At 48.1% G+C, this 141,282-nt stretch overlaps 4 protein-coding genes across 10 annotated transcripts in view; 2 read left to right on the forward strand and 2 right to left on the reverse strand.

Annotated features, from left to right (window-relative positions):
* Positions 1-3,046: 3,046 nt before the first annotated feature.
* Positions 3,047-54,254, reverse strand: MRRF (mitochondrial ribosome recycling factor). 2 transcript variants are annotated; one of them, XM_024562337.4, is made up of 7 exons: positions 54,114-54,254; positions 48,138-48,344; positions 45,029-45,184; positions 40,822-40,940; positions 34,479-34,570; positions 14,638-14,797; positions 3,232-7,091 (listed from the first exon to the last, which is right to left on the reverse strand). In XM_024562337.4, the coding sequence occupies exons 2-7, from the start codon at positions 48,319-48,321 to the stop codon at positions 7,014-7,016; spliced, it is 789 nt and encodes a 262-aa protein (XP_024418105.2). In that variant the 5' UTR covers positions 48,322-48,344; positions 54,114-54,254; the 3' UTR covers positions 3,232-7,013. The 2 variants fall into 2 exon arrangements, with proteins under 2 accessions (XP_024418107.2, XP_024418105.2); XM_024562339.4 differs by lacking the exon at positions 45,029-45,184 and having other exon boundaries at positions 3,047-7,091.
* On the forward strand, positions 54,203-74,845 carry RBM18 (RNA binding motif protein 18). The gene is made up of 6 exons (XM_024562290.3): positions 54,203-54,339; positions 57,178-57,306; positions 64,369-64,495; positions 67,617-67,703; positions 69,624-69,709; positions 72,868-74,845. The coding sequence occupies exons 2-6, from the start codon at positions 57,194-57,196 to the stop codon at positions 73,025-73,027; spliced, it is 573 nt and encodes a 190-aa protein (XP_024418058.1). The 5' UTR covers positions 54,203-54,339; positions 57,178-57,193; the 3' UTR covers positions 73,028-74,845.
* Positions 74,846-84,441: 9,596 nt separating this feature from the next.
* Positions 84,442-109,289, forward strand: LHX6 (LIM homeobox 6). Of its 5 annotated transcripts, none has more exons than XM_053921009.1 (11): positions 84,442-84,553; positions 86,366-86,437; positions 86,818-87,000; positions 87,349-87,470; positions 96,014-96,234; positions 98,976-99,076; positions 99,303-99,398; positions 99,612-99,786; positions 102,765-102,868; positions 106,999-107,051; positions 107,190-109,289. In XM_053921009.1, exons 2-11 carry the CDS (start codon positions 86,369-86,371, stop codon positions 107,602-107,604), a joined length of 1,539 nt encoding a protein of 512 aa, XP_053776984.1. In that variant the 5' UTR covers positions 84,442-84,553; positions 86,366-86,368; the 3' UTR covers positions 107,605-109,289. The 5 variants fall into 5 exon arrangements, with proteins under 5 accessions (XP_053776984.1, XP_053776983.1, XP_053776988.1 ...); XM_053921008.1 differs by lacking the exon at positions 84,442-84,553 and adding an exon at positions 85,009-85,262; XM_053921013.1 differs by lacking the exons at positions 84,442-84,553; positions 86,366-86,437 and adding an exon at positions 85,009-85,262.
* Positions 109,290-135,991: 26,702 nt separating this feature from the next.
* The window catches only part of MORN5 (MORN repeat containing 5), a 7,809-nt gene continuing 2,518 nt past the window's right edge, over positions 135,992-141,282 (reverse strand). The window contains exons 2-3 of one of the 2 annotated variants that reach the window (XM_024562590.3): positions 141,126-141,273; positions 135,992-136,123 (exon numbers count right to left, since the gene is read on the reverse strand). In XM_024562590.3, the coding sequence (XP_024418358.3) occupies positions 136,028-136,123; positions 141,126-141,273 (244 nt within the window). In that variant the 3' untranslated portion in view covers positions 135,992-136,027. Of the gene's footprint in view, positions 136,124-140,861; positions 140,997-141,125; positions 141,274-141,282 lie in introns of those variants that run through there. The other variant, XR_011651055.1, reaches the window with a different exon arrangement.

The raw sequence follows: 141,282 nt of genomic DNA on the forward strand, positions 1-141,282 counted from the left end.
CCCTCCTAGGCACCCATGGGGGAATGGAATGGCCTTTACTGAGGGTGGAAGGGGCAAAACTGAGACAAGATCTATAAGCTCTCGCTGGCCACCACAGTGCCTTACAAGGCCCTTTGCAGCCGCTCTGGTCTCTCAGTTAAAATAACTCATTGAAACTGCCTACCTGGGGGTCAAACTCCTGCATCCCAAGCTTCCCCTGGTCTTGTCTTTGAACAAGTAATTTAACCTTGCGGGGCTTCAGTTTCCCTCATTTGTAAAATGAACAAAATAATCACTAGCTTCTAGAGTTGTCTATACATTGCACGGGCCCAGGACCTGTTATCCCTGTTAGTATCAGTCAAGGGGGTCCCGGGGGCCAAGCCTGGAGCCTGGAAGAATGAGAAGGGACACTGCCCTGCCCCTGGGCCAGCCAAGCCCCACGTCCTGTGAGGAGCTGCTGTGCTGGGAAACGAGGGGCTGAGCCTATGCAAGACTTCCTTGGACTCAGGCTTCCTTGGAGACAGGGGAACAAGGGTGGCATGGATTGAGGAAGAGACCTTCTCCCTGTGTCTTCAGGGACCCCACCCCGCATGCTCAGGCCTCCCGAGCACAGAAACTAACACTCTTGTCCTTGACAGTGACACCCCCGGCGAGAGCACGGGCAAAGCCCCCCAAGCGGCATTCTGGGCCAGTGATGGGGAGCCTGGGCTGGAGAGCAGTGTGGTGGCCGCGGTGATTGTGGACACCCTGGGAGGCAGCCTGCAGATGCTCACAACTCCTGAAGCCACTTTGGCGAGGAGGTTGGAGGCCGGAGCACGCAGGTGCAAGTAAGGGCCACTCCGGGTTACTGACTTCATGTAAACTGACTTCGTTTGTATTGCATGCCCAGCAGGCCTATTACAAGCAGACAAACATTTCCTGAACACCTGCTCTGCACCAAGCACTGTGCTAGTCAGGGAGGTGAAGATTCAAAGGGCAGAGAACCGTCTTGCAAGGGACTTACACCAGGCCCACCCAGTGCTGGTGGCGTGCTGCCTCTGAGGGGCGCCCGAGGCCCCCAGAGGCCACAGCTGTCCCCTGGGACGCACCACTCAAGGGTGTGCCCAGAAAGGAAAGGGGCGCACTTTGCAGGCAGTACTGACAGGACTTGGTGACTTACTGTGTGTGGGGGTGAGGGGGTGAGGGAGAGACAGCAAAGTGCCCTGGCTTGGCACCTGGGTGGGAACACGTCTTCCAGGTGGGGCCAGCAGTTCGGGGTGTTTGAAGCACATCCAAGTGCAGATGCCGTATGGGTAAATACAGGTCTAGGAATCAGGAGAAACATCTAGATAAAGGAATGAATGTCTCAATGCAAAGAGAGATGAGGGACCAAGAAGGGCTTCGGAGGCAAGAAAGAAATTTTGCCTGTTGGGTGGAGCAGGGATTGAAGGGTGAACATACCCGAAGAAAATAGCCTAAAACACGACATGGAGGTGGAAGAAAGCAGCCCGGAGCTTCAGAAACGCCACTGGTTCCATTTAGCTCACGCACTGGTTGCTTAGGGTGGGTGTGAGAGATGCACCACAGTGGAAGAGATCCACGGGCCAGGTTACCAGAGCTACTGAATGCGGGCGGAAGAGTTTGCACTCCATTCAGCAGGCAATGGGGAGCCAGGGAAGGTTGTTGAGCTGAAGAGTAACATGATAAATGCTACGTTTAGGGTTAATCTAACCTAACAGAACAGGATGGATTAAAACAGAGACCCAAAGAAAGGACAAGATGACAGAGATCAATGATAATGGAAAAAAATACAAAAAAAAAAAAAAAAAGGAAGGGGGAAAGAGAGACACAGAGAGAGACAGAGATCAGCACTTGTTCATTCAACAAACAGCGGCCCCCCTCTCTGCAGCAGCAACCCTGTCCTCTGTCCGGTCGCCGGTCCCTAACCTGCTAAGGGCTCAGACACCTAGTGTGACTGCGGCACCTGAAGAGCGAGCAAAGGCTTCCTTCCCCTGGACACATCGGTCCGAACGGGCAGACCTCGTTTTACTGCACTCCGCCCTGCGGGGCTGCAGGGCGCTGAGTCTGCGCCTAGCGGAAGGCCGGGCCCTCCACGGGCCAGGAGATCGGGGCTCTGTTTGTCGCGACGCTCACCCACTGGGCCACGGTGTTCTGGAGCTGAACCCGCAGTATCTCTGAGATCTGCCTGTAGGATCAACAAACATAAATGAGCTGAAGTCGCCTATTAGGAGGAGTTTCAGACACACAGCAATAGAACACCATTCGGTATTAAAGAAAGGATGGAAACTCTGACACACGCTACAACACGGATGAGCCTTGAGGACATGGGGCATGACGCAGAGGGCAGTAAGCCAGACGCACCGAGACAAATACTCTTTGGTTCCACTTAAACGAGGACCCAAGCAGTCTGATTCGCAGAAAAAGAAAGTGGGGTGGTGGTGGCCAGGCGCGCGGGGCGAGGGGGGGGCGAGGGGTACAGGAAGCGGTTTAATGGGTGGGGTTGCCGTTCTGCCAGGTGAAGGGAGTTCCGGGGGGGCTGCACAACGCTGCCGGTGCACGTAACACTTCTGAACTGCTCACTCCAAACGGTTTGGGTGACTTTTATGTGACATGTGTTTTACCACAATTAAAATAAAGGTAATTTTAAGCCCTGACCAGTGTGGCTCAGCGGGTTGGGCATCCTCTTGCACAACGAAAGGTCATGGGTTTGATTCCAGGTCAGGGCGCACACCTGGGCTGCAGGCTGCCTCCCGGTCAGGGAGCGTGTGCGAGGCAACCGAGGATGCTTTTCTCACACACCCATGTTTCTCTCCCTTTCTCCCTTCTTTCCCCTCTCTCTGAAAATAAATAAAGTCTTTTAAAAATAGATTTAAAAAAAGATAATTTTAAAAAGTTGTTTCAGAATGGTTCATAAAACAAAACCCAACTCGAAAAAGGAAACACGTGAAACACGTTGACTGGAAAAGGCCAGACGAGAAGGCACGGGGCAGATACCCCAGACCCACGTGGACGACGAGGAAGCGGGAGCCGCGCCCCCGACGTCCGCACGAGGAGGCGGAGTCCGCCCGAGCACTGCCTGAGCCCGAGAGGGTGCGTCAGGCTGTCCGCCGTCTGACGCACAGCGGCGCCGTCGCGGAGTGGCGACAGCGGGCAACGCCAGAGGAAACGGACGTGCGGGAGAGGACACTAAACCTCATCACTTCCGGTCCAAGAGCCATCAAAGGCTCAACAGATCAGCGCTACAGAAAACACAACATCATGAAGTACACGTCGTGTAGGTGTGTGTATAAAACGACATTTACCCCCCGCCGAGAGAGCACCCCTTTTAGGCACAGCGTGACACTGTAGGGCAAAAGAAACGGCAAAGCTTCGCTCAGTAGTTTCCGTGGGATAAAATAAAGGCTGCAGAAGCACTTCGAGAGCTGACAGGCACCAAGCCGGTAGCAGTCACCAAGGCTGCCAGTCTATCATTGTCGTTATCATCGTTCGGGGCTGGGTGGTCCTTCTGCTCGCTCCCCGGGTCTCTGACGCGTGTAGATGAGTCTGCCAGCCAGCTGAGACATACATGTGAAATCCTTACTGTCTCCCTAAGAACTACCATTTCCTTGGTGTCTGCAATGTGCCGGCTCCTCTGCTACTTTACCTGCGGTCCTTTATTAGAAATAGCTAATTGTTTAACGGAAGCAAGCTTTCTGCTTCCTGTATCACTTCCGGGGCCCAGAACAATGCCAGGTGCATTTCGAATAGGCAATCGATGGGAGACATATGATCCAAAGTAGAATGATTAAGGACCCACTTCAAAGTCAGATAAGAGTTTCAAACCTCACTCTGGTACTCACTGCGTGACCTTGGGCACATTAAATACCCTTTCTGAACCTCATTTTTCTCAAAGGTAAACACAGGAGCAATACCTACACCAACTTTCAATGTAGTGACACAAGTGTCCAGCTACTTGGTCCATGGTAGGCATTCAGTAAACGTTAGTCGGAGGTTGAGGAAAAGGTTACCAAACAGATAAACTTGGAATAGGGGTTCTTTTTTATTTAAAAAAAAAAACACAAAACTTTAAATAGAAACACCCTCTATGCATTTAAAATAATTAAAAAATATATCATATAGAGGTAATAGTAAAACAAGTTATGGTGCAGCCATACTGTGGAATACTATACTGCAATGAAAAAGAATAAATTGTGCACACACATTCACACACAGGTGGATGACTATGTTGTTGCATAAAGCAAAGCAAGCCTCAGAATAGGAACAGAATAGCTTTCCTCCCCCCTTAAAAAAATTATATATCCAGAGAAAGGTCTGGAAGGATATACTTCTAATTTTTAAAGGGGAGTAAGATTGGGGACTTCTAATTTTTAACATTCCAGTTTCTTATAAATTCCAACACACACACACACACACGCACATATATACAACAAAGGAAGAAGATAAAATGGAAAAAAAAAATCTTGAATTCTCTTTGGCCTGTATTTTTCATGAGACTTTAAAAGCTGAAGAACTGAATAGAAGAGACGGTTAATTCCTCTGGCAAGTGTGGGAATTTCCATACCCAGCTTTCCGCTTTAAAAGTGATGGAAACTGAAGGGGGAGAGCGGGAACACGAGCTGCTCCGGCATTACTCATTACTCAGCACATCCAAACAGGCAGTCTCACTCTCGTCCCTGCCGCCACCGAAGCCCTGACACACGGGGAGTCACAGAGAAACTCTTTGATAAATGTCAACTGAAATAGAGCGATCAGCTGAAAGCCATTTGCCGAGCTGTCTGACGGCCCTGGGCCTGAGGTTTTCCTTTATTCATTTATCATGATATACGGCTTTGGCCAACATACACACAGGAGAGAAATTGTTGACATGTGGAGCCCAAGTACAGAAAATCTTTCAATTTCCCCCCCGTCTGCTCACCAAATAAGTTTTTGTTTATTTAAAGACTACAGAGGATTTGGCTGTTAAGAACCAAATGCCTTTGGAGTGGAGTTACAACATAATTTATCATTTCCTCTGTTTATTAAAAAATCCTGCATCTTAGAGAAGCACATTTGCAGTGAGTGGGGGATTTCAGCCATTCACCAAAGACTTGCAGAGCCCTCTCCATGTGGCTTACCCCCCAAAAGGCGCCTCGATTGCTCTTTCCGACCCTGTTCTTCTTTCAGCTGACTTCTAGTTGTGTGACGGCTACTCAGGGCTGGGGAACACGGTACAGGTAAGCAGGGCAGGACATGGGGTCAGTTTCTTTCACCTTCAACCTGACTCTGCCCTCGAGACTCTGCCCACTGGCTGCCGTGCAGGGCAGCGCAGCCTGCTCCACCAGTGCAAGCAGAGGGCGAAGTGCACCCCTATTCCCTCCAGGAAGGGAGCCCCGAAGGAGACAAATATCAGAGAAGCTGGATGCTGCTTCAAAGGATCATGGCCGGGCCCTGCTGCTGCCAAAGTGGGTGCCATTCTAAAGGCAGATGCTCGGCAGAACGGGGAATGAACTTCTTACTTTCCCCCCACAACACTGGGAATAGCAAGTTGGTCCAGTGCCCCACGCACCCTTGAAGACGGGTCACGTCTCGCCTGTTTCTGTACTCCCAGCATGCAGCACCGTACCTGACACAGAACTGGGGCTCCCTGCATGTTTGTGGAGGCGGCAGGACGCAGCGGGCAGAGCACATGCTCTAGATCAGGCCTCGGCCCGAATCCTGGCTCTGCCGCATGCCAGCTGCGGAACCCAGGGCAAGAGCTCACACCTCTCTGAGTGCCTCCCACTCTGTATAAGGGGGCTGCCAATGAGGAGTGAACCCCTCTTACTGCTTTGTTACTTTGGGCAAATGACCTAATATTGTCAGGTCTCAGTTTTCCTATTTGTAAAATGGAATTAATACACACCTTGCAAGTGTACTGGGGAGATAAAAAATGTTGCCTAAGATTGTTTCTAGCTCATCATGGCTATATTATCAATGAATGAATGAGTGAATGAATGAATGAACAAATGAATGATTAAAAGAAAAATTATTGGGGGGAAAAAACTAACTTCACCCAGTACCCAAAGATGAGCCACAACACACTGCTTGCCTGCCACTGACAGGCAGACCCTGGGGGAAAGGTGTCTCATTACCAAGTACACATAGAGGACAGAGCAAGAGCAACAAATGGCAGAACAGTGTTAAGACTGGAAAGAAAGGAAAAGCCAGCATTTGTTGTGCAAATGTTATGCACAATTCATTCGCAACTGAGTGCCTACTGCGTTTCAGGCATTGTCAAGTTCTGAGGATGTGGCAAATATACAGACTAATTATCAAAAAGAATAATTAAGGTTCAGATGAGAACAGCAGACGGCGTGTGACAGCCAGCAGCAGGGGTCCTCAGCCAGTGGAAAAGGGAGAGACTCCGAGGAAGCGCTAGCCCAGCTGCGCTGTGAAGGCTGAACCTGACCGCCAGGTGAGGCGTGGAAGAAGGGTCCGGGCAGAGAAAGGAGCGTGTGCAAAGACAGCTCAGAGGGCAAAGAGTTGTTCTGGTTGCTTTACATACAGGTCCTCAGGAATCACCGACCCAGACTGACTCAGTCATTTCCTTTGTGGTTGTTATTCTTTCCAATTCATTTTCATTTTATTGTTTGGTGAAAACCGGCCTCTATCAAAGCTATCCAGTGACAGGTGAAGGCCCACACCAGCCCAAGCCAAGCTTAAGGTTGGGGACAGGGCCACTGATTGTTTGAAAAGGAGGCTCCTGAGACAGCAGTCAGCGCCACGCCTGCCAGAGGCCGCAGGCATTTGGCAGTATCGCCGTCAAGGCAGACGCCCAGAGTAAAGGCTGGCTGTCAGCAACAGACCTTCTCCAAAGGCCCACCCATGCCAGAGGGCCCAGAGATGAATGGTTGGATGGGGGACAGCAGGAAGGGAATAAACAAGTCCGGGTGTCACACTGGAAGGCGGGGCCCCACGAGGACTGACAAGGACATGGTGATGGCCATCCCTGTGGACGGGTAGAGAGATGTCAATTTGTCACCCAGGGGAGCCACCAGAGACGCCCTGGTGGACTGTCATCCGAGGAGTTCTTTGGTCTTCACCGCCAGGTGCCTGTCCAGCTCTGCAACTGTGTCATCGGCCATTTGGCTGATCTGCAGAAACACAAAGTGAGACAGCCTGATAAGCTGGGCTGGAAAAGGGTGGGAGGGAAATATTCCAGAACTAGGAAAAGGTTATCTGGGAAAGAATGACGGCGGCAAAAGCTCACAGCATTGAGTCCCGGCCAGGCACCATCCTGCTGACTCCTAGCAGCCACCCTGAGACACACTATTATTGTCCCCGTTTCACAGGTGAGGGGACTGAGGCAGTCAGCCCACCTGTTCGGGATACACAACTAGAAAGTAGCAAGAACAAAAGTCAATCCTTAGTAGTCTGACTTCCCAGCCCCAAATTCTTAACTTTTATTATAGAGTACAGAGAAGCCAGCCTTATCTGTCCCTCCATGAACTTGTAGAACTTCCTGCACCTCAGACACTCTGCTGTTTGTTACAGAGAATATTAAGATCCCAATAGTTAAGCAGGAAAAAAAAAGTCTTGAAAAAAGATGAAGTACATCTGGTTAACAAACATGGAAAATTCAATAAACACTGAAGAAATGGAAATTCAAACAAGACATAATTCAGTCATCATAGTTAACAAAATTTGATGTTGTGGTTTTTAATTACAACACTCAGGGCCAGGAAGCCACGGTGAGACGGGCAAGTCCACAGATCATCGGAGGGATTCAGAGCGAGGCAAACGCTCGCGCCGTTTTTAACCCCGAATTCTCTCAACGGGGATACTCCCATGTGCGTGGAATCTGAAAAAAATTTAACTTCTATATACAAAGATATTTATCTAAGCTTTACTTTTAATAATGAAAAACCAGAAAATCTAAAGTGAAAGAATGGGTAAGTAGCTGAATACATACAGACATTAAAAAGGGTTAAGATTATCCATTTCTCATGGAGAGGGTAGAAATCTGAATAACATTCCAGGATACGTTTCTGAAACGTTCAAAGGTTTGACTGTTTTATAACAAGCAGGAGTTGCTTTTGTAATCACGAAAAAAGAATGCTTCAAGACATTATTTATAATATCATGGAAACATGCTTCGGTCACCCCTGAATTAAAGAAAAAGCAGGATATAAAATTGTGTATATGTATACATAGCAGAAACAATCTCAAATATGTAAAAAGTTAATGCATATTTTTAAGACTAGGAGGAAACCTGTCAAAATATTAATAGTGATTATCGTGTAGTGATGGGAAGATAGCTAATATATTATTCATGTGGTATCCGTCACATCTAGCAGAAGACCCAGCACGTAGCAAATGCTCAGGAAATATTTACTAAATGGATAATTACGAAAGTTTCCCGTGCTTTTCTGTGTTTTCTGCAGTATACCCGCACTCCCTCTGAGGGTGAAAACCGCGGTACAGTCTTCAGCACGCTGCGGGCCCCCCCCCACGTCTAAAGGGACTGAGGCAGGGGGCCTGAGGCAGGAAGCTTGGAGGGGCAGCGGGGTGCTTGGGATCTGCGTTCAGCAGCACAGTGCTGTCGGGCATCTTTATTACATCTTTATTTGCAGACCACAGGCCTTGGCCAGGCACTGAGAAATAAGTGCTCGGGAAAGGGTAAAAACTAAAAAGGATTTGGAGCAATTGGCCCCAGGCACAGAGACAGACAGGCTCTCGCTAGAGCAACAGCTGCACATTTTTTAGCTGGAAGAGCAAAGCTCCTGGGGCTGCCGGGCACTCGGGAAGAGCCACGGGGTTCAGCACGTGGGCTTGGCCCCTCCTCACTCAGCCTCTGCAGACCCTAGCGAGGCTTCTCTCGCCCCCACCTGGGCAGCTTGCCTTGCATGGGGCTTGGCGTGGTGCCCAGCAGCCCTCCAGGCTGGGACAGCCAGGAACACGGGCTGCAAGCCTCCTCTGGAAGAACGGCGTCTGGGGACAGAGACGGGGACTGGAAGGAGGACAAGTACCTAGAGTTAAATTCTCAGTGAGGTGACCGTGTACAAACCCTTTCCTGGCTTCGAGTCTCAGTCTCCTCATCTACCAAATGGGGAAGCTGGTCCTGGGCTTAGAGATTAGTTGGGAGGTTAAACAAAGTCATGAATATGCAAGCGTGTTTCAAATTGGTTATTTGCTATGCAAATGTGCTTGCGTTACTCTGATTTTTACTATCATTTCCTGACATCAAATTAATTAATTAATGAAAATATTTACTATTACCATATTTTTCTACCACAATATTTTTCCCATAATATTTTCTACCACATCACAAGCACAAAGCACCCTTGGGGACAGCCTGCCAGCAAGTTCATCTTCCCACCCTTATCAGACTTCGGAAAACAGTGATCAGCACCAGCGACAGGGACACCCACGGCATCGCCCATCACTACACGCCACGCACGGGCTGAAACTTTACATGCATTATTTCACGTGATCCTCAGGGCATGTGAACCACCACCACCATCTCCCTTTAATATATCATGGATCTTAATTACTTTACCTGACGGCCGCACAGGAGTTCACACTACGCAAAAGGGCTGTGTCCTCTGTTACGTTATTCGAATCCAACAACCTCACATAACCTCTGTAAGGCAGGTGGAACAGGCATTATCCCCATCTGACAGAGGACTAAACCAAAGCGTAAAATGTTACCTAACCTGCTCAAAATCACCTAAAAAGTCAGTGGTGTGACTGGTCCAGGATTTTCTGCCAGTGTGGTACCACCGCCCCCCTTCCAAGGAGCCCCCTGCACCTGGCTTCGGCCATCCTGCCTCCTCGCAGGCCGGCTGGGTCAGGGTCAGGCTGGCTAGCACAGCCAACCCCAGTCCGCATGCAAAGTCACAGGTGAGGAGAAGGGAGTGCGCTGGGCAAACAGGCAAAGGACTGCTGAGGACCAGCAACCACACCGGCCAGGTTTGGGCAGGCTGTGCGATTTGGTCCTCCAATCAATCCAGTGAGACAGGCGTCACTGCTCCCACTTTACCATGAGGAACTAGAGGCTCAGAAAGGTGAGGCCATCTGCTGACCTTAAGAGCTGACAAGTGAAAGAGCCACTCTGACTCCAAAGCAAGAGCCCTTTGCATGACAGAATGCTGCCTCAGAAAGATCGTACCACCGCCCCCCCCCACCGCCTCCACCCTCATCACATTCCTTCTTACGAGTTCTGGAAAATGAAAGGTAGAAGGAGGAAGAGGGGAGGCAGGAGCCCACAGTACCCCCCTGGAACAGGCCTGGGTAGCAAGTCATCCTTCCTAAGGCCTGGCTCAGAACACCCACTGTGCCACTGGGTGCTGCTCCGCCTGCCTCACTGCGTCCAGCCGCCTGCCCGTCTGCTAGGAGCCTTCCCTTCCTTCAGCCCCTAGCACCCAGCTTCACTTCAGAGCAGTTCGGTTTCTCAGGAAAAGGCAGCAGTGAAAGGATCTTGGCCAGATTTACTGGTGGTTTCTGCCAAGCGCTTTAATGTTCAGCAGGCCCATTTATAGCGAACTAAAGCGAAGGTGAAACAGCAGGCTGACAGATGTCAGGGCCCTGAGTGGGAAGACCCTGGTCCCCCTGCAGCAGAGCTGGCCCGAGTGGGGGTGGGGAGGCTGGTGGGGGGAGGGTTTGGGGAGTCAGACATGCCTGCAGAGATAGAACCTACCACAGAATCATCTCCTTCTTTTACACCAAAGATGAAACATTTTTATAATACAATTTTGAAAAATCTGACATTTGGAAATTTTTTTTAATTAAGTAAATCTCACAAAGAATCAAATTAAAATTGTTCATAACCCCATTACTTGAAATAAGCAGCATGAACATTTAAGTGAATAAGCTGCCAACCTTTTTTGTGTACATGAAACTCTTCATTATAAAAATGAAATCGTATTATAAATAGTATTATGAATCTACCTTTAAAAAATAAATTGTGAAAAAGTACCATGTCTGTAAAATATTTTTATAATTGTTGATATACATAGATTCCAGTAAACAAATGTAAAGCAACTTATTTTCCCACTGTTAAAAATTTAGACAGTTTCCAATTTTATACCATTATCATAATCAACAGATGCTTCTGTAGATAAGAGTTTTGACAATTTGGGGGGGTAAATTCCTAAGCCACCGAATCAGAAATGTATGGCTTTTGGTATACGTTGCCAAATTATCCTCAAGAAGAGCTGTATGGATGTACACAGAGAATAACTTGATCTTTCCTGTGGAGTGTGGAGGTAAAAGCAATACTTCTCACACAAGCAACATTTTCAGCTCGCATCAAAAATTTTAGGTTTAAATGTTAGGGATAAGAAAAGCCAAAAAAATTTAAAAAATACACATATTCTAAAAACCCGTGAATGATTTAGGCAGCACGTACCAAAAACCTTAGAAGCGGGCACCCCCTTGGCGCAGTTTCACACTTGGGGCTGCGCGCTAGGGAGAGCATCTCAACAAAGAAAGGCGTGTGTATAAAAAATATTCATTGAAGCCTTATTCATACTAACAAAAAATTTAAACAAACTGAATGTCCAACAAGAGGGCTTATGAAAGTGAATTATGGTATGACCACAGACGGAGTGTTCTGCAACCATTAGAATGGCTGTTTACAAAGTTTTTTAAGACACGAGAATATGCTAATGATTTTAATGCTGAACAGAAAATAAAAAGCTGAATACAAATTGTATGTATAGTACGTGTTCTCAATCATGTTTAAAACTATGTAGTTTAAAAAAGGAGGGGAAAGAAGAAAAACTCCAAAATGTTAAGGGCTGTTGCTCTAGCATGCAATATGGGATTATGGGGTGAATTTTTTCCCATGTTTTAAAAAACAGCCTTCTGAACTCTATATTTTTTACAATGAGCACACAATACTTTCATAATCAGGAACAAAGTAAACAAACAAATTTTTAAAAACTGCGCGATAAAGCAGCAATCAGACCCTGCTTGTTTATTTAAATAAAAACGCACAGTGAAACCCCCAGGTCCGTGCCGCCTGCCGGGAAGAGAGGACAAAGTGACGTGTGTACGAGACAGTCTGCTGGGTATTTCCTTACTCGGACTGTGACCACGTGAGAATAAACAGTTATCATCAATAACCTTAACAACTAGTATTTAAATGACAATATCTTATATAATATTGTTGCGACATGCATGCGGTATCATCTTTTTTCTGTAATATTGCACATATACTCACAGAGATAACCTGAAGGTTAATAATGGCCATCTCTGGGTGATGAAATTTCTTTTACTTTCTTCATTTTTAAAAAATTTACACTAAACACGGATTGGTTTAGTATCACAAAAAATGAATAAAGTTACTTTCACTTTAGACAAATAATAATGAACAGTAACAAGCACTGAATGAAAAAGTCTGATCTGAAGAGGAAGGTGAAAGCCAGGTGCTAACGAGTGAAGGCTTCCGGCCAGGTCTTTGTCCAGCAGGTTGCATCAGAGAGCTGGCTACCCATCATCCTTCCTTTTGTTCTTCCTTCCACCAGGCCGGTGCCCTGGTCCCTGAGGCAGATGCGCAGACTTGCTGAGTGAGGAGTGGCGGGAGGTCTCGTAGTCCACAGACTTACCACCACCACTGAGCAACCAAGAACCCCTGGGGAGATGGACAAGGAGCCCCCACGCTGAGGCCAGAGGATCAGACTCTCCTGAGGCCTGATCTGGGCTCTGAACCTCTTTCAGCTAAGGCAGGGAGACAGGAGAACACAAAGACTGCGAGAAGCAAGCTTTGAACGTCTGGGTGTCAGGAAATGGTGCTTCCTTCCAGCAGCCCCAGGGCAACCCTTCAGGGTAGGAATTACAAATCCCTTTTTACTGAGGAAACAGACTCTGAGGAGTCCAGTAACTTCCCCAACATCTCAGGACAGCAGCTACAGAGCAATCTCTTTCTAACTCTGGTGTCCTTCCCTACCTTCCATGTCTGCTTTTGCAGAATCAGCTAGGCAACTTTTTAAGAATGCACATTCCTAGGCAGACCTATGGAATCAAAAATGCAGGAGCAGGGCCCAAGAATCCCTCTAAAATCTCTCCTGGGTGACTCTTCGGCCTGGCCTATGACCAGCATTCTGCCTGCTGGTCCGGGAGGGGCGGCAGCAGTTGGCCACTTTATGGCCTGCTCCAGATGCCCTTGCCTTCCTCTTCTTCCCCCTTCCCTCCCCATCCTGCTCACACGCCTGTTCAATCTTACTGAAACAGTACTTTTACTGTTGATGAGGCGGCTTTGGGTGAGCACTTTATAGCACACTCAACATCTTCAGTTTCTCTTCTAAATACTGGGAAATTCATCTCCCGACCTTACTTCCTCTCATACTACTGAGGTTCAGGCCACCGTCGCTTCCCAGGCAGATTTCTGCAACAGCCTCCCTGGCCTCTCTGCCTCCAGTCTTGCCCCTGCAGCCTGATTTCCAATCAGCAACCAGAGTCATTTTTCACAAACACAGATGTGATCTCCCCACTGTCTGGAAAACATATTTCAAAGGAGTTACTCCAAAAATGCAGACCCCTAGGCCCTACTTCAGACTCACTGACTCAATCTCTGGGAGCAGGGTCCCAGAAACCTGTATTTTCGTAAGCTCCTCAAGTGATTATGATGCTGTGGTAGATTGGATTGTTCAAAAAATATTCACTCCCTCCTCCAGGCCTCCATGCACAGAAATACTTCCCTGCCTAGTGGTAAGGGGCTTGGGCCTGTGTGATTTCCTTGGCCAATGGGATGTGACAGGAACAGGTGCTTAAAAATGCACTTGAGTGGTTGGGGTTATGCCCTTGGTGTCTACAGCTGCCACGCAAAGATGCCCCGGGAAGCCTGTTGACTCCAGAAGATGGACAGATGCATAAAGCCAACTTAAGCCCAATCAGAGATACGGAGCCAAGCCCACTGAACCCAACATACAACAGCTACATCCCAGCTGACCTACAGATGTGAGCATAAGAACAAATGCTTGAGTAAACCGCTGAGTTTTGAGATGGTTTGTTATGCAGCAATATTGTGGCCATAGATGACTGACAGAGATGCACAGCCAACGTGGGAACGTCTCGACATGGTAAAGTGCAAACTCCTCGACCTGGTACATAAGACCTTCTTCATGATAAGACAGTGGCCGGCCTCGTCTGTCCGTTCCCCGGTCTCAGCCGAGGTCCACCTTCCCCCATCCCTCACTGTTTCACCCCGGCAGCTCCTTTAAGACACCTGTAAGTGCCACTACTCTGCACACTAAGAACACTGAAGTTCTCACTTCTCGGCACCCAGACAACCAACCACAGGCAGGAGCGCAGTGGTGCACAGGTTCTGAAACCCGTCTGCCTGCGTCTGGACCCTATTTGTGCCGTTTGCCAGCAGTGTGGCTTTGGACAAGTTATTCAGCTTCTCTGAACCTGTCTCCTCACTGCCTACACCTCACAGCTCTGTAGCGACGAGGGCAAATGAAGTGATGAGAAGTGTTCGGCAGAGCCTGGCACATGGTAAAAGACCAATAGATCTCCTCCTCCTCCCCATTCCCAGGGCCCAGCAGAGGACGAGGCCCAGGCCGGAGACTCAGTCAACGAGAATCACATCAGTGAAAGACCAGGGGTCCTGTGTCTTCACTTTCCTCGCTTCAGACATGAACAAGAGATTCCCCGCATCAGACACACAAGGATTACGTCTGTTGGGAACAGTACCTGTTTTTCTATGAGTCGGATGGTGTCCTCCGAGGCCTTGTCCTTTGATTTCTTCAGCTTATTCATCGCGTTGCTACGAACCTTCCGTAAAGAGTCTTTGGCCTTGTTGGTGTGCTGTTTGGCCAGTTTCACCAGCATCTCCCTGTGCTCCCTGGTTACCCTGATAAAAGATAAAAGAGGGGTCAATAAAATCGCCCTCTACATTAACTGCTAGCCAAGAATTTAAAACCACGCTGTCCATTAGCTCAGCGGTTGGTAACCGTACTCCCTGGTGGCAGATGAGCTCCACGTTCCTGACGCAGGCCCATGGAGTGCTCAGGGTCAAGGGAAGTTCCCGGTGAGTTAGCTGGGGAGAGCCAGAGAGAGTACTGCTTAACACCACGAGCCAGGGAGGCGAGGCAGACCTAGGGCCAAATCCTCCCCGTGCCACTCACGAGAAGCGTATCCGGCTTCCTCTCCTCAGAGTCGCGTCTGTGTGATGGGAACTATGGGGACCCGTCTCAGGCGGTGGTGTGAAGATTACATGAGACGATGCATGTGGTGTTTGGGACTGACCCTGGCACATCATCTCTAACTCTCTAGTGCACCCAAACAAATAAGTAGCACCTTCAGAATCTTAACTATTATTATACCAAATGACTTGTGAATCACCTCAAAACTGACCAAGATACCACACGAGTCCCAACGTGACATGGGAGAACCCACGCACCAGTACCCTCCACAAAGGACCCCTGAGAGCACCTGGCACATTAGAAATGCTTCACAAATGCCCGTTACCTTTACAGTTAGCATCCTTACCACAACAACAGTGCACACACGGAGGGCCTGCTACGGCGATCCCTAGGACGGGCACTTCACATGCTGATCCTTACAACTGTATGGGGCGGTTATTACTATTCCCATTTTACATTTAATCAGCACCACAGCCCAGCACGGCAGGCCAACAGGTCTGTCCTTCATTTCCTCGTCATGCACACACTGAGGTCTACCACCTGTCACAACCAGTGCTGGGCACAGCAGGCATGAGGATGAATGTGACAGACCTTTGTCCTGCTCTTCTCCTGCTCTTCAGGAGCTTAGCTAGAAAGAGCTGCCAGTAAGGAGAAGGTGACAATGGAGTGTGACAAGTGCTGGGGGCAGGGGTGTGGGGAAGCGCCAGGCACAGAAGCAGCCCAGCTGACTCACCAGTTTCTGTCCGAGTTTGGGGAGGGGGCAGTCACGGAAGGCTTTCCTAGAGAAATAGTATCTAAATGTGGAAGTGGTTGGGTCTGCTCACTAGTATTCTGGCCTCGTTCCCTCCAGGAGGAATGCATTTCCCATATGGCCTGAAGTTTGGTGTTACCTCAGGGCAGAAGCTTGCAGAGCCAGTGTGTGCTCCGCCACCAGGTTCCGCTGGCCACAGTGTGAGTGGGTATGGAGCGTCCATCAGCTGGGGTCCCAGAGCGACTGCCATGAACAGCGTCCACCATGCAGAATGAGCAAGAACTAAGTTTAGGTTGTATGAGCCACAGAGGCCGGGGGGCGGGGGGCTGCTTGTTACTACAGCAGAGCCCATCCGATCCTGACTAACAGACGGCACTAGGACCTGAAGAATGAGCACAGGCTGCCGGCACTGGCCGGCAAAGGGAGACTTCCGTGGGAAAGCACCACAGGTGGAAAGAGACCACGTTCTACTTGAGGAACTGACTGGAGCGCAGACAACAAAGGAGAGAGTGACAGGAAAAGAGGCTGGAAATCCATGTCATGGAGGCTCTTGTAAGATCACGAAGTCTATTTTACAGATGAAAAAATGAGACCCAAAGAAGTCTGGTATCTTACACAAAGTCACACCCAGGCTGCCCTGTCTCAAAGCCAACGGCCCTAGTGTGACCAAAGTCCTCTGCCCCTGGGTCCTGAAATGGACGTCCTGGGCACCTAGCTCCTGACCCTCAAATCGGTTGTTCTCGCTCAGTAAGGACAGTCCCCAGCCGTGGGTCCATATTCCACGTGAAACAGTGGCAGGCAGGTGTTAAAGACTCAGTGCCATCCACATGGTATTTTTTCCCTGATAGGATGAGAAGAAAACTTAAAAAATTTGAGGAAGAATACATTCTGAAGACAAAGTAGGCAGCTGTGTCATAAGGAAATCCTTCTGGATTCAGCTAATTGAAGGTATTCTCAAAATAAAAACGGTCCTGATTACGACCATGGGTGAGCCACGCTGTGCCAGGTGAGTGTTTTAAGTATATTACCTTACCGATCCTCACAATAACTCTTCAGACTGCATTCTCACACCCCCATTCCGCCAGGAGGAAACTAGGCATGCGGAGGTTAAACAACTTGCCCGTGGGCTTGAGCAACAGAAAGGGATTCAAATCCAGATCCTTCTGGCCTGTATTCTCTCCACCACTCCACGCTGCCTGCCCCTTGTCATCCATTTCACATAAATTACGCCCTGCTGCCATTACTGCTGCTTCCAGGCAGAAGGTTTTTCAAAGTCAGTAACATGAAGCTTAGGCCTGAAAAGGACAAAACCACCATGTCAGGAGTTTAGGGATTTGGATCAGATCTTGTTACTTTTATGGTTTTTAATTCATTGAACAAAAATCATGCTGACATGTTTAGGTCTCTTTTTTGTTCTGCCAAAGCATATGTCAGTATAAGGAAGGAACAGGAAAATTAAAACTTGATCCACTGATTCAAAAAACTTAATCCTGCTGAAATACTAGGAGGGGCAGGAAATAAATGAATCTAGGTCTGTAAGAAACCTCTTAAACTCCCTAACAAGAAGTATTCCAATCTTCTATTTCATATATCATTTGAAATGCGTAGGTATCCTACTGTTTAGACAATCTTCAATAAAAAAATGTTTTAATCTAATCAGCGTCCTTTTCACTACATTGTTTTATTTATATTTTTCCATGAAAAAAAGCCCCATACATTTAACATATATAAATTGGGGCTCAAAAAAGTCTTAAGAGTAAAAGGCAACACAAAGAAAACAAAACCACAATATATGTAACGTGGCCTTAATAAAGTGCATTTTGCATTTATTAATATAAACGTGACATTACTACACTGTCAACACCAGACAGTTTCCACACACAACAGTGTCCAATTAGTGATGCTGACAAAACCAGTTCAGTTTCAGGATGCAGATACAGAGGCACCGACCTCAGGAAACGGAGAGGGGAGCACAGTGAGGAGGGGAAACGAGGGGCGGGGGAGGGGTACCTGGCACTGGAAGGGCTGAGTTTGGGGCCCTCGGCTGAAAGGCACCTAAACTACAAGACCAGAAGCAGTGAGCGGGGTGGAAAGGCAGCTGTTCTGAAGTCAGGCAGCCCTGTTTCCTTCCTGTATCTACCACTCAGACGCTGGCTGTGCTTGGGCAAGCTACTCAATTCCCTCTGAGCCTCAGTTTCCCCTCATCTCAAAGGTGAAGTTATTAAAAACACCTTACTATCCTATGGTACTGGGAGAAGCAGTCACGGCATGTATAAAGTACGAATAAAGACAGCAGCATATAGTAGCCTTGAGTGAATGATAGCATTTATGAATGTTTTAATCAAACACGCTTAATTGTTTTCTCATGAAACAAGGCACATCTGTTTTAGAAAAGAAACATACTGTATTATGGAAATATTTTAATGCCTTTCCAAACCAGTGATTGATATGTCCGATCATCTCCATCTTGCATTCACTGGGTTCTGTGAGTACACGCTAGTTTGTATCCCACGCTTCTGGACTTGGCCAGCTGGTTCTGAGAGCCGCGTGCGCTGGGTCGGCGAGCACTGGCTGCGGCCCCTGCTTTCCGTGCTAGACCTGGGCCAGGCTGAGGAGCTCCAGAGAGGAGGCAGGCCTGAGCCCCCCTCTCCAGGGACTCAGTCCAGTGGTGGAGACAAACTGTCAACCACTACCTGGGAAGAGGATGACTACTGCTAGGACAGAGGGACAGGCATTCTGTGGAAGGGGCGCTCTGCAAGCACAGCTCATACTGCCTTGAGATTTGGAAAGTGCCTATGAGATGCAGAGACACTTGCCAGCTGCAGGAGAAAGGAAAGGGCATTTCAGGCAGAAGCACCGTGAGAAACATAATGGCAGGAGGGCATGAGACTTCAAAGGGTGCATTAGGGCCAAATTTGCTCTGGAGGCCCAGAGCTTCCACACTCTCCTTTAGCCACAAAGCCCTGGTTTCAGAGAAAACCAAGGCAGATAAAATGAGAGCTGTTCCAGTGACCGAGGGAAAGGGCACGAGGGGCTGGGCGGCCTAGGAAGCTTAGCTCCACACCAACTACCCTGGACTCCTGAACCACCATTTACTGGCTGAGTGACCTTAAGCAAGCTATTTAAACTTAAACTCTCTTGAGTTTTGCCCTGACCAGTATGGCTCAGTTGGTTGGGTGTCCTCCTGCAAACCAAAAGGTCTCCAGTTCAATTCCCGGTTGGGGCACATGCCTGGGTTGTGGGTTCGGGCCCGTCAGGGAGCACACGAGAGGCAACTAATCAATGTTTCTCTCTCACATCAGTGTTTTTCTCCCTCTCCCTCTCCCTCCCTCTCTAAAAATAAATAAATAAAATCTTTAAAAAAGCTTTCTGAGTTTTGATCACGTCATCTGGAAACAGAAATTGAAAACAAACAACAAAATAGCATCTACCTTTCAGAGTTACTGTGAGGATGAGATGACACCTGGACGTGCGCAACCCAGAGCTCGGTAGAGAGGGCACGACCCGAGCGGGTGCGCTGCCTTTGCTGCAGCTGCCATCTCCCTTTCGGCAACCACTGAGGCATCTTCCGACGATGAAGAGTTAATTCGTGGAAGTTTTTATCGACGCGGAAATGGCAGGGCAAACAATCTGCGCTTCAGTAGGATGACTCTTTGAGACCCAGTTTAGTATCTCACGTACATTTTAAAACACAAGTGCTTCCAGCATATAGCCCTGAAATTTTCTTTCTTCAGCGTTCATTCGATCATCCAGTTTACAGTTGCATTCTACAGCTCTGCACTGGGCACCTACTATGTGCCGGCCCCTGTGTTGGATACTAGGGATATAGCTTCAATCACACCTGAGTTTACAGCATGGCACGAAAGGCAATCATTAAGCAAACACATGCGCAGTTAATCAATACATTAGTCATAAGGTGCAAATAAAGACAGAGAGAGCTCCACGAAAATAATTAGCTGGGAAAGGGAGTCCGACCAAGCTCTCCTTGCGGGACTCCAGGAACAAAATGAGGAGATAATTACGCTAAGTGACATTTGAGTTAGGAAGAGTAAGACTGGCAGGGCTAGGGGAGGACACTCCCCATGCAATGGAACGGCCTCTGTACAGCGGAGGCATTTTTGCAGGGGAGGAGGGCCCTGCTCTTCAGAGACTGGAAAAGGCAGTGCGGCCGAGTGCAGAATGCAGAAAGGAGACTGTCCCAACCGAGGAGGCTGGGGAGGCTAGCAAGGGCAAGATTACACGCACAGGCCCTTTAAGGCCATACTGAGTCTTAGCAGATCCATCGATGGATAAATGGGTGCACAGTGTGGTACATACATACACACAGAAGAATGGGGTTCAGCCTTAAAAAGGAAATTCTGATTCACGCTACAACGTGGCCGAATCTGGAAACATTATGCTAAGTGAAAGAAGCCCGACCCAAAAGGGCAACTATTACATGATTCTGCTTGTGTGAGGTTCCTGGAAGAGTCAAATTCGCAGACACAGAAGGGAAAAGAGCCATCATCGAGAACCGGGGGGTCAGGGAGTGGGGAGTTTTCATTTAATGGGTACAGAGTTTCAGTTTTCCAACATGAAAAGCCCTGGAGACTGGTTGTACAACAATGCAAATGTACTTACCTCCATTGAACAAGACACATAAAAATGACTAAAATGGCAACATTTTTTATGTCTATCTTACCAAAACTAAAACAGGGTGGGGGGGAAGTGTCTTGGTAGGACTGTCCCTAAGAACATAGAGTGCCGCGGCTGTCTGAGCGAGACAGAGGAGACGGGATCAGATTCGTGTTTCGGGAAGACAGAGTCACACCACCAGACCCGAGCACGTGGCAAACGCCTGCCCAGCGGCCTCCAGGCAGGCCCGGGGAGCTCAGGACCAGCCCTGGAGGAGCTTCTTGGCTGGGCAACGAAGACGGCAGGCAGCCTTTGCCGGCTGGGGTCAGAGAACCTCGGAGCATTAGGCAGGGGTCTGGCTGAGCTGGCAGGGTCACACTTTGTTTGTACGAACTCTACCAGGCAGGTCTTCCCGTAACATCCTGGATGGGGCCTTCCTGCAGAATTCCTTGAGCACTTTCCTGTGAGCAGTAAGCCGAGTGCATGCCCTACTGGTAACTCACAGCAGAGAATCCCATTGACTGAAAGGGTACTTCCTATGTTTCAGAGAGACCGGGGCACACGTGCAAGGCCATGGGCCAGGTGTCTATGAGAGGAAGCCATGCGCAGCTTGGGCAATTACTGTAAAAACCTGTTATAATATGTCAGCACTTGACTTCACCAGGATCTTTGGTCACTTCAGTGAGACTAAAAGGTAGAAAGGACGTGCTTTAAAGCCAGAAGTCCCAGCCCTGCCACTTGCTAGCTTCAGAACCGTAAGCACGCTTTCCACTTCTCCAGACTCAGTTTCCTCATGTACAAAACGGGAGTGAGAATGTTACTGAGGGCGGAAGCAGGGATTACGTGAAATGACGGTGACAGACAAGGGCTTGACACCCTGCCGGTGTGTGTGCCCCACAGCAGCTCCGTTCAGGGCGGCTGCATTCTTATTTTTAACAGAATCTCCAGGACTTGGGGATAATCGGATGTGAGTGGTGAGGGAGAGTGAGCCACAGGACTCAGTCGCTCAGAGCTTGGGCTACTGAGTGGGAGGTGAGCAGAGGGAAAGAACGGGGTTGGAGGAGAGCAGCAGGCGGCAGGGGCAGTGGAGGCCCGAGTTCTGCGACAGCAGCCGCGGGGGACAGGCCGAGGAAAAAGGCAGCTCCTCATCAAACATGTCTCCAGGGACAGAAACCTTGCCACCGCCTCACCGGGCTTCGGGGAGACATCCCCCCAGCAGAAGCATCAGCCTGCAGTCGACAGCAGGCACAGGCCTTGCTTTATTGTTTGCTGGTGGGCGCTGCCCAGTGTCTTGGGGCTGCGAGCCTAAAGGAAATGTTTTTGTTTGTGTAGCTGAGCCAGACTTCCTATGCTTCTAGGTAGGCGATCCCCCACCCGCCCTCTCCTTATGCTCCACCCCCTTCAGCTTTACTCTGAAAGGACTTCTACCACCAGCAGAAACTTTAGCGCTCTCTGGGGACACAACTGGCCACCTGCCTACGAAGGACTGGCCCATAACTGAGGCCTGGCCAAGTCAGACACACCACGCTGAAACTCGGTCCAGAGTGACTGAAGAATGCAGGTTGAACTCCAAACTCTCAGCTGAGTGACCTTGATTAAGCCACTCGTCTTCTCCTTCCTTGTCACCCCAGAAAGAATGGACATCCAAGTCCAGGGAGAAGTGAGGGCAACTCGTGCTCAGCACCACGGCTCAGGAAAACAGCACAGGTTTGGGGACCACAGATGTGCAATCCCAGCTCTGCCGCTCGCCGAGGGAGGGAGTAACTGTGGAATCTAACTTCTCTCTGAATCTCAAAGAAAGGTGTCCAGGGAACGGTCTCTGAAACCAGACTGCGGGGGTATGAGGCCCAGAACTATCATTTCTTAGCGGTATGGCCCTGGGCAAGTAATTTTACCTCTTTGCCTTAGTTTCCCGTCTGTCAACTGTGCACCATTAACTTAGTGGGATTGTTATAAAAACTAAGAGTTACTAAATGTGCTAGCACGTGATGATGTAATCAGTAAACATCATTTGTTTGTATTTCCTTCAGCTGTCTGATGGGGGCGGGAGGAGGGATAATACCTTTCTTCCACAGTGAATGTTGGGAGCAAAGGAGAGATATGATGACTAAAGAACTTCGCATTTGTAGGTACTGACTCTCTTAAAGCTGTTAACCATGTCGTATCACTAGTAATAAAAATACCACTATGCGTCCTGCTGAGGGACAGGACAGCGTGGTGGCTACACGCCCAGGCTCCGAGAAGACTGCCTGGTCTTCCACTTACTAACGGTGGGATACTGGGCACACAGAACGCCGTGCGCCTGTGACTCGGGTTCTTAGTCTGTAACAGGGTAACATACCCACCTCAATAGACTTGTGAAGATATTAGTTAATATGCGAACAGTGCCCGGAACGGCGGCGGGCACGCAGTGAGTGCGCGTATTCACTGATTGGGTCAACACGGTTGCATCACTGCATCCTTCCTACATGCCAGGACCTGTTCCAGGGGCTAGCACTACAGCTTATATATACGAACAACAGCTTCTGCTTGTATATGTGAACAAAAGTGACACAGCTCCCCCTATTCACATTCTAGGGAAGGAGACAGAGAAAACAAATAAATACACAAAATGACACATAAGTGCTACGAAGAAAGAAGACAGGGAAACAAGGAGAAACCTTATCGTCACAGCAAGGGCCCATTTCCATCTGCCCAGACAACGGACCCCCATGTCATCTGTTCCCCTTCAGTAACTCCATTTGCAGAGCTCTCTCCACGTGCCAGGCTCTGAGCTGGGGCGCTCTGTGTGCGTTACCGCGGTGCGTCTTCACGACACTCCCAGGTCGTCAGTGGTACTATTACCTGGACTTCACAGATTAGAAAAGGGAATCCCAGACTTCCCTGGTTGGTGCCAGACAAATCGAAGCAGGTGTTCTCACTAGCGGTAGTAACGGGAACAGCAACACTCTCACGTCAAGTTCTGTTCATGGCCACTCCTCCAGCTCCCCTGCAAGTCCAAGTGCAGTGCGGAGGAGAGAGGATACCCACAGATAACGGCAGTGGACTGGGGACCTGATCACAGCTATCGATGGCCAGGTTCTGGAAACAGGCACAGAACACAAAGGGCGGAGAGCAGAGAATGGGCAGGGAGAGGAGTGGCCTGTCCTTGGGTGCAGCCTCTGCACAGGTGTCGGTGGCAACCTTCTCCTCAGCCCGCACTCCATTCTGGATTCCTGACTGCACCTTCCCGTGGGTTTAAACTAGGACATCTGTGCCGGGAGGGAGTCCCCATGCCACACACTTGGGACCTGAAATAGTCAGAATGGCTTCTAAAAAGCCACAGGCCAGGAGGGAAGCAACACTGAGGAAGAGGAGGCAAGCATCCTCAATCGCAGGGAGGCGTGCCCAGGCCTGGCAGGCACGGGAACTGGACTAGCAGAATGAAGGGCCCTGCGACAGCAGCTTCGGCAAGCAGGCGGTGGGAACGAATGGGCTGGAAAAGCAGCTGCAGTCGCTCAAATGCAGTTTGTGGCTGCCCGGCCCAAATTAAATCGTTAGGCATTCTTCTCTGATTTCTCTTTTCCTTTCAGGATGGCCAAAGGTCTGTGTGTGGGGGTGTTGCAAAAAAAGGGAGTGCTTCCTGGAATGTGCACATTATACACGAGACCCCCGAAACAAGCTCCACTGGGCGACGCGGCAGCGAGGCGAGGAGGCCACGGAGCTGGAGGAGGAGGTTCAGGGCAGCGTCCCAAGCAGCAATGCGATAACGTGGCAAGAACGGGGGCTTCAGAAACAGACAGGTTTGATTTGAATAATGACTCCTCCAATGGCTAATCTGTGACCTTCAGCAAATTACTCACACTGATCCCCAGTTTCCTCATCGGTGTTACACCCGTCTCACAGGGACCTTCTCTGCAGCCACACAAGCAGTGAGCTCCCCAAGAAAGCTGTGTAAGATACTGTTATGCGAAAATGCAGGTTGTAGTGCTGTAGATATTTAATCCCCTTTATGTGAATCATATATCTTTGTATATGCTCTTTTTTAAATTTTGGAAGGATATACACTAAACTTATCAACAGTTACTTCTGGGAAGAATACTGGCAGAAAAGTAAACAGTTTTATTTCTCCGTAGGATTTGAATTTTTGCAGTAAATGTGTACTCTTTTTACGATCAAAAAAAAGAGAGGAAAATCATTCATCTGATAAGATTCTGGTATCCAGAATATATAAAGAATTCTTTCAACTCAACAAAAGGACAAACAACCCAATTAAAGATTAGGTGAAGGAGTGGAATAGGTATTTTTCTAAAGACATACCATTTGGCAAACAAATGCATGAAAAGATGCTCAACATCAGTAGTCTTTAGGGAAATGCAAATCAAACCTACAAGGACATACCATTTCATCCCCACTAGGATGGTAATAATAATAATAAATAACAACAAGCGCTGGCAAGAGGCTGGAGCAATTGGAGCCCTTATGGAGCAAGCATACGTGCAGTCCCTGTGGAAAAGTTTGGCAGATGCTCAAAGAGTTAACAGAGTTGTCACATGACCCGCAATTCTACTCATATGCACATACCCAAGAGAAGCGAAAACAGGCTTACAGAAAAATGTGCAATAATGTTCATTAGCAGCATTACTCGCAATAGCCAAAAAGTAGAAACAACCCACGCGTTCTTCCACTTATGAACGAATAAACGAAGTGTGGTATAGCAGCCACACAATGCTACCCGGCAATAAGAAAGAACGGAGTACTGGTTCGTGCTGCCACGTGGGCGACCCTCCAAGACAACACGGTAAGTGAGGCAGCCGCCACAAACACCACACCCCGGGGGGTCCCACTTACAGGGACGGCTCGGATGGAGGAGGGAGACCGATAGACAGAAAGCAGATCAGTGGTCGCCTAGAGCACTGGGGAGAGGGGGTGGCAGTGAAGTGGGAAGTGCCTGCTGGCAGGTTTCTTTGTGGCAGGAGAAAACAAAGTCCTAAAGTTCTATACTTTAAGTGGGTGAATTATCTTTCAATACAGCTGTTAAAAACCTCTGTGCCTGTCTGGCTCTCCTTGCTGAACAGGCCTCCTCCCCAGCCGGAGAACTTAACGACAGGCAGCACGCCTTGGTCTCCTCAGCTGTGCGACGGAGAACTGCTCTCCTGGAACTGAGCAACCACCGCACACGCAGAAAAGGCCACCGGAACGGTCAATCACACAGCTCACCTGATGATGAAATTTAAAAGTAACATTCTCTCTCATTTATTGAATATATGTCCCTATTCACAGGTGTCAGCCCCGCACAGGTCTGAAGGCTCTCCCTGTCTACTCTCGCTCCCTGTCCCTTTCATCCTTCACAGGCGTTTCACCGCGTAACTCTGCACAAAAGTAAATACCGCTATTGGCCCATTTTACAGACGAGGAAACTGAGGCTCAGAGTGTTGAAAGAACTGGACTAAGGTTACATAACTCTTTTTATTGGTTTTTTTTTAGAGTTTTTCTGACTGTAACCTCAGCTCCTCCACGCACCGATTCTGGCTCTCCCAGGCGGCACAGCAGCTACCCATCTTCTTAACTCAGCCTGGGGACCTCCCGCCCCGCTGCACCCCACTTGCTCTCCCTGGAAAAACCTGGTCATCACCCACGAGAAACTGTGCATCAGTCTATGGTGGGGGGAAACACCCGAGACGGCAAATTCAGGCTAGGAGCACTACAGCTCAGGGCGTTTTACCGTTCTCTGTGAAACTCCGTGCTGCGATCCTAGGTAGAATTCTCCCTCGTGCTGGTCACCCGGGAACAAGGTCCGAAGGAAGGAGCCTCGTCCAGGTGTAGGTCTATCACCCAAGACAATGCCAGGAGGGAGCGTGGGGGACGACGATGGCAATTATCCAACTATTGTGAGGTCCCAGGGAGCAGGTCAGTGGGCCAAGGGGGACTAGGAGAACCGAGTCCCTCCGTCTTACCAGACACGCAGCAAATCTCACACCACAGGCAGGACCAGTCACCAGATTTTCTTATCTGGGAGACATCTTCCAGGAGGCCTGGTTCACCGCAATTCATATTCAAAGAACAAACCAAGTGCTCATTAACAATCAATCTACAGTGTTCCTGAGCAACTCAAGTTCCAAGATAATTACAACATAATGACTCAACTCCTCTCACCCCTAGAAATGAAGGAAAGGATAGGGGTTCAAAATGAACATGGGTTGGGGGAGGGACTTAGCGAGGAAGAGAGGGAAAAAGAATGTTAAGGACTAAAAGATGAATCAGTACACAGACATAAAATATCATTGTTTTTACTCCCAAATAATCAGAAAAAATAAGTTTTCAAGAACTCCTTAACCAGCCCTGGCTGGTGTGGCTCAGCGGATTGAGTGTCAGCTGTGAACTGAAAGGTTCCATTCCCCGTCGGGGCTCACACCTGAGTTGTGGGCCAGGTCCCCAGTTGGGGGTGGGCAAGAGGCAACCAACTGATGTTTCTCTCCCTCTTTTTCTCCCTCCCTTCCCCTCTCTCTGAAAATAAATAAACAAAATCTTAAAAAAACAAAACTCCTTAACCAGAAGAATTAAATAATGACTAATTCTATAAGGTGAAGGAATTAATATTTCTTAAGTATCTATGACACACCAGGCCTCCCACCAGGAGCCTCACATGTAATATCTCATCACTTCTCAAAACCTCAAAAATTATTTCCCATTTACAGATAAGGAGGCTAAAGCTTCAAAAAATTAAGCGACCCGCCTCCCTCTCTGCAATGGGCAGGTCCCCTGGGCTGCTGCCAGCCAGCGACCACGCACACAGAGGGACGCCTCCAACGGGGGCTGCTCCCCAGGAGTGTCCGGCAGCCTAGCTGACCCTCCAAGGCGCACGTGGCCCAAATCCCCTTCTGCCCAGCCCTCCTCTTTCCTTCCTTCGCTGGGGGCAGACCTGCACCCCATCTCTCTCCCAGGCCTCTCCTCCAATAACTCTCCCGCGCATCCCGTTCTGTCCTGGTGTCTGCCTCTCGGAGGACCCAAGCCACCACACCCAGAGTGGGACAGAAGAGGGATTTGAACCTAGGTCTGTCTAGCCCCAAAGCCCCTGTGCTTTCCTTTACACTCAAACGTTAACTGATACATAAATCGGGTTGCTGAATCCAGTGATCAAGTCCTAGACCTTCTCTTCATGACCCGTCGGCATACTCAGTGTCAGTGATGACCCCTCCTCTTTGGTACGCCTCACTAGCATCCTAGGACCCCACATCCTCCCAGTTCCCTGGCCACTTATTTTTAGCTTCCTCTGCTGGTTCATCCTCCTCGTTCTCACCCATAAACCTTGATGGAGTATCCAGGTCTGCGGGGTTTGCGGACTGCAGACCTTGGGACTTGGCGGCCTCCCTAACTGCACGAGCCAATTCCTTAAAATAAGTCTCTTTATTTTATATCCCGTTGGTTTTGTTTCTGTGCAGAACCCTGCCCAATACAAAGACCCGACATGACCTTGGCCTCCCTATTCCACTCTGGCTTCCCCTCCTATCCCTCCCCACCCCCCTCACTCTGCTACTGCCGTGTGAGCACTCTTGCTGCTCCTGAACATCACACCGCCCACCTCGGGCCTTTGCTGCTTCCTCTGCCTTAGTGCTGGATGTAGGCAGAGTTCTCTCTCCCTCATCCTCAGTTCTCTGCTCAAGTACCACCTTCCCCCTACTCCATGAACACACCACTTAAAATTGTAGCACCCCTACGACCTCTATGCAAGACATCCTTTATTTCTTCTCTCGGACTCGTTTTTGTCCAGAGAGGAAAATATGACCGTCTGATGCATGTGGTGCTCAGTGACGGTTACCGCCCCTCTCCCCAGGAGTAGCTCCACCAGGGCGGAGGCTTCGTGTGGCTTGTTCCCCGCTCCATCTCATGCCTTACACACAGTCGGTCCTCAACAAATCTGGTGAACAAACTTATAAGTGTCCTAGAAGTCTCAAATTTCAGCACAAAATTTTTCTGTCATCATAAAAGCAATGAAGTTGTTGCCTGGGGCCAGAGGAAGACTGAGGGCTGGTGTGCAAAGGAGTACAGGGGGACTGTGGGGTGACCGAGGTACGGTTACCGGGACACATGTTCTTCAGAAACCACCGTCCTGTACACTTGAAATGGGTTCATATTTGGTAAGTTACACATCATCAATAAAGTGGATTAAAACCAAACACCCTATATTCCAGACTGCTTCTCACACTAGCAAATGGTACACAAACTCACTTTGAAACTATGCATCCTGATTTGAGCTTTGGAAATTCTGTTCCACATGGTTTCAATTGGTATATAATTAAATTTTAAAATACTAATTGCTGCCCCTCGCTACAAAAACAAACAAACACAAAACAAGAAGTGCTCTTAAAAGTCCATAGGTTTAAGAACGGACTTTGAAGTCAAAAGAACCCATACTTAACTTTTGCTCAACTTTACTAGCTAAATGAACTTGAGAAAGTTATTTACCCTGCCTTGGGCTTACTTAGCTCATGAATAAAAAATAAGGAATTGCCTTGGGCGAGGTGGCTCAGTGGGTTGGAGCATCGTCCTGTACACCAAAAGGTTGTGGGTTCGATCCCTGGTCAGGGCCGGCGGGGGGTATGGGGGGGGGCAATTAATGTTTTTCTTTCACATCGATGTTTCTCTCTTTCTCTCCCTTCCTCTCTCTCTCTAAAATCAATAAACATATCCTTGGGTGAGGACTAAAAATAATAATAAGGAATAACAATGAAGTGAGGCAAATAATACAGCATAGGCCCTAAAACATAGTTCACTCAGTAAACAGTCAGTTTGCTTAATATTATTACTGCCATGTAAACCTAGGAGAGCCATTTAAATATCAATGGATTTTCTAAGACAGTGATGTCAAGTTCGGGCCTGAGGACCACTGGAGGGGTCCCTTGCATGTGTTGCGGATGGCAGCCTGGCCCTGAAACGTCCCCGTCTCTAGGAAGCATGCAGCATGCTATCACAAACAAGCACCGAGGCCTCCACGCTCCGTTCCCTTCTTTACCAATTACAGCCCCCCCCCCCCCCACCACCACTCCACACTCCCGGCAGAGCGGAAGTGCCCTGGACAAGCCATTACACTGTGAGTGAAAGAGTGAAAATTTTGCAGAACCGAGACACTCAGCAATTGGGAACTGGTTAATGCTGCATATGAAATGCAAACACTACGCATGCTTTAAAAAGAGTGGGAAGAACTCTCAGAGAAAGCAATGACACAATGTTAAGTTTAAAGAAAAGTGCCGAGCAGTGTGTATAATATAACCCCATGTCATTCCACGAAAAATGGAGGAGATACAGACATGTGTTTGAAATTGTATAGAAAAAAATCTAAAAATTTTAGGTGCTAAAAGTGGTTCCCTATGGGGAATAGAATGGGTTTTTTTCATTTTTTATTTAAATCTACTTAAAATAAAAGCAATGCAGACATTGATTTAAAAATAATGAGAGAGAGGGACCATCAAGGAAAGATGACACCTCGGCAGAGAATGAGTCAATACATGCATTTTTATTTTTCCGGTGAATTTGTGATTCCTTACAGGTCTATTTAAAATCAGGCACGAACTCAGAGCTCTCACACCAAAGCAGCCTCAGACTATTTTGCGTGGTTTTCTCACTGACATGTGGTAAGACAATGAGTACGAGGGTGTGTGTTTGCTTGTTTGGGGGCATAATGAAGATGTAAAATAGGGCAGAGGCAAAAATCTGTCTGGCCAAAATAAACTAATGCTCAAAACTTTTCAGGGTCTCTGATTAAGAAGTGAGTGACTGACATGCCAGAGACCTTCTACTAGGAGACGAGAACAGGAAAAAAGGCAGTAAAAGAGACCTGAGTTCTAATCCAGCTGTGCCACTTAGTAACTATACAACATTGGGCATTAACTTCCATGAACATCAGGTCTCTCATCATCAAATGGGCATAAGGAGAGTCTCCTGCCCTGAATGGTGTCGCTCAATGGGTTGGCCGTCATCCTGTGAACCAAAAGGTCGCCAGTTCGATTCCTGGTCAGGACACATGCCTGGGTTGGGGCCAGGTCCCCAGTTAGGAGCATGCGAGAGGCAACCGATCAATGTTTCTCTCCTTTTCTTTCTCCTTTCCCTACCCTCTCTCTAAAACTCAATCATATTAAAAAGAGAAGGAGAAGAGTCTCCTGACCTCCTGGCAGTGCTGTGAGAATTTGGAGAGAAGCTGCAGCTTTCCGCACAGCACCTCCAGGCACCGCAACTTCGGTGCAGGTGGGTAACAAGCACCACCCCAAATTTGATCCCATGGGTTTCGGTGAATTTTGATGGAAGGGAACGTTCAAAGAATCCATCCCTTCTGACTTCTCTCAATGAAAGATCACCGCCCAGGGAAGCAAGCCAGTGGGTACAGACAGCACCCGGAGCTCCAGAGGCCAGGTGCTCTTTTACTGAGGACAGCGGGAGGGAAACGTGCACGCAGCCACCCAGGGCCGGCTTTCCCAGGCTGCGAAAAGAGGACTTAGTGATAGGTCCACTTCAGGCCCCAAGTCTGACCTCTTATTGACTTGGGACTTATTGTCCACCTACTTCCCCGAAGGATCAGAGGCAGATTACGGTTAAGAGTCACATACTCGGTAGACTAATTTTAAATGAGAAAATAAGAATCGAAGGCATGTAATGAGGGTGAAGCACTCTCTGGGATCTGCTGCAACTGAAAATAAAGCTGAGCTCTGGGCATCCGGAATTAAGGCAAAAAGGCAAACTTGCAGACTATCATTAGGCAGAGGGAGAATCATAATCAATCAGGAAAGGCAAATTTTCCTAGAACTAAACTGAACATGTTATAATCAGAAACTGATCCTAGGAAGTTATGCTACTGATTCCCTACCTCCCAAACTCCTGACATCAGCCCTGGTGTGTGAATTTCCTCCTCACAGCTCTGCCAGTTTCCAGCTGTGTGACCCTGAGCCAGAGCCTCACCTCTCTGCATCTCAGCTTCCTTATCCTTAAAAGGGAATGATGACCCTACTTACATACATAGGAAAGGGAATAGAAGAACATTTGCTAGCACTAACTGGGAAATGTTCCTTTATTTCTTTAATGTTTAGCAAGCAGGCCACAGGTGCTTGCTAAACATTATCTCGCTGAAACCGTCTGGTAACGGTATTAGGCAAGTCCTATAAATATTGCACAGCTGAGCTCTCTGAGACTCAGAGAGGTGGAGACAGCACCTTTGCCACGCAGCTAAAAAGCAGGTGAGCCAGGACCCAACTGCAAGCTTCTGGAATACAGAGGCACAAGTTTAGCTGTCTTTTTTCCCCTTCCCTGTATGTCAAGCACAGTTCCTGGCACACAGTAGGTGCTCAACATATGAATTCTCTTCCTCACTCCTTCCTTTCCTCCTAAATTGTGTGTGTATACACAGGGTGAAGCAAACGCAGATTCACTGACGTTTGTATGGAAAACAGTACAATAATAAATAAATAGTAACACAAGGATAAACTCTGTTTCCCATACAGCTGTAAACCTATCTTTGTACCGCCCTGTGTGTGTTACGTGATTCAAAGTATACTGGAATAATATGAGTATCTTATATTTATATAGCTGCTTTCCTCTAAGGAGATCATACTCCTTAATCCATTTTCTCTACAAATCCTACCAAATCTCTACCTATCATTATTACTTTACTTATTTTACAAATAAGGAACTAGAAGGCAGCAAGCTGCTAGGGTGACATGCCCAGAATCAAATGGAAGTCACTGCCAAAACCAAATATAAACCTTGGTCCTTTTTTCGTCTAAATCAACCTTTATCCTCTCACATGACACAGCCTCCGTAATAAAGAACAGATCATTCATTTTTTATCTGGAAAACTACCAAACGTACAATCCAGTAAGGGGCCTCATGACCTTGCCACCTTGTCAAAGGGAAGAAAGTATATAAAAAATGAGGTTTGCAGGAGCAGGCGGTTTTGGTCCGTCAACTTTCTCTTGGATTACGCCCGTTAGCTAACATAAAATAATGTAAAATATAATGTAACAGACCCCCAGGTCTTTGGAAATTCAAGTTCAACTCCCTGAAGCATGCGCCTTCAGACGTACATCCACTGCCCCGACGGCGGTCGTTGAGTCCGGCGGGGCTGCAGGGGTGCATGCTCATCATAGGAACTAGGTCTTCGAAAGAAAAATGGGATCCACAATCAGGCCACTCTAGGAGGAACTGAAGCCAGCAATGAGCGTGTAGCAGCATAAATTCTTAGCTCACAGAACGGTGGGCTCCCCGCGGGACCTGGCAGGCCATGGAGAGCAGCCCGTCCATCTAGTACATGAGCAAACCGAGGCTCGCGGAGGTTAAGCAGCCTTTCCAAGATTCTGGGCAGGAAAGCGAGAAATAAAAAACAAACCAGCTTACTACTATGCATTCCACTTGCAAATCTTGCCTCTGATGTCCACGGGTGAGTACACCTCCCGCTCTCCAGGACCCCACATCTCCTCAGGGAGTGCAGGGAGAGAGCTTGCACGCCGGTGGCAGAAAACCCAGGACTCAAACCCTGACTGCACTTACTGACCACGTGGGCTTGGGCAAGTCCCTTAATTTCTCTGCATTTAAATTTTTTCATCTATAAACTGTGGGTACAGTAAGTTCCACAAGTAAGCTGCAGGTAATGCAAACAAAGGCCTGGCTTGTGAGCTCCCTGGAAGCAAACATCAGGTCTGTACATCTGCAGCATCCGGCGCTGAGCCTGGCACGTGACACTTTTGCAGAAAATGTGAGTAAGTCAGCGAACTAACCAGCAAACAGGTACTGCACTTGAACCCAGGTCTACCTGATACTGAAACACTAGGCTGTATCGCCTCCAAGTTATATGATTTCAAGGCAGAGGATTAATTCTGACTTACAGCACTGAGAGCACAAGGGAGCAAGATGGTCATTTTCTGGTCATAAAGCAGGAAAAAAGTTCAGTGGGGAAAGTTCCTGGACTCTGTTTTTGGATTAATATTTGTTGCTAACATGAGTGTATCTTGAGCTTTCGGAATTAGCCAAACCTGGGTCCAGCCCCAGCCACAGTGCGTCAGGTCCTCTCAGCTCGACCGCGCTCTCGCACCCTCGGCCGAGACCCAGTAAAACAAAGGTGACTGAACACAAGCATTTCCATACCACGGCAGCCAGCCCAATAACCCCGAGGGCTACCAAGTGACTAAGGGGCAGGGAACATTCACAGCATGGGCAGCTAGGCAAAGGGATGATTCGCATCCCAGGTAGGATGGAGCGGACGGCAGGAGATTTCATCACACAAGTCAGAATGGCACACAATTTAAAACTTATGAATTGTTTATTCCTGAAACTTTCCATTTAATATCTTTGGCCCACAGCTGACTGTGGGTAAAAAGTGCTGAAAGCAAAACCATGGATATAGGGGGGACTACTGTACATTTTTATTCATTTAAAAGTCTAAGTTCTATATATTTATATAGTTAACAATAGTCTGTTCTTATGCCTAAAATTCTTCAACAAACAAGGACTGATGTAAAAGCAACTCTTTAAGAAACGCGGATTCAAGATTACAAGTACTGAGATCTTTTCTGCCTTGGGGCCTTAGTCCTGGCAGTTCCTTCTGCCGGAAAAGCCAAGAATGACTCTTCCTCATCATTCAGCTCTCAGCAAGGGGTACTCCCTTAGAGAGGCCTCCCAGGCTAAGTGTCCCTGCCACCACTGCCCCCAGCAAGTCCCTGTCTACTGGGTCTCACTGCCTTTTCTTTCCACGTAGTGTTTCATTATCTGGAATGGCGTCATCCATTTGTGGGTCCCCTCTTCCCCACCAGCGTGTAAAGCATGTAAACTAAGGAGGACAAGGGCTCTATCAGGCTGCCTGCTGCATCTCCAGCCCCTAGAACATAGTAGGTACTCAGTAAATATTTCTCGGTCAGTAAACTGGACCTCAAAAGGTGTTGGAATTTGCCAGGATGAGAAGTACAGGTGAAGCATGCCATCAGCCTAACCGTCTCGTGGGGCTGGTTTCCTTCCAAGAACAACTTCCCCACTGCATCAAAGCACATACATGTCAGCCAACTTACTTGGGAATGGGTACCCGAATCAGCGTCCCTTCCATTTCTGGGTTCAGATTCATTCCACTTTCTCTTATAGCCTTGATAGCTGCAGCTGTACACTGAAAACCAGATCAAAAGGTAAACAGAATTAGTAAATAATTATTACCAGATGCAAGCCCTCTGTCGATAACTGGCAACCCATCTTGGCAGAACATGGAAACATTTAGTTCTGTTACCAGTAAGATCAGGAAGTTACATTGGTGCAGAGCGCTTTGATCAAGCAGAATAGCAAACTATGTCCACTCCTGGTACCAGTGTACTGCGGGAGGGAAAAAAGCAAAGAGAAGGAAAAAATAAAAAGAAAACAGCTCTGCTTCTTTGAAAAGATTTCAATGGTTTGAGGCAAGACAGATCAAAACCACAATAAATCCTCAAGGGAGGGGGGCTGGTCTGTGCAAAGATTGGTGTAAAGACAGATGAAAGATTTTATACATTAAAAATTCCAGTTGACATTTTACACTCAAAATATACCAGTGCCGATTTGGAATGAGTAAATAAATTTAACTCATTCGTATCTACACTCACACCAACCTCACTCATGTTCTGGAATGAGCAATGACTCTCTGCTGGTATGTGCTCCAGAAAAGGCAGAATGGTACACGGGCTAAAGGCATGGGCTTGGGAGTTAGAAAGATCTCAGTTCAAATCCCAGCCCTGCTTACCATGTGACCCTGGGCAACAGGCCTGACCTCTCTGAGCCTCCACTTCAAAAGCTGAGACCACGCAGCGCCTACACCTCAGAGGGGACTGAACGAGGCGGCATGAGCAGGGCGTCTCGCTCTGCGCCTGGCCCACACAGTAACCCCGGGGAAGTTACTACACACACTTACTGTACAAAGGTAAGAATCACAAAGCCCCAACCAAGGCGGAGTTGATGCCATCACTGCTGATGCCCTGCTGTCCTGCCTGTCATCCTCTAGGGTCTTCTCTGACAGAGTCCTGTTTTCTGCTGTGCCAGGGTGTGCACTGGTACACGGACTTCCCACAGTGCCTCACCTCACCGCAAGCCACATTATAACCCACCTGGTGTGCATTCCTACTGGATAAGACAGCAGTGTGAAAGAGAGATACTTCCACTGCAGTGCAGTGTGGAATTCACAGAAATGAGGCCTCTGACATTTTCCAAAAAAACTTTAGGTTTGACCCGAGCCAGTCCACATCACTTGGATTCATGGGGCCAATTCTCAGCCTTGATTTCCGCCCTCAACTTCTGGCTCGAAAGAGTGGGGTGTGTACTTATTTTACTTTTCCAGAGTTGGCTTTGGTTTTGAGGGAGGGCCTAAGAAACTTACCTATTTCATTTCTACATAGCTTATTTCTACAAGGGCTTGAGGGGAAACCATAAGGGTCAAAAGATAAAGCAGAACTTTCACAGGCAGATGAATCATTTCCTTGGGAGGCTGTACACAGAATCTAACAGTGTGGCCACTGCTTAAAACAATACATTCTTAAAACGGTGCTCTGACCACACACTATGGGAGCTGGGAGGGATCTGTGACATAACCAAGCACAGCCCCTTCCTTATGTTTACAGGGACCTGTGGGGTAAGGTCACATCCCTAAGCACACACGGTCTACACGGAGAGCCTGAGCTGTGGAGTGAGGGCCTCGCCCATCACACTTCTGCTTGCTGGCAGCGTTAAGGGGAGACACTGGGCTCCTCAGCTCACAGTCCAGTGATGCCACTCTGCCTCCATTTTCCTCCAGGTGCCCTAGCTCCATGCACTTCGTAATTGTAGCACAGGGGATTTGAGATTTTTTTAAACAGCCAAAAATAATTTGGAATTAGGTCTGGTGTATTCAGGGTTTGGCCAAGGTAAACAAAAGAGCTAGATGAAGAAATGAAATATTCCTCTGCAGGAGAGCAGCTATTTTCCTTAATAAAACAAAACACAGGTTTTCTAAAGCTAACAATAAAGGGAGAATTCACACTTTGAAGAGGTGGCCTGCTCTCGAGTCTCCCAATCCTCCTTTTCTGATGCTTCTCGCTGAACGACTGACAATTCGTTGCGGTAACATCCCACCACCATCCCACCCTTTCGCGACTGGGGCCAAGTGCTTCCATACAACCCTCCCCTGTAGGCCCAGGAGCACCAACAGCTGACACCAAGCTGGCCGGTCACTATGTCTCAATATTTGCATCTTCCCAGTACAAGGCTCAGGGCCCGGCACAGGTAAAAGTGCTCTGTAAAAGCTCATTGAATGAGCACACTAATAAACAGACTCAGATCTATTAGAAAAACTCATCTCCTTACTTTTATTCATATACATAACCCCCCAAAACCTTATTGTATACTTTACTTGTTCTGTGTCCTTTCATATGCAGAAAAAAATGTAAATCAGGAGAGGTTTCATTTTGCAAAGAAACCTACCAGAAAAGGTAGCTCTAAAATATTCTAAATACGTGTATTTCAGTTTGATGTGGCAGGAAGCAGAGACTCAGAGAATTACAGTCATTTTCCCAACACGACTTCTGAACTACTCAGGGTTCAGACAAAAAGGCTTGTATTCCTGTCTCATTTCCATCTTTTTTCTTTAATCCTCACCCAAGGATATGTTTACCGATTTTTTAGAGAGAGAGGACAGGAGAGAGACAGAGAGAAACATCGACTGGTTGCCTCCAGCACGCACCGACCTGGGGTCAAACCTGCAACCTAGGTACCTGCCCTGACCAGGGATTGAACCCGCAACCTTTTTATTTATTTATTTATTTTTGGTGTATGGGCGATGCTCCAGCCAACTGAGCCACTGGCCAGGGTGCGTATTTCCATCTTGTACCTTAACCTTTGTCCCCTCACTGAGGGGATGCTCACCAGTGCCCCAGGGCAAACAGGCTGCTCTCAACCAGCAACGCTGACCAGCTGGTTGCAGCTGCTGGGAGCACCATGTTAAGAAAGATCAGAGACCCCATCTGGGGTCAGGCAGGAAAGAGTGCTGTCATCAATTAGCATCGTCTGCTCTTGCCATTCTTAAGTTAATCTGTGCTAAAGGGCAAAGACGATAAAACTTTTGCAGACAGGTGAACAAGTCCTTGACCCTTTGGGTTCAAGGCAACTTGGTCAGTGCCATTTCAATCAATCACTGGCCTTCCATTTTCTTTATAGCCCAGAGTCCCTAGAGTGTAAGGTCTATGAAAGCGGGAGCCCTGTTGGTCTTCATCACCGGTGATTTCCAGCACCTCAAATAAAGCCTGATAACTTGCAGGGACCCAAAACATATTTGTTGGATGAATGAATGAAGGGCAAAAGGAGCGCAGACGTTAGCATCAACCAGATCTCTGTTCAAATCTTGGTTCTATCACAGCGGCGTGAACCTGCAGGACACGTTTTACTTCTCGGAGCCTCAGCTGTCTCATCCATAAAATGGAACAAGTGAGGCTTAATTTTAGAGCGTACCTGTGTGGATCACGTGAAACAAAACACGAGAAAGCAGTGCCCGGCAACACAGTAGACACTCAACACCCATTAGCTTTCTTACTTCCCCAAGAGCAACAACGGAGCCTGCAATTTTTTTTTTTTTTTCATTTGCCTTGTTCAAATCATGCTGTGGTTTTTTACTCCCTTCTTTTCTTTCCCATCATTAACTCTAGCTGCAGGCAAGTTTATGAAAAGCAGCAACTATGTGTATCATTTATCAAGCAGGACACATGTTAAACAAATGCAACACAGTTTTCTGTCTTCAATGCATGTGAGAAGATTATGCGTGTAAATCTGCATCATGTCACTACAGCACGACACGGAAATGCACAGGTTTGAAAGAAGGCCAGCCGCATGTGAAACAGAAAGGAGCTACACAAACACGGAGCCTATCAGCTCAGCATTTTGAAGCTATGAACCTGGGTGCTCTATGGACCGCTTCTAAAGTGGAGGAAGGAAATGTTTACTTAAGACTATTTGTTTAATACATATACACCAGATGAGATAAAGGAATTCAAAAGACAATGTAACTCACACTTCCTCATTCTGTCCTTGCAAAGAGCCTCTCCACTGAGATGCTTGTAAAGGTTTGGGGTTTTTTTTTCCTTCAAAACCCATAGAATTTCAACTTGGAGAAATGGCAAAGATGCCTTGGTTGAGAAACGAAAATGTACTCCAACTTCCTAAGAAAAAATTAAGCTGTTAATACCTCCTCCTGCCTCCTAAGATGCTCTGGTGGCCAATCAGGTGCTTCTTCTGTGAATGCCATTTGCTATTTAATAACAGAAGTGGCTGGCTCTGAAAAGCAATCTGCCTGATGAGGTCTTCAAGCTGTGTCATTAGGAGGCTATTCCCTAAATTGGGCCTGCAGTGCCGAGGGGCCCGGAGAGAGGAGGAGGTGACAGTTCCCTTTCCGCCCATTTCTTAGCTCCCCGGTAACACCAGGAATGGACAGCCTCCCTTCCATCGACCTAGTGACAAGTATGCACCGGTCTGAGGAAAATTTACTGAGTGCTTCCGTTTGCCAGGCACTGTTTTAGGTGCTTGACACAACGAAAAAGCTAGAGATGATTTCTACATTCCGAGTTCACAGTCCAGGGAAAGGAGATGGAAAATAAAGATATAAGTGAATCTATCACCATTCATAACGATAGTGCAATGACGAAAGGAACCGTGCTCGTAAGAGAGGTTAGGGCGGAGGGATGGTTTAGATTGGGTAGATGAGGGGAGCCTTCCCTGGGCAAGTGACATTGAAGCTGTGTTCCCACTGATGTCACTCCAATCAATTCAATAGAAACATAAATAAGTAAAAACAAAAAATAAATGGCAAATAAATAGATAGTAATTAGCCAGGCAAGAGTGTTCCAAGCGAAGGGAAGGGCACATACAAAGACCTAAGGATGTAAGGAGTGTGGGGTGTTTGAGGAACTGAGAGACCAACGTGGCCAGGGCAGCATGCAAAGCTGGCGGTGGCACAGGACTAGAGGCACTGGGACGCACAGGCAGGGGCCACATCATACAAAGCCTTCTAAGCCGCAGTAATCTTCTGCTTACTTGGCTCTGGCCCGGGTGGCTCAGCTAGTTGGAGTGCCATCCCTTAAACTGAAAGGTTGAAGGTTCAATTCCCAGTTCAGGCACAATTCCCAGTTGTGGGCTCGGTCCCTGGCTGGGGCGCATGAAAGAGGCTACTAGTTGGTGTTTCTCTCTCTCTCTCTGTTTCCCTCCCTTCTCCTGTGTCTAAAACCAATCCGCATGTCCTTGGGTAAGGATAAAAAAAATTAAAAAAAGATTACTGGAAGCCACTGGTAAATGTAAAGCATGAGAATGACATAATCCAATGTATATTTTTAAAAGTTCGCTCTGGCTGCAGTGTGGAGAATGGAATGGGGGACTGTGCCCGGCGCGTTAGCTACAAGAGCCCTCTGCCTTGAAAGTGTTCATAGCAAGGGCTTTTCCTCACTCATCTCTCTAATCCCGTTTGTCAAATCGAGCAGGTTCACCTTTGGTCTCCGTCTTCGGGACAGACACACTGAAACTGACAATGGGAAGGGAAGGGACTTCAGATTCCTTCATCTCCTACTAACGAATGAGGAAATGGAAGCCCAGAGAGTGCAGCAGGGTCAAACAGCCAACCAGCAGTAGAGATGCGACTGGGTTCCAGGTCCTCTAGACTCCGAATCCAGGTCAATTCCCACTGGACCAATAAGGAAAAGCCCCGCTGTCTTCCTCACCTAGACTTAAAGGCACAGTCCCAAGGTTGCAACAATCTAATGCAACCCGGCTGCCAGCCTTGGAAGCACTGTGCTCTGTGCAATATTCTGCAGCGGCCGGTCCAGTTTGAAAGGAACATGACTTCCCGGAGGACCTGCTCCAAAACTAATGCAGAGGTCACAAAGTGGTGGTCCATTATGTTTTTTTCCCTTACAATCTTTTTAAAAAGTGAATTAGTTATCAATATTTTACAAGGATCTTACTTTAAAAAATTAGGATTATAGGATTCTCCTGGATATAAAAATCATAGTATGTGGTGACACTGGCGATGCCCAGCAGGAGCTGGGCAGGGGCTGCTCCCTTCAGGCAGGGCACAGGTCCCCCAGTTCACCCCAGCCCCCTCCAGGCTGGCCAAGCTCCAATCACTGCATCGCTACTGTTATTCTCTTACATGGGGCCTGTTTCAGTATTCAAATTACTTGCCTGGCTTCTATAGTGTTTGCGTTTAACAGAAAAGGAATTTAGAAACAGGCACTAGCTTTTCCTTACGCCTAAGTTCCCTTTATTATGCCTTGTCTCTCGCTTCCTCCCAATCCGGAGGGAACACTTCCTCATGACTTGACCCGGCCTCCTCCACTCCAAGAGAGACCATGAATAAGGCCCCTTTTAGCAAGGCCACCTTACCTCTGGGAAACTGGCCATGTTCACCAAAATCAGCTGTGGCGACTTCATGGAGATCTGGCCAATCTGGTTTAAAGCAAAGTGCCCGTCAGCAGTTACCACAGTGATGTGATCAAGGGACCCTAAAAAGAAATTATGGGGTCTTAGAATTCAGAAGGACCTTCGTAGTCCCACACCTAAGCCCCTATCTAATTCAGAGCCAGCTAATATTTAGGGGCCCCTTATCAATGTGGCAAGACTATTCAAGGGGCTTTCTTTAAAAAGAAAAGACTTTTAAAATTTATTTTTAGAGAGAGGGGAAGGGAGGGAGAGAGGGAGAGAAACATCAATGTGTGGTTGCCTCTCGCACGACCCCCACTGGGGGCCTGGCCTGCAACCCAGGCATGTGTCCTGACTGGGAATCGAACTGGCGACCCTTTGGTTCACAGGCCAGCACTCAGTGTACTAAGCCACACTAGCAGGGGCTTAAGGGGCTTTCATAGGCACAGCAGTGTCATGTGACAGAAAGGGCTTTGACATGTTGACAGAACTAGGCTGGAATTCCTTACCCACAACCAGGGTGGCCAACCATCCTGGTTTGCCTGGGCCTGAGGGGGTCCAGACACACAAGACTTTGAGAGCTATACCTGGAAAGAGCTAGCCACCCCGCCAGCAACCCTGCCATTCATTAACCATGAAAACTCAGGCAAGCTTACTTTCTTCTCTACGCCTTGGTTTCCAACTCAGTCAAAAAATAACTACCTTAGAGGACTAAAATGAGGGTTATAGCTATAATAGAAACAACCAAGTATATAAGCACCAAAAAATAAGCATAAAAAAGGAAGCTCTTACTAACCCCTCAAGATCAGGTATGTTTAAATCTAATTCCAACAGAGGCTCTTCCCCTTACACCAGTGGAACTCAAATCTGGCTGTGCATCAGCATCACCAGGGAGCTTTTTAATTTAGATTTCTGGGCCCTACCCCCAGAGACCCCAATTCTATAGGGCTTGCGAGCCTGTGATTTGGGAGGAGCCTGTAACTGTCTTTTAAAGATCACCACATGACTCTGACATCCAGCCAGGTCTCAGGCCATTTCATTGCGCCACCCACCTTGATTTTGGTACTTAGATTGCCTTTAGAAAAAACAAACACCAACTATTAACACTTAACTGTTATCCTGGATCTGATCTTCGTCTATATCTGAGTTCTAGAAAACCCTGAGCAAAATTTTCGGAAACCCAATAAAGCAAGCGAATAAAGCCACAGTTACAGGCAGAAAAGGAGCCTTATTTAAAATCTCTGATTTCCCATTCAGATGAGAACTAGAGAGAAAATCTTACTATTTACAGTAAGAACCACGCATGGATGCCTCATTCTAAGACATGAGGAGGGAGGAGGTGTTGGGGGAAAGGGGTCTCTTAAACCAACGGGGAGCGGCCCCAGCAGACGGTGGACAGCACAATGCCATGGCCCAACGACCTGATTAGAGGCACCCAACCAGATTCCACACCATCACGAAAAGGAGGTGGTTGGCACCACTGGCTTCCACCCAGAAAAGCCTCAGAGGTACAAGAGTAAAAGTTTTCTTGATTCTAAGACAAATGTTCTGGGTTCAAATACCAACCTGGCCACTTCCTGACTGTATGACCCTGGGCAGACCCCTTCAACCTTTTGGTGTCTGTTTCCTGATTTCTACATGGGGCACAAAAACTGGACTTGTCTCACAGGGTAGTTACGAGGGTTGAATGGAGGAGCTTGTGGAAAGCACTTGTAACTGTGTCCAGGCATAGGTAAGTGCCCAATAGATGATGATGATGATGATCACTTCTTGACTTTCTCCTATGTTTTAACCAAACTAACCTATTTACAGTTTCTCTAATATAGTCTGTTCTTTCTGGCCTCAAGACCGTTAGCATGTATTTTTCCTTCTACTGAGAATGCCCTTGTCTATTCAGATAACTCCTGCTAATTTTTAACACTCAGTTGTAACAGCTTCTAATCTGGTGAATCTCACCTGGCCTCCTAGGCTGGATTACGAAGCCCCTTGTGAGCTTCCGAACACCCTCTGCAGACTTCTATAACGACGATAACGGGTGTTTGCTGAGCACCGCCTATGAGCAAGGCACTGTGCTAAATGTGTCTATAGTTCACTTGCTTTCACTATCACAGTAACCCTGAGATAGTTCCACCACCTCACAGACGAGGAAACGGAGGCACAGAGAGTAACCTGCTCCAGGTCGCAAGAGCCCTTAATAATTGAGCTGGAATTCAAACCCAGGTCTGACCAGCTCCAGAGCTAAGGGCTTCCCCACTCTGATTTACTATGATTTTACACAGTTTGGTTTATGTCTATCCCTTCACATTAGGCCCTAGACTCAGCGAAGGTGGGGAGAATGCCTTTTCTCTATCTACAGCCCCTATTAATCAGCATACAGTAAGTGCTCAATAATGCTCTGATGAATAAATGAATGTATATATGGATGGGTGAGTGAGAGAGGGCAAGAAGAGACAATTGAATAAACCCGTATCTTAGACAACTATTAGAAACAGTCAACTACCTTGGAGATAGAAACTGTGGGTGGACAGATGGAGGTGTAAGAAGAAAAGTGCCTGCTGGTTCAGATAGAAATGAAAGATGATATGGACGAATCTAGCCAAAAAAAAAAAAAAAAAGACTGGCTACATTCAGCCTGGTTCACCCAGTCTCTGCACGGCCCCAAGTCCTACATAAAACGTTACACAAACGAAACCCTAAAGAGAAAGAAGCAAAGGGGAAACACCAATGGGAGGCCTTTTGAAAATGGACCTTAGTTCAGCCTTCCTGGTTTGCCCACGTCCCTCTGCCCCAGAAGTCCCCACAAGGGCATCCCAGGACACTGTGGCGTTCCCATTCGCTCAGCACGTACCCACACAATGCATCGAACCCTTTCCCTCAATCTGTCCCCAGTGAGAATCTCCCTCAGCCTCACTCCTGCCCCTCATTTCCTCAGAGGTTAACTTGTAACAAATTACACTCCCAACCTCTTTCCAGGCCCATCATCTTTTTAAGTTCAACAAGAATGGAGCTTGCTGGCTAATTTTAAGTATCACATTTCTCCCTGAGCTCCTCTCAAACTACTCTCTGGTTTCGGCCACAGAACGTTAACAGGCCAGAAAGCACACGGGAGACAAAGCACTTTATCAGTTTCATACCTAAAATAATAAGCAAGTTTAAAATAAACAGTTGGGAGAGATTGAATGGCGCGCTCTACTGTCAGCAAAAGCTGAAATGCCCCAGTCTAAAGGCTGACAAATGACGGAGTGGTCTTCTGGTTTCACACTGGATCTTGTCTCCGAACTCAGTAAGTTTCTGCTGGTGTTTATAAACGGAGCTGTATATTTTCACTTGGTTTTCTTAAGAACAAGTTCTTGAAGTATTCCCTAGTTTCTTTATGAGCTATCCAAACCAAGCTGTGAGCGGGAACGACCCAAGCTCCCACAGATACCTTCAGAGGGGGTCCCAGGCTCGACTCTAGCTTGATGACAATTTCCAAAAGGCCAATTTAACAGCAATTGGATTTTTCCTGCCTGCCTGCCCCATTAGCTGACAACCCACTTCTTCCATCACATCTGCAAACAGTTCTCCTAGACAGTTCTGACATTTCCCACTTAGAAAAGCCACTTTCAGGAAGTTATTAACCCAAATGTAATCTTCCTGGTCAAGCTCAGGGGTACAGAAATGCCTCAGGTGGCCAGGTTTGCAGCCACTTGGTTCCCAGGAAGGGATAAGAATGGCCAAATAGGACAAATTGGAAAACCCAGACCGAAGATGTCAGTTACCAGGAGGCTAAATACCTAGAAGCATATATAGAGTGATTATAACAATCACAATAAAACTCCGAATTTTTGAGAGTGTGATTCCACGAGAGGAAACCCCGCGCCTGTCTCGGTCACCGCTGTGTACCAGCACAATGCCTCGTTCGGAGTAGACAGCGAATGTGCTGAATGGCTAAATAAATGATAACTATGTGCCAGTCACTGTGCTAGAGCCGTCACATGTCACCTCACTTATTTTAAAGCCCACCCCGAAGTTATAGAGGAGAAATTAGACGAGGAAACTGAGGACCAGAAAGGCACAGTAATTGCCCACGGTTGCCAGTTAGCATCAAAGCTGGGACTACACCGTAGCTCCGCCAAAGCCCTCATCTTCCCACTGCGCCCTTCTCCAGAATATTGGCTCGGTCACTAACCCGGTGCAGTCCTTATGTTGACCGTCTTATTGAAATTATCCTTGAGTGCCTCCAACACGGACTTCATCTCTTCTTCCACCTCTTCCAAGTTGATTATGTCCTCCACCAAGGCGGAGTTCAGATTCACTCTGGCTTGAGACTGTCCTTTCCCTTTGGCTACAAAGTCAACATTCAATGAATAAAAGAACAGCAGACAATGAACAGAGACAATCAACAATCAGTAAAGAAGTGCCTACTATGTGCAGAGCAAAATTCCAAATGCTAGAAAATTACCGAACATTACCACTGCCCTCTAAGAAAGCCTACATCTACTGAGTGTCCTCCCCTGCCCCCAGCACTGTGCTCAACCCTCTCTCAGACACCAGTGCAGGTGCAGACTTCATGAAGAGGTGCCCAGGTGAAAATCCTGGCTTCGACACAGATGAGCCTTATGACCTTGGGCACCACACGACTTCTCCAAGTCAGGTTCCTTACCTGTAAAACAAGGATAATACCTATATTGCCAGGTTGCTACATGGATACAAAGTAATTCAAATACCTAAAATAGCACTATCCACATGGCAGGCATGCCATTAAGTGAATTAATTCCTTATTTTTCAGAAAAATAAACAGAAGATGAGAAAGGTACAGTGATTTGCCTAATGTCACGAGGTCATGAAAGAGTAAGACCAAAGTGTGGTCCCAGATCTCCCTAATCCTGAGCCCGTGAACTTTTCGTTAGGATGCCTCCATAAAATCCAACTGGAGATACAGGAAATACATTCATTAATTTTAAAATGAGTACTAGGACAAGGATATGCAAAGTATGTGAGGCAGACAAACAGAACAATGGTAGTTCAGACACGTTAAACACTACCAGGGGTAATGACATTGGCCTATACCGCCTTTCGGAAAATCAACAGCATTGGAAGCTAAAAAATACTCTGCTCTGTGTCTAAACCAGCAGGGCAATTTTTCATATGCATTCTGAACGTGTACGTACACCGATCGCTTCAGTGAGTAATACGAATATTCTTGTATATCTTTATGGAGGGCGGGGGAAGGAGAAAAAAAACATTTAAATAACATCATCATACAGTTGTTTATTTATTAAGTATTCAACAGAAATTTATTGAAACTCACAACAAAGATTATTGAACATCTGCAGTTAGCTAGATCCCGTGCTATTTGTACAGCATATTATAATCTGCAACGCAAGTTCAAGTACAGTCTTCTATTAGATACTCAAAGCAGCTCTGAGGCAGGAAGAACAGAGATCGTTACTGTCCCCACTGCACAGACGGGAAATCCGAGGCACTGCCATTTACATGCTTTGCCCAAAGTAACCAACCAGGAAGCAGCAAGGGACCTCTTTAAACTTGTGTTTGCTTGCGCCACCATCACGCTTAAAGCCTCATTGCTCTTAATGGGCTAAACTTAGAGTTTTCAGAGCCAATGAAAGATGCAGACCTTCAGACTCAGAAACACGAGACCCGAAGAGGATAATGAAAGTAAATTCACACTCAGATCCCTGTGAATGCAGAAAACCAAGGACAGAGAGAACTTAGAAACAACCAGCAAGAAAAAACAAATTATCCATAAAGGATCAAAGTTTAGCACGATAGCATACTTTCCAAGAGCAGCACCAGACGTTAGAAACAATAAAAATAATTTTTTCAATTTTAGGTTTTTTAAAACCAAGCACTCATGTTAAAAATTTACAGGTAAGGAACCTGATACAAAGGCCACTGTAAAGTAAAAAGCTAAGTAAATACCTGTGACACAATCAACAAAGGTTAGCACTCCTGATATAAAAAGAAATCATCAATAAAGCTAAAAGAAAAAGTCAAACCTACATTATAAAGAGGCAATCAGAAAAATGAAATAGCCAATTAAATGGAAAAAGGTGCTGCTCACGTACTGCAGGTAACACGCAGCTACTGAGAGATTGTGACGCAGAGGGCGTCAGCAGCCCCCGGGTTCCACAGCTGCTACTAACTAGCTATGACCGTGGGCAACTGTCCCGCATAGGTAGCTCTCGTTACCTCCTGTGCAAAATGGTGAGACCTGTGCTTCGCTGATCATTATAAGAACTGCTTCGCTGGATAATTAGAATTCCTTCAGTGGATAATTATAAGGATTAAATTACTAAGTGGGGGAATTTTTAAACAGTCTAATACAACATACAAAAGTTATTACTATTGTCACTATGAACAGAATTTAAGTCTTCTATGCATTAATCTTTCATCAACTTGTTAATTTTCCCATTAGCAGAAAAGGGAAGGTCTGCATGAAACCATAAAAAGGAAAGTCAATGGAAAAATCATTCAGCAGCATATTTCCAGCACCATCCTTAGGCGTGGACTCCCTGACCCCCCACCACCAATAGCAGGTCTGCTTGACAATATTCTGTCACTCATTTATCCAACAAAATTTTTTGATACATACTACGTGTCAGGCCCTGTTAGATGCCAACCAAGAAAAACACAGGCCCTACCCTATTGGGTCCAGCATGGAAGACACATAACAAACAATAATCAAACCGACAATGAATTAAGTAATTAATGAGTGCTGTGCTAAGTACATCAAAGGTAAAATAACAGTGTGCACAAGTGCTTGTAACAAGGGACTTGACCCAGTCTGAGAGGTCAGGGAAGGCTTCCCTGAGGAAGCGACATTTAAGCTGAGATCTGGGGTATATCAAAGTCTCGTTCTTGGGTGACACAAACCATTAAGATCATCCATCTAACTCCGAGGCTCTAATACCCCTTACCCAACAGCCTTCTGGTTTTAATTTTACTTCCAACATAGATCTTCCTAGAAGAAGAAAATATGTTGATCCCTGCCTCAAGCATTCTGGTGTGCCTGGCACTTTTACCTTTAAATCTAAATTTAAAAGAAAGAAACGAGGCATTTCTAGCCATGTTAACACATGAGGCAACATGGTAATGAGAAAACAGACCCTGGGTTCTCCATCACCGTGACCTTTTAAGCTAATCAATCGTATCCTCTGAGACGCTATTTCCTCACGTGGCAAGGGCAGAAACTCAGTGCATCTCTGACGTCCTTCCAGCTAAGATAATTGAAGGGTTCAACGTAAGACAGGGGTGAGGAGGTCACATGTCGCTACCTTTGGCTTTCTTGGTAGCAAAATGACGGGATGGCACAGCTGGATGGGCCACGTATTGCCCATAGCCACTTTGTGTTCCGTGCACTGTCTTCAGCGTAACTTCTGAAACAGGTCTGGTCAAGGCTGCAAGGGAGCTGCAAAAGGCAGGGCGGACCAAGCGGAAGCACTTGAAACCCAAGGCCATGACTGGAGACTCTGCGTGAACATCTAAAAAGAGTAAGACAAAAAGCTCTAAGAAAAACAGACTCTATTACAATTTCAGAAAATAATTTATACCAATTACCAAACAACTCCTATAAACTACGCTATGCGCTAGGCAATTTAAATACATTGTCTCTAATCCTCCTCCCATAGCCTACAAGAAAATACTGGGTTGGCCAAAAAGTCTGTTTAGTTTTTTCTGTAAAATAGACATTTTTTATTTTCACTAATAACTTTATTGATATGGACATTTCCAGTATGTCGGCTATTTCCCATGTGGTATAACACTGACTGTTCTGAATTAATGTCTCAATGTGATGGCTATCGGCTTCAACTGGTCCACCCAACCATGGAGCATCATCCAGCGAGAAATCTGTAGCACGGAACTTTGCAAACCACTTCTGACACATTCGATCAGTCACAGCACCTTCTCCATACCCTGCACAAATCCTTTTTGCATTTCAACTGCATTTTTACCTTCCTTGAAATAATAAGCCACAGTATGCCAAAAATGTTGCTTATTTTCTTCCACTTTCAATATTAAAATGGCTACATAAAAATTCACCAATTTTGGTAAGTTTGTTTAAAATGCACGCTGATATGCCAGCTGTTACAACACAATCCAACAAAATTGTTTCAAATGAAGTTAAAGACACGAAGCACTACTACAGCCATCTTAGGAAAATACCAAACAAACCTTTTGGCCAACCCAGTGATTAGCCCCATTTTACAGGACTCCTGTAGTCCTGTAAAAGAAACTGAGGCTCACAGAGATTTCAGTAACTGGCCCGAGTCTGTAGGACTCCAAATCGCCATGCTCCTTCCACTGCACCAACCGCCTTAGTGCACAAGGAACAGAGTTGGGCAAATGCACAGCAGCCTAAATCTTTAATGATGCTAATTAAATCCTTGTAGGAAAAAAGGCACAGAATGTTGATACAGTTATACTAGGCAAAGGGAGGGCAGGGCACTGGAAGAGGACTTGAAGTAAGAAAACCACTTCAACAGGCATAAAATGACTGGAAAAATCACGCGACAGCATTTAAATAAAATTTTCTTTGGTTCCTTATGCACTGATTACCAATTAGAATGCACTTTACTTTAATGTGAGTCTGAAGCATGGTTGAGGTTTGAGGTCTTCCATATTATAGAACTAAAGCTCTGGAAAATGCCACCCTTCTCTGTATTAACACAAGTTACACATTATATTTCCGAGGTCTCTGACTCTGGAAAGAAGCTAGAGCCTACAGCCACTTCTGGGATAGAACACAGTCCTAGCAAACTGACAAATGTGCTTCTGCCAGGAATCTGGCTATTACTCAGCTAAAAATTAAGACCAGTAGCCTCAAATACCTGGACATTACTATCTTGGAAAATCAGTCTCATACCTCATTAAAACAACAACAAAAGAAAGCCCCGCCTAAATTTTGATTCAGTACAATGGACTTTGCAGCCAGGAAGACTTGGAATCCAGTGCCAGCTCCATCGCTGATGAAATGTCCCCGATCAACTGTCAAATGGACATAATTACAGCTATTTCTTAGGGCTGGGAAGAATCAATGAGTTTCTGCAGATAAGACACTTGGCCCTGTGGCTAGCAGTTAGCCAGAGTCCCCCAAGGGATCTCTATCAATAGCTTTGACACTTTTCCTTTCAAAGACTTCCATGACAGGGTCAGACACGATAAAGAAATCTTGTATGTCATTACTGATGTACATGTAGCCCAGAGCCAGTCAGATCTGCATGTAAATTTTAACTTTGAGCAATTGACTCCATTTTTCTGGATATCGATTTCCTCATCTGCAAAATGAGAAAAACATCCTGATCTTAAAATGAGATGATGAGTATATGTAAAACACCTAGCACAGCGCCAGGAACATACCGCTTGCTTAATAAAAGCTGCCCTTATCATTTCAAAAAGAAAAAAGCAAATGAGTAGCACAAAGAAAAATAATTTCTCCTGATGGAATTTTTATTTTATTTTTATATTTTTATTTATTTATTTTTAGAGAGAGAAGGGAAGGAGAGAGGGAGAGAAACATCAATGTGTGGTTGCCTCTCACGTGCCCCCCACTGGGAACCCGGCCCACAACCCAGGCATGTGCCCTGACTGGGAATCGAACCAGCGACCCCTTGGTTCACAGGCCTGCACTCAATCCACGGATCTACACCAGACAGGGCTCCTGATGGAATTTTTAATAACAAGGAATGCTCAATGTCAGCAATCAGTGTATGAAGTCAGTAAAAACAGATTTGAATAAAAAAAATAAAGGAATAGTTTTTCCTCTTCTTTAATTATCAATAGCTACTATTAATTAAGGTTGGGCCTGGGCTGCTTGTTTTATCCATATTATTTCATTTAATCCTCTTAAAAGTGCTACAAAAAAATATAATAACCTCCGTTTTACAGATGCAGAAACTGAGGCTCAAAGAGACCGCCACTGTCCAAGGGCATGGAGCTAACAGCTCTGCCCTATTTCAGTAAAACTGTTCACAAAAGTTTGGCTTCAAGTGAGGTTTCCATATCTAGGTTTTTGCCTAATATAGCCAATGCCTAACCCACACTTACATCCAAATATGGCTGTATAATGTGTGTTTTTTGTTTTTTTTTTATCTACAGGGTCTCAATCTGGCTGCTCCATTTAAGACAGGTTTCCTGGTGTTCCTGTTGCAGGTCCTAATACCAATCCCGAAAGCAACAGGAAATCAAAATGGGTTAGAAATAAACAACCTTTGACAGAAAACGCAGCACCCAAAAGCAGACCCAGTACACGTGAACCGGAAAGCCAACTCTATAAATAAACCACATTGCTGAAATGCTTAAGGCGTAGATTTTAATTGCACAGAAGTCAGGAAATTTCAAAGTGGAAGTTCAATAAAAGCAGTCCCTTGGACCCTTTTTACCTTAAGGACATGCATATTAACACTCAGTTCAGCATAGATGAAGTCAAGGAAAGGAACTGTTACGGGAGCCCAAGTATCATCCAACAAAATTAACCTATTCACAGAAAAAGCCAGGGCAGGAAGCATCTGGGCTTTGAACTGCAGTCTTGAACTGGAATCTCAGTTCCCGCACTTACTAGCCATGTGACCTTGGGTAGATCATTTAACCTTACTGAGCGAGTTTCCACTGCATCTTTGTCATGATCTGTGATCTACATCTGTGATATTGATGAGCCTTTAAAAAGATAATTGTAACAATAATAATGAACAGTAGCTAACGTGTATAGTGATAACCATGTGCCAGAAAAAATTCTAAGTGCTGTACTGCATACATTAAGTCATCTGAGCCAAAGGATAACCTTCTGAGGTAAGTACTATAATTATACCCATTTTATGGATGAAGAAACAGAGGCACAGTATAATTTGCCCAAGATTTTATTTCAGACAATCTTGCTCCAGAGTTTGTGCTCTTAACCACTACACTATACTGTGTACTTAAAACAGTACAATTATTGGCATTATTATTCAAACTGTTATTTTATAAAACTACTTCAAACACGTATTCTTTTTCCAAAGTTGAGGTTCTTAGAACTTGAACTTTCCTATTTTTCATAGAAGGTGCATTTTAACTTCGGAAAGAACTAGATGAAGAACACAAAGTCTTCGTTTATCCGCTGCCCTAGCAACCCTTCCCAATCCAGCTGTATTATTAGCTTATAATGTACATATTTTTATAAATATGGGTATGCACACACACAGGCCCTTGCTGTATATAAAATACTTTCACACAGTGGACAAAAAAGGCGGTTCTACGTAAAGTAACCTCACAGGGTGACCTAACGATAAATTCCTAAGTGTACAACAGTGCAACTTTTTTTAGCAAAAGGTTTATCTTCGCCTTAACAAACCCTGTCCATTGCTTCTGTGCACCTAGGTTAACACACCTTTGAAATGTTTCTTTTTCAAAGTAACCACTCTCAAGAGAGCATATAATCTTTTAAATATAACTGTAACCAATCCCCGCCTTGCTTTTTCCCCCCCTAATGTTCCCTCCTTAATTCCAAATGTGTAAAGAAACTGCAAACTCATTTACTGGAGCTTTTGAAATCTTGCTTCCCGGCAATTGTTGTCAGTTTTGCTTCAAATAGATTCTTAAATTCTCTACAGGTTTGGACATTTCTTACATTGAACAGCATGGATCATCTAATTGCTACAATATCCAGACATCGATGATGTGTGACTGTCATCGACATCTTACAAATAAGCAAACTGATCTTTCATTTCCTTGAATACTCCTCCTGCTTCAGGGTCTTCAAAAGCACTGTTGAATCTGTTTGAAATAATCTTCCCCCACCTCTTTAATGAACCACCTCCCATTTTTCTTTCAGATCTCAGCTTAAGCATCATTTCCTCAGCCGACAGTCTTCCTGGGCCACCTCCACCAGCCCAACTAGGTCAAATGTCCTGCAGCCCACGTTCACAGCCCCTATATATTTTTTATTGTTGAAGCACTTATTTTAACGATATCACTCAATATTTGCGTAGTTATTTGATCCCTAATTCCCTCCATGAGACGATAAGCACTACGACTGACCTATGCTGTCTTGCTCACTGCTGTAGCCCCAGTCCCTAGCACAGTTTCTGGGCACAGAAGACACTGAGTAAATGAGATGGATACATGAATGAAAGTCTAGAGAAAGTAAGTCCTTGACCAAGGTCACAACACTGGCACTGGAATTGAAATCTAAGCCTCAGACAGTGAGATCCTGAGCTTTACTTCCCACCACTGCTTCAATTATCTTTTGGTTTCCCAAATTTTCACTTAGAGATGGTAGGACATGTTTTTCTCTAATTTCAGGGCCATGGGAAGTTACAGTGTCTCACTATATCATGTCCCTGGCACAGCCAAAGGAGGGATGAGACCCTTTAAAGGTGGAAGAGATAGGAAGCCTGGATTCCAATATTCCTATCTCGTCATTCCTTGCCAACTACCCTCTTTAGATTCATAACCAAAATGCATTTGTGGTGGCTCTACTACCGATTTGTGAATTGTATCAAGTCACTTCTCATACCTACGTTTTGTTTCCTCAACTGTAAAATAACGAGTCAGGCCAGGTTTTCAGTAGTTTCTTTCCAATTATAAAACTTCCCAAGATTCTGAGAAATGCAACAGAATGTGGCAAAAGGAAAGGGCACCAAACTCAGAGAAGACCTGGAAAAGGGTACTGGTTCCAGCACTTATTAGGTATGTGACCTCAGACAGATCGAACTCTCTGGGTCTCAATCTGATCTGTAAAAGGTGGATGGAAATACCGTTTGTTCGGGTTACAGGGTTGATCAAATGAGATAGTGGCTGCAGAAGCACTTTGTAACCAGAGAAGGGCTACTGAGATGACAACTGTTTCGCCATTGGTCGGCACAGAGTAATGGTTAAAAGTTAAGGCTTTGGAATTTAAGCTCTATTAATTACTAGCCACGTGATCCTGGTAAAATTATCTCTCAGCTTCCGTTTCTGTATCATGGGAGTAGTAATATGTACACCCATGGTGGTGGGCTACTAAGCAGCGGCTACAATTTAGTAAGCGACCCGCCCCCACACCCCTCCCCAAATCCACTAAGGTCCTAGCTGATGAGACATGTTCCGCCCCCAGCCGGTGAGACCTGCTCCGGTGCTACAGGTCCTGTCACCAGCCCTAAAGGTCAAGCAGGACTCGAATGTAATGTGTCGGGGGACCGTGATCAGGCCCCCTAAGATCCCTAAGAAGTCCTTGATTAGAGATCTCTGGCACCGGGACCCCACGCGCGCCTCGATGTCGCGCCGAGGCCACTCACCAGCTATCGCCCACGGTATTGGGAAAACACTCGTGTGAGTCCGGAGACGGCTGCGGCGGCGCTGACGTCATGACGTCACGGGGCGGGGCGGTGGCGCAGGCGTAGTGCGTCACCCGCGGCCTGGCTGCAAGGACCGTTGAGGCGGACGCGTCTGGAGCGCGGTCGACCGTGGGGTCGGAACTTGTTTGGGGGGCATGACCCAAGGGGAAGACGCCGAGACCAAAAGGTGAGTCCGTGCAACTGCACCGCAGCGCCGTCTCCGGAGGGCCTCCTGGAGTAGGCTGCCCTAGAAGACGCTTCTTAGGCCCCGCCCCGGATTGTCCCGTCGCTGGCCCGGAAATAACAATCCGCGTAGTGACCCATCGCATCTAGAAATTCGCGGCTTGGGTCGGGAAGCCGGGGTTCCAGGCTTGACCCCGCCGTTCCAGTTAGCTATTAGGAACAAGTGCTGTTGCTTTTCTGCACTTCATTTTCCCCATATGGCCACTCCTGGCTTCCAGGATTGTTGCAGCTCAGCAGGAAGGAGAGATGAAAAAGCGTTTTTGCCAATTCTGTTAACAGTCTTAGGGGGTTGTCGCCCATACAGACTCAAAGGATTTTAAGAGTCTTATGCCATCTTGATTTCTCATTACACTGTACCATTCCTCAAAAAGCTCTGAGCTGAGCGTTCACAGATACTGTCTTCTCTTAAGCCTCGTAAGGAAGAAGAAACTGAGGCTCCCGGTAGAGATGCCTCATCAATCATTTAGTAAATATTGAGTACCCGCCGTGAGCCTTGCTAGGACGAGAACCATGATCAAAATAGGCAAGACCCTGTCCTCTAGTAGGTACCCTCTACTATGGGAAACAGAAGATAAAACAGTAAGTAACAGTAAATGAACTAGTATCGAATGGAAAGAAGAAGGTGGCTGTGTTGGAGACCGACAGGGAGCTCACTCTACTAGGAAAAGCTCTTCTGAGGAGGGGTTGCGAGGAGGAGATCATGACTTACGAAAGTTGCACAGTAACTGAGTGCAAAAACCAGGATATGAATGCAAATCTTTTGGGCCCATTGCGTGTGCTCTTCGCAATAAAAATGGTACTGTCCTGTGATACTAAGTAGCTGTGGGTGTCATTGCTCTGTTTAGACATGAGAAAATCACAAGGTCCTATCATTCAAGTCTCGTCTCTGATGTCCTGTCCTGTAGAGGCCTTTCCTCTCCACTAGCTCTAAAGTAGTCCAGCCCCAGTCTCACCTGGAATCACGTTGCTTAATTGGGTTTGCAGCACTTCTCACAAATTACATCTTGTTGGTTCAGCTTTTGTTTTGTCCTGCCCCTCCTGCAAATATAAGCTCCCTGCGGGCAGAGACTGTGCTTGTCCACTGCTCTGTCCTCAGTACCTAGACAATACCTAGAAAATAGAACCTCAATAAATTTTTTTGAATGAAGGGTGTGTAAGAAAGGAGGAGGAAAAGCAGAAGACAGAATGTTTCTCCTCCCCTGTTGCCATTCCTGGGATTTTGTTGATGTGTATTTCACTTTTCTCTCAGGAAGTAAGAGCAAGAGCTATGGCTTATTCGTTTCTCTATTGTCGGCACAAAGCCCCGGGTTTAGCAGTTGGCGGTTGCTTGTCACACATTGCTGGACAGATTGAACACGGGGGTGAGAAAGGAAGTACCCTTGTGTGGGGATAGATGAACACCGTCAACAAACAGCTACCTCGGGGCCATGGTGTGCGACTTCATGGGCTGCGTCAAGGCGATGAGAGGTAATGGCAGCGTTCATGTCTGTGAGCTGTCGTTATGGAGACAGTTCCTGCGCACTGACTTCTGAGGCACTCCTGGTTACACAGGACACGTGTTTTCTCTTGCAGGGAGCTCTGAAGTCTGGCACAGCCTGCCATCTTCCCAGCCCTCTTATCCTTTCTTTTTCTGCCACATTATACACTTATTAATGCTTTATTTTATAGCTGGCATCTAATGTTTGGTCCTCTCAGCAGCCGTAAGTTATAAGCAGGGCAAGGTTTATTATGTAGAGATGAGGAAAGTGAGACTTAGAGAGAAGTGACTTCCAGTGGAAATGCCAAAATTTGAAACCTGGTCTTTAGACACCAGGTTTTTGCTCTTTCTTCTACTGTCTCCATCATAATCTTCATCTTCCTTTCTTTGTCTGTGAGATGAGACATTTCAAGATCTAAGACTAGTAATAATTTAAGCTAATACTAATTGAATGCTTCCTCGGTACTCTAGGTGTATTAACTCAGTGAATCTGCACAACTCTTATGAGTTATATTCCCATTTTACAGATGGGGAAACTGAGACATGGAGTGCTTAAGTAATTTGCCCAAGGTTACAGAGCTAGTAAATGGTAGAAATGGAATAACTAAGGAGGAAGTCTTCTTCCCAGTGTCTCAAAATAGTAAATAGGATAATAGCTAATGTTTATTGATTATTTACTGTTGTCTGATGCAGTGTTTAGTAGTTTTTTTCCATGCATTGTCATTCATCTTCACAGTGGCTCTGTACAATAAGAACTGTTATTTCCATTTATATAAATGAGGAAACAGAGGCCTAGAATGTTTAGGTACACAACCCGCTTTCAAACTTAGTTCTCACTCCAAAATCTATGACCTTAAGTTTCCTGTACTGCCTCTTCCATGGGCACAAGAAGTGCTACTGCTGTTACCTAGCCATCTCCTTCAGTGTCATTCAGACTCTCTTTCTGATAGTTCCCAAAGCTTATTTTGGGTGACAGTTGTTAGACTAGAGCATCGTGTAGTCAAAGAGACTGTAGAGACTTTGGCCTCCTGCCCAGTCGGCCTCTGGCTTCAGAAGAAGAAAGCTTTAGTTTCTACACACAGAACCACGCCCCTTTCACCTTAAATGGAAGCTTTTGCTTTCTGGCTGCCAGAGGAGCTGTCCCAAGGGACTTGGTGCTGGGGCCCTGGTTGTGGAAGAGCTGAGGCCTTTGAAGGACTGCCCAGGACATGCCCTCCTTGAATAAATGTTTGTTGAGCTGAATTTGAAGTCTCATATTCACACAGTGTTTCTTTTCTCCTGCCTGAACGTTCACATTTCCTGTAGTATTTTATAGAGATTGATGGAAGCAGAAACCAAAACTCTTCCCCTGGAAAACGCATCCATCCTGTCGGAGGGTTCCCTGCAGGAAGGGCACCGGTTATGGATTGGCAACCTGGACCCCAAAATCACAGAGTAAGTCGGAGTCATCTTGGTTGATTACCTATAAATTGGGATATTTGCAGTGATGATGTTCAGATAATTTTCAAGGGTTTTAGGATATGGCTTAACCCTTTTGCTTGTGTTTTAATTGTTTTTAAAGGAGATGTGATGTTGTTATTAGCTTATCATCCTGTTATCTTGAAATTTTCTTACATTTAGGCTCTTCTACTGCAAAGACATAGACTTGAATAGCCTTTAAACTGTACTTTTTTCTCCTTGCCAGAGATGTTCTCCAGTTTTCAGCAATTTGAATCCTTATCCCCAGTGACCAGGAAATTATTTTCTAGAATGAGCCTTGGGCACGATTCTTTCAGAATGAAGTCACAAGCAGAAGAAGCAGAAGTCTCAGTACCTTCACAAATAGACAGCACTTGACTCTAATTCATGTTAAACAGCCATAGGAGGTCAGAACTGAAAGGGACCTTAGAGATCACAACAGTCCCTTCCATTCATTCATTCAGTGAATGAATGAAACTAACTGCCCCTTGCTAAGCAGTTTCCATACTTTTAAAATCTGAGGAGCCTTGTCTTAAAGCAATCAGAACCTGTATATGAACCTGTATATGAAGTTAAAGCTCGGAGCTGCTCTGACTGAGGGGGAGAAGAGGCGCTCCCAAAGCCTTTAGGTAGCTGCTACCCTTTCTTTAGCAGTCACTTGTAGGACTCCATGCAGCCAACATGGAAACCTCTGACATGTCCAGCTCTCTGCCTACAGTAAAGGAGACCGAGGCCCAAGAGGTGGAGGTGCCTTGCCCACCACAGTCACAAAACTAATTGAATTGTTTTGACTGGCCACGCTTTCCATTGCAGATGTTACAGTGGAAAGGCATTTCTTAGCAAAGAGAATGGAGAGGTTTTTCCCTCCCTCAGTTGTTCAGTAGGGGCAGAGTGGTGGTTAGTGGCAGGGTAGTAAGGATGAACGGATTGAGCTGGATGGGGAAGTAAGTGTGGAGGATATCGTCAGTCCTAGAAGTTACTCCTTTGTGATAGTGTTAAAAGAAAGGGGTGAAGAGACTAAGGGACCCACAGAGTCTGGGATAAGAGGAGATACATAAAAGGTTGGAATTAAGAGACAGGAAAAGCAATGTAAACTAATGTATCATGGCAGAAAAGGCTAGTTCCTTACATTTGCTCAAGCTCAAATCAGCAAAAGGTAGATACTGCTGGGTCCCTCTGGAAATTATGATGATGATTAAGATGTGTTGCCCATAATATGTGACCTTGGTCCTCAGGGCCCTAAAATACAGACTGTGCATCGATTTTGGTTCTCTTTATGGCTCATGGCTTTGAGGATGAGTGTGAATCTGCCCAACCTCTCCGTAAATGTGTGTTGATCAGAGAAACTTTTCCATCTAAAACCCTCGCTGAGACGGGTGCTCCCAAAAGTGGTTTCCATTCCCACCTCTGCTTGTCTGGATGGAAATCTGGAGCCTAGAAACCGTGTTCATTGTTTTGGCTGCAACTCCCTGTAATGAGACCCGAGTTCTAATTGTGTCCTGGTTCACATGGGCATCCGCCAGCTCAGTTTATTGTCATAAGCTGGGCAAATGAATGTTTTCTTCAGTTACAGCATTAATAGGAACATTGAATCAAAACTTTTCCACTGGTTTCTCTGCTCTTTTTACATCAGGCTAAAGGTAGATGACAAGTACTAACCTGCAGGTTGGGGCCTTACTAGGGCTGCCTGTGGCTTCCTACATCATATGACTAGAGATCATTTTTACTCTTTTTCCTCTGTGGGTTCCTTATTTTAAAACATTTTTTTTCCTATTAAACAGATCTATTAAATAGTAATAAATCTCTTTTAAAGACATAACTACCAATCATAGCTTATGATTAGCATGAAATGCTTAGTATTACCTCATTTAATTTACTTAATTATAGCAGTGAAATCTAACATTTTAGTATAGTAGGTCTTATAGAAATATGTGATTTCCTTCCAAGTTTTTGAAGCACATAAACTTCTGGGTCCTGTTCCTCTCAAGGTAGGCAATAGCCTAGACCAGTTATTAAGATGCAGTCACTCACAGACATTGAAGGGATTATGTGATTAAACTTACATGATCTTGTGGTGCCTGACCTACACTCCAGTCTCAGAGGGTATGATTTGAATCTAGATCTCTAAACTTCTTACGACTCTTGACAGAAGTTTGCAGAGCACCCTCCAGTTTTCTTAAACTGACACCCCACCAACAAATTGGTACTAGTTCCTGCCGTTTCCCCTTCAGCAAAACCTTTCTTATCTCTCTTTCCTCTGCCTATTCATATGCTTTGCTATCCTTCTCCCTGATCTCTTATAAACTGATTTGAATACCCCTCTTCTAGAAATGCTTTCTTACCTCTTGTTAGAAGACAAATTATAGTGTGTTTTTACTGTCATGAATGGTTACAGGAGTGTGTAAAACAGCAACAGGTAAAAACTTTTCCACTCAATTTTTTTGTAGTAATCCTATGTGTGTGTGCTTATTAATCATTAATCTATATTGTGCTCAAGTTACAGTGGGATATCCATCCGTCTCCTCTGCACAGCACGTGCACTAGAGGGAGTGTCCGTCACTCTAATAGCCTGCTTCTCGTTTATTTGGGTGCGCTTTGTGGTTGCAGGGCTGCCCGTTTTAGGACCGTGCTAGAGGCCAGGAATGTCTGAATGACTAGCCTAGATCTCAGGGATTTGGACTTAGGGGAAGGATGACATATTCTTATTTATGGCCATAGCACATTCCAAACCCACGTTCTTTCTACTGAATGCTGATTCCTCTCAACTACATTATACTTCATATTTCTTATTCATAAAGAGAATATTCAACTAAATGATCTGAACGTTTCTTCTAGCTCTCCTATTGCATTAGTTCCTCTTATTTAAGCTTGAACAACCTTGTGAAGCAAGTGGAACAGATATTTTCCTTCTTATATAGGAACAGTTGTGAGCTGACTCAGTTTTCCACTGCCTAATACAGTGCTCTTTGCACAAATAGATAATAATTATGATAGTCCATATAATTGAATAGTTATAACCTAAAGCATCCTATTCTAAACGTTTAAATGTAAGGACTTCTTTTAAATTACAAGACCTAATCTAACTGTAACGTTAAAGCAACACTTCTAAATATCATTACTAGTGCCTTCATTAGAAAAGCCGTAAAGTTCATGTCCTTAGATAATGTCTGTTTTCCACACTTCAGTTTCCTCTAAAAGAGTGAATACTGCTTTCTTTTTCTAATATCAAATGTGCTATGTGGAAAGCCAAACTAATAATCATAGCATTATGCACAAGGAGAAGCATGAGCGGGAATAAAGCTAGGAGAAATTCTAAAAGAAGGAGCATTCTAAGTGAATAGTCAATCATAAATAAAGGTAGTAATACGAAAAATTGTTGTGTGAGTAGAATATCAGGAAGACCTTTTTGTCTAAAAGAGGTTGAATACTAAATGATAATGAAAATAGTTGGATACTATCAGATTAAGACAGCCTTTAAAATTCATTCAAACAAGTTTGAATTTCATATAGAAGAGACTCACTGTGGGTATTTATAGGAGACTGACATCATGAAAGTGATGGTTTTAGAAGGGTAGCAACATCAGTAAGAAGGATTAATCGGAGGGGCAAAGACTGAAGATGAAGACTAGCTACAGATCTGCCATTATATGACCTTGATAGTGACAGTGAACTTGGAGACCAGTGGTGAGTCAGAGATGAAGAAAAAGTGATTGAAGAGGAGTAGAGACTTAAGATGTTTCTTGCCTTAGCAATGTAAAAGAATCTCATCCACGCTGACCACTGGGATAGCTGGAGGGGAGGAGGACAATTTGGGGTGTAGTAAGTAAACTTGAAAGCAACAGATAGTCATTCAGGTGGAAATGTCCTGATACAGACTTTCACAGATAAATTAGAATGCAAGGAAGAGTAAATGCATTAATGTGTAAGAGCAGTGTGTTTACTCCCGAAGAAACCCCCCACTTTCCCTGTCAGCCCATCCCTTCCTTTTCCTTTGTTTCCCATGCTGCTTTTCATGACTTGGTTTGCATGAAACAGCCTTTACTGTTTGCTTACTTAAATCTGAAACACAGTAAGACCAGTCTATTTCATACAGAGCATAGAACATAAAGTCCCACCACGTAACAATTTCTGTAAGTTTAGAAAGATTTCTTTGAAACAAAGTGTGCACTAAAAGTCATCTTAAATGTCATTTCTTTGGCTTGCCATTGCCTACAGCATCAAAGCCAAATTCCCTCACTAGGCACACCACTTGCTTCACAACCTTCCCCAGGCTGCCTTGCAGCCTCATCTCTTGATGCTACTCTCTTCAGTCGATCCAGTTCTTTTTCACCTTATGTCTGTGTACTTGGCATTCACAAACCACCACATTCCTGGCACAATTGGTCCTCTTCCTCTTTATTCTTACCTGTATACCTCTTTGTGCAAGCATGCCACTGTTTTGTAATTGTTTGATTACACAGCCCTTCCAGCCAGAATGTGAGGTCCTTGAAGGCAGGGACCTGGTCGTATTCATCTGGATAGTCTTAAGTGTCTAATACAATTTTTGACACATAGTTGTTTAAACATTTGTGTAGGTTAATTACTTATCTGAGGAGGAGGAAGGGGGGACTGGATGAAAGAAGGTGCACGGATTGGCCAAGGAACATAGATACATGACCCATAGACACAGACGACAGCGTGGTGATGGCCAGAGGGAAGGGGAGGTGGGGGCTGGGTGGAGGCAGGAAATAGGGGCATCTGTAATAGTGTCAACAAAAAAAAATAAAAATTAATTAATTAGTTTCTTTAAAAAAGGAAGGCCATTTTAAAGACCCATTACAGAAAACACTGATTTAAGTTGCTGGTGTGGTCATTCTCCAGCTCCTGGAGGCTGCAGGGCCCACATTTCCTGGAGCGCAGCAGGCTCTGAGGAGTGGTGAGCTCTCCCGTACTTCAGCAGCAGATGAAAGTGCTTGCAGATGTGAAAGCAAGAGTCTTCAGGCTTTTTTCACTATCAGCGCTTGCAGTCCCCATCTCCAGGAAGCAAAATAGTAAACATTTCATTCTTTTTGTTTCGGTGTTCCGATAATTTCAAGAAATTATCAAACAAGAAAAGAAATCCTGGAGAAGTTGAAAGACACAGACCTAAGCAGATGTTCCTGGAATCTTAAGGTCGCAGTTCTCGGGCAAAACATGAATGTTAGCTTTTCAAAGAAAATAATCTGTCGGCATTTTTTTCCTGAGTAAATTAAAATTCATTTCCTAGGAAATGCCGATCGCCTTACCTTCCTGCTATTAAGCAGAATAGAGCTAATGAAAAGATGACCAGCCCACAGTAGCCCTTTAGATCATTTTTTTTAACGGGGTTGACCCGCCATTCATGGCAACTGGCGCAGTGGTAATGTTTGAATGGGGAGAGTGAGTGAAGTGCAGCTGGGAATTAAAGGCATGGGGGGAGACTTCTTGCCCATCTGTCTGTATTTCAGAGACTTACCCTTGCTGTTCAAAAAATGAAGTAAAACCAGAAATTTGCACTTGCGGTGTCTCCCTTTCCCCTGATGGATCACCTCCTACATTCTCACTTACAGTCGAGGTCTCCTGATGGGAGTTGAGAATTTGGAAACCAGAGGGTTGTTTTTTCTCTCAAAGTAGGTCTAAAGACCAGATGAGTATCCACAATATGCCTTGGGATCCTTGCATCCTGTCCTGGTAAAAGACCTGTATAGTGTCTTCCTTGCTCCACTTTGTCAGGCATCTGATCCAGGATAATGGGCTTGCTTGCCAGTGTACGTTAGTGTCAAATTTAGTATAGCGTATGATCCATTTCATACCTTTCTGCCTCCCCAAGGAGATTCTTAGTCAAGAATAAAATCTTGATGCATTTCTCCTAGAAAACAATGTGAATATAAATGTGGCTGTAAGGACAGCTTTACTGACTCCCTGTGGGTTAGAATTCCCAGTAATAACAGATTTAGCATGTGGCCTGATACCTTTTTAGTATCACAGGGACAGCATTGTTTAGAGAAAGCCTTGACTCCGTTTGAATAGTGCGGAGGAAGCGAGGAGGAAGGCCAAAGGAAAAGGAAATGGGAGAGCTGTTGGTTTGTCTCACCCTTACATCAGATGACAGGAAGTCTGAATTGAGATTGACCACAGCAACCTGTTAGTCCGTATCTGTGTGAATAACTTAAAAGCGCTGTGGAAACCAAGTAAGTTTTAGAGAAAGGAATCCAAGAAGGGGGTGAGGGGCAGAGTGGCAAGCAAGAGCTCGGAATAAATTTCTTCCTTGCTATTTATATTCTTTATTTGACCATACTCCAGACTACAAACTGTGTTAAGCAGCTGAGGCTGGTTAGTCACCCACAGCTGGATGGTTATGGGACTGGCCAGGTTCTCCTCCCCTGGGTGAGACCAGCGGCAGTCACACTGTGGTTCCACATTGTCCTGATGCTCAGTCACACGAGGAATTGAAACTCTCAAGCACTTAACAATGGAAGTGCCACTAGCTGTGACTTGGTTTGGGGCAGAGTTTCTCACAAGTGCAATTTGGGTCATGACTATAAAATCTGATGGGGAAGTCTTTCGGGATTATTTTGTTTGTGTGGATGTGTATGTATTTTTTGCTTCATTTTTGAGATACGGTATGCTTTCACTTTTGAAGTGTGGGTGTTTGTTTCTGATGGAGTTGTAGTTATTCACAAATACTATTTCATTGCCAAGAAATTAAAAATAAATAAATCGACACTATTTTTGAGCTTTTCTCCAAGCGAAAAAAAAAGGGTGCTTGTGGGCCAGACAGCTGTTTGTTAGGTGTGGTTTTTGTTTGGTATTTTTGTGCTGGGCAGATGCATAGCCATGACAATTCTAGTTCCCTTTCCAAATAGAGGCAAACAACTCTGTTTGCCAAATAAACTAACACAGCACTTTGGAGGAAGGCAGCGGGGGTGGGGGCGTGAGATTTTATCCCTGGGGTAAATGTCTCCTGCTTTTATCTCACAGTTCAGGCTCATTGGCCAACAAACTCCCAGAGCGCACTCATGGGCTGTTCTTTCTCCGCAGATACCACCTCCTGAAGCTCCTCCAGAAGTTTGGCACAGTAAAGCAGTTTGACTTCCTCTTCCACAAGTCAGGTGCTTTGGAGGGACAGCCTAGAGGGTACTGTTTCGTTAACTTTGAAACTAAGCAGGTAATTGAACCTTTCCCCCACTCACAGTACTTAGACTCTCTCATAAGTATTTGTGTGTGTCTCTTAACTACTAGAATAGCAGTTCCTTGCAGGCAGGAGCCACGTCTGATTCATCCCTGTGTGCCTTGCTCTGAGTCCTAAAGGGGATCCTTGGTAAACAAATGAATTAGTGAATAATTTCCAAAATCTACCCTCTCTAGGCAGCTGACCTACTTTTCTGATCAGATGCTTTGGGATGCCCACATTAAACACATGGACATCTTCCTCCCTGTTCTGTTTGGTTTCTTTCCTTTAGTGGCTGACCAACAAAGCCTCCTTTTCTTTCAGTAGTTTTGCCCTGTGGTGCAGAAGCCCTCCCTGTCTGTGGTGAGCCACCCACAAACTCTCTTTTATTTTAATTTCTTAAAAATTTACCCTTCTTCTCAATGTCTCAGAATCAATGCATACAAATTTGAATATGTACAGAGGAAGAAAATGTCCAGCCTCAATCGTGATATGTACATGTATCTCAATACTCTCTATAACTTTATTAGTTTTATGTGAGAACATTGCCTAGTTGTTATTATATTAATAATAATTGTATTTGGCGCTGGCTGGTGTAGCTCAGTGGGCTGGGCATAGTCCGGCAGACTGAAACATTGCCAGTTCAATTCCTGGTCAGGGCCCATGCCTGGGTTGTGGACCAGGTTCCCAACAGGGACATAAAAGAGGAACTGATCGATGTTTCTCTTGCACAGCAATGTTTCTCTCCCTCTCTTGCTCCCTTCCCCTCTCTCTAAAAATAAATAAATGATCTTAAATTTAAAAAATAATTACTATATTTGGATTTTTAATTATAAAAATAAAGCATGTTTATTATAGGTAAGTGACTTATCAGCCCAATACCCAGAAATAATCATTGTTAATATTTAGTCATGTTTCTTTCTAGTCTCTTCTTTCATCACATTCTCACAAACAAAACAACAGCTCTGGAAGACTTCATACATACACACACTTAAACACATGTATGGCTTTATAACATATGAATGGGATCATGTGATCCTGTTTATCACACAAAGTATGCTAAATGCTTTTCTGTCACCTGGCACATATCAACATTCTGTATCATGATATTGTGGTTTCTCTGGTGTAGATACAAATATGTAAAAATTCATCGATCTGTATCTTTAATGTTTATACATTTTATTAGATGTAACTTAGACCTTAGTTTAAAAGCTAATCAGCAAGATTTTTGATGACTGCATATTTCTTTATACGACCCTGTGTTACGTTATTTGACTAATTGTTAGCTATTTAGGTTCTCCCCAGTGATGCACAAGTGTAAATGGTGCAGTAGTGATACATTTATAACTCTCTGTGCATATTTACTACATTCAGGAAGATGGAGTGGTGTCAACAAAGGTCATGCGTGTTTTTTTCTCAATATAACTGCCACATTGTTGTTAAGAAATATGTGTCAGTGTGTTCTGGGATGTCATTTGTCCTGACCAGTGCTGGGGATTTAATTTTTGCAGCCGCGTTAGGCAGTAAGGGATACGTTACTGTTCTAATTGTTCAAGCTTTGGGGGAAAGCTGAAAGAATGCCTGATATGGTTAGCATTTTTAAATACTTTATTCTTCCTCAGTGGTAGAGTATGCTGAGGATTCTTACAGACAGTGAAGCCAGTGGTCCTGCCAGGGGTAGATGTTGGTTTAAAAACACTGGACTAGAAGTCACAAAGCCTAGCTGCTGTTTCTGGGTTTTTTATTTATTAACTGTAGGCGAGTCTCTTAACCTCTTTGGTCTCAGTTTTCATCTAAAAATGAGGATTAAAAACCTACCTTCTTCTTACCTTATAGGAAGTTGAGAGACGAGATGAGGGTGCATATGAAACCACAGTTGGCATTTGATAACAGTGTTAACTGTAAGAACTTGAAACAAGGTTTAGAGATAGGAAATCATTTCTTAAACCATTTGTCCCCTGTTGGCATCTTGTTACTGCTGATGCTACAGAATTAATTAGGGAGTGCCATGTAAATTCTAACTCACTAAATGAAACTTAAAAATAAACTGTCTCTTATCTATCCCTGTAACTCTGTGTGCCACAGCGAGGCCAGGATGCCAGTGACCATTTAATATCTGACACATGGCGGGCACTCAATAAGTATTTGTTGAATGTCATACTGATGGGCTCCAGAGGAGTAAGACGATCAGCAGTCAAACCAGGCTGGAGTGTCTGCTGGTCTTACACTGAGGTCTCAGATAGACACACTGTCTCTGTTTTTCTTCTTGTTCCTTAATGGCTCCTTCACCCACAGTAAACATGGATTACTCTTGGCCAAATGCCTCATGGATACAAATGGAGCAGCGAAGGTTTGGCAGGATGGAAAAGTACAGCCAGGCTTCCTGGGAAGGTCCTAGAGTGCCTGTTATCCAGCTTCAGGAATTCCTTTCAACCTTGTTCCTCCTGTATCTGATAGGGAAAGGGCCAGGGGACTTCTGGCTCTGAAAGCCAGGTGCACAGATTGGCTCACACAGACACCTTGCCCGCAGTCTCTGACTCACGCCTGCTTTTTCCGGCCTGGTTTTCTTCACTCCCTTGTACATCCTTTGAGGCCATTACTCTTTCTCACTTTGGATCCAGGGAGTACGACCCTTAGTCCAGGATTCAGCTCCAGGGGCAGTACTATTTCTTGACGTAGTAGGTGCTACCCTGAGTAACAGAAGGATGTAGAAAGGTGTCACCTAATAAGAACAATGCCATTAGCTGACATTGGTTGAGTGCTTCCCATATGCCCCATGCTTTACACGTGCTCTTTTGTTCCTTACAAACCATCGAGGACCCCCAAAAAATGGTACCCAGATTTTACAGGTAAAAAAGCTAACATTCAGATGTTAACTGCCAGTAAGTGACAGAGCCAGGATTTGAATTTTGGTTTGACTGGCAAAAAAAACCCAACAACAATTCATACCCTCTCGATTATTCTGCCTTTTTTTTCCCCCCCCCATTATAAACGTCTCGCCAATTGTTTACCAATAGCAGTTTGGTTAGAAATTCACCCATGGGAGCTAGTGAAGCCCTTGTGAACAGCTAGTTGGGCATTTAAATGTTTGACTAACTGTAGCCCCTTTCCTGGACAGGAAGCAGAGCAAGCCATCCAGTGTCTCAATGGCAAGCTGGCTCTGTCTAAGAAGCTGGTGGTGCGATGGGCCCATGCTCAGGTCAAGGTAAGTCTAGTACCCTAGAAAGACAGCCTCAGCTCATCCTGACCAAGTCTTCCGAAAGACAGTGGTCCACTCACCCATTTGCGTCCCAGTCTCTGCACATCTGGAACAGCCATACTTTGGTCTCCTACTTGTATTTACCATGTGTGTTGGCAGATTTTTCTTTTGAGAAACATCTCAGGAGGGATTAAGTTCCTTCATTGTTTCCCTCCATATACCCACAGATTCTGGTTTTGATTGATTTTTCCATGTGGCTGATGTGTATACTCAGACCTCTATCTTTTTTTTTTTTTTTGGTGCAGTGGTTCTTTGGAGGGGAAAAAATGTATTTATTTTTAAAATTAGTTGCTTTAGGCATTATTAGACTCTCCCCAGCCTCTCAATTCTGTGAAGAGTTTGAATGTTTATTCTAAATGCTTGAGAAGTGGGTCGTTTGCATGAGTGCTCAAAACACTGGCATGTCACTATGCCAGTTACTTTCAGAGTTATTTTGGGACTTTGCGGTGTCTGTATTGTCTTCAAGGCCTGAGAAGCGGCACACTGCCTTATTCGTCTTGTAGGAAGTCTCTTGGGAGAATGCACTGGAAAAGCTGTGACCATTAAAAAAAATGAATAGTTTTCTGTCCTAGCCAGCACAGGGGTGGTGAAGTACGGGGATTGGAGTAACCCCAAGTGTTGATTCCCTTCCTTCTGCAGTGAGGTCTTGGCAGACCTGCCTGCGAAAAGATTTGTGACAGTTAAAAACGGAGCTTCAGTTTTTAGCTATATATAGCCTGAGTTTTTGATCGGAGGCTCTCTACCCAACAGGCTTCCCAGTTGAGTCAGACATTTGAGCTCAGCGTCCAAGCTGAAAACGCTCAGACACTTTGGATTCTTCTAAGTGTTTCAGGTAGTCGGTCCCAGCATCTCCTCAATACAACAAGGAGAATTACCAAAGGTTTCTGTACTTAAAAGAAAATCAAGTCTGCCCCAGCTGGTGTGACTCAGTGGATTGAGTGCCAGCCTGCAAACCAAAGGGTCACTGGTTCAGTTCCCAGTCAGGGCCCATGCCTGGGTTGTGGGCCAGGTTCCCGGTCAGGGGCGTGCAAGAGGCAACCAATCTATATATCTCTTGGGTGGAGATGTTTCTCTCCCTCTCTTTCTCCCTCTTTTCCCCTCTCTCTAAAAATAAATAAATAAAATCTCTTTTAAAAAATATAAAAAATCAAGTCTCATTTGCCAAACTGGCTCTTAATTTTCTCATTCTGCATCTCGTTGAAAAGGCACGCAGGAGAAATCATTCTTTACCCCTTCTCTCATTTGAGACTGTGCACCCCATACTTCTGTTCTCCTATGATTGTTTTTGACCAGAGGCTCCTGATTGCTCTGTCGTATTATTTTTACTTTTTACAAGAAGTATGTAATTATCTCACATCAAATTAAACAGCTCTTTTACTGGAGAATGTTTTCTGTATCAGTGGCTGAAAGCTGTTACTATTTTTCTTCTCCACTCAGGCCTGTTAGGAGTTGAATGTTATGCTGGGTACTTTGCAAAAATCTAGCAAAATTTTTAAGTGTTTCGGATGAAGCAAAATAAATATGGTAAGAGGTGATACGTGACCGTTAAAATAAGAATGTCAGAGGGCAATCCTGCTGTGTGTCTGTACCATGTGTGAAATTGAACTTGAAATTCTTTCCCTACTGAATAAGGAGGACTAATGGCTAGATGGGAGGCTTCTTCTAAACGTCTTTTTCTAAATGTATAGCATAGCTGTAAGCCAGAACTGTGGAGTTTTGCATTAATTCTAAATGTAAAGGTAGTCCTACAGTTGTCTAGAAATGTGCCAGTGATATGCTGGGGGGGTTGAAATGTCTGAGCCCGTGCTCTGCAGTAGAGGGCTGATTTTTGCCCAGGTGAATAATTCCCCTTTCTCTCTCTTTCAGAGATATGATCATAACAAGAATGATAAGATCCTCCCGATCAGCCTTGAGCCATCCTCCAGCACTGAGCCCACTCAGTCCAACCTAAGGTGAGACAGTGTGCCGTAGGAAACACAGACACCTTTAAGGGGGCCGGAACTATTTCTTCGTCCCAAGCCTTCACCCCTATTCTAGTAACTCTCCAGACTCTAAATTTAGAATAGAATCTGCTAACTTCTGACAAGTTCAGAGATGTGTTCAGTTAATCTCCAGAATGTATACATTTCCTCTCTTCGCATCCCCCCATTTATAGAATTCATTCAAAAAAGACTGGATATACCGACCACCTACCAGCCATTGTGCTTGGCACCGGGAATGCAAAGGTGTACCAGACACGGCCTCTACCCTAAAAATAAGCATTTTAATGAGGCCTGTGTCTCTTTGGCATTTGCCATTGTACACTAATTCCTCCCCAACTGTGAGTTCCTTTAAACAGCATTTTTTATTGCAGCACTTTAATTCTGTGTACCATTTCAGCAACTGTAATAGTTTGGTACTCTTATGAATAAATTGTCAGTTACTTTGGACTAAATTCAAAACAGAAGGAACTAAGGGTTGGGTAGAGAAAGGGGAGTTAAGTGCATGGTTGAGCACAAGTAGAGATTTGGGTTTTGGAGGGGTTGTTTGCACTGTAGTCTAGAGAGACATTTTAACAATAACAATAGCCATGATTTATTGAGCTTACTATGAAGCAAGCACACTGCTGAACATTTTACATGCCACATGTCTTTTAATTATAAAATTCTGGTAAAAGTACTGTTACACTTATTTTACGTAAGAGGAAACTGAATCTTAGAAGGGTAAAATATCTTGGCCAAGATCATGCAGTTAGAAAATAGCAGAGTCCACATTTAAAGCCAGTTTTACTGGACTTCAAAATTCAGTGTTTTAGTTACTACTTCAGAGAAACTCCAGGCTGTAAATGCAGACGTACAGTTCAGAAGGCCTGCTCCAGGGGAGGGAAAGAAGGTATGTGAAGGAGTGTCAATTTTTATGAGGATTAGAAATCAGTACTCAGTCATAAAGGCAGGGAAGCAGGGCCTGTTTGGATGAAAGGCCAGACAGAAGACAAACAGAAGAGCCGTTCTTGAGTACCGTGTACACCGCACCGCAGGTGCACAGTTGCCTCACTGAAGCACGGGGGCAGGAGGTCCTCAAGTGTTTTCAGGAGGGACAAAGTTGGTGAATTGCAATTAATTATTGTTGTTACTAATTAAAGTTTAGTATCATTGGTATTTTTAAATTTTGTGCTGTTTATTGCTTTTGCACTTCCAGAGATTAAAAAAAAAATTATAATGACTCCTGTAGATTCACTGGGAATGTGCATCCATGATACCGAGTTCCCCTAAGACCAAGCCTCCTTGGTTCCGGTTCGGTGCCCGTGCAGGTTTTCACAAACCTGGCTCCTCTTGGGAAGGGGTCACCGCATTTTTGCTGGGTGATCTTCAGGTTACGGGGAACGTGTCTTTAGTGTCTTATTTCCCGTGTTTGCCCTTTTTACTAGATAACCTAGTGTTTTCCATTTATTTTTTCATCCAAAGAACCTCAGCTTGTATCTTTCCGTTATCATCTGTGCCTAACTAGAGGAGGTGGTTTCCCTGAGACTTGTTCAGGGTGAATGTCTGGCTGTCCTACTAATGAAGGCAGCGCCCGAGTGCTTCTTGGTAATACCTCGGTGTTCGTTTTTATTGTAACACAGCTTTTTAATTGGCGTTGCTCACATGGAGTTTGGGCACGTGCAGCCGATGCACACCCTTTGAGGAGATCTAAAAGGCCACGTGTACGTACTCTTCCAAGTTTCTCTCCCTGACTGTAGACCATGGACAGCAGCAAGAATGGAAAATAAAGGGAGCCAGGGCCAGAAGAGCCCCGCTGCCTGAACGTGTTCGGGTCCAAGGCAGCAGTGACCCTGATCAGAATGGAATTCCTTATAACTTCTGCAGTGTCCCCTCATTACCTCTCCCTAACACAGGGCTGCTCAGCCCCCAGCCTGACGGAGAGGGAAAAGCGAGGCTTGAATTCTGGCTCTGCAGTTTGTCGGCTGTGTGAAACTGGGCAAATCGCTACCTTTCTGCATTTGATTCTTTACCTGTAAAATGTGGGCACAGTGCCTGCCTCATTATAAGTACTCCGTAAATGACAGCCTTTATAAACACACATTTGTCAGGTGTACAGCTAGCTCATTAAAAGAGACTTGACAGGATTTCCAGGATTTTTTTTTTTTTTTGCTATTACTCAACGATTCAAAAGGTGAGACAGTGTCACAGTTATTAGAATGGGCTTTGGAGTCAAAATCCAACCAGTGCCACTCACTGGCTGTGTCTGACACGGTCTCAGTTGACCTTTCGGTGCCTCAGTAAGAATATAACCTGCCCTGCCATGCTGCTTTCAACGCTGCATGAACTGTTTTTTCCAGTTTTTAAGTGTACGGTTCAGTGGTGTTAAATATATTCATGATGTTGTGCAACCACCCCTGCCACCCACCTCCGTAATTCTTCTTATAAAATCGAGACTCCACAGCCACTAAACAGTAACCCTTATTCCCACCTCCCCCACCCCCCGGCAGCCGCCACTCTGCTTTCTGTCTCTGTGATTTTGACTGAGTATCTCTCATTAACTGGAATCATACAGTATTTGTCTTTCTGTGACTAGCTTTTTTCATTTAGCCTAATGTCCTCAAGCTTCATCCATGTCATAACATGTCAGAATTTTCTTTTCTTTTTTAAGGCTGAATAATGTTTTAAAATGTATTATGTATCATACACATTTTGCTTATGCATCCATCTATCAGTGGATGCTGGGTTTACTTCCACATCTTAACTATTTTGAATAATGTTGTTTATAAACAAGAATGTACAAGTATCTGTTCCAGACCCTGCTTTCAATTCCAACATGAATTATTTCTGAGGGCTACTGTCTGCCAAGACATAGCGTGTGTGTCTTCAGATTAAATGTGACAATAGACGAGGTACTCCTAACAGTGTCTGGGCTTACAGAAAAACCTGACAGGTGGTTCAGACTTACCTCCTTCTGGAAACGAGAGCATCAGTCATTCGTTGTGTGTGTTTTGTCTATGAAGTCTTTAGTGTTCCTATTTGAGTATCTTGTTGCTTTTCTGGCATGAGTGAGAGGTACAAGGAAAATGAAATACACACTATTTTCTGAATGCACCTGGGCCCACTCTGACCCTCTGCTGTCCTTTTTCCAGCGTCACTGCAAAGATAAAAGCCATTGAAGCAAAGCTGAAGATGATGGCAGAAAATCCCGATGCCGAGTACCCAGCAGCGCCTGTTTATTCCTACTTTAAGCCACCAGACAAAAAAAGGACTACTCCTTATTCCAGAACAGCTTGGAAATCTCGAAGATGATGGTTACGAACCACTGCAGCAGCGAACGCATATTGGTCTCCACACTGAAATCCTCTCTGCCTTTGTACTTTGTGGATGTGGCTGGTACTATAATGGAGCACAATCACATGTTAGAGTTTGGTAAAATAACATTTTTGGATGTTCCTATGGATGTTTCTACCCTGAAGTATGTGTGGAATTGAGCATCATCCAGAATAAATAGTATTGTATCCAAAATTGTGATTTGAACACTGGGATGCTCTGGGTGTCTGGTTTGTTTGGATTCGTAGCTCCAGAAACACTATATCGCGTGCCAGAGAGAAAGGCAAACATAAAAAATGTTATTATTTAAATCAGGAAACTAAATTTATTATCATCTGTCTTAAAAGAAAATAGAACATTTTTCTGGGCTCAAGTGTCTTTACAACATGAAAGAGACAGGGAGGGAAGTGAGAGGTTTTGAGTCATGTTCAGAACTGTTCCAGAATTCACTATGGAAATCCCTCCAACTGGATTAAAAAGGAAAAAGTTCTTGGCAAAGGGAGCTGGTTCTTTGAGTAAGTGTTGTGGTAATCTGTTTAAGAATTATGCTTATTGTTTTAAAATCCCAATTAGGAAAAATATGGTGTATATCTTAAAATTGTGCCAATAAAACTGTAGAATCACATTTAGCATTTTGTACCACAACAGAAGTTGTATTTGGAAATCCAACTTTATTCTATAGTGATCATTTTTTAAAAATCTAATAATCCTGCCTTCTATACCAAATACCGTTAGTGACACGGGACTTTTAAAATGCACTTAGTTACTGCATGAGGTTGTTTTTATAGCATGAGATGTTCTATTTGGAATTGTATCATGGTCAATCTAAATAGGAAAGAAAAATATCTTTGAAAACCTAAACGTTTCTGTATTGATCTCTATCAGACATTATTATCGATAATTGTGTAGGGGTCTGAGTAGAAGAAACTGGATGCGTCTTGTGCAGGGTGAGGTGGGGACGCGCCGTGGCCGCGGTCTGAGGAACAGGCCCCACTCCGACGGTGCTCACCTCATGTTTTATGTAGTTCTTAAAGGTCTGAAACACTGCATGACTTACAGCGACAAGGAGAGAAAAATAAATCATGTTTATTTGGAAGTGTGATTCAGGAGTGTGTTTCTCTTAGTTGGTGCCATTTTGGTGCTGGGTCGACAGGCTGTTCCCTGGGTCGCACTGTTGCTGCTTTACCAGGTAAATCTTTTTTTTTTTTTTTTTTTTAACCTTAGGTGCCATTCTTAGTGATTACACACTTTTTTTTTTTTTTTTTACCATTATCCTTCTTAGCAAGAGGAAGCTTTCACTATGGGAACTTAAGTCTTCCTGTGAGCATAAGTGAATTTAAGACACTTGATCCAAAACATCAGCATAGTGAGGTTTCAGAATTCACAGAACGACTTCCGAGAATTTCTTGCCCCATTTCCCAAGGTAAATCTTTTTAGATATCTTTAGGTATTCAATGCTTTCTGCGTTTATTAGCTCTGTCTATGATGCAAATAACTCTCCTTCCATTTGGGGGATAGTGCAGGGGCTGGGAGCATCATCTTCCACCCTTCTGGTGACTTCTTAGTATAGAATTCACCATTTTATCCTCAAGTCCTCCAAGGGTTGTGGTGGAATAGGACTGACTTAATGCAAAATAGTCTTCTATTTTTAATAGGAACTTAGAAAATACTTGATTTTGAATTATCTCAAATTGTTTCCTTTAGAAACCAGAACTATTTATTTGTATTTAAAGCAATGTCTATTATTTGTACCAATTCTTATGCCTCTGTGTGAATAAATGTAAGACTGTGTGGTTATGTCTTCTCTCCTCTGTTTTCTGGAATAGACTGCAGTTCTCCGACCCCCTTGTTTTCCCTCAGGACTTGGGCCAGTCGGGGGGCGGGGGCGGGGGTAGGGGTATGTGGAGGGTGCTACATCCAAGACGCTTCTCTGCAGAAGGCTTGGCTAGAGGTGACCTCAGAGACAGTTCTCTCCACCTTTATGCCTGCCTACTTCTGTTGTTAAACATGAGAAAAGAGACTAGCAGTTCTCCATGCACATGTATTTAAAAAGAAATTGTTGCCCTGGCTGGTGTGGCTCAGTGGGTTGGGCGTCAATCCACCAGCTTGATTCCCAGGCAGGGCACGTGCCTGGGTTGGAGGCCAGGTCCGTTTTTGGCAGCCTGTGGAAGGTGGCCGGCTGATGTGTGTCTGGAACGCCGATGTCTCTCCCCCTCTCTCCCTTCCCTGTGCTCTAAAAATCAGTAAAATCTTCAAAAATGAAAAAATTGCTGTTGGAAATCCCTGAACACATCATGCTGTGCTTAGTCTCTTTTTCAAAGTGAGGGTTTCAGAAGCACAAGTGGGCATGTCGTAAATGTGCCGAAAGCAGCCTAGTGCAAGGTTTGTAAAATACCAGTGTTAACTTGTTAGGAAGTTACCTGTCCTTTAACATTGTTTGTTTACGGTTATGCTAAACTTATGTCCCTCACCATTTTGATTTGTACAAGAGTGAAGAATTGAGGGGAATATTTAGGATAATGGTGTGAACTCTCTTAATCTCAGCTCCCATTTTATCAAACGCAAAATGTAACCCCAACCAGTTGATTTTCTGTAATTGGCATCTCAGTTTTGGGGAAGAGGACCCCATTAGAAAAGGTTTTTCAAAGCATGTCAAAATAACAGCAAAAGTTTTCATTAAACCAAATATTCTAGAGCCCTGTTGTTTTATTAAGGTAAGTACAGTTCATTTTTGAGCCAGCAAGTGTATCTGATTTTTAATATCACTATTTAAAAGGACAGGATTAGTTCTTGCCTCATAAATGAAGTGTTAACTATTTCCAGGATGTAACCATTATGTTCATAAAATAGGACTTGTTCCCATCATTTTTATCCTTGTTTTTTCTTTTTCTCTCCTGCTTTCCAGTCCTGCAGTAAGTCCTGTCCACTCTACCTTCACAATACACCTTGAATGCAACACCTTGTCACCGTCTCCAGCACTACCTTTCTTGTTCAAGCCATTGCCACCTCTCGCCTGGGTGACCGCAGTGCCTCCCTAACTCTCCCGCACCTCCCCTGGCACCTCCTTAGAGTCCATTATCTGCCCATCAACCAAAGCAAACCTTTAAAATCTGAGCGTGGCGTTCCTTTCCAATGCCTTTCCATCACACCTAGAAGAAAATCCAGAGCCCCGCAAGGCCCTGCAGGACCGTGTCTGTCGGCCTGTCTGACGTAGAGCCTCCCGACGCTCCCCTTTGGGCACTGCTCCCGTCATGCAGGCCTCGCCATTCCTCCGATGCGGGGATCTCCCGTCACAAGGCCTTCCCTTCCGTGGGCTGTTCCTGAGCCCCCTCCTTTGTTCCCGTCCCTGCAAACCTCAGTGACCAAGAGGTCCCCTGACCCCCCTTCTTAAATCACAGCCCTGTCACTCACTAATCCTCTTGCTTCATCATTGTCTCATTAGCATACACTATTACCCAATATATTTTTTCCACTACAGTTGACATTCCATAGTATTTTCTATTAGCTTCAGATATACAGCACACTGGCGAGACATCTTTATTATTGAAGGACTGGTCCCCAATCAGGTGAGTGCCCGCCTGGCACCACACATAACTATTACAGTGTCATCGACTATGTTTCCTAGGCTGTACTTCACTCCCTCATGACTGTGCTGTCGGTGCCACTTGTACTTCTCACTCCTGTCACCTTTTGCACCCAGCTCCCGCCCTAGACTGTTTTTTTCCTTTGAATGTCAGTTTCATGGTAGCAGGAACTTGTGCTCACCGCTACATCCCCAACATTTAAAACAATGCCTGGTATTGCAATAGCTGCTCAAATATTTGCTGATGACAAATCAGAATCACGGTACTTGAGGGCTGAAGGGCTGTGAGAAGCCATCGCATGGAACCCCCTCATTGTCCAGACGGGAAAACACCCAGAGAGACAAAGACTTAGCCAGGTTCACGTCGTTAACATGTGAGCATCGGGTAGAACGCAGGCCTGCGAACACCCTGTCTGGGGTTCGTTGCATCAGCCAACACCTGCACCCTCTTTCTATAACCCACAAAGCTAAGAATGACTTTTATGTTTTTAAATGACTGAGGAAAGAGCTAAGCATACTATTTTATGACATGTGAGAATTATATGAATTTCGAATTTCAGTGTCCACGAGTAAGTTGTTTTGGAGCAGAGCCAAGTCTATTCATTTACTTATTCTCTATGGTGATTTTTCCATTGCAGTAAGAGTTGAGCAGAGCGACAAAGACTGTGACTCACAAAGCCTAAAATATGTACCATCTGGCCCTCTGCGGAAAAAGTTTGCCGACCCCTGCTCCGAACTGTATTCCATTAGTGGAGATGTCTTTCTAAACCTTGGTGGCACCACAAGTTCTGGTGTTAAGGGCACAGAATGAAATCAACCCAGAGGTGAAAGAATGTTGTGCAGTGAGGATTGCCAGTCCCTTATCACCTCTCTGACCCTTTATATGTCGTTAGAGGTCACCAGCTCTCCCAGCCTAGCGGCAACACTGCACTGAAAAATGCCATACAACTGCAGACTGAACCCCCTCGTATGTGCGAGGAGCTAAGGCCCAAAGAGCTTTGGCATCAAGGATGCCCGAGCCCGCCTTCTAGCCCCAGCTGTGTGAGCAGATTAGCCAGGATACAGTTCGAGTGACAAAGCCCCGGCTCCAACCACCTTACAGTAAGACGAGTATTGGCTCGTGTAATCGGAAAGTCCAGGTGTTCGAATGATACGGTCAGGAATCTGTCTATCTCTTGATTGTGTTTTCCTCTAGGCTGATTTCATTCTCAGACAAGCTCTCCTTAGTGGTCTCAGGAGAGAGACTTGAATCCCAGGTTTAAAAAGAAAAAAAACAAACTGATCTGTCAGAATGTATCCCAGAACACGGCGCTGTAGCTTCCTTCATGTGCATTCAGTCTCACTTGGCTAGGATGGCTGATTGTGTAGAATGCCATTTTATTTTTGATATGTCCTGTGACCTGTCCAAGCTGGAAATAGGATTTCAAGTTTAGCCTTAAAAATAAAACAAATTAAGTTTTCCTCTTCTGAAAACAGGCCTCTCCCCATGGAGGAGCTTCCCAGTGGGGACCACTCAAGGAAAGTGATTGATTCCTCACACATACACTGAGCAGATGCCCTGTGCCCGGGGTGGAGGGCGCAGGACCCTAAGGCATGGTCCCCGTGCTCTGTCACGTGCCGGGGCAAAGAGAAGACTCAGAGCTCAGAAGATGGACACCTAACCAAGCTGGAAGCAGAAGTGAGGGCACATATAGATGGCTAGAGGAAGCAACACCTGAGCTGAGCACCAAAGGATGTTTAAACATAAGCCAGGCAAAAATTGAAGAAAAGTGTTGAAGGAAAAACAAAGCCCAATGAAGTGAGACAGCTAATCAGGAGTTAAGGCACTTCCAAATACCCAGACCCACAGGAGAAGCCAGGGGGACGAGGGCTTCTAGAATCTGCCGGAATGTGTACTCTCCCGTAAACACAGGGAAGTGCTTGTCCACTCCAACACCATGCCCTCTCCCAGCTCCCCACAGCCTTGTACAGGATGTTCCTTCTACCTAGAAAGTCCCTTCCGCACACCTCCATGTGTCTGACAGACATCGTCCCTCCACCCTTAGTCCTCCCATAGCTGTTAATCACCTTTCTGCTTCTTAAATACCTGCTTCTTTTTTAGTGCTTATCACTATATATATATATGAGTTTTGTAATTAAAAAAAAAGATTTTTATTGAAACTAAGATGAGCCTCAGGGACAAGTTGCTTCCCCCTGAAGTCAGAAAGCAAATGAGTCAAGCCCCTTCCATGTCTGTGGAGTTGATCCTGCAGGCTGTCAAATCTCAGCTCCCATAGCTTCACTGGCCAGCCCACCTTGACGTCTCTAGTTCCGGTCTCAGCTCCAGCCGCTCTGAGCTGCAGACCTACACGTCCAGCTCACCCCTGGGCACCCCCACCTGAACATCCCCCTGTTACACTGAACCCAAGCTGGGCTCATTAGTCCCCCCGCATCCTTCCCCAATTGCTCCTGTGTTCCGTGTCTCTGGGAACAACATAATGACGAAAAATAAATAAGACAGAAAGCTGGCATTATCTTTGACATTTTCTGCTCTGTCATTTCCACACCCAGTCCCCTCAATGATCAGCTTTACATATTAACATTATAGATATTATACAGAATCACATTACATATATAATATATGTATTAACATTATATATTATATCAAGCTTTATTTAATATGTGAAAGTTATTTAGGAGACTGGATATATAATAGATTATATGTAGATATATGTATATAGATAAATGTATAATAGATAATAAATGTTATTTATAAATGTTATAGATAAATGTATATAACACATGACCATGTATAATAATAAAGTAATGCATAATAATTGTTTTCATTATATTTTCTTTTTTAAAAGATTTTATTTATTTATTTTTAGAGAGAAGGGAAGGGAGGGAAGAGAGGGAGAGAAACACTGATACAAGAGATACATCAATCAGTTGCCTCTTACATGTCCCCCAACTAGAACCTGGCTGGCAATGCCGGCATGTGCCCTGATTGGGAATCAAACCCGTGACCTTTTGGTTTGCAGGCCATCACTCAATCCACTGAGCCACACCAGCCAGAACTTCATTAAATTTTCTTTGCCTTCTTCTTGTTGCTGCAGCTGCCTCATCCCCTCTCCCCTAGGTTATTGCAATATCTTCAGGATCATCGCCTTCAATTCTATCTTCAAGCCACTGCTTCAGTCACCTTCCCAACCCCCCGATTTAACATGTCATCTTCATGCTTAAGAGCCTTTATGGCCCTTCACCACTTATATTTTGAGGTTGAAATTCCTTAACATGCTCTACAAGGTTATCCCAGTCGAGCCTATTTGTAAGCCTTGTCTACACTCTGCTGGGAAAAGATTCATAGAAGAGATTTACTTCAAATAGTGTGGTCAGGGCAGGATCCTCTGAGGAAGGGATATCTAGCCCCACGAGGACCCCCCCTTAGCTAGTGTGTCCTGCTCCTTTATGCCCTCTCCTTACAGAGGACAATGGCACTGGGTGACTGAGTGCTCATTGGATGTCAGGCCAGTGCCAAGCTCTTCATTTGGAGAGGCATCCTGGTCTCTTGCAATTGTCCTAGCATTTGTGAGTGGGTTCTCTGTTAACACCTATTTCGTGGTTGAGGAAACTAAGGCTCATAGAGTTTGTTGCACACCTTAGGTCCCACACCTTACGTCCCACACCTTACGTCCCACAGGCGGTGTGTAATGGAGTCAGGCATCAACTCAGGCTACCTGCCTCCAAACCCAGGATCCCTAACCACCGCCGTGCCACGCTGCATCTGCAGAGACGGGATGCCGCTTCCTGCAAACTTTGCCTCGTGGACCCAGACCTTTCCAGATGACTCAACTGCTCAGCTCAGCGCTCAGCCCTCCAGGGTCTGGCTCCTACCTCCCTCCCCTGCCTCACCTCCCGACATTGCCCCCAGAAAACCACTCACTGGGCGCCCACTCTCCGGTCTGATCCAACTCTCTTCAGGCCTGGTCTGCCTCACACTTACCCATCCCTTAGGACTTCCCTGAAAGGTCACCTCCCCTAGGACACCTTTCCTGATACCTACCTGTAAGCCAGCTTAAATGCCCCTCCCCATTGGGCAGCACCTGTCACACTGAGCCACAAATGTTGGCTCTCCCGTGTCCCAGGACACCGGTTTACTCTGTGCTCCCTCTGCCTAGCCTGGATCCTGGCTTGGAACGAGTGCTTTGTAAATGCCTGCTGACATGAACTTACACAGTGAATGTCCTAATGGGAGGGGCACTTTGTTGGGGGGAGGTACAGAATACAGCCACTCACATTTGCAAAAAAGCCCCTTTATGTGGATAATCTCATCTACTCGTCCGAGGTTGATATTATCCCCAAAGTTCAGGAAACTCAGGTTCAGATAAGTGACTTGTCCAAGCTCATCCAGCCAGGAAGTGGCTGGGCTAGGATTTGACCTCAGGTCTCTGGGACTCCAAGGCTAGAGCTCTCCCCATCTCTTCCCCAGCCCTGTGATTCAAGCAACATGCACACATTTCAGCGAGGAGGACACTCAGACCAGCAGGGGCAAATTTCTTGCCTAGGATCATGGAGTTACAAGCCCATTCCGTGCTCTCTCCTCTACTCAAACAGGAAATGCCCGGGAAGGTGACAAGGTGAGGATAGGGTCCTGCATGGGGAGGGGCACGCCTCCGGTGCCTCTTCTCACTGCCCCCTTCCCATTTGTCACAACCTGAATGTTTAAATTTTGTATTTAGTATTTACTCTGAAATGGCTTTCATCTGATTTCCCCCCTTGCTCACCAATTTAGCTGTCAGAGTAAATAAATGTGAAGCTGGGTCTCCAGCCTCCCCCAGCTCACATTACTTTCCTAGAATTACTCCCGGCAGGGCGGAACCGCTGCTGGGGGCGATCCCACAGAATTATCCAGTTACTAATGAAGCCTCTTTTAAAACCCAGGCCAAGGATCTAGACTCAGGTGGAGCAGAGCAGCAAAATTTACCTTCGAGGACGAGATGACCGCATCCTGTTTAAGGACCAGGAGAAGGACTGTGGTGAGAACAGATGACATTGTACTTGCAGGAGATTGATGATGTCACATATGTAGACTATCAGGGACAGTTTACATGTAAGGGGCTTCTTTCTACAGGGCCAGGAAGAGAGGCCACACTTAAAAAATCCTGGTTTTTAATAGACAGTTCATTGTCACCATAATCCTGAGAGGTCAGTGTAATCCCCAATTTGCAAGTAAGGAAACAAACTCAGAGAGGCGAAGTGACTTGGCCAGTCCCCTGCAGGAAGAAATCTAGTGTCCTGGTGGGATGTATTACCTTTGCTAATCCTGGTTCTGCCAAGGTCACTGCTCTCTGGACTCTCTTTCCCACTGGAGTCAGGAGCTGTTGGAAGAGAGTTTTCCCAAGTTATTTCATTTTTGTCCTCTTTGAAGTCAGGCAAGCTCTGGGTGGCAATAATGGTTCTGCAGCTTCCTTAGGCAAGTTATTCAGGAAAATATTTGATTTTTGGTTGATTTATGCTCTGCCTTCCTCCATAAAGTATTTGAAGTGGCATCCAGTAGAATAACAAGCGGACAATGCAGCTAGTCCATACAGTAATGAGGGCTACTATTTATTGGTTGCTTTCTGCATGCCGGGGATGATTCTGAACCCTTTCATACGTGCACCATTTGCTTAATTTTTACAAGCATAAGAAGTGAACTTTGTTATCACCCCCACTTCACAGATGAGGAAACTGAAACCGAAGAGTGGCTGAATCACTGGTCCCGGGCTATGCTGGTCGTAAGGGGCAGTGCCAAGGTTGGTGCCGCGGCAGCCTTTGCACTTAGCTGCTCAGTTTAATGTCTCCTACTCCAGTTTTGATTTTCTGAGCACCTCATCAGAATTCAGGAGAAGAATGAAATAGTAGGTAAGAGTTTGTCTCTGAAGTCTGAGGGCTAGAGCTTGAAATGTGGCTCCTATAAGCTTGTTTCCTCAACTATAAAATAAGTACACTAATGTAACATTCTTGCTGTGAGAGTTAAAGAGGAAATGCAGGTCAAACAGTGCTTGGCACATAAATGCTCAATTAATGGTAGTTATTATTCTTATCCACACGAGATTGCACACTTCACATTCCTTCTCATAGAAGTGCCACGGCTTGGTTGTCCAGCCTCTGGATCTCTGTAGCCATCTCTCTGCCGGGAATACTTCCTTTTCTCCCCCCAACCCACCCACGTTTCATCTGCCCTGTAGTTTCAGCTCAAGCCTCCTCTGCACCTGTTGCTTAAGAAGTTTTGCAAAGCCAGTACCACCCTCCTGGGCTCCTCCTTTTCTGGAGTCCTTCTGCACTCACACATCTGGCAAATGTGCAGCATTGTGTAATGTTCAATGGCCCCCCGCTCCCCCCAGCCACCAGAAGGGAAGGAGGAGAAGGAGATAAAGGTCGTCCTATCATTATTCTTAGTTTGCAGATGAGAAAAGAAGTTTAGGCCGTAGTACTGAGGACAAGAGTCATATCCAGGCCTTTTGAGAAATAATTTTTTAAAAATGTGCCACATCTGTGTATCTGTGTATGCAGAGAGTGCACATGGTCCTGCACACAGCCTAGAATTTTCGCATAAGCTCTGATGTCAGATGAACCTGGTTTTGAGTTTGGGCCTCTGGCCATTAGCCATGTGGCACCAATTTGGACATATCACATGATCTCTCTGAACCTCAGTTTATTCATCAGTAAAATGGGTACAATAAGAAACATTACCTCCTAAGATTATTTTTTAAAAGAAAATGAAGCCACGATTGTAAAATGCCAAGCCTGTCACAGATTAAAGTACTCAGGAGCAGTGACTGGGTTTATTATGTGCAAAAGAGGTATTTGAGGGGGAATAGGTTCTTTGTGGTCATCTGAATGTTTGAGGGTGCGTGTGTGCGCATGTGTAAATGCACACATTTCACCAGCTTTCGAATTTCAATGTGCTCTTAGTATGAAAAGTTTCTTAGAGGATTCCTGTGTCTGAGAGCAATAAATGACTGGCATGCAGGGACGCAGGTGGTGGGAGATGCCGTTGGCTGGGGTTGGGGCCGTTTCTGTGTACCCGGGTGTATCTTTCGGGGCTGTTGCTGTGCAGATGAGCTTGTCTGCCTGTGCCCGTAGGATGTGCCCGTGCGTGTGCACGACTGAGGCTGTGCCTCCTGGGGGTCCTGTGCCTGCCGAGGCGTGGGGGCTGCTTCTGCCTCTAAAAGGTCATTTTGCCACCTGTCGGGATGTGTGTGCACGTCAGTGGGTGTCTGAGTAGTGGACAGTCACTGTGGGACTCTGCGCTCTCTTGAGTGTGGCCGTGTGCACCAGTGTAAGGACGCTTGAGTGGGTGTTTACCTTTGTAAATGCGGGCGATTCGGCGGTCACTGCGTGTGTGATGGCAGAGGTGAGGTGTCCCCTTGTCTGTGGGGCTGGGTCTGAGTCTGAGGGTGCGTATTTGGTTTTAGAAGAGGCTGTATGTGTACACGAGACTCTAGAATCAGTTTGTGTGGCAGCAGGAGGCTGAGGCTGTGAGTGTTCACTTGTGTGTGAATGTTGTCGGGTGTTAGTAGTGTGAGGCTCTGTCTTCGAGAGTTTTGTGCCTTTGTGTTTGGGGGCTGAGTCCTGTCTCAATGCGGGGGCCTCCCTGCCTCCCCTTCTCTCTATCGGCAGAACCACAGTGAAGGTGAGAGGGGCGTTAGACCGGATGGCTCAGCATATCCTGAAGGGAAGGGAGATGTCCCAGACAATCCCTCCCAGGAGAGTTCAGGGGAACACCTCCCCCACCCCCAAGAACCGTCTTCCTCCACCAAGCCCAGTCGCATTCAGTGGTTAGGAGCGGAGGCACTGGTATGGAGCAGAGGCGCCCGCGCAGGTGTGCGAGGGGCCACGGATGCCCGCGCTCCCGAAACTGATGTGAAGGGCGATCATGTGCCTGAGCGCGTGCACAGGTGTGCCAGGCGTGGGGGTGCGACCGCAGAGCACCATGCGTGACTTTATGTGGGCCCGTCTCGGCTGATGGTCTGTGACCGTGGGTCGCTCCTGGACTTGTGAGTGGAGCTGTGCCTGCCTGTCGGTGCCTTTGTATGTCGGCGCCTTCAGTCTCCGTCAGCAGCTCTGAGTTTCTGTGCGTCTACATGGCTGTGTGTGTGTGTCTCTGGGTCGCTGCTTCGCTGTGTGCGTCTCGCTCTCCCTCGGCGGGGAGAGGATTGGTCACGCATGACTCATCTTGAACCGAGCCGGGCTCCAGCGGCAGGGCGGCCGACGCTGCAGCTGGAGGGGGCGGAGGAGGAGGAGGGAGAGGAGGAGGAGGAGGACTACGGGGAGGGGGGAGAGGAGGAGGAGGAGGAGGAGGGGGCGGGGGCCTCTCCAAGTTTGTCCGGACCTTTTTCGGAGGCAGCGGCGGCGGCAGCCAAGGAGGCCGGGGCTGTGCGCGGGCCCGGGGCGGGGGCTGGGGCCCGGCCCGGAGCGGCGGAGCGGGCGCCTCCGCTCTCCTCCTGCTCCTGCTTCAGCCTCTGCTCCCACTGCGCCGGCCGCGGGCCCCCTCGGCGCGGCTCTCTGCGCTGCGTGCCCGCGGGCCCCGCCGCTCCCCGGCCCATGTACTGGAAGCATGAGAACGCCGCCCCGGCGTTGCCCGAGGGCGGCCCCGCCGCGGACCAGGTGAGCGAGCGAGCGTGCGGCTGAGCGGCCCGGGCCAGCGCGGCCGCTGTCGGAGGGGTTGCGGGGTGCGCCTGTGAGTGTGTGAGCGTGAGTGTGCGAGCGCGCGCGAGCGCGAGGGGGAGGGGGTCGCGGAAAGCGGGAACACATTATGCAAATGTTGGAGGAATTTCTCAAAAAGCGATTTAGCAAAGACACAGGAGAATCAAGAGGCGGCGAGGCGGGCATTGTCCGTCTGAATAGGCGCTGATAGCACCGATGCGCCGGGGGCTGCGCGGGCGCAACGCTGAGGATCCCGACGCGGGGCCGTCCCGGGCGCGCCGAGGGGCTGGAGGGTGTCTTTTCCTCTTCTTGTACACCTCCGTATAATCTTTTTGGTCCCGTTTCGCCCCCGATCTCGACCCCGTTTTGCTCCGGGTCTCCCTCCGAGTGGCCCTCGAAAAGCACCTGAATCCGTGTCACTATCGCAGAGTCAATTTGGCCGCGCGCGCGGGGCGGGTGGGCTGATGCTCCCGCGCTCCGCTTTTTTATTTTCCTCAAACACCCACCCCCATCTCCTTTTTCTTTTCTTTCTCTCTTTTCTCCTTTTTGCATTTTGTGTCGAGAGCAGGAGAAGGGAGCGAGGAAGGGGGGTAGGTGGAGGGAGAAAAAATTCGATTTTTAATTACTACCATTAAAAAATCAAATTTGCAATTCTTTGGGCGGCCTGATGGATCTCACTGATTGACAGTTGGAATTGACACTCTGGCTACCTCTTATCTTGGGCATTCACGACAATTTCTAATTGCAGGTAGTTTGTGTGTGTGCGCGTGTTTTTTTTCCCCCTCAGAGGCTTGTATTGCAAGGGAACTAAGCGATTACTTCAAGAGCCACGGGTTAAGTGCAGGGAGAGGGGGAGAGAGAGGGAAAAAATCCAATCCAAATTCAAATTGCTTCATTAGAGAGACACCGCTTTTGTGGGGAAGGGCTTTAAATGCCCACTACAAAGTTAGGACTCATTGTTCCGCGCCGGTTTATATAACAGGCGCGGGGAGGCGCTGGGCTCAGGCTGAGCCGAGCCAGCTCTGCAGCCGCCAGCGCCTGCGTTCCCTCCCCCCCTCCCCCAGGTGATGGCCCAGCCAGGGTCCGGCTGCAAAGCGACCACCCGCTGCCTTGAAGGGACCGCTCCGCCGGCCATGGTGAGTTCGTTCGGCCCTGCCTTAGGTCCGCGGTCTGGCCCTAGGGACCTGGCCCGGCTTTCCGGCCCCGAACCGCTGCCCATGCGCTGGGGGACTCCCGGAGGGCGCCGCCCCTCTCTGAGCCTGGGTTTTCCGGCCGAGAATGGGGGCTTTGACCGCTCCCAACACCCAGGACGCGTGTCTTAACAGTTGGGGCCGTCCCTCCCTCTCCAATAGGCCCTTCCATTCCTGTCCTTCAGCACAGGGCGCGGCGTCTTGGGGGGATTTCGTTGTCAGTGGGTACGCTGGGGCTCCAGAATTGTCTTTGAGGCAGCTACGGCACTAGGCCCTGGCCTCAGCGCCCGACTCAGCGCTCGGCTCTCCCTCTCTCCCCCCTGCAGGCTCAGTCGGACGCCGAGGCCCTGGCAGGCGCTCTGGACAAGGAGGAGGGTCGGGCCTCCCCCTGTACGCCCAGCACTCCCTCTGTCTGCTCACCACCCTCTGCTGCCTCTTCCGTGCCGTCCGCCGGCAAGAACATCTGCTCCAGCTGCGGCCTCGAGATCCTGGACCGGTATCTGCTCAAGGTGAAACAGGGGCCGGGTGGTGCTTGTGCGCTGTCGGGCGTGGGTTGCAGCCCGCAAGGCTGGAGGTACGCTGAAGAAACGCTGGCACTAGGTCCACTTAATTCCGATTCCTGGATGCCAGGCTCTGGGCTAGTTGTAGCATCTCTCTGCGCCCCCCGGGTCCCATCTGCAAAATGGGAAGAGTTCATTCCTACCTCCCTGAGCCTCGGTGTTACAGAAGAAAAGTGGGGAAAGTCACATGCGCCGTCAGAGCGCCAGCGTCTCTGTCTGCAAATGGGGCCAGGGAGGCCGGGGCCTGGAGTGAAAAGAGGCCCTCGCTGAGCCGCCCCCACTCTGCCCCCTCCCCAGGTCAACAACCTCATCTGGCACGTGCGGTGCCTCGAGTGCTCGGTGTGTCGCACGTCGCTGAGGCAGCAGAACAGCTGCTACATCAAGAACAAGGAAATCTTCTGCAAGATGGACTACTTCAGGTAGGCTGCCGCCGCCGGGCCGCAGTGTCGCCACAGGCAGGCTCCGGTGTGCGTGGAAGCCGCCTTTGCGGAGCGTGGTGTCTCCTGGCTCCAGAGCCCCGAGTCCCGAGTGCACTCCTAGCGCGCTGCGTGGGCCCAGCCCCGCGGGTTCTCAGCGCCACGAATCAGGAGCTCCAGGCTGCGCAGCGGGGCCAGCACCGGTCCTGGCCCGACATCCGCCTCCTGTTCCTGCGACCCACTCGGTTTTTGTTGTGTGTCTGGCCCCGTCTCGGGTCCTGCCTGACTCTCAGGCTCCAGTTCCGACCTCCAGCGCCTCGGTTGAGCTCTGATGCCCCTGACCCCTCGGATTGCAGGCTTGATCTGGCTGCCTCTCCAGCTCCAAGCTCTGGGTCCCAACCCGACTCCCAACTCCAGCCATGCCAGCGTCTCTCCCGGGCAGGCCCCTGAGCTGTGCTCCAGCCTTGCCCGGGCTCTGACCCCGGCTGGCTCCGCTCTGGGTTTGGGGCTGGCCGGCCCCAAGCACTAGACTCGCATCGATCTCAGATCCGATCCCATATTCAAGCACTTCTTTCTCAGCCCCAACCTCGGTCTCCCGCTCTACTTCAACTTAGACCCCGAGTCGACCTACTGCCTCTTGTCGAGTCTGGGGCCCTGGCTGGGTCCCGGGCGTCTGTTCCAGCCCTAGCTCCGTCACTGTTTCAGCCTCTCCCCGGTCTAGGCTGACTTGGGGTGGCCGGGCAGGAAGCGGGGAGTCGGACGCTGCAGCCCGACGCTGAGAAGGATTACGCTGGGCTGCGCTCTCCTTGCGGCAGGGCCGTGTCCCGGAGGCTCCTCAGCAGCAGGGGTTTGTCCTGCCGCCGCGCCGCCGCGCCTCCGCTGCCCGCGCACAGCTAGCTCCAGGCCGAGAGGATCCGGTCTGACCCGGTCATGGGGTCCAGGTCACTGCTAAGTCATGGGCGCAGCAGGCGTCCGCTGACTCCCGCGGGAAGCCTGAACCAGGCCGCATGCCCTACCACCGGGTCTGCGGAGTCCTAGGAGAGAGGCATGGGACTGGTTCCAGGGAGAGATTGCCTGTTTCCCGGGACCTTCTCAGGAAATAGAGAAAGCTATTCCCCTGTAAACCCCCCCACCACCTCCACCGACATCCCTTCTATCCTTGCCTAGGGAGAGTGTGCATGGCTTCAGTCTGTTTGGGAGTCAGGGAACGTGGTGGAAGGCATCGCCAACTCACCGCCCCCCTCCCCCGCCCCATCGGGTCTTCCGGGACTTGGAAAGAGAGGGCCTTGAATCTAGGGGGGTGTTTGCAGCATTCTGAGCTGGGATACTCTGGGAGACCATGGAGAGCGTGGTTAAAGTCATGGGCGCTGCTTCTGAATGTCGGTGTGCAAGTGTGTACAGCCGGGATGTGTGGGTGGGGGGGGTCGGCGTGCAAGGACTGTTTGTGTGCGTTTTGTTTGGATCTCTGCAGCGCCACTGAGGGAATGCATCACTAAGACCGGTCAGGGAAGTGCGGACAGCATTGCCTTCCTTTATGACAAGCGTCTGTCTTCTAGCTTCCGTGTGAGAGTATGTGTCTCTGTGTGGATTCCAGTGCACAGGGAGGTCAGGACAAGATTACATCTGGACAGGGATCTGGAGGCGCGAGGGTGAGATTCGGAAATCCTGTCGTTCCTCACCCTGCCCCTCGGCCTCTGAGGGGGCCTTTCTGCTTAAGGCCTGCACCCAGGCTCTGAGGGCTCAAGGGTGTGGTGTGAGTGGGGACTTGTGGGTGTGGACTGCTGTGCTGTGCGTGTCAGAGCAGGGTTATCCTTGCGTGGTGTGTAGCCAGAGTGAGACGGCTCCGTCTGACGGTTGGCTGGCCAAGGCAGGAAATGGAGGTTAGAGTCCTTGTCTGGCCACCCCCTTGCTCTAGGCCTGACAGCAGTTGGTTTAAAAAAAAAAAAATCCAGCTGTGGTTTGGGGGGCTCCTTGGCTTCATCAGCTAGCCAGGATTGGGGCTGCAGCTTGAGAAACCCAGCAGGAGGCTATCTCAGCCTGCTCCTGTAGAGTAAGGCCGGGCTGGCCCCCGACCCTGGCTCTCCTGGTGATCACAGACCTGGCAGCCCTGCCGGCCAGTCACCTGCCCCCATTTCCTTGCTGCTTCTCCGGCCCCGGCTCATACCCAGGCTGGACTGAGCCCCCTCAAATGCCGTGCTTACTAGACCAACAGTGGTTAGTCAAAACGCAGACTCTGACCCCACTGTTCAGAGCCCCCACTGGCTCCGGAGTGGCACTGCCCACTGCAGTAGGGTGGAGAGGATAGAATGCATCGGGAGAGGCAGAGACGGAGCTCCATCAGGACCACATGGAATTGCTGTGTGACCTTGGGCAAATCACTGCACCTCCCTGCCCTCAGCGTCCTACTTCCAGGGTTGTCTCTGAGCTGCCAAGGAGAGAGTGAAAGGCCAAAGGCTCAGGAGCGGCACCTTAAATGGCAGGTGCTGTGGGTGCCTTGATTATCACCATTGTCACCGCGGCAGGGTGGATGCAGGTACAATCCCCTGATGTCATTTTCTCAGGCAGTTTGAAGAACAGGGCTTGCCTGGAGGGATGGGGCTGTGCCATTTCTGGGCTGCAGGTTCTGAGCACTAATCCTTTTGCAGTGACAAGAGCCCCCAAAGCAAAACTAAAACAGATTTTGGTTAAGAAAATGGAGGGAATAAAAGCTCACATTCCCTGGGAGGAGGGAAGAATTGTGGCTCTTTTGATCCGTTCTCCCCCAGCCAGGTCTTCCCGCAAGCATGACCCATCATTGGCAGCCCCACCTGTAACAAAAATAATGAAACTGACAAAAAGGGAAAGGAAAGCCGGCGGAGGGCCAGGCAGCCACTGTTGCCTGCTCTGAGCAGCAGCCCAGGCTCTGGGGGCTCTTGTAAGGGAGGTCTTCCTGGAGAAAGCGTGAGCGATGGTGTGGGAGGCAGAGTGCTCCTCTCAAGCAAGAGCTGGGGCTCAGGGAGGCACCATGCTCTGTGATTCTCTAGCTCTCTGTTCCCTGAAGCCCTGGGTCAAGGGTCTGGTGGGATATATGGCCTGAAGCCCTCTGCCCCTGAGAAGTCAAGGTCTTCATCAGGATGGAGGCAGAGATCACTGGGGTCTTATCTGCCCCTGAAGGGTTTCTTCTGGGGTCTTTCCCCCATCTCACCCTTCCTTGTAGACCGTCCTTCAGTCCCCTTAGGCAGAGCCAGAAGTCAGAAGTTAGAAAGGCACTCCCAAGTCACCAGGAGAAGCTGCAGAGCAGGGGGAGGAAGTAGGGAGGTGCAGTGCTGCTCCTGGCCCCTCTGCGTTGTTGGGAGGGGTTGGAGTTCCACTGGCTGTTTGCCTCTCACAACGGGTCGCTGAACCTCTCTGCCTCAGTTTCTCCACATCTCCCTCCAAACGGGACCTCAACAGCTCAACTGCCCTCAGTCCTAGCAGAAAAAAGTTGCCATCAGGGAAATAGGATATTGCTTTTCATTTCTTTACTTTTTTTTTTTGTTAAGACCATTTTTCTTTTCATTTTCTTTGAAAAAGTAAAGAAAAGTCCTGAGGAAATAAACAGTGTTCCCCTCGGGGGCATTCATATCAACCACCATCCAAGACAGCTTCCTCCCATCCACCGACCTGCAGCTGCTGACATGGTAGTGGACTGACCTACCACACTCTCCTGAGTCCCTTGCCCTCCAGAAGCGTCATGCCCTTGTATAGTTGGGGAGATGGATGTCCCGAGAGAGTGGCAGGTGAAGAGTCCAGGGTCACACAATGAGGGAGAGAGTGGGAAAGAGGCTGGGTCCGGGTGGGGACACACACTGGTCACCCCAATACGGAGCTCATCTCTAAGTCAGGAACTGTGTTAACTCTTTACATGCTTTATCCCATTGAGTCCTCGTGATACTCTCATAATCCCCACATTATAGGAGGAGAAACTGGGCCCTTAGAGGTGAGGTCACATAGTTAATAAGTGGCAGACCCTGGATAAGACCCAGGGCTGCCTGACTCCACCGTCCCTGTGTCTAAACATTCAATACACTTCTTTCTGTAGGTGCGATATCTCAGCAGCTCCTCTCCAGGAGGTGGGGTTGGTGGAATGACAAAGACCCCTCTTTGCTGGCCCTAAGATTCCTTGCCCAGTTTATTTGGCTTAACTCAGGGAGCACCCACTGGGTGCTCTGATGTGAGACTGCCTGGGTGGGCTCTGGGAGCACTGGGGCCCTAGTAGCCTCCTTTAGGGGCCCTGAATGGATCAACTTTGCCAGGATCAGGTCACCATGGTTCCCTGGGCTTCTTGTCTCCAGACCATGGGAGCGGGGAGTAAAGGGTTAAGTGCAGCTCCTAGAGTTTGGGGGGTAAACTTGAGAGTGCCCTGGGCTGGGCCACTGGGGCTTCCCCCTGAAGTTCCTGTCCCCTAGCCCAGGTGACTGAGGGCAAGCACCCCAGCCTTCTCCTGTCTTCTGTCTAGAACCCAAGCTGTGAGGGGAGAACCCCACCCTCTCCTTCAGAGCTAGGGTTCCCAGGGAGGCTCAGAGCTGGGAAGCCATCCCACTACAGCAGAGAGTGGCCCAGCAGCCGACAGCTGTTGGGGGACAGAGGTTGGGGCAGCAGAGAAAGGAGTTTGGGGGAGGGGCCTTGGGCCGGGATCTCCAAAGCTCAGGGCGTTTTAACCTGTTAACTGCTGGTTCTGTGTTTTCTGGCTTCTCCTCTGGAGAGTTTGCCTAGAAGAGAAGGAACAGAGGGGATAGGCGGGGCTCCACCTACAGCCCCCCCTGTTTGCCTCATAGAATCTACGGCCATCAAAGGAGCATCCTGAATGTAACGTAAATGAACTCTGGTTTGAGTTTCTGCACCCTGGCTCCTTAGCTTCGGAATTATCATTGGCCTTCCCACTCTGAGCTTCGGTTTCCTCATTCAGAAAAGGGGTAGCTTAATGATGGGGAAGTGGGTCCTAGTGAAACTCCGACGGACTCTTCCGTTGAGGCTCGTTCATCCAACAAGTAATCACTGAGCGCCTGCTGGGTATGCAGCGGAAGTAGGCCGGGGGAGTGAGCCTGACTTGGTCAGGGGCGCACAGCTCCCTACGCACGACCACGACTACACAGCTCTCACTGCTCCCTGTTGGGGGAGAAGGCCAGGAGGTGCGTGATGCGCACCCTAAGCCCTCTCAGCAGTCGCTACGAAAGGCAGAGTCTGTCGCGCACCTCTCCATTCCCAAGCGCAGCCGTTCCTTTGCGCGTTTGCCTGGAGGCGTGGGCCGGGACCCAGGGAGGGGCGCGCGCGAGGCTGGGGCTGTAGCCGCGCCCCCTAATCCCTTTGGCGCTCGCCCCACAGCGCCCGAACACCCCTTTCCTGAAGTTTCGTTTTCTCCGCCGCCAATTTCGCTGCTTCCGGATCTGGCAGCTTGGACCTTGCAGCCCGCCTGGAAAGGAGTTTGTCGGTTTGTCAGAGCTTCGATCCTTAAGCCAACTAGTTTCCCTGTTTGTGCCACTGATCCCTGCCCTGAGTGGAGGACTCGCTCCAGGAACGGCCCGCACTGCCTCCAAAACCGCATAATGACCCCACCCCCACTTCCAATCCGAGGATCCAAGTCGAGGATGATTTCGTTGATGAGCCAAGCCAGAGCGAGCGCGAGGAGATCCTAGGGCTGGGAATAGCTCCTGGAATTTGGGGTGACATGAGGGGTGTTGAGAAAGTTGCTGAGAAGTCACTCCTGGCGCCCACCTGGGATCAGGGGGATGGGGGCCTTGTGAGCAGCCGGTTTAGGCGCGCGGGTGTCGCGGACTTGTGGAGCGGGAAAGTCAGGGATGCGCGGGGTGTCTTGGATGCGTCCCAGGCGGAGGTCTAGGAATCCAGCGCAGCCAAACTCTGAGACCCGAGATGCCACACTGGTGCTGCTCACCTGCCGCGGCGCATGGGGACCACAGAGGGAAGGCGAAGTCGTTCTCGCCTGGCCTGTAAAGGCAGGGCCTTCGCTTCCCTTCCCTTCCCTGGCTCTTCCCACTCACTGGGAGCGCACTCCTGCCTTCCTGAACTCGCTGGAGTTTCCAGGACCGGCGGCCTGGAGCGGGGACATGCCGGGGTCAGACCAGGCCTGTTTCTTGCTCACCACCCGGGATCCAGATCTTCTCGTCTCCAGTCTGGCTGCTTCCGCAGATTCCACGTCCTTTCTGCACCTCCAAACGGACTTCAACCCCCGCCCCACTCTCTTTATGGTCTTGAGCTAGTAGTCATTGTCCCGCTCTGAACCTCCGATTCCACGTGTGCAGAGTGGGTGCCAGAGCCCCCACCTCAGGCGCTTGGGGCGAAGCCGAGGTTACTGTGAAGGCTTTGCGCCACACGACCCCGGACCTCAGCAAGGGCTTTGCACCCGGCTGGCTGCCCCCTCCTCTGGGAGGCCAGAAAGGGTTCCCAATCCGGTCGCCACCAGACCGACCCCCACGACGGGAGTAGGTGGGACGGGCAAAGTGAATTCTTTTCCTCTCTACGGAGGAATTGTGAACAGAAATCACAGGCTGTGCTGGTCTCTCCCCCGGGGAAGCGGAGTTTCCGAGGTAGGGAACCGCCTCTGTGTAGGATTTGGCCAGCAAAGGGGTGCAAGGGCGCCTGAGCTAACAATTTCTGGTTGGAGACAGTAGCGTTGGGGTTACACTCGCGGCCTGGGCTGGCGGAGGCCTCTCCACTCCCACACTTAGTTCAATCCAAGACCCTTTTATTCAACTGACAGTTGCTTGCATTTGCCAAGGTAGATGATGTAACAAGAGCTCATTTTCTGGGCTGGGTTCCTGGCACCCTCACAGCCTTTCCGAATGCTCCTCCGGGTGGGAGTGTCCTGGCCCTGGGGACACGGAGGCAAATCTTCTTGGTCCTGTCCCAGGAGTGCCTGGGGTGGAAGGGAAATCCAAGGAACCAGACATCTACAACTTGGTGTGATCAGTGTGGAGAGGGCGGTGCTGGGAGCTGTGGCACTCTTCCTGGAGGGCGAGGCCGTGGGAAGAGGCAACAGCCCAGGCAAAGGCCTGGGTGGGAAAATGCTTCAGAGGGGCAGTGAAGAGCTGGCAATGGCTTTCCATTGTGGCTGACTGGGACTCAAACTTGGGTTTGGGGTGGAGGATCTTGAGGAAAGTTTAGGAGGAGAAGATGAGCCTGAGAGGATGTGGTCTGTTGGGCTTTGTAAACTCCGAGGGTCTTGGACCAGATCCCAAGGGTAGAGTGCAGTCACCAAAAGATTTTAAGCCGGGCAGGACAGGATTCAGTATGCATGCTGGGACCCTGGCTGTGGCCACTCTGTGGAGGATGGGTTGGCCCTGGGAACGGAGCGGGGGTGGGGGGGGGGAGGCCAGGGCTAAGCCTTGCAGAAAGTGGTGCATGATGCGAACCGTGCCTAGGAGGTGGCAGTGACAATGGAGAGGAGGCGATGGGTCCTGGAAAAACTTAGGAAAGGAACCACCAGTGCCTCTTGATTGGTTGGATGCGGGGTTGGGGAAGGGTATGATTTGGGTTACTAAGCCTGAGCCGATGCAGCGGTGGCAACGGCCCCTGAAATGCAGTGTACACCAGAGGACACGGAGGCTCAGAGGGTTCAGACAGGCTCACATCCACTTAAAGAACTAACCTTCCCTGGTGCTCAAGGGTCAGGCCTTGGGGTGACTTCTCAGACAGAGCAAACCAGACTCTGCTGCTTTCTGAGGACTCCCAGTTTGGTGGAGGAGGCAGCTGCACCCAAACAAGCCGTCCTGTAAAGGGGGAGGGGGAAGGGAAAGAGGCAAAATCAAGGAAGCCTTAAGGGGGAAGAGGACACTTGATCTGGGCTTTTTGGTCCTTTTAACATTTACTGTTAGAATGTCACAGGGCTTCAGAGTCTGGGACGAGCTGGCTACTTGATAGACTGCAAAGCGCTGAATTAACAGTAGTGGCACCGCTGTTGCCATCCAGTGCGGCTCAGGGCAAGGGAACGAGAGCTCAGGGGGTTAAACGGTTTGCTCAGCCATGGAGCCAGTAATGCAGACTTGTCTAGGCTCCCGAGAAACTCTGAGCTGCTCTGTCGCTGGGGTGCAGGTTATTCATCTCGGGTTCCTATCCTTGCAAGCTGCGTGACCTTGCGCAAGGGACCTAACTCCCTTTTCCCCCATCTGAAAAAGGAAGATTACCAGAGATCCCCCATCTAAAACGCATAGAATCTTGCTGGGCACGTGGTGAGTGCTCCGAGAGGTGCCTATTATTATTACTATTATTATAGTTCCCTAACACTTGTATTTTAGTGAACAGGTTAATGTTATATCCAAATGCAAGAGATCACTGTAGAAAATTTGGAAAACTCAGAAAAACACCAAGAACAAAATAAAACCCACCCACCAACTCACTCTCTAGGTGACTTCTCTCTGGGAGTGGGGGGTGCTGGATCCAGGCATAGGGAAATTCCTTAGCAAGTGACAGCCCTGAGGCCAGAAGCCTGGGTACAGGCAGGCCGCTGGGATTTGGAGGGAGGAAGGGGGCCTGTCTTGAGCCATCCCCTTCCCTGCCCCGGTGTCCCACAGCCGATTTGGGACCAAGTGCGCACGGTGTGGCCGACAGATCTACGCCAGCGACTGGGTGCGGCGGGCTCGCGGCAATGCCTACCATCTGGCCTGTTTTGCCTGCTTCTCGTGCAAGCGCCAGCTGTCCACGGGCGAGGAATTTGGCCTGGTTGAGGAGAAGGTGCTGTGCCGAATCCACTACGACACCATGATCGAGAATCTCAAGAGGGCCGCAGAGAACGGTACCCGCCCCACCCCGCCCCGCCCAGCACCTGGCCACACCTCTGCCCTCAGCCATCCCCCACCCTAGCACCCCACGTACTGCCCACACTCCTGTAGACACTGGTGTTCACCTTGGGACTTGGAGGCTGCACACAGAGCCCAGACTTCTGGCTCCACCATTTGCTTGGGATTTGGAAGTCACTGCCTGTCCCTGCAACTGTATTTTCTCATCTGTAAAATGGGGCTTAGATAGGATCCCTTCTCAAAGAGAGATGAGTCGATGTGTTGTACAGCCAGGAGGCAGCCAATGAATGCTAGAGATGATTCTCATAATGGGGCAGCCTACTCTACCTTTGGACTGCACTGGTTGGCCCAAGGGCTCATTCCCTGCAGCTGTTATGAAGAAATGACCAACCCTGTTCTCCCAAGCCAGTAGCTCTAAGCCAGAGGGGTGGGGCCTTCATGCTGGACTGGAAGTAAAAAGGTCTTTGAGAATGGAGACAGGAGCTCCAGTTTTGCTTCTGGCATGCAATTCTGACATGTGAAATTTCCTTTCTCTCTGGCCTTCTGTCTCCCCATCTGTAAGGTTGATGGTGGACTAGAAAGATCCCTAAGTCTCTTAGAGTTCTGATACTGTGATTCCCCAAAACACATGGGTCCAGGGACAGGGGCCAGGTCTTCCAGGGATTGTGGTGGCTGAGTTACAGGTGGGTTGGGGGCAAGAAAGGGGGAGCAGAGGCTGGGCTGTGGGCAGAGGCAGAGACCCTTTCCACAATCACAATTCTCCTATCTGGGTCTGTGGAAGCTGCTCACTTCTCTGTACCACGATTATTCTACGTAATCCTGACAACAACCCTAAGAATTAGCTGGTGTATCCCCCATTTTACAGGTGAGGAAACAGGCAGAGGTTATCTGCAGTATGTGACTTGCCAAAGGTTATATACCAGCACATCTGCCTGACTCCAAAACCCAGGTTTTTAACCACCATTCCATACCACCCCATTGCCAAGCTCCAAGGTCCTTTCATCAGATCTCACCGAGCAGGAAGGCTGTAGGGATGTAGCTCCCTCTATGAGTTTCATTTCTCTATTGAAATAACAGGCACAGCAATCCTTGTCCTGCCTGTTCTCCTAGGACAAGTGTCCCCAACCTCTGGGCCGTGGACCAATACAGGTCCGGGCCTGTTAGGAACCTGGCTGCACAGCAGGAGGTGAGCTTGAATGTAATTCGCCTGAATCATCCCGAAACCAACACCACCCCCACCCCAGTCCTTAGACAAATTGTCTTCTGTGAAATTGGTCCTCACTGCCAAAAATGTTGGGGACCGCTGTCTTAGAAGACATTAATACCACAAAATGTCTGTCCCATCCACAGTGCCTCTGGGGAGGGATATGGATCACCCTGCCTCAGTTTCCAGCTTGGAGACTAGTTAGGGTGTTCCAGAGTGTTCCTGGCCATGATCATCACTTTCTCCTGCCAGGACTGGGACTAAGTGGGCATAGGTGGGGAGCAAGTGAAGCTGGGGTGCTATGTCCACCTGCAGTGGTAGACAAGTTAGCAGTGGAGCCAGGATGGAGTCCAGGGAGTCAGAGGTTTCCCTACAACATGGCCAATCAGTGACCCCAGGCTCCTCCCACACTGGGCCAACCAGGACCACTCCTTGTCACAGCCTTGCCAGTGACACACTCCTGCTCTCCCAGCCAGGCCCCGCCCCAGACTCCTACCATGCAGGGGAGCTTGAAGACTTGGGACCTTGGACCTTCTTTACTGACCAGCCCTCAGTTTTGGGCTCTGTTTTACTTTTTAAACTTAAACACAGACACATATCCATTGTAGAAAATTTAGAAAAGATGGTTAAGCACAAAGAAAATAAAAATCACTCCAAACGCCACCACCACTTATATTTTAGTGTATGTGTTCCCAGATTTTTTCCCTATGTGTATATGTTGGAATGTTTGTTTTGTTCTTTCCTCAATGTAGTATTTTTCCTAATTTAAAAATATAATAAATTTTGAACAGTGGTGTAATTGCTAGTGATTTTAATTTTCTTTTTTGTGCTTATCTGAATTTTCTGAGCTTTTGATAAGGAACATGTATTTACTACCTTTGTATTCAGAAAAATGAGATATTAAAAATAAAATAGTATATTACTGTGGTTGTAAAAGTAATATAATTGGAAAGAGAATAGCTAACAAAATTAAACCTTAGAGAAGTAAGGTGATGTATAATTGTAAAAACCTCCAAAGTTAGAGAAATATTGAAAGTAGAACCTCCATATTCGCACTCCTTGCACCTTCCAACCTTTGGGCTTCCATCTTTTTCAAAAAATTGTATCCTTCCAACCTTTTTGCTTTCATCAGTTTTTACAAAATTAGGATCACAAGTCTGTAACCTGCTTGATTGCTATTTGTATCCCCCGGAGTCAGCCAACTGTCAGTATACTAGTGAAAGGTCTGGGCAGGGGCTTTCTTCTCTCTGAGCCTCAGTTTCCCCCGCTTTAAAGCGAGGATAATGCTGCCCATTCTCAGGACTGTGAGACATAAAGGGCACACCGAAAAAGAAGCGTGATACTAAGCGGACGCTCAGAAATCAAAGGCCCCGTCCCCAAGGACTGAGCTCAGGGACTAGGACCCTGGGGTTCCCGCCCCCAGCCAACTCCGCACCTGACCCTTCCAGGGACCAGCTCCCCCCACCCCCGTACTTTCCAGGCTGCCATTAGAAGAGGTGTGGACGCGAGATCAGCCACTTCTGTCGCCCCCAGGGAACGGCCTCACGCTGGAGGGGGCAGTGCCCTCGGAGCAGGACAGTCAGCCCAAGCCGGCCAAGCGTGCGCGGACATCCTTCACAGCGGAGCAGTTGCAGGTACCGGGGAAGGACGCTACTGGCCAGGTGTGGGCGGGGAGTTGGTGTGGGAGGGGCTGAGAGGGCCTCCTGGCCCCACCTCTCTCGGACCCGGGGGTGAAAAGGCGGGGCTATGGCTGCCTGGGGCGTGGTCTCCACGCCAGAGCCTCTGATTGGGCCAGGGCCCTGGCGACCTCCGTGGGCCTGTGCCTATTCGCCCCCGCCCCTTCGCCCCTTTGCTCTGCAGGTTATGCAGGCGCAGTTCGCGCAGGACAACAACCCCGACGCGCAGACACTGCAGAAGCTTGCGGACCTGACGGGCCTCAGCCGGAGGGTCATCCAGGTGGGGCCGGGGGAGGGCGGTGCCTTCTGATCTGGGGCGGGGCCTAGAGGTCTGGGGGTGGGCCCTCGAGCGCGAAGCTGGGCGGCGGAGCCGAGGTCTCGGGCGCACGTGGCCGCTTTCTTCAGGAGGCGAGAGGCAGTTCCGTCAGGGGTCCCCCGGTGGCGCGTCCGACCCTTTTCCGTGAGGCTGAGGCTGCTGAGGCTGTCGTTCCAGGTGTGGTTTCAAAACTGCCGGGCGCGTCATAAAAAACACACACCACAGCATCCTGTGCCGCCCTCCGGGGCACCGCCGTCCCGACTCCCTTCATCCCTATCCGACGACATCCACTACTCCCCATTCAGCAGCCCTGAGCGGGCGCGCATGGTCACCCTGCACGGCTACATTGAGAGTAAGTGACCGCGACACCCAGGCTGCCTGGCCTGGGACAGGAGCGCGCGTGGGCGGCAGAGGCGTGGGGAGGCCTTTCGGAGCCTCGTGGGTGAAGATGTGGGCTTCACAGTCATTCAGACCTAGGCGGTGGGAAGAGGGATTATGTTACCTGGTTCTGCCTCAGTAGAAGCAAGCCGTTCAGCCATTCAAAAAGTACTTTCCAAACATTCACTTAGGGAGAGGACAGGGTGGGTAAAGTCCTTGCTCTGGTGGAGTTCTCTGGTGGGAGAGACAACATGGAACAATAACCAGATAGATGAGCATGTATTTTAATTGTGATGATTCCTATAGAAAAAGTGCTGGATGGAAAGGTGGAGATGCCATCTCTTAGCAAGCTGAGACGGGAATGATGGGTAGGATGAGTGAGATGGAAGGAGTGGGGAAATAGGTGCCCAGAATGTCAATGGAACTGAATGTAGGCAGGTCTACCGCCTGCCACAGGGAGCATGATGGTATTGGGTGCATTTGGGGTTGCAGAGAAAGGCCGGTGTGGTGGAAATACTCAGGGCTGTGAAGCCATGGGCAAATCAGCTAACCTCCTTGAACCTCAGATTCCATGTCTATAAACTGGGACATTAATAATGCCTACCTCACAGGGCAGTGAAAATCCACTCACATCAGTAATTATTTTGGGAGTGCCTTCCGTGTCCTAAGCACTAGGATGCAACATAGAACACAACAGACCAAAGCCTGTGTGCTCCTGGGGCTCACATTCCAGAGTGGGACATGGACAGGGAGACAATAAACTAGTACAGGGCAGGCACATCAGTGGGCACTGAGCACTGTGGGGAGATGGAGGGCGGTCATGGAGGAGTGAACTGGGGCCCGGAACCTGGAGGAGAGAGGGAGTAAGTAGCCTTGTGCATTTCTGGAGGATGAGCATCAGTGAATCTGCTATTGAGCAGGTGCTTATCACACATTTTCTTTCCCTTCAAGTGTGTTTCCATTGATTGCTTCCTCAAAGCTGGGCACAGCCAGAAAAATAGAAGTGGCTACAGTATACTCACAAACTCAAATCCTCCCTTCTGTAGCTCTAGTAAAAGGAAGAGGTCAGAGAGACACTGCTGATTACTGAGCCGCTGCCAATGTGCCAGACACTAACTACGTTTCTAAACATCAGAGATCACTATCCCGTTATACCAGTGAGGAAGCCAAGGGTCAACAGTGAGTTGGTGGGAGCTAGTATTCCTTAATAATTGTGTGTGGGCTTTGGTGTCAGACCATCTGGCCTAAAATCCCATCCCTGCCACTTCCTGGCTACATGACACTGGGCAAGCTCCTTAACTTCCCTGAATACCAGTTTCCTCATCTGTAAAAATGAAGACGATAAGAATACCAATCTCAAAGCAGTGTTGTGAGCATTAAGTGAGATCATTGGCTTAAAGTCTTCAGGATTTTAAGACTTAATAAGTGCTAGGTACATATTAGCTGCTGTGCGATGGTGGTGGTTCTGACTGGCAGAGCTGAGAGCCCAGGGTCCTGCCCACCGCACCAGGCTGCCAGTGGAGACTCACTCTCTGTGCCAGTTGCATTTCCGAACCATCTACTCAGTAGGAGGGACTTTTTCTCCCCCCCCCCCCGCCTTTTTTTAAACAATGACTTATGTTCAGGCTGCAGAGAGCCCATACGATACCTAATTCATCCGTTAAAGGCGCCGAGCACCAGGGGCTCTCTAGGTCCCAGCATTTGATGTGGAGTTGGTAGTGGATCTAAGCGACTCCTTTGGAAGTGGGGCCATGGCCTCCCGAGTCATGCCAGGACTCTGCCCTTGTACTTTGTTGACCAAGCCTAGGTACATCTTTGATGCCTAGAGAAGGCGCTGAGGGGCCCTTTTCTGTTCACCTCGAGGGGGAACCCAGGTTGGGGCAGGTGCTGTCAGTCCTCTGGCTGCATGACTGAAGCTCACCTGGGCAGCTCGCTTTGCAGTTAACTAAATTCACAGGATCCTGAGTTTCCTGGAGCCTCAGAGCTTGCAATCTGTTAAAAGCTTTGGAACTAGACCCCAGAAAAATGCACATACGCACACATTTGCCATGTCGTCTCAGGCTGTTCATGGACTCCGAGAACACTTCAGGTTAAGAATCCCCAATCTCGTACAACCGCTTTATTCCACAGACAAAGGAACTGTGACTCAGAAAGGCACAGTGCCTTGTCCCAAGTTACATATCAATTGTAAGTTTCTGTATAGGGCTCTTTTTTTGTAACCGAAGTGGGTGAAGTGCAGGGAAGAGGACGCCATGGGCTTCTCTACTGTAGTGGTAAAGAGGCTGAAACATGAGAGACTTGGGTCAGACATAAGGATAGACTCCCCCCCCCACCAGTTTTAGATGTTAGAATAGGGTACCGAGATGTGTTCAACAAATATTTAGGAAGTATCCAATAGATGCCATGCCTCATTCTAGGTACTGGAAATTTACAAAGATCTAGAATCTGGAAAACAGACAAAAATTCCTACCCTCATGGGAGCTTGCAATCTAGTTGGCAAAGACAAGGAGTGTGGGGGTGGGTGTTGGGGTTGGGTTGCATTTATAAATAGAGTGGTCAGGGACAGCATCATGAAGAAGGTGACATATGCGTGCAGAGTTGTCTAGGAGGTGGGGGGGGGGCCTTGTTGATACCTGGGAGGTAAGGTGCAAGATACCAAGGGAGGATCACAATAGATGGGGTACAGCCTTGCGTGTAGGGGGTATTCAATACATATTCATTTATGAGTGTTTGCATATCAGTCAGCCGGACAGTTATCACAAAGAACTTTATTGCTTATAGTCTTTCGCATAGAGCATTGCAACCAACCCTATTGAAATTTTGCCCAGGGCCAATCAGCTGGTAATTAGCAGACGTGAAGGTGGTCCCAGGGCTCCAGCCTGCCGAGTGCAGGGCAGGTGGGATCCTGCGTGGAGGGTGGGTGTGGGCTCCAAGGCATCCTCTCGTCCACAGGTCAGGTACAGTGCGGGCAGGTGCACTGCCGGCTGCCTTACACCGCACCCCCCGTCCACCTCAAAGCCGATATGGATGGGCCACTCTCCAACCGGGGTGAGAAGGTAAATGGAGCCAGGTCGGGTCTGGTGGGTCCGAGCTACCCTGCGGGCATGGGTTCTAGGAGCATCTCTCATCACTGAGCAGGCACCATGCCTCTCTGCCCAGCATGCTCAGGCCCCCCTGTGTCCTTGAGGCAGACACTCGAGCAGGTGCCAGTGTGTTCTGTGTGCACGGCCACTCCAAAGGCCTCCCTGGCTGGCCTCTTTTTCAGATTTCTGAATTTACTTTGCTCAGACTCTGGTTCCAGAAAGGGCTCATATCACACACCGCCCTGCCTCCCACCATCTCCCTGGTTCCTTCTACTCTCTCCTGTTTATTCTTGTATGTTAGGAGTGAATGCCCTGAGCTTGTGGGGCCCGGGGCTGGCAGGTCAGCAAGTGACTTGGGTCAACTGGCAGGGTCTCCTTTGTGCATTGCTGGCCTCTGGTTGTCTTCAGCATCGGGACTGCAAATCCAGAAGGGTGCTTAGACATCACCTAGTCCACTGGATTGAAAGTTTTGTTCTTAAGCCCTGGAGACCTTCTTAAATCTCCATAACCCATAATGCAGATGAAAGGGGGTAGGGCTGCTCTGGGTGTAACTGCAGAGGGAGTTTCCCCTCCCACCTCCCTCTCAGATCCAAGACACTTCCCACTTAGCCTGAAAGCCACTGCTCCAAGACACCCCCCCCCCATTTTAGAAAGGGGGAAATTGAGGCCCAGGTAGCTCCAGGTCCCAGAGCCTGAATGATAACCTAGGCATTTATTCATTTGCTTACTCATTTATTCAGCCGATGTTTGCTATGTGCCGACTGTGTCCAGGAGCCCCGAGCCAGCTGCCAGGAGCACAGAGATGAGGAAAGCAGGGTCCCTGCCCTTGAGGAGGCCACAGTCTGGAGAGGGAGATACACCCCAACAGTTGCAACACTGTGATTAAACTGTGATAGGGAAGCCAAGGGAGCTGGGCAATGGAGGGTGGGGGCACTACTCTGGAGAAACACAAGGAAGACTTCCTGGAGGAAGGCAACATCTGAGCCCAGGCCTGATGGCTGAATCAGAGTTCATGAGGGAAGGCATGAGAAACTGTTTCAGGGACCACTGAGCAATTCAGTGTTGCTGGCACACAGGCTTGGGAGGAAGAATAGTGAAGGGTGGGGGCTTTGGGCTACCAGGTGTGGGAGTGCGGACTTTGTCTCGCACAGTGGGGGTCCCTGGAGGCCTGTCAGAAACATCAGTATATTGGTCCTCAGAGAGGCAAGGAACGCTGGGAGTCAGAGTGTTGGGAGTGGTGTGGGGCAGGGCCTTCAAGCTGGAAGGACCCAGGGGCCTTGAGTCCAGCAGAGTGCAGTTGGTGTTGGTGTGATTTTCAGAATCGCCTGTGTAGTTTGTAAAGATGCAGATTCCCCAGCCTAGGTCCCTAGAGAGCCAGTGAAGAGGTCTGGGTTGGGGACTAGGGATATGCTAGTGTAATACCCAGCCCATGTGATTCTGGCAGGCAGCAGAGGTGAGGACCACACCTCCAGGAGAGCCCCTCTTACTCTGCCTCCTGATCGAGCATCTACTGTGTGCTGGGCTCGCTGCTGGGCACCATGGGGGAAGGTATGTGGTACGGAGGCACAGACAACCTAGCTGGACAGGTGGGTTTACAAGTAACTGGTACTCCTCAAGGCAGAACCCTGCAGCTCCGGGAGGTGGGCGCACGCATCCCAGAAACGTCCCCTCGGACTGCCAGGCTCTCAGTGAGAGCTGCTGTTTGTTGAGCAGCTCTGCTGTTCACGGCAAACACTTTACACACGTGGTCTGAAGCCTGCCAGCCACTCCGCGGGTGTGAGGATGGTGTCCTCGTGGTGAAGATGAGAGAACAGAGGCTCAGAGAGGTGACCGCTTGTCCAGGGACGCAGCGAGTCTGTTGGACTCCGGAGTCTCCCTAGATCGGCAACCACGTCCTCTGATGCGACACTTTACAGTTTACACAGTGCTCTCTCTGGCCTCGGCCTCCCCAGCCTCCCTGGGAGGATAGTTACAGTTGGCTCCGTTCCATACCTGCAGACACTGGGGCTCAGACTGAGCCATAGCTCGTCCCGGGCACGTGAAGGGCGTGGGTAGGACTGGCCTCCATCCTAGCACTGCCTGCCTCAGAGCTGTCCCTCTCCTGCAGGGGAGCCTGCATCTTGGCAGATCTCCTACAGGGACCGCAGAGGCCAGCCGGCCCCACCCCTGTCCTCAGGGCGGGTGTGGCTTAGAGCAGGAGGCAGGTAGCTACACCCAGGATGACAGGGCACTTGAGGTGAGGGAGGAACATGGCCTTGAAGGACCTGGAAGAGGGAGTGAAAGTTCTAGGGCAGAAGCAGGGGAAGAGGATTAGGGCGTTAGTGTGGCCGATGCCCAGGGAGGTGGACAGGAGTCCCACAATGAAGGGCCTGGACCACAGGGTGAGGGACTTGGGTGTTATCTGGAGGGGGGTTAGTCTTGGAAGGATTTAGGGCCAGGCTCAGAGCTTGGAGACGAGCCCTGGCCTCCTGGTGGTTCAGCTAAGCTTGTGGTTATGTCTGGTTCAGCCTGAAAGATGAGCCAGCCTGGGGTCTGGCAGCTTGGGCTGTAGAAGGTTTCTGGCCCCTGGGTTTGGCTGTTGAGCCAGAGTTCTCTCTTTCTGGGCTGCGTCCCCCACTTCCCATCCAGCAGCCCTGTGGAAAAATGTCTCCCCCTCCATGATCTTCCTCCCTCCCTGGGGATCTTTCTGTCCACATCTTGACAAACCTCTGGGGCCTGGTGAGCTATGTGTGGTCAGTTGGTGAGACCTGTATGGTCTCTCTCCCAAGTCACTCCAGGCCTGTGCTGGCCTAGCTATATAAGGAGACCCAGTGTCCCCTGGGTAGGCCCCTAAGCCCACTCATTAAGCCAAGTACTGGCCTGGCCAGGAGAACAGGCTCTGAGCACTGGGGAATAGCACCCTCTTCCCTGACTACATCATCATTTGGCCACACACACCTGTGAGTTTGCAGAATCTCATTTCTTTCTGGTCATGGCCCTTGATCCCACAATTTTAGAGCGTAGAAGGTGCTTAGCAACCAGGGCCGAGCTGTCATTGATCAGATGCAGAGACTGAGGCTCACAGAGGGGAGGGATCTTACCAGAGAGCCCAAATCCAGGCACCCAGAAGCCAGAGGAGGGCACTGCCTGAGGCTGGGTGAGTGGGTGAGACCATGCAGTATGGGTGAGTCAGGCTGACCTGAGTCCCAGCTCTGCCACTTCTTGCTCTGAGACCTGGGAACACGGTTATCTTCTCTGAGCCTCAGTTCCTGCAGCCGCAAAAGGGGGATAATAATAGGTCCCACCACCCAAGCTTGTTGCTGAAAGCAAATGTGGTAACGTGTGTAAAGAAGCTAACACAGTGCCCGGTTCACGGAAAGTAACCATAGGTTACTGTTATGCTTACCCCTATGGAGACCGTCCCCACTGCTTCCCTCCGTCTCCTCTTCACGGTAACTGATCTGGGCCAGTGGCCTTCCTGCTCATAAAATGGAACAGCCATATGGCTGTACCCACTTGATGTCTGGGACCTCCACCTGACACTTTACTGTGACATCTCAGTGACCAGACAGCCAGTAATCCTTGGCCTGAACTTCAGGGAGCTGGTCGTGTTGATGGAATGAGAGGCCAGCCAGGTGGTTTAGGCGGGAGGGGACGGGGACAGGGGCAGACGGTTCCTGATCACTCACTGTGTTCAGGCGTCTGGCATGTCTAAGCCACCTGCCTCTCGGCTTTGTGGAGACTAAGTGTGTGTGAAGTGCCTGGCCCGGGGCCTGGTGTCGTAAGCATGATGACTGCTGGCATGGTGGCTTTGGAGAGGAAGAGGCGGTATGCTATGTAATGAAGAGAGCTCGCTCTGGAGCCAGGCCTGGGCTGCAGCCCTGGGTCCACCTCTTCCTAGCTGTGTGTGCGTGACTGCGGGATCTCTGGGTTTTACCTCTCTGAGCCCTCCCCTGTAACGTGGAGATAATGGGGGGACACCCTTGATGGGTTATGATGAAATAACGCAGGTCAGACTCTTACCGTAGCGCCAGGCAGGGTGCAGTGCCCAGCAGACAGTTGCTGCTGCTCTCATTGAATCCTCCCTATTCTGAGAGAGAGGTCTTGTCATTCGCATTTTACAGATGAGGAAACAGGCTCAGAGAGGTGAAGTGAGTTGCCCAAAGTCCCACAGCAAGTAAGTGCCAGAGCCAGGATTTGCACCCAGATCTGGGCCCTGAGCTGGCCACATTCTCCGTGCCTTCAAGGACCCCCGGGAGGCTGCCGAGGGGGGCAGGCCTCCAGCTCAGCCCCCTCCCATGCCCTCCTTCTGCAGGTCATCCTTTTTCAGTACTGACGCTTCCGGCACTCGCGCATCTGTCCGTGGGCACCCCACAGCTGCCCCTCAACCGCTGAAATGCAGTGTCCGAGCAAGCGCTGCCAGGGATCCGCCCACCTCCGTGTCCACCCCTCATCTGCCATCCCGCCCGCCACCAGCTGGGCCTGTGGGCCTGGCTGTCCCCTCTCCTGCTGAGAACCAGAACCCGCCAGGAGCACCGCAGAGTCCTCCTCTTGGAAGGCAGAGCTCCCTGAAGTTTGGAGTCAGGGTGAAAACAACAGCCCAGCTTTTCCATGTAGACAGGACTCATCTTCGACAAATCGAATTGTGCAACGCCAACAGCCTTCTCATTTACAGGTTTCCTTTCCTCCCCGTTGGCCTTCATTCACTCCTCCCTTGGAACCACCTCTGAATTCTGGAAGCCGACAAGCCCCAATGTTATCCGCTCTGTTGCTTTTGTCTGGAAAACTCTACAGTGTCTGTGGGATGTCCCCCAAGGAAAGCTATGTTCTAATTTTATCATTTCCATCTGTCTGGTTATGTCAAGTTAATTTGGAGGGAGAAGAGACACTGACCAACCCTGAGAGGCCCAGCAGGGCAGGATGGAGGCCTGCCCAGACCGGGAGGGGGGGTGACAGGCAGGGGCTGGAGAGGAAAGACCCACACTGGTTTGGAGCTCAAGGAGTAGGATGTAGCACATTTGGCCGGGAGAGGAAAGGAAAAGCTCGGGGTGTCTGTGGGAGACCTTCCTCCTTCCTAGTCCTGCAGTACATATGTACACAGACGACACAGCAGAGATGGTGTTCGAACTATGTGAGGACGTTTCCAAATGCTTGGGCAGGTTAGCATTGGGGGCCCTTGGGGGCTACTTGTTGACTCCTGGTAGGGGTGCCTAGGCCACATCTCTTGGGGGGACCTTTCACGGGGGGCTGAGGAATAGAGTCCAGGGAAATGGCAGTCAGGATGTGAATTCTGGGCCCACATCTGAGTAGAGAGAAGGTGCCCACCGCCTAGGTGAGTGTGCCAAGCCCAAGATTCCAGCTGGCACCTCTGGGCCCCCCAGCCCCCACTCCTGAGAATGGAGGCCAGACACATCTGTGCTCACATGTGCCCTGTCCTGCTGCAGCTCTTCAACCCCAAACAAAAGGGCTTGGGCTACACGAGACCATGACGTATGTGTTCGGGGACGCCCATGTGTCCCAAGTTTACCCTGTGATTTTACAAGTACTTGGTGTCCTGATGCATTTCCCACTAGAGGCTGCTAGTAAGCATGTTCTAGCCCAGGTCCTCCTCTGTGCTCTGGTTAACCCGATACGTGGCCTTTGGAAGGAGACTCTAGGACAGGGAAAGCGAGTCCACGGCACATATGTACCAACTGTCCCTATTTTCACCCATGGCAGACATTGCTAATCAATCACAGCACTCACTCCTACTGAGTCTGGATAAGGTTGCAGAATTCAGACGCTTGAAGTTGGCACTTAACATGAAAGTCCATGTGTCATTCTTGCTCTGGCGCCTGGAGAAAGGTGAGACATGGGTGCAGCTCAAGGAGGGATCCTGCTCCCTTTCCCTTCTGAAGATGGTTCCAGCTGACTCAGGGCAAAGAGAAGGCGCTACTCGGAATGTGGTCAGGACAGCTCCGTTCAGAACTCATCCCGGGAACAACATGTACTGGCCCTGTGCTGGGGGCTGATCCCTGGCCTTGGGGAGCTCTAATCTTCCCTCTCATTTCTGCTCCTGAGGCCCCCAAAGCAACCATGTAGTCAGTGGTCAGTAGAGCCCTACCCAGGGTCACCCAGTACCCACTCTGCCTTGAGCCTCCCCCCAGGGTCTGTCCCTTGCGTGGATCACGTGGTCGTAGCATGTTGCAGTTCAAGACATGTCTCCACTAGCCTGTTAGAGCAGCCTGGGAATGTGCAGGCATCAAGACTATTTATTTAAATGCAACACAAAAGGGGAACATACACATACACTCACACACATGGAAAAAAATTGTAAGCACTTTTTTGTAAAACCAATGTCTGTTTTGTTACATACCTTTCATGTTGTGCTTTGTAAATGTCTTATTTGTGTAATAAAGTTAATGCAAGTAGAAGTGCTGGCACTTAAATCCAGACTGCGGTGGGATTCCATTTCTTTCCTGCTCTCTGGTTAAGGGTGCAGGCCCCTGAAGACCAGCGCTGGCCCCTTCCTGGAGAATTGGGTGCTGTTTCCCAGTTAGTTTACAGAACTTCATAAAGGCGTGATGGTGGATTTCTTCTCTAATCTGAGCTTCGAAGGGAATCTGGCTGCTGTCCTCTGTCCACTTCTGAACACATGCTCTCTGCTGGGCCCTGGGCTGGCTCTGCAGGACTCAGAGACAAGCCCGGCCGACTCTGCCCTGGAGGAGCCCTTGGTCTGGCCACGGCTGCGAACAGGTGATCCCACCGACATGCTGCAGCATTTGAGCTGGATCTTACCAGATCAGAAGTTCACAGAATAGCAGCAAAAGAGGAGGTGTCGTGGGGCAGGGAGGGTGGCTCAGAGGAGCCTGCTTGGGAGATGAAGGAGAATTTGATGTACTGATATAATGGGAGTCAAGGCTCAAACTTTGGCCCAAGCCTGGGTCTCCTGCTGGCCTCCAGAACCACCACGTAGTGTGGGGAGTGAGAGAGCACCTTTCTGCTGGCTGCCGATTTTTTTTTTCTTTCTTCTCTTCTCTCCTTCCTCCCTCCCTCTCCCCTCCTCCCCTCCTTCACTTTGTAGCAGCAGAACAGTTTATTCAAGCCAGCCTGCGTTCTCTCTCTCTCTCTCCCCCCCTCGGAAAGAGGGAAGGGGTGTGGCTGTTAGGTACAGAGGCTTCCCAGCACCCTCCATGGTCATTGCCCCTGGAGGGCCCCTTTCTTTATTAGTTGTTGCACCCCCATCCCTAACCCCATCTCTGCCCTTTCCCCATCCACTTTCCAGTCCATTTTATTGAGTGTCAATTTAGATCTATGTGTGTCTTTGAAAATAGTTTAGTTTTAGTTGTGTGTGTGTGTGTGTGTGCATGAATGAATGTACCTTCTGTTTTCAAAACCCAGTTTGGAACCCCCCCGTGGAACTCACCCCTATCATTCTACTTAGGTGACTGTTGCCTCAGAGAGGAGAGGAGACCCCCAGGACTCCGTGGTGCAGCCGAGTGGGCCCAGGCCTCCCTCTGACTCCTGTTCTGCCCCAGCATGCCACCTCTGGCTACCCTGTTTGAGACCAGTTTCCTGGCTCCACAGACCTTGGCAGAGCCCTCCCAGGCCTGACTTACTCCCCTGGGCAGCTTTTGCTGAGCCAGGGGACAAGGCACAGTTAGAGGGGAGGGGGTGGCTGCAAGATCCAGTAGCCTCTAAGAAGGGACAGTTATACAAAGATCCAGGATGCTTGTGGCCCAAGTGTGGCCCTAGAACATGTCACAACTTCCTTTTCTGGCTTTCAGCTGGCACATGATCTCTGGGGGTGATTTTGAGGGATGATTCCTCTATGCACAGCTAACAAATTATTCTTTAAAGCAAGCACATACTGAACACTGTGAAGTGCCAGCTCCCTGTATCATCTCGTTTGGTCCACACAGCTACCCTATTGATACCTAAGGTTATCAAAGTTACACGATACCTGTGGCTGAGCTGGGATTTAAATCTCAGTGTGTATGATGCCGAAGCTATGTTCGTTCTTTGGCACCACGCTGAGTCTGGGCTTAGGGTACGGGGCTCGAGTGGGGCAGCCACCAAGAGGGAGAGGCAGCCCTTGGGGAATCATTCCTGGGCCTACCTGGAGGTACCAGCTGCGATTCTGGGCACCACCATCTCGTCCTACTGCCCTGTGAGACTAAGACAGGTCAGGCCGGCAACTCAGTGTAGTAGCAAAAATCTGGGCTCTGCTCCCAGGAGGACTTGGATTCAAATGCTTTGTGACCTAGGGCGAGTCACTCAACCTCTCTGAACCTCAGATCCCCTCTCTTGCCGGGCTGTTGTGAGGGGCAGAGATAACACACAGACCCTGCCTGCTCCCGCCCGTGGCCCATCAGTTACAGACACCTGTTATCGTAAGGTGGTGGTCCACATGCGTTGTGCGTTCCATGTTCCATGTGGAAGTGCACATTGCTAGACCCCATTCCCAGAGATTCTGATTGGCAGGAATATCTAGTTCACAGATTTGTCCAGGTGATTCTGAGGCAGTTGAAATAAGGATCCCGCTCCAAGAAATAGTCTAAGGAAAGTACACTTGGGGCTACTGACTGCAGAAAGCCTTTATTCCTGACTCAAAGGTCAGGTTCTGGACCGACAGTGCTGTGGGGCAGAGGGAAACCTCTGGTGGAGGTGGCTGCAGAGCTCACACCTTGGGCCTGTGATCCACGATTCTCGTCTGAGCTCTTCCGACACGTCCGGGTGATCCACTCGTGCTCGTCGTCATCTGTAAGGAAAGAGGAAGAGCTGGTCGTGCCTAGGGCTCCCTGGGCCTCCTCTGCCCTGGGAGACCCACAGTGGGGTACTGAGCACATGGGTGCATTCCAGCTGTGTAGCGGTGGTGGTGGTGGCCATAGTGGCCAGTCTCTTTACCTCTGTGTTGGGAAGGAAGGGACCTTTCACTACAACCGGATCCTTTAGTTGCCCGTGAGTGCCTGGTCTTGGGGGAATTAACACAAAAAGGCTCATAGCTGGTGGCTGCTGCTGATGGAGGCAGGTGTGCCGTTGTCTGGCCACTCTGAGCTGGGCAGCCTGACGGGTACTCAGGGGTCCGCTCACTTGGCATCCGCCCAGTCTGATGTCCATGAACAGCACCCCCAGGACAGTCCAGGCCCTGCCGGCAGTGCTAGGAGCCAGAGCCTTCAGTCCTTAGTTTCCTTTCTGGGTTTTCGATCTAGGGTTGTTGGATGGTAAGGCCTGGGCCGTTTTTGAAACCTGAGAGAGAACTGAGTGAAACACAGTCTTGGAAACACAGTACACCGCCATCACCTCGCTACGCCAGGCCCCTCTGCAGACAGACTTTGTTGCTGTTTTTCCCCTTTATCCCTCAGATCCACACCCACCCCCTCCGCCAACCACGACAGAGATTCTAATGGTGGAATATATCCCCCTAAAAGTCCACGCAGCTCTGTAAAATATGTACTACTGTTCTGTGTGCAAATGTGGCTTTAATTTACACAAATGGCATTGTGCTGTGAATTTCATTGTCTTACTCACTCAACACTACATGTCCAAGGTCTATTCTTATAGCGACATGTACATCTTGTGTGTGTCCGTGCTGTGGGGTCAGCGCTGACTCCTGGCGACCCTGTGAGTGAGTGACGTCCACACTGTCCTGTCCTCAGCAGCCCTGCTCAGCTCCCGTAGGCTCGCGCCTAAGGCGTCTTCTGTGGAGTCCATCCATCCTGTATTTGGCTTCCTCTTTTCCTGCTGCCTCCTATTTTTCTCAGCAGTATCGTCTTTTCCAAAGAGCCCTGCCTTCTCATGACGCGCCCGACTAGGACAGCTGCAGTTTTGTCGTGTTTGCCTCCAGCGATGCTTCAGGCTTCGTTTGCTCTGGGACCACCGTTCGTCTTCCTGGCGGTCCAGGATATCCACAGTGCTCTCCTCTAACCCTATATTTCAAATGAATCAATTATTTCCCCATCAGCCTTCGTCACTGTCCAACTCTTGCATTTATACGTAGCAATCGGGGATACGAGGGGGTGAATGATCTTAGCCTTGGTCTCTAACGACACATCTTTCTCATGGTGATTGTTCCTAGTTCTTCCATTGCATAGCTTTTGTTTTTCTGCTGCTGCCTAATAGTCCATCACATTTTGCTCTTCATCTTCCTCGTGATGGATGTGCAAGTTGGCCTGAACTTCCATTACCAGGAATAATGCTGGGACAAATGTTCTCGGGCACATCCCTTCATGGGTACGTGGGTGACTTTCTCTGGTGTTCTATTCCACGAGGAAGGTCATCGAACCGAACACGTGCTTCATCCTCCAGACTCCCAACTAAGCCTGTGTTTTTTTGGTAGCACCGTGCTGTCTGCAGGCTGTGCCTCCTTCATTCCTGCTTTCCCTCTGTGCCTTGCCCTGGGGACAAAGAGAACTAGCCCAAACCCCTACCTCCTGCACTGGAGGAGCTCTTGCCCCCCCGCCTAAGAGGTGGGAGGATAGCACTGCCCATCCTCCTTGGGTGACAAATGGTGGTAGCTGGAGAACAAGGAGACTCCCTGAGAGCTGTACCATAGAGGGCAAGCAGAAATCCTACCCTCTGAATCAGACCCTCCTGCCTGCCCCCCTTCCTCTTCTATGAAAGCACCAGGCCCAAGATCAGGGAGATGGAGGCATCCTAACGGCCTACTGTGTGCTCCATGCTTTACAAACACCAGATCTCATTGGATCTGGAATAGACCAATAGGGTAGGGGAGATCACCCCCATTTTATAGAGGGGATGAACCTCGTCCCATGCCTGCACCCACTGGAATTCAAACCAAGGCTCATCAGACGTCAAAGCCTGACTCCCCACCTCAGGGCAGAAGTGATGGTGCCAGAGGGGGAGGCTGCCCCCACCCCCACTACTTCATATGTGACCTAAGGAAAAAGGCTGGCTGCCTGGCAGCTAGCGGGTCTCAATTTCTCCTGGGGAGGCTGCCTGGGAATCTGAGCGTGGCTACCATCCTGGGGCAGGGTGGGGGGAGGTCGGTTCAGGGGAGGGGGAAGAGCGGCGGCACACAAGGAGTTAAGCGCTGGTGAAGCCCACTTTGCCACCACACCGCGAGCAGCCTGGTTGGTAATTACAGTTCTGAAGTCTCCAGGCTATTCGAATCAGTGCAGCTGCAACCTCTTCAGTGGTAACCCCTGAAACCAGACAAACTGGGTTTATTGTGCTGAACCAGTCCTCGGCCCCTCCCTGATCGTTACAAATTGACAGCAATGGACTTAACAGCCCTCTTCACTACCCCTTTCACTCTCTACCTGGCTGCACAGCCACCAATTTGAATCACAGATGCCTACCCTCCCGGCAGCTGCTCGCCAGCCCACCCTCCCCTCCCCTGGCCCGTGGAGGCTCCCGGCCCTGCCACGCCAGGGTGAGGCATCCCGAGCACATTTCATCAATATTTAAAATGGAATTAAACCTGCCGCTTTGATTAATGCCTCCCAGATCCCGGGAGTTGTGATTACTGTTTTGCAAATTGCGATTGTTGGAATATGTTAATATGATTGTCTGAGAATGTCTTCACCTTTTCAGATAATTTCTCCCCTTTTGGGCAGGAGGGGAGGGGGAGAAGAGGGAGAAAAACGATGGGGAAAAAAATGTCCCACAAACTCTTTAATCAATTGTGAATTATTACCCTCTGGCACAACCGCCAGAGGTTCAGAGGGGAGAGGGAGGGAGAGTTCTGGTCTGGTGCATTTATCTTGAGAAGTTTTGGCCCCCATTGGTTTGGTAATTCCACTCTGGGACGCTATCCTAGGGGAATAATCTATTTGTGTCAATGCTATTTAGAATCAAGAAAACTGAAATAACCTACATGTCTAAAAACAGGAGAGTGATTATTTTGTCATATATTCATTCATTTAAAAATTATTTCTAAACACCGACTACAAACTACTAGGCTTTGAGCTAAATTGGGGGTGGGGCCACTGAGCCACGTGAGGAAATATTTAGCAGCTATTGAAGAAATATGGTTATGGAGTCTGTCTCATAGGAGAAATGTTTTTGATATGATGACAAGAAAAAAAAAGAGGTTGGAAGAGGCAAGAAACAAAAGTACGGAGATACTAAAATCTGTGTAATACGTCTGTGGACACACAGATGTACTAAAAATAATAAACCGAATGTGAATGATGATCAGCTCTGGGCAGGGGGACTAGAGAGGTGCTTTTGTCTTGGTATTTCCGAAGTCTCTCATAAAAGTGTATCGCCAACAGAAAAAAATAAAAATAATTATTGGCTTTTTTCCCTACCCTCCAATTTAAGGCTTTGGTAATTTCATGCATTTTAGTAATTGAAGTAAAATATTTGTAGGTTCCTAGAAATACCAATAGGGTTCTTGAACTTCTAAACCCTAAAAAGACCCAGCATAAAAATGGTGGTAAAAATGCATAAAAATTGGAGAGTAGGCAAATCTCCTGAGTAGAATTCCAAGTAACATATGTGAACATGCTGCCTTCAAGAAGATGAAACACAACTCCCCACTTCCTCCCAAAGAGGACCATATAGAAAGGGAGTTAAAAAAAAAAAAGTCACTTTACAGTGGAAAAAACCTCACAAGCACACCTCATCCAGGGGTCAAGGTCAACACCAACAGTGATCAGTCGTGTGGGTAGCACGTAGCCCTGCTAGGACGTGATGACAAGGGCACTTTGTCTCTGTGGTCTTCCTCCCAAGAACCCTTAGCCCAAGTCTGGTCATGAGAAACACGTCAGGGAAGTCCCACTCTAGGGAAATTGTACAGAATACTCGACCAGTGCTCCTCAAAGCTGTCATCAAAAACAAGGAAAGTCTGAGAAGCTGTCACAGCCAAAAGGGCCTCAGGGGACAGGAAACTAAACGTATTGTGGTGTCCCGCATGGGATCTCAACAGAAAAAGGACATCAGGGAAAGACGGGGGAAATCAGAAACATGGGCTTTAGTTAACAGTAACGTATGGATGCTAGTTCGTTAACTGTGGCAGGTGCGCCAGGACATGCGCGATGCCGGTAATAGGGGAAGTGGCTGTGGGGTAATCTGGGAACTCTCTGTACTGTCTTGGCAATGATTCTGTAAATCTGAAATTGTTGTAAAATAAAACATTTGTTTTGTTTAAAAAAGCATGAAAATCTAGTATGCTCCTAAAAAGGTAAGACGACCATGTTCTCTAAGAGAAGTGGAAGCCTTTTGTCACACCCAACCATCCAAAATAAGTCTTGCACACCCTTTTCTCTCTCCTGGTGCCCACACATCACAATTTATGAGTCTGTACTTATTTGCATATTTCCTTACATGTTTTTCTCTCCCAATAGGCTGTAAGCTTTCAACGCAAGGACCACATCTGCTTGTTGACTACTGGACCCAGCAAACAGTAGGTGACCAATCAATGCTCTAGCAGATGAAGTCTGGATAAGCCTGGTGTGTTCTGAACTGCCTTCATGGCCATCAGCAAGCTTTCCCTGGGCACCCAGGTCTCTGCTCAAATGTTACTTCCTTGGTGATCCCTGATCAAACTGGCTTCACTCCCAGTCACCCCATCTGCTCTTCATTTTATCTTCTTTGTAACATACGCTTCTCTCTGCAGTTTTCTTGTTTATATGTTGTCTGTCTCCCCCATCCAAACCGAAAACTCCAATGAAACCAGGAGCTTTGTCCGCTTGTTCACTGTGGTTTCACCAGGGTTTGGGCAAGTGTCTGACACGTAGGAGGTGCTTAATCCACACGTGTTGAATGAATGAATGAATCAATCAATCAATCAAAAGCCCAATCCTGTGGTGGGCCCTGAGCCCAGTGCTGGGGGACTGGGGGACTGAGACCCAGCAGGGAGTGTTGTCCTAAGGCTTGACTGAGGCATACTCCAAGTTTAGGTCTGTCTACCTTTGGTGCAGAAAGATTTCTTTATTCTCCTTCCGAAGTTTTGGAAGTGACCTTGCTGCTACCTGCATACCCACTCCTATCCGCCCCCTGCAGTGAATCTCACCAGTCATTAGGAGAATTGGCTTCTTATAGAGAAGAAAAGGGGCTTGCTGCAGGAGAGACCCCAAATCTGACCATGGACTCCCCTCTGGGAAGCCATCCCTGAAAAGGCTCCCCATCCCTTCGCTTGGGCTTCAAGGCCCTCCAGATCCTCCTGCGTCCTAGGCAGCCTCCGTCCCACGCACCCCACACTGTAAAATGCGGTTGCCCATGAGCACGTGCTCACCAGCGCCTCTGTGCCTTTGTCCGTGCTGCTCCTTGGTGGGGACACCCTTCCCTTCAGGACCTGGTCCAGATGCAGGGCCTCTCAGAGCTCGAGAAAGAAGCCCAGGACACCTCCCGTTTCTAAAGGGCCTTACTGTATATAGAAGTGAAGAAAGGCCTGAACAAGAGTATAACAATTGTGGTGTATTTTAAACACTCAGAGTAGACAAATTAATGCTTTCAACATAAGCAACCAAATGTAATATAAGTGTGTTATTCCAGTATTTCTTTCAAAGAAGTGTGAATCCGCAGTGCACTCGAGGCCATGTGGTCAGGAAGCGGGGTGTGAGTTCAGAGTTGTCTGGTGAACGTGACTTCCTTTTAGCCCTGTCACAGTCCAAGCTTCAGGGCCCCTCTGAACACGTGTGGCTGCGGCCCGTGCCCTGCTGGCCGTTCTCTGCCCCCCGTGGGCCCTGCTTGAACGTCACCTTCCTCGACCAGGCCAAGGTCATGGTGTTGATCACAGCCTGGGACAGGCATATCTGACCTCAGTTCAAGTCTTTAGGCCCCAGTACAGATTCGGCACTTAAAAAGTATTTAATTACTACTTGATGAATGAATGAATAAAGTAATGTAAATTTGGGGACATAAAAGTAATGGGTTTACCTTGTGGGATTTGAACAAAGGGGGAAGAACTTCTTCCCCTCCTTCAGCAAACGGAGCTCCTGAGGGCAAAGTGCATGCCAAGTGCAGGGCCAAGGCCACCAGCTGCTGTTTCCCTTTTTGTCTTGAGGCCGTGGATTGAGCAGCCCCACCGCACAGAGAGGATGGGTTGTCTGGGCTCATACCTGGGCGCCAACCACACACAGAAAGCTCAAAGCTCTGGCTGGCCTAGGGCCTGCCTCACAGTGAGGGTGGGAGGACAGGCCTGCACAGGCCACTGAGTGGGGCCCAGGTCACCAGGAGTGTCACTGGGGCAGTCTGCAGGCCAGCATGCAGGTGGGGAAGAAGAGATGCTGAAAATCTCACAACAGATGCCAGGCCATATTCGCCCGCGGGTGGCTGGCAGGGAGGCAGTGTGGCACCATGGCTGAGCGCACAGGCTTTGGGGCTCAGCCGGCCACCACTAGCTCAGAGCACCTCTCTGGGTCTCCTCATCTACAGAGGTGCCTGGATGTTTGTTGTGAGGAGCAAGTAAGATCATTCCAAAAATGCTCAGCACAGTGATTGGTGCACAAGCAATGCTCCAAACCAAAAAGACAAGACTGAATTGTCTCTGCAAGGTGTGACATCAGGGCACAGTGCAGACTGGGGAGTTCTGGGTCCTTCGGAGCCTTGTTGCCAACTTCCTGGGTGATGTTGGACTATCACTCTCCCTCTCTGAGCCGGGCTTCCTGTCCATACGGTCCTTCCTGCATGCTTTAACCAGACCTCCCGCAGAGGGCAGCGTGAGGACTGGCCAGGATGAACGGCAGGAGGGGGTGCCCAGGACGTGGGAGCTAGGATCATCATTTGGACGGGTCTTTAATTCCCAAACTGGATGCCTTCAAAGGCGAGATCTTGAGGAAGTCACTCAGAGCACCCTGGGACTTCTGGTTCCCTGTCAGGTAGGGGAGGAGCCAGGGCAGGGGAGGCCTTTCCACAAAGATCATCATCCTAAGGATGAAGAGCCGCAGCTCAGCGAATGATTTTTGTTCAAAGCAAGGTGGGCAGGCTGGGGCAGGTAAACCCAGAGAGGGCAAACGGGTGGTTTCGAGTTCCTGGGACCCACAGACCAATTCTGCTACCTCTTGGCACGCCTTGGAGCCAAGCACTCCTGCGGTCACCAGGGCTATACACTCCCACCCTGGGGGCCGGGGATGGGGACTGGGAAAGGGAGGAGACCTAGATGAAACAAGGTGTCTGGCTTTGGGATACAGGTGGAGCTCCCTCTAGCTGAGCACCTAGGTGCCCAGCTCTGTGGGCACAGGGTCATGTCTGTCCTCTCCTCAGTGAAACAGATGGGCTCGTCCTCATTTAAGAGGAGGAAACTGAGGCTTCAAGGGGTGAAATGATTCACCTACCTCATTCCACCAGGCAGAAGGCAGGGCTCAGTGTGCTGGTGCGAGTGTCACACTCAGTGAGGCTGTGTGCACACGGGCACAAATGGGCATGTTCCCAAATGGGTGACCATGTGTGAGAACCTGAGGGTGAGTATGTGCGCGCATGAGTAGGTGTGTGCTGTGAGTGTGCAAGTGGCTGTGTCTGAGATGAAGAGAAGTGTGCCCATAGGAATGGTCAGCATGCACGTGAGACGTGGTGTGTGGCCGGGTGAGGGGCAGCGTGTGAGTGCCTGAAGGCTGAGTGTGTGTGTGATCAGAGGCCGAGGGAGCGGGCACATCCAACCTGCTGAGATGGCTCAGTGCTCATCCAAAAAGCCAGGCAGGACAGGCTCTGGGGAAGGAGACTCTGGCGTGAGGGCTGCACTCTTGTCCTGAGGTCAAGGCCTCTGTGAACTGTGGCTCCAGGCTGAGATGGGAGGTGCACAGCAAACTCGGCACCCCGGCCGGCCTGTGGACAGGTGCCCATCCCTAAAGCCTGGCCACACCTTCTGTGCAAATGCAGGGCTGGGTGAGCTGGTGGGGCAAGGGCAAGGCCCTGAGAGGAGCCAGGGCCTGAAGTGAGGGTGGCCACACCCTGGCATCCTCATCACAACTCCTGACAAGAAAGCAGCTTTGAACTTTGCTGGCAGTGGTGGTGGCCAGAGGCCAAGGCCATGGCATCACCAATGTTGACTGAGGGCTGGCTAGCCAGGCACAGACTACCATAGGGAAGGAGGAGGGACTTTGGGACTGCCCTTGCTTTTCCCTGTGAAGGAGCATCTTTCGGGTGGGGTGGGAAGCGGCTGGGCGTGGTTTAGCCCAGGACACTTCAACCACTGGGAACTAGAGGTGCAGGGCCCAGCACCCACAAGCTTTTCAAAACCTGTGCAAATGTAAGAGGCTTGGAAAAATGATTGACTCTAAAAGAAAAAGAGAATCTGTAAAGCTGAAATTAATAAATGTTATAATTAATGCATTCAGGCTTATTATTAAACTTAGAAATCAAAACAATTTCATTACACTTGAAACCAATTTGTAGGCTTGGTTTCCTCCTTTTGCAAGAATTCTCCAGTGTGTGCGTGGCTTTTCAGAAATCACAGCCAATTGTTAAAGACTGGTAGTCAAACAGTTTGCCAAGCAAAATTTTAAAAATCCTTTCAAAGTGTTAACAGCAAAAAATTATATTTAATCTGGGAGTGTGGGTATGTTTTGTTTTAATATGTTGAAACGATTGGGGTGAGGCCTCCAAGGTCAGACCTCAGGCTGAGTTAGGGCTATGGCTGGGGAGGGGTGAGTCTGGGCCAGAACCACGGCCCCCTGGTGTTAGGAAGCACTTCCGTGCCCCAGGTGCCACGCCCTGCACGTGGCATGCCTGGTCTCAAGCAGTCCTCATAAACACCCGGTCATAGGCACAGCTGGTGTCGTCTCAGAGTTTCAGGTCCTCCGGTTGGTGGGTAAAGGGGAAAGTGCCCATTGTCGTAACAGCCCTTGGGAATCTCTTAGGAAGTCCCCGTGCTGGAGGTCATCTCATTGAGTCCATACCGTCAGTATTTTGACATTGTTGGACCAGTTATTTCTGCTATCTAGGTTGAGATACAGACCACACTGGTAAAAAATACATTTCCTTAAATACTAGAACCATCCTGTGTGTGGCAAGGTGCTCACACGACAGGAGGTACAGAGGGCCGAGACCAACTGGTTCACGACTTCCCACACTCACTGCAGAGCGAGCATGTGTCGAGTGGGGCAGCATGCAAATCACACCAACACCACACCACCAGTGCTCTCCTTCTTGCTCCCCCAAACCCCGCTTTTATTTTCAAGCCCTCATAATTGAATCTGCATGCCCTATATGTTCTGGATGCCTAGCTGCTGTGCACAGGCGGCTCTGGGGAGCAACATGCCGAGGCCCAGGTGACTTGGTTGGCCTGCCCCCTGTTGCCTTTGCTCCGACCTCTGCTGCCTCTGTCCCTGCTTTCCAGCTGAGTGTGGACGATGGACTGAAGGGGCCAGGGCTGGCAGTTGGGACCTCTGTCTTCTAGCTGGCAGAGGCTGAGGGCTGCTGGGGCAGTGAGACACCTAGGCGGAGGGCGCGCTCAGTAAAGGTCTGTGTTGGGGGCGATCTTAGGTGGAGAAGAAATGAGGAGGATGACGATCAGCACATCCAGAACAATGCTGACAGGGTGGGATCGAGAGATGGGGACCTTCAGGCCTCCAGTGCAGCCTTGGAATCGGCATCAGAATCAGGAGGCGGTCAGAGGGCCGTGTGCCAAGGTGACACTCGCTCCTCCCTCTGGGGCATGGAGTTCAGGCAGCCCCTGCTTCTCAACCAGCACCCCACACCGCAGTAAAGTGAATGCAGTTGTGATCACCGATGTGCATTAAGCTCCTCCAGGACCAGGCACGGCTCTCGCCGTGCCCCTGCATCAGCTCAGTGATGCTCACCGCAACCCTGGGAGGAAGGTCCTAGTTCTACCCTCATTTTTCCAATGAGGAAACTGAAGCTCAGAAAAGTCAAGAGAGTCGCTCAAGGTCACGCAGCTGGCAAATGACAGAGTTGGGATCTGGTGGCAGATCTGGCCGTCTCTAAAGCTGGCCCCTGATCATGCCTGCCTCTCCTGTCTCAAGGTCAAGCAGGGTTCTCAGCCAACTGTCTTAAGTCCCAGAGCATGGGCTGAGGAAGAGAGGTGAGACTTCTGCCCCCTGTGCCCTGGCCTTGCATTCACTTCTGTTAAAGGAGACAAAACATACCGCTGCCGTGCAGCCACGGAAGGGGAAGCTGTGTCCTTTGGATGCCTCCAAGAGGCTGCTATTGGGGGAGGGGATGCATTGTTACCAGAATCCGATGGGCACAGGCTGGAAGGGGAATTTCCAGGAGGGCAATGGGCAATTCCCACAGGTCAGGCAGGGAGAGGCAGCAAGCTGGGGCGGGCGGTTATTCCTAGAGCAGAGACGCCAGTGGGGCTGACCGCACCTTCTGTAGGCAAAATTCTCTCCAAGGAGAGAAGGCCCATAGCTTTGCCCAGATTCTCAGAGAGGTTCACGACTCAGGAAAGGCCACACAGCATATCTCGTTGGTTCAGAGCGTGGTCTCTGGTGTCAGAGGGACCTGGGCTCAAATTCCAATTCCTGCTTTTACTGGCTGCATCCAACAGTAAATAACTTACTTTCTGAGCCTTGGTTTCCCCATCTGCCAAGCAGGGGTATCGGCATACTCCTCAAAGGACAGGGAAAGGGATTGCGTCCATCCCTGGCACAGTGGAGGCACTCAGCACTCAGCGTCTCCCTTTGTACCCCTTCTGCTTGGAGCAGATCCCCGAGTCTGCTGGCGGGGTGTGTGATCTGTGCGGGCATTTCATCTGGCAGTTCCAAGTGTGGTATTATCCCTCACAAAGCCTTCATTATGGCTCTGCGAACAATACCACAGATAAGGCAGGGATGCTCCTGCCTGCCAGCCTCCAGGTGATTATAACATTTGGGTAAATTGCCTTTTGTCTTGCTGAGAGATGATGGTGAGGGGGCTGTGCCAGAGACTCGCTCAGCCATTTTTCGGAACCTGCAAGGGAAGCCTTGTGGATGGACAGCCTGGGTCTGCAGGACAGACAGACTGGGTTTGCGGAAGGAGGCCTGGCTGGCAGTGGGGCAGCGGGCTCCAGGCAGGCTGTGTGGGGTTAGGCAAGTGTTTCGTCGTCTTTGGGTCTCTGGTTTCTCAGCCAACAGGTGAAGGCAGCAGCTTCAAGATTAGAGGAGTCTTGGTTTGTCGGTGGCATTGAAAGACCCTTTCGTGCTCTTTGGCCAGTTCTTGAGCAATAAAGTAGGCAGAGGACTCCTGAGAGGAAAAGAGCCCCCCTGCCATCTTATAGTCCTGGGGTATTTTCTATCTCTGGACTACAAGGAAGGCCCTCGCTTTGGTCTTTCCTTCATTGGCGAACTCCAGAACCAGCTACATGTCTTCTTTAGCTTTGAGCCAGATCAACCTGGGTTCAGAGTCTAGCTCTGCGCTTATCACTTGTGTGACTCTGGGCAAAGCATTTACCTCCCCTCCGTTTCCTCATCTGTGAAGTAAGAATGCTGCAACAAAGACCGCTATTTCACAGGGCTGCTGGGAGGACTAGATGAAACAAAACAAAACAAAATAAAATAGCGAAGTGCTCAAGCCAGTGTCTGGAACCTAGTAAGTGCTCGGCAAATGCTGGTTGTTATTGTCCTGCTTTTCCCTGATGTAAAATGTGGACTCCTTGGTATGTCCGTAGGTCCGTCTCTTCACCTCCGTTGTATTTTACTGTGAGGACATACCATCTGTCATTTCTTCGGTTCCCTCCTGTTGGGCATTTGGGAGGTTTCCAGTTTTCCACTGTTTATTTTTCCTTTCCTTTTTTTTTTTTTTTAAAGATTTTATTTATTCTTAGAGAGATGGGAAGGGAGGGAGGAAGGGAGGGAGAGAAATATCAATGTGTAAGAGACACATCAACCGGTTGCCTCTTGCATGCCCCCAACCTGGGGACTGGCCTGCAACCCAGGCATGTGCCCTGACTGGGAATGGAACCGGTGACCCTTTGGTTTGCAGGCTGGCGCTCAATCCACTGATCCACACCAGCCAGGGCATTAAACAGTTTTCAACTGTTTAAATCATCCCAGAGAAACTTCAGAAGACCAAGTGGTCTTTTGTTTGTAGGCGTTCACTCTGCAGCTTTTCCACAGTTGGGTGGGAGCAGAAAAACACCATTGCCTAGGAGGGCCATGCCCCACCTCTGGGGACAGATGACTTTGGAGCTGGCCTGGCAAAGTGGAAAGAGGAATAGCTCTGAAAGCAAATGGGCCTCAGTTTCCTCATTTGTCAAACAGGAACCACGCCAGTACTCCCCACCCCCTGCTGAGTGCCCTGTGCACGGTAAATGTTGTCATTGTCGACTGTCACCGCAGCGTCATCTTCTTCCTCATTCTTCATCTGTCATCTGGTGAAGCCAGAGTCACCTCTCAAAGACAGTCAATCACACAGGCCAGGTCACTCTTTGGACCCCAATCACACCCTTTCTTCCCATGCCCATTTAACTCAGCACACATTCAAATGAGGCACGCGATCTTGATTTTAAATTCTGTCTGGCACCCACAGGTTCAAACTCGAAGGGGCCCTCTCTGCAAATAATCACTGGTGTGTGATATTTTTAAGAAGCCAAAGCCATTGTTTCTGATTGAGGGAAAGTTGGTGCTATTTTGAAGAGCAGCGCGATTAAGCGGTAGCGTTATCTCTTTAACCGTTGGGAATTATACTCCGCTTGAGAGATTTGTGAGCTCTAGGACATTTGCCAGATGTGCTCGATTCGACATTTCAGACAACAAAGGGGCTAATGTTGGCGGGAATCTTGACGGCATTTCTGATGATCAGGATATTCTTTGAGGGTGGTACTGAGACCTTTCGGGAAAGAATTTCAGCTTTTACATAAACTAATTTGGGATGCTCACTCTCTGTCTTCCACAAAGCAAATTTAGTTCATTGTTAGTTGTATATGTTAAAATGGTTATGAGAGTTTTTTCCTTTGAATATTAATAATGTGCCTTTCAGCTGAGACACTCGCCTGGGGTGTCATTAATTGCGGGGAGGGAGTAAAGATTGGTGGTGCAGTTATTCTGTAAATGGTTTCTGCTGGTAATGTTGAGGCAAGCAACAGCCACACGAAGAGGCACGCATACGAGCTGCCAGCACGGCTCAGGCTCCTCCTACCCGAGAGGAATGAAAGGCGTGGGTGGGAGGGAGGGGTTAGAGTCCATCTCCCAATTTCCTACCATCTTAAAGGTAATTATCCCAAACACCTTCAAATGCCTCCTTATTGGCCCACGGTGTATAAAGGACCCTTTATCAAGTAAGGTCGCATCTCAGTTTGGGCACTGGGGTGTTTCCGTCTTCCGACTCTAAAATGGACAATCTCATTCATTTAGGAACTTCGCTGTGGTCCGATTGTGCCGGGTGGAGGGCCAACTGTGAATGAGTCATGTCTAGGAGTGGAGATAGCTGAGGAAAACATAAGCTACAAAACACAGCTGACAAGGAGAATGATAACAGAGTTTGGGCCAAGTTGGGTACAACTCTGACTCTACTACCAGCTGTGTGACCAGGAGCAGGTTATTAACCTATCTGAGACCAGGCGTCTGAATTGTAAACTGCAGCTCCTGAAAACCACCCACAGGATGGTAGAAAAAGGCAGAGGGGATGAGCAGGTGAGGCGCTTGGCAAGGGCCTGGCAAGGATCCCCCACAATGATCACTCCCTTCCCTGCTTCGTTTCCCTGAGCTGTGAAAAGCCACTGTTTGAGGCCTCTGAGGCGTCAGCTTTCAAACTTTTAGAGGTGTGGAGAAATATACAGTAAAACAATGTTTCTTCTGTCAACCATGGACCACATATATGATGGTGGTCCTATAAGATTATAATAAAGCTGAAAAATCCTATCACTTAGTGACACCATGGCCCTTGTAAGGTCGTAGCACAACACATTACTCATGTCTCTTTGGTGATGCTGGTGTACGCAACCCTGCTGTGCTATAAAAGCCTGTTGTATGAAAGTATAGCACGCCCCGGCCAGGTAGGTCAGTTGGTTAGGGTGCTGTCCTAATAGGCTGAGATTGTGGATTCGATCCTCGGTCAGGGCACATACGAGAATCACAACCAATGAATGCATCAATAAGTGGAACAACAAATCAACATCTCTCTCTCTCTCTCTCTTTGTTTCTCTCTCCTCCTTTCTCTAAAATCAATGAAAAATCACAGCACACATAATTATGTATGCTACGTAATACTTGATAATGACAATAATGAGTATGTTACTGGCTTATGTATTTACTATACTATACTTTTTATACTATTTTATTTAGTTATTTTAAATTTAATCTTTATTGTATTGTTTTTACATTACCTTTTAGTCCCCTTCTGCCTCCTGCCCCCAGAAATCTCCACCCTGTGGTCCATGTCCATGAGTCCTTTTCTCCTTTTTGCTCAATCTCTCCACTCCCCAACCTCCCCCACACACTAGCTGTCATCCTGCTCTCCATTGATGAGTCTGTTCCCACTTTCCTTGTTAGTTCAGTTTGTTCATTAGATTCCACATATGAGTGAAACCATATGTCTTTCTCTGGCTGGCTTATTTCACTTAGCGTAATGTTCTCTATGTCTGTCCATATTGTTGCAAAGTGTAAAATTTTCTTCTTTTTTATGGCCGGGTAGTTTTCCATTGTGTAAATGTCCCATAGTTGTTTTATCCATTTATCTGTTGATGGACACTTGGGCTGCTCCCATATCTTGGTGATTGTGTAACACTGCAATGAACATAGGGGTGCTTATGTTCTTTCGAATTAGTGTTTTGGGTTCCTTCAGATGTATTCCCAGAAGTGGGATCAGTAGTTCAAAAGGCAGATCCATTTTTAATTTTTGAGGTATCTCCATACTGCTTTCCACAGTGGCTACACCAGTCTGTATTCTCGCCAACAGTGCAAAAGGGTTCCCCTTTCTCCACATCCTCACCAGCACTTGTTGTTTGTTGATGTATTAATGATGGCCATTCTGACAGGTGTGAGGTGGTATCTCATTGTGGTTTTAATTTGCATTTCTCTGATGATTAGTTATGCTGAGCATCTTTTCATATGTCTATTGGCCATCTGTATGTCCTCTTTGGAGACGTGTCCTTCCAGGTCCTTTGCCCATTTTTTAATTAGGTTGTTGTTTTTTTTTGGTGTTGAGTTGTTTAAGTACTTTGTAAATTTTGGATATTAACCCCTTATCAGATGTATTGGCAAATATGTTCTCCCCTTCTGTGGTCTTTTTATTTTGTTGATGATTTCCTTTGCTTTACAAAAACCTTCTAGTTTGATGTAGTCACATTTGTTTATTTTTTCTTTTTTTCCCCTTGCCTGGGGCGATAAATATGATAAAAAATTGCTACGAGCAATGTCTGAGATTTTGCTGCCTATGTTTTCTTCTAGGATTTTTATGGTTTTGGGTCTAACATTTAAGTCTTTGATCCATTTTGAATTTATTCTTGTGTGTGGTGTAAGAAGGTGGTCTAGTTTCATTTTTTTGCACATATCTGCCCAATTTTCCCAACACCATTTATTGAATAAACTATCTTTAGCCCATTGTATGTGCTTGCTTCCCCTGTCGAATATTAATTGACTATAAAGGTGTGGGTTTATTTCTGGGCTCTCTATTCTGTTCCATTGATTTATGTGTCTGTTTTTATGCCAGTACCATGCTGTTTTGATTACTATCACCTTATAGCATAGTTTGATATTAGGTAGGATGATTCCTCCAACTTTGTTCTTCATTCTCAAGATTGCTGTTGCTATCTGGGGCCTTTTGTGGTTCCATATAAATTTTTGAAATATTTGCTCTAGTTCTGTGAAATATGTCATTGGAATCTTGATAGGAATTGCATTGACTCTAGAGATTGCTTTGGGTAGTATGGACATTTTAATGATGTTAATTCTTTCTATCCATGAACATGGTATGTGCTTCCACCTATTTGTTTCTTCTTCAATTGCTTTCCTTGGTGTCTTATAATTTTCCAAGTACAGGTCTTTTACATCCTTGGTTAGGCTTATCCTAGGTATTTTATTCTTTTTGAAGCAATCATGAATGAGATTGCTTTCTAGATTTCCCTTTCTGTTAGTTCGTTATTGGCATATAAAAATGCAACTGATTTCTGGATATTAATTTTGCATCCTGCTGCTTTGCTGAATTCATTGATCAGTTCTAGTAGTTTCTTGGTGGAATCTTTGGGGTTGTCTATGTACAGAATCATGTCATCTATGAATAAAGACAGTTTTACTACTTCCTTTACAACTTGGATGCCTTTTATTTCTTCTTCTTGTCTGATTGCTGTGGCTAGGACTTTCAGTATGATGTTGAATAAGAGAGGTGAAAGCAGACATCCCTGCCTTTTTCCTGATCTTAAGGGGAATGCTCATAGTTTTTGCTCATTGAGTATGATGCTAGCATTGGGTTTGTCATATATGGCCTTTATTATGTTAAGGTAAGTTCCCTGTATTCCCTCTATTTGCTGAGAGTTTTCATCATAAATGGGTGCTGGATTTTATCAAATGCTTTTTCTGCATCTATTGATATGATTATGTAGCTTTTATCCTTTATTTTATTTATGTGGTAAATCATGTTTATTGATTTGCAAATGTTGTACCAACTTGGAACTCCTGGAATTAATCCCACTTGATTGTGATGTATGATCTTTTTGATGCATTGCTGTATTTGGTTTGCTAATATTTTGTTCAGGATTTTAGCATCCATGTTCATCAAAGGTATTGGCCTATAATTTTTTTCCTTTATAGTGTCTTTATTTGGTTTTGGAATTAGGATAATGCTGTCCTCACAAAATGAGTTTGAGAGCCTTCCCTCCTCTTGGATTTTATGAAATAGTTTGAGAAGCAGAGGTATTAGTTCTTCTCAGAATGTTTGGTAAAATTCACCTGTGAGACCATCTGGTCCCAGGCTTTTGTTTGTTGGCAGTTTTTTGATTACTGCTTCAATTTCATTAGTTGTAATCTGTTTACTCAGATTCTCTGATTCTTCCTGATTTAATTTTAGAAGATTGTATGTTTCTAGGAATTTGTCCATTTTTGTCCAGGTTGTCCAGTCTGTTGGCAGATAGTTGTTCACAATATTTTCTAAAAATCTTCTGTATTTCCTTGGTTTCAGTTGCTATTTCTCCTTTTTCATTTCTGATTTTATTCATTTGGCTCCTTTCTCTTTTTTTCTTGATGAGTCTGGTTAAAGGTTTGTCAATCTATTTATCTTTTCAAAGAATAAGCTGTTGGATTCATTGATGCTTTGTATTTTTTTTAGACCCTATTTTGTTTATTTCTGCTCTGACCTTTATTATTTCCTTCCTTCTACTCACTTTGGGCTCTGTTTGTTGTTCTTTTTCAAATTCCTTTAAGTGTGAAGTTAGATTGTTTACTTGAGCTTGTGTGTGTGTTTTGAGATAGTCCTGTAATGCTATGAATTTCCCTCTTAGGATTGCTTTCCCAGTGTCCCACAGATTTGGGATTGTTATCTCTGCATTTTCATTTGTTTCAAGGTATCTTTTGGTTTCTTCCTTGATCTCGTTGTTGATCCATTCATTGCTTAATAACATGTTATTTAGCTCCCATGTCTTTCTGTGTTTTTCAGTGTTCCTCTTGTGATTGATTTTTAATTTCATAGCATTGTGGTCCAAGAAGATGCTTGATATGATTTCAGTCTTCTTAAATTTACTGAGACTTGGTTTGTTTCCTAACATGTGGTTTATCCTAAAAAACATTCCATGTGCACTTGAAAAATATGTATATTCTGGTGCTTTGGGGTAAAATGCTTTGAAGATATCAATTAAATCCATTTAATCTAGTGTGTCATTTCAGGTTGCTGTCTCCTTTTTGATTTTCTGCCTGGAAGATCTATCCATTGAAGTCAATAGTGTGCTGAAATTCCCAACTATTTTCTGTTGATCTCTTCTCTTATGTCCATCAAGATTTGCTTTACATATTTAGGTGCTCCTATGTTGAGTGTATAAGTGTTTACTAGGGTTATACCCTCTTGTTGGATTGTTCCCTTTATTATTGCGTAGTGTCCTTCTTTGTCTCTTACTACAGCCTTGGTTTTAAAGTCTATTTTGTTGGATATAAGTACTGCTACCCCAGCTTTTTTTCCTTTTCCATTTGCATAAAATATCTTTTTCCACTCCATTGCTTTTAGTCTGTGTGTATCTTTTGATCTGAGATGGGTCTCTTGGAGGCAGCATATACATGGGTCTTATTTTCTTATCCATTCAGCTACCCTAGGACTTTTGGTTGAAGCATTTAAGCCATTTACATTTAAGGTGATTGTTGATAGATATGTATGTAGTGCCATTTTATTAGACTGTTTTTCTCTGGGTTTTTTTTTTCATTCTCTCTTCTTCTTAAAGCAAGCCCTTTAACATTTATTGCAGTACTGGTTTGGTGTTAATAGACTCCTTTAACTTTTTCTTGTATGGGAAGCTCCTTATTTCTCCTTTGATTTTTAATGATAGCCTTGCTGGGTAAAGTAGCTTTGGTTGTAGGTCCTTGCTTTTCATCACCTTGATTATTTCACACCACTCCCTTCTGGCCTGAAATGTTTCTATTGAGTAATCAGTTGACAGTCTAATTGGTAACTACATGCTTTTCTTTTACAGCTTTTAGGATTCTCTTCTTGTCTTTAAGCCTTGTCATTTTAATTACAATGTATCTTGGTGTGAGCCTCTTTGGGTCCAACTTGTTTGGGACTCTCTGAGCTTCCTGGACTTGTGTGTCTTTTTCCTTCACCAGATTAGGGAAGTTTTCAGTCATTATTTCTTCAAATAAATTCTCAATCTCTTGCTTGTTGTTTTCTCCTTCTGGTATTCCCATGATGTGGATGTTGTTCTGCTTCATGTTGTCCAAAATGTTTCTTAAGCTATCCTCATTTAAAAAAATTCTTTTTATTTTTGCTGCTCTGCCTGGGTGGTTTTTCTACCTTGTCTTCCAAATCACTGATGCAGTCCTCTGTTTCATCTAACCTACTGTTTATTCCTTCCCATTTATTATTTATTTCGGATATTATGTCTTTATTTCTGACTGGTTCTTTTTATCATTTCTGTCTTTTTTCATGATTTTTAGTATCTTTACAATCATTACTCTATCTGATAAATTGCTTGCCTCTATTTCATCTAGTTCTTCTTTTGGAGAATTCTCTTTTTCTTTTATTTGGGGTCTGTTTCTTTATCTTCGCAATTTGGCTGCTTCTTTGTATTTTCCACTTTAGTTGTTAAACAGATCAATTGTTAAACTAATCAGGCTTAATCAGCAGCAGGACTTAAGCATCACAGGGTAGGACAGAGTAATTCCTGTGGGTAGGGATCTTGCTTCCCTCAGGCTGATGCCACTTGGAGGGGTTTGCTCTCCCTGAGAGAGATGGCTCCTGCAGTTTGGGGAATGACTCAGCACAAGGATCCTGGCGGCTCTTCAGTTCTGTCCCCAGAACCACCAATCCCAGACTGTCCTCCAGCGTGTCTAGTCCACTCTGCGCTCCCTCTGGCAGAGCCCAGGCTAAGTGGCTGCAAATGAAATTTTGTGTATTGGCCCTTTAAGAGGGTCTCTGGATCTCCAGCTGTCTCTCCCTGGCAGACAGAATCCCTGCTGCTTTTCACAGCTGGATCCTTTCTAGGTTCCTTCTGGGTTCCTTTCCAGCTGTAGTGCTGTAGGCTGGGGAGCCCAGCTTGGGGTTTAGACCCCATACTTCTTAAGAGGAATCCCCCAGCTGCTGAAATACCCCTCTGAATCTTCAGCTGCCTCCCCTGGGAGCCCAGACAGCCCTCTCACTCTCTGTAATCCCTACCAGTCACGTGGTGGTGAGGTGGTTTCTTCTGTTTGTCTGTGGTTGTAAGGCTTCTCTCCAGCTAGTGTTCAGTTGGTTATTCACAATGCTTTCTCCACAATTTAGTTGTAATCCTAGATTGGTCCTGGGAGGAAGTTAGCGACTCTCCTCTGCCATCTTGGATCCTACCCATAATAACCTCAACTCTGTTTCAAATGTATGTCTATGCCAGACATACATACCCCCAGAATGCAGCATAAGGTTCTCCTCAGAGATTCATTAGCTGGACCTTCCTTCTGCAATGCGACGATCGTAGTCCTCCCTCAGCACTGCACTGGAGGGGGACATTATTGGCGCTCCATCCGAAACCACACTGGCACTGGCCCTTCTCACCACCTCACCCGTTCTTGCTTTGCTGGGATCCTCGTATCTCCATGTGTGCACCAACCTAGGAGCTCCCATCATTATTTTAGAGTGTGCTCATACATCTCATGCTTGCCATGTCTCTCTTTTTTTAAGGTTTTATTTTATTTTTGATATTTTTTTATTGTTGTTCAAGTACAGTTGTCTCCATTTTCCCCCACCTCCCACCCTCGTTCCTACCCCCCTTTGGCTTTGTCCATGTGTCCTTTGCATCATTTTCTCTTGGGATTGATTTAATCTGCATTGTTTTGTTCAGTTAATATGCTGTACAGACTTGCAGCCTAGGAGCAATAGGCTCTGCCATGCGGCCTCGGTGTGCGGTTAGCTAGACCACCTAGGTGTGATGTTTGCACAACAGTGAAATCACCTAATGACGCGTTTCTTAGAACATATCCCACCGTTAAGTGGCGTGGGACTATGATGGACTGTTTTTATCATTCAAAATAACAAGTCGTTTATTAGGTGCCAGGGGCCGACTTTGTACGATTTGTTGAAGAGTACGAGAGACTTGCGGGCAGGCCAGCTGCCCACCTGCCTGCTTTCATGATTAGCTCTGAGCCACAGGTGGGACCTGTGTAAGGTTCCGGGGACGCAGAGATGAGTCATAGTCATGTGGTCCCTGTGCTCCAGAAGCCCCTACCCTAGTTGGGGAGATAGGCAAACACAGCTACTTCTACTGTCACAGGCCAAGTGCTGGGAGCAAGGCTTGTGGGAGAAGAGAAGAAACAGAGAAGAAACACCTAACCCAGACAGAGCAGTGGAGGGGGTGAGGGAGGGAGGCAGAGACAGGGTGGTTAGGGAAGGCTGCCTAGAACAATGGTCTACCAACAGCTGGTCCTGACCCTTAAGTGGGCTGTGAAATCAATTTCGTACATAGCAACCAACATTTTAAAAAGGTACATCACACATAGAAAGAATACATACATATGTGTGCATGTGCTTTAGCATGTGCTGGGTCATGAAATAAATCGTTCCTTACTGCCAGCCAGGGTCCAAAGGTTTGAGAGCCACACTCCCAGAGAATTCTTGCCTGCCTGGACCCCCAAAGCCTGGCACACCATAGGCACTCACAGACTTTTTGATGAGTGGAAGGAAGGATTTAAATTCTCTCAGCCATCCAGCAAGTAGGTATCATCCTCCCCAGGTGAGAAACGCATTCTCAAAAACCCAGGTCTAGCAAACCCAGATTGGCCAAGCATGCTTGCAGTTGGCAGCTTAGCAGTCCAGGGCTTCCCAGTAAGGCAGAAAGCAAGCTCCTCTGCCTGGGGAAAGAAGCCGGAGTGACATGGGGGTGGAGCTGAGTCAGTTCAGACACTCCACAGGCGACCCTTCTTCGTGCCTCAGCCCGTGACCTCCTATAAAATGAGCGTCCCAGGCTCTGACCCACCCAGGTGGCATGTGCTTCATAATAGCAGTGGCTCAGGCCACTGTGTTTACTCTGAGATGGCCTTAGTCACCCACCTCAGGCCAACATGGCCCGCACCCCTATGCCTTCAGGATGCCAACAGGAAGCACTGTTTATGGGGACAGACCGGAATGCGGGGGAGAAGGGGCCTTGGGGAAAACAGAAGATGGACAGAAGCCAGAATCAGTCCATGGCAGGGCGACTCAAGGGTAATGATTAGGTAGCCACTAACAGAGACTCCCTTTTAGTGGTTTTTCAGGACACTCTGAACTTGATCTGTCCTATAGTATCAGAACCAAAATACCCCTTGGCTGCCTTTCTCCTCCATCACAGACTCTTGAGGTTGGAAGGACCCTAGAAATTATCCAGCCCAATGCCCTCATTTTAGAGATGAAGAGAAAGAGGCCCAGAGAGGGAAGGCACTGACCCAGGGTCAGCCAGCAGGCAGCCTGAGAGTGGGGGCCAGGACCTCACACCCAGGTCTCTGTGCTACCACCATGGGCCTGGGGTCCTTCAGATGTCCCTCTCTTGACATCTTGCCAGAAGGATCTCCTATCTAACTTTAACCCTCTTTGGTCCCTTCTCTATAATTAACCAGAGAAATCTTTCTAAGGGACAAATCAGTTACTACTCTACCTGCCTGAAACCTTCCCTCGTTCTCCACTGCCCTCAAATGAAAAGACACCCACAATCTTTCCTACTGCCCTCACCTTTCCCACGTCTCAGGCTTCCTCCCTTGCTCTTCCTCCCCTGACATTGTTATGTTGCCTTCGGGACTACCTGTAGCCCCCAGATGTGCAGGGTTCTCCCGCATCTCTAATCCTTTCACATGCTGTCCCTCTGCCTTTAACACTCTTCCCAACCCTGCTGCACTTGTCTGCCCTTATTTAGGCTGCACATTAGATCGTGCCTTTTCCAGGAACCGCCCTAGCCTGCTGGCCTCCAGCGTCAGGTATCCCTGCTAGGTTCTCCTGCAGCAACTTGGTGTGGTTATGACCCATTTTACCCTCAGTTTCTCCAGCTCCAAGACAGAAGATGCTATGATGCTGCTGTCACCTTCACATCTAATACAAAGCCAGACCCACAGCAACTAGTCACTACGTATTTGTTGACCAGACAACCATCAGTGTCCATCCTTCTCCAAACTTCCGAAGAATGGCCTTCCCCTCCCGTGATGTGTTTTAAAAAGACTTAATTTTTTTAGAGTAGTTTTAGGTTCACAACAAAATTGAGATGAAGATGTGGAGACTTCCCATATCCCTCCTGCCTCACACATGCATAGTCCCCTCCCCCATGATCCTCGTCCCCCACCAGAGTGGTACATTCGTTACACTTGATGAGCCTGCGCGGACAGATCATAATCACGCAAAATCCGTGGTTTATATGGAGCTCATTCTCAGTGTTGTACATTCTATGGGTTTGGATAAACATATGATGTGTATCCATCATTATAGTATACGGAGTATTTCACTGCCCTAAGAATCCCTGTGCCCCAACTATTCATCCCCATGATGCATTTTTAAGCACAGCTTTTGCCCACAGGAGTCTAGGAACACAATTTCTGATTCCTCAGTCACACCATGCTTTTGTGCCTCTGTGCGTTTGCACATGCCGTTCCCTCTGCCTGAGATGCCCTTCTAGGAATGCCAGGAATGCCACTCCTGTTTATGAAATTCCCTCACTTGTGGAACCATTTTTTTCTGACTGATACCCTTCCTCTCGTCCAGGTGATTAGTTCTCCTGCATAATCCTCCTTCATCCTTTAGGGCTTCCCCCAGCCAGGGCCCACATCACATTATATTGTAACTGCATGTTTTTGTGTCTCTTTCCCCTACTAGACTGTGAATCTCCTCGGGACCAGGATGTCACGTGAGGCAAGCCTGGAAAAGCTGACCATGAGTCAGTGGCATTGTACCACAACCGAAGAATGGTTACGCTACCACAGAATTCCCAAAATAGGTTCCATGGAACCCTGGTTCCATAAAAATACTCCAAACTAATTTATACAGTAGGGAAACTTACTGTGTAAAGTGCTCTCATCAGCCAGGACAGGCCTTCTGGTCTACCTGGCAGTCTCTTTCTCATTGTACAGCAGAGTTTCTGGATCTGGATCTTTAGAGGGGCCATCAACCTCTTAAGATTACGTGTGTGTGTGTGTGTGTGTGTACACACATATGCTTGTGTTAGGGCACTAGTGGGCATTTTTCTAGAAAGAGCTCCATTGTTTTTGTCATTCCTAAAGGGACTGAGACTCTAGATAAGAGAAAGGGTAGGAATCACTGTGTTAAAGGAAAATGTTCATGTTCTTATTTGTAAATTAGCTTCCTGCTAGTCTGGTCACTCACTGTCAGTCAGTCCTGCTCAGTCTGATCAGCTTGTGTTCACTCGCCAAACTGAGGTTCTGGAACCTCCCCCTACTGAAGGGCCACCAACCTTCTTGGAGATGAAGGTTGGTATGACTCACACCTAGGCTGTTACCTGTGTGGTCTCTTCTGGCTAAAAAACCTCTCCACATGCCTTTGGTCAGCTATCAGTTACCCTTCGGGTCTCACCTACCTGTCATGTCCTTCTTAAAACCCTTTCTGAATTTCCGATTCTGGATTAGGTACCCCTTCTTTGTGCACAGGTTCGTGCACAAACCTGTGTGTGGTGAGAGAGGAGAAAACACGTGCCACCGAGTGTCAGAACAGACATACCTGCGTTTCTCAGAAAGTGGTTCCTGTAGTCCTTGACTACCCTCGTGGTCGGGTTGTAGAAGCCATCTCCACAGTCATAACAGCCTGCAGGGATTTTTCTAGGCGGGTCCATATTGGTGAGTTGAGAGATACCTTGAAAGGATACAATGCATAATTAACTCAACGCCAAGGTCAAACTGAGACCCGGCCCCTGCCCAAGCCCAGTTTGGTCCAGTTGCTCATGGGCGTATTGGCTCTGCTGTTGGAGTAATGCTCCCTTTTGAGCGTCGAAGCAAAGGCAGCAGCAGCAGTGCCCCAGAGCAGTGTCCTGGAAGTGGCTCAGTCACTCAGTGGGGATCTTGGGCACTGGACCCCACTGTCTTTCTTTGACCCCATCCTCCATTTCTAGGGACACCATGACAAGGTCACATTTCTGGAGTCAGAGAGACCCTGTGGGTGCCTCAGAGTTGTCCGTATGGATAGAAGGCACGTAAGGAGAGGGTTAGCATTCAAGGTGCAGGCAGAGGCCAGAGTGGGTGCTCACGCCTCACTTGGAAACCTGTGGAGCGGGGCATGAACAAGGAAGAGCAGTAGGAAAGAAAGGGGCAGGTGGACAGGGATCAGGTAATGGAGAACCTTGACTCTCACCAAATTACCACCATAGCTGTCATTTATTAAGTACTTATTAGGGGTCAGGTATTTTGCTAAGCACTTGACTCCTACTATTTCCCTTCACACTCACAGCAGCCCTGGGGCCCCATTTTATAGATAACAAAACTGAGGCTCAGAGAGGTCAAGTAACTTGCCCAAGGTTATTCAGCTAGGAAGCAGCTAGATGCCCAGTTTTGTAACCTGTATGTCACATTGCTGCTGTCAGGGGAGGAGAGGGCCTGGGCACCCCAGCTCCCTCCCAGGACTGGGGACACTGGACCCAGCACGAGAGAAAGAGGACTCGGAGCGCCGTTTAGGTCACGCCCCTCTGTGTGTGGTATATCTCGGAATGCTGAGGCCTGAGCAAAGGGTACAGGGCTGGGATCAGTAACTTCCTGGCTTTCCTGTAATCTGTGGCTCCTCCATTCCCTGTCCTCAGGCCTGGCGCCGTGCTGGCAGCTCAGGGTCCTGCACGCCACAGGTGCTCCTGTGTTGCTGAACGATGATGCCTAGGTATACCCCTGGCTAACAATCACTGGGCGCACACTCCACGCCCAGCGCTGGCTAGCCATTCTCTCCCTGAAGCCTCATGCTCACGGCCACCTCAGAGGGATAAAGGGCGGCCTTAACCCTCCCCCAGCCCTAGTAATGCCTGCCCTGGGGCCGAGAGCTGGCTGTTGGAGAGCTCTACAGAGTGCTGAGTGACCTGGGAAGGAAGTGGGCACTTAGGGTCGAGCTGCTCTGCTGGGAGTCACAGGAGGGAAAGGGGTGGGTGTGGGGAAGGTCACCACACTGCCTTCAAATCTGGCAGAGGCCCAGCTCTGTCCAAACCAGCCTCTGCGTAAGAGTCAGGGGCCTGCAGTCAGGGGCTCCTGGCCTCTAGGGCTCCGTCTGTCCAGGGGAAGAGCCCACGACAAAGTCCAGGCCCTGCCATAAGTAACCCAAGGAGGAGCCCCTCCCCAGTTTCTTAAGTGGCATCTAGACTGGCAGCTTTTTGAAGTCAAAGGCTGTGTCCTGTCAGCATGTGGTCCCCCGGGGCCCAGCCTGAGTCTGACCCGGAGTAGGTGCTCGGGAAATGTTAAGGTCACTGTCACAGCTCCCCAAAGTGCACCCCATCCCCCATACTGTGATGTCAATAGTATCATCCCTGTTTGGTAACGTCTTTATTGAGCACCTACTATGTGCCAGGCAATGTCCTAGGCCCTGGGACACAGCGGTGAATGAGACTGAGCCCCTGCCCTCACAGTCACTCGGGAAGAGAGATGCCGAGCGCTGGTGATGGAGCTTTGGAGGAACACCACGCTGCTCCGTGGCTCGCCCCAGGCGGGCCTGGCCTTGGGAATCCAGGGAAGGGGTCCGAGAGAAAGGGACAGTAAGCTGAGACCTGGAGGGGGGAAGCAGTTACCTGGGTGAAGCGAGAGGGCTAGAGCACTCCCGGCAGAGGGATGGTAGGATGGAGTAGACAGAAAGCGAGCATGGGTGAGAAGGGCAGAGTGCAGGATGAGGCTGGAGACCTCAGCAGGAGCCAGAATATGCAGGTCATTTTAAGAGTTGGGAACCTTAACTTCAGGGTAGTGAGGAGGCACCTCAGGGGGTGTGTGTGTATGTGTGTGTGTGTGTGTGTGTGTGTGTGTGTGAAGGGTGGGGGGTTGGCAATCAGATTCACATTTTTCAAAGATGAAAGTGACTCCAGAGTGATAACGGCCCAGAGTGGGTCAAGCGTGGATCTCAGGAGACCAGGTAAAGAAGGTCTGGAACAGGGCAGGGGCAGAGAGGAAGACAGAAACTCGGCTTGGCACAGGCAGGTGCTCAGTAAATACTGGTCTAATGAACAGGTGAGTGGCACGCACTTAAGAGGCAGACTCCATAGGACCCGTGATTGTACAGAGGGGAGGAGAAGGCAAGGTTAGGCTGACCTAGGGAATGGGAGTGAGCACCTCTGGGGGAGCCATCTCTGGTGGGAAAGTAATTAGTTCAGCGCAGACAAGTCGAGGGATGAGAAGATACAGGTGCTGGGGAAGCTGGATGCAGGAATCTGAAAATCGGCGGTTTGATTTCAGTTTGGAAGCAGATGGTAACTGAAGGCCTAGGCGTGAATCAACTTCTTTAGGGAGAGTGCACAGAATAATGGAAGAGGGCCTAGCCAGAGAGCCCTGGGGTCCCCACAATTAATAACTGGGGGATGAAGAGCCGGCAAAGAGGACTGGGGATAGGAAGACAATGGGAGACTGAGGTGTCAGGAAGATGGAGAGAAGGCTCCCCTGGTCAACTAACTGATCCAAGGTCACACAGCAGGGTTTGAGCTCAGGTCAGCCCGCCTCCAGCCCTGCGTGATTCCTGGAGACTTTCACCCTCGTGGAGGTGGGCTTGCCCGGGCTCCCCCAGCTCTTAGCAGGGAAGGCTGGACTCAAACCCAGACCTCCAGCTCCACACTCTGTCAGCTACACCCGTGATCTCAGAAAGTTAGGGTTCATTTTTACACTTTGCAAAGTCATGTTCCCACCCGTCATTTGGGGGTTATTGTCTGCCCATTCTGGCTCTGAAATCCGTCTCTTTTGTGTTCTGTGGCCCCTGCTCGATTCTGCCTCTCCTTTGGGTTACTTCAACATGCCCCGGCCCACTTCAGTCAAACTGACTTTCGTCTCCCTCTCAGTTCAGGGGTGAAGGCACCTGGGTACCTGTGGGCTTCAGGCCATGGCAGATCTCTGTGTAAAACCTCCGATCGTAGCTGTCGCAGTAGTGCCAGTTCTTTGCATCATACTGAAGCCCGTCCGAGAAGGTGTACGTGCCCTGGAAAACAGGCAGCAAGCACACAGTGGGGCTGAGGAAGCCCTTCTTTAACCACGAAGGACAGACGTCAAGGGAAGAGGTGGCTTTCTCACTGCCACAGAAAAGAAGTGGCACCAATCACAGTTACAGTGGCTGTGGTGGTGGAGGTCCAGTGCTGAGCTCAGTGCCTGGCACTCAACAGATGACAAAAGGTGACCTCGGGCAGATGACTTGCCCTCTCTTGCCCTTGGTTTCCTCATTTGTAAAATTAGGATAATAATGCTACATATTAAATAGGGTTGATTCGATGAAATAGTAGATGCAAGGCATGTATCACAGTGCCTGGTGTGTAGTAAGCACTCAATATGTTGTTATTATCATTCTTTTATTGTTATCACAGCCCAGAAGGTCAGAGCCATCAGGTACAGCCCTTTGTCCAGACACGTACATTCTGCTTTTGCTGCCTTAGGGCTAAAGGAAGCCTCAGGATGCAGACATCACATTGGCTTGAGCCTCAGGAAACACGGGTGGAAATTCCAAAACTGTTAACTCACTGTGTGACCTTGGGTAAGTCACATCCCCTTCCTGAGGCTTAGGTTCTTCAAACTGTAAGACAAGGAGTGTTTCTTAATCTTTTCTAGGTCATGAGCCAGCCCCATACACACCCTTAGTGAAACTGATGAAAGTTACAGATTCTTTCCCTAGAGAGAAATGTAGTCCCATATACACAGAAACTTCTGAACAGAAATCAGGAGCTTTCACTGACTGCTTGAATTCTGTCTGTGACCCACAAAGGCCAGGTTAAGAATCCTTGGATTAGATGACTTAGCAGGATAGTAGTAGCGGTGGTGGCAGTAACAGTAAGAACTAAAACACTTATTGAATGCCTACTGTGTGCCAGGGACTGAGCAAAGCACTCGCATATACCACCTCATTTACTCTCACAGCCACCCCGGCGTGCTTGGTACTATTGCGGCAGGCTGAGTAATGGTTCCCAAAGACGCCCGCGGCCAGTCTCTGGAACCTGTGAATATGCTGACTATACACGGCAAAGGGACTTTGTGGGTGGGATCCAGTGAAGGATCTTGGAGTAGTGAGATTATCCTGGGCTATCTGGGGGGCCCAATGTAATCACCAGGGGCCTTGTACAAGGGAGGCAAGAGAGCCAGGTAGAAGACAAGGTGATGACAAGGGCAAGGGAGGGGGGATGTGATGACAGAAGCGGAGGTCAGAGTGATGGGTGGCCATGAGCCGAGGAATGCAGGCAGCTTTTAGAAGCGGGAAAAGGCAAGAAAACGGATCCTCCCACAGAGCCTGCAGAAGGAATGCCGCACCGCTGACCTACTTCAGACTTTGGACACTCCCAGAATTGTAGAGTTTCTGTAAATGTTTCTGTTGTTTTAAGGCACTGGATTTGTAGTAATTTGTGACAGCAGCCATAGGAAACGAATACAACCCTTGTTTCCAATTTATTAGACAAGGAGTGCGAGTCTCAAAGGGGAAATCATGGGCTCAAGGTCACCCAGTTAGTGGTTTCACAGGATTCACACTCATCGCGGCCTCTCCAGGGGCACTTCTGCATCCAGAGGGAGAGGTCCCCAGAGCCCTGGATATTAAGAGGAAGGAAGAAGAAGGCACCAGATAGGGAAGGCAGGGTGTCACATGTGTGTGTATATGGGGGGGGCCCTCCTATTTGAGGCTGTCCCCTCTGCAGCCCCCCTCCCAGGCTGATCACCTTAATAGCCAAACCCTTTTCCCAAATGGCATCGTATCGGCTCCCGCTGGGGAAGTGCAGGGTTCCTTGGCCATGAAACATGCCGTCCTTCATTTCCCCAACATATCTTGTTTCAGTAGGGAGGATGTATTCGGCAGGGCCCTCCATCCTGTAAGAT

Source organism: Desmodus rotundus, chromosome 1 (assembly GCF_022682495.2).
Source record: "Desmodus rotundus isolate HL8 chromosome 1, HLdesRot8A.1, whole genome shotgun sequence".
In the NCBI taxonomy this organism is placed as follows: domain Eukaryota; kingdom Metazoa; phylum Chordata; class Mammalia; order Chiroptera; family Phyllostomidae; genus Desmodus; species Desmodus rotundus.

Excerpts from the sequence above, each read along its gene's own strand:
- MRRF (XM_024562337.4), bottom strand. The coding sequence starts at position 48,321 with ATGGCCTTGGGTTTCAAGTGCTTCCGCTTGGTCCGCCCTGCCTTTTGC. Across the intron at positions 45,185-48,137 it reads TGCTACCAAGAAAGCCAAAG|CCAAAGGGAAAGGACAGTCT; the intron begins GTAGCGACATGT and ends TTGACTTTGTAG. Across the intron at positions 7,092-14,637 it reads TCCGACTCATAGAAAAACAG|ATCAGCCAAATGGCCGATGA; the intron begins GTACTGTTCCCA and ends GTGTTTCTGCAG.
- RBM18 (XM_024562290.3), top strand. The coding sequence starts at position 57,194 with ATGGAAGCAGAAACCAAAACTCTTCCCCTGGAAAACGCATCCATCCTG. Across the intron at positions 57,307-64,368 it reads CTGGACCCCAAAATCACAGA|ATACCACCTCCTGAAGCTCC; the intron begins GTAAGTCGGAGT and ends CTTTCTCCGCAG. Across the intron at positions 69,710-72,867 it reads CCCACTCAGTCCAACCTAAG|CGTCACTGCAAAGATAAAAG; the intron begins GTGAGACAGTGT and ends TCCTTTTTCCAG.
- LHX6 (XM_053921008.1), top strand. The coding sequence starts at position 85,200 with ATGTACTGGAAGCATGAGAACGCCGCCCCGGCGTTGCCCGAGGGCGGC. Across the intron at positions 102,869-106,998 it reads TCTCCAACCGGGGTGAGAAG|ATGAGGAAACAGGCTCAGAG; the intron begins GTAAATGGAGCC and ends CGCATTTTACAG. Across the intron at positions 107,052-107,189 it reads TGCCCAAAGTCCCACAGCAA|GTCATCCTTTTTCAGTACTG; the intron begins GTAAGTGCCAGA and ends CTCCTTCTGCAG.